The sequence below is a fragment of the Anopheles cruzii genome, chromosome 3 (genome assembly GCF_943734635.1).
Source record: "Anopheles cruzii chromosome 3, idAnoCruzAS_RS32_06, whole genome shotgun sequence".
NCBI classification, from domain to species: Eukaryota; Metazoa; Arthropoda; class Insecta; order Diptera; family Culicidae; genus Anopheles; species Anopheles cruzii.
Window position 1 is genome coordinate 77,065,778 of NC_069145.1, and position 115,136 is coordinate 77,180,913.

Sequence of the window (115,136 nt, forward strand, 5' to 3'; positions counted from 1 at the left end):
TACAGCGCGCCGATACCCGTTGCTACTCCATCGAGACGCGCAGGATCCGATGAAAGACATCAGGTTATTAACTTGTTGATCAAGTTGTCATGGAGCTCGGGACTCCGGGTTGTTTTTGGCAAACTGTTGGTTCTCTCGTCCGTGTCCTCGTTATTATGGCTCTCTCCCGCACTCTCTCAATTTGCACGATATACCTTCAAGCTGAATTGTGTCATCTCGACCTTAGGTACAACCGGTGGCTGCTTGGCAACAGTGCAGGAGCAAGTATGTGTTCCGAATACACCAGGGACGAAGCAGTCCCACGCATCACTCTCTGTTAAACACATACTGTCTCTCGCAAGGGTTCGGTCTACATGACGGCGATGTAACGTGGAGTCCTTTCTCATAGCAATGGCCGTACGCAAACATTATCACATGGTCACATCCGGCGAACGGAACGGTGAGTGTGTTCTCAACGCTCGCGCAATGTTCTGCTACGCTCTCACCGGATGCCGACTCTCGCCGTATCCTGCTCGCGTCGATCGGATACTCTTTTCGGACCGTCTCCTACGCGTAAGAAAAGGATCCCCCGAAGGACACACATCTGCTCGCAGCCTTCAGTCGAGTTTTGGTCGTTCCGGGCGTCGGAAAGCCGGACCGCGGTGTTGGTCGCTCCGGCAACTCCGTTGCTCGCATTGCTAGCTTCCTCTAGGCGGTAAGGAAAAGTTACTGTGGTCTGGTACGCTTGTCCAACCCTTGGGAATTGCAGCTCGAGCTCTCGTGTGGCTTCAGTAGTCCACCGTGCGCTGGTGATGAGATTGCAGATTACCAAGGGTGTGGATCCTGTGTGACGTTTTGTTTTGCGTTTCGCTTTACTGCCCCAACTCGTGCTCGTTACGGTGACCTCGTGATACTGCATCCTTGCGCCGTGCGTTAGCAAATCCCACACCTTCCGGTGCACCGCTCTGGCAACTGGTATGGACTGGAGTGAAGGTGCTACTCTCTCTCGTGGGTATGCGTATCGCTTTGCATCGTCCCCGCTCTTGATGGGTGCGCCGTGGCTTCGGAGTGATAGCGCAGTGTCGCCAAGTGTGGGTCCTTTGTGAAGGCAACGAAACGGCGAAAAAGGAAGCCACCCTGCGAGAAAGTACGTTTGCTTCCCGGCAAGCCCTCGTTTATTGTGTAACACCGTACCTTGTGCCAGAGTTAATGCTTCAAGGCTAGGAAATTCAACTATCAGAAGTTTCTATTGCGTGAAATGGCTTAGAAGGTGCCTTACCTTTCTTACCATCAGCTTCTGTGGTTAGGTGCTAGTGAAACCAAGGACGGATTTATGAACTCACCTGGAAAGGATTATCCTGAACCGCTGGTACGATGCAGCAGGTCCGTGCTTCGTGGGATTTGGCCAGGTAAGACCCAGTTGAGCTGTATTATCGAGAAGCGTGTATACACTCCTCACCATTTTGCAAGGATCTAGTTAATAGACAATAAGCACACATTTCTACTGGTTGCCAGCACCAGGTTTTTGTGTCCTTGGGACCGATAAAAATCTACAAGACACCCCGAACCCGGACTAGCCGGGAAAGTATGTATCCAAGCTTCTACATCGAGCCTTCGAACCGCTCCGAACGATCCCAAAGTAATGAGTCTTCGACTCGTCTGTTACTCATTGTCCGCTTTCAAGACAATCACCAAGATCAAATCGAGTTTAATCAAATTTCATGCAGGCGAAGCACGAAGTTTCAAATTGTTAGTAGATGGGGAATTCTCGAAAGCCTTGCAAGACCTCACAGAACCAAGAGAAGAGCAAAATCGTGACATCAATTCTAGACACGTACCAAGAGTGATTTTTTGTTACAGATCCGGTTAAAATGCCCTATCTTTACAAAATGTTGAGTAAAGTTGATATAATCTATCGTTTTACTACGAAAAACGTTGAATTTGGTCATTGTCGGAACTGAACAAGTGAAATCAATTCAACAGTATCCGTGGAAAATCTACAATCTCTTGAACTTTTTGTTCGATAAAAATCCAATCATCAACCATTTTGAGGCTTCCAATGTCAACTGAAACAGATTTCAAGAATCAACAGCCTACTAGCGTAATTTACTCAAATTCACTCTTCTTCCTATGTAGACTTCGGCATCACTCATTCGAGTGGAAAAGCCAAGGTTGGCATGGTTACGAGAGAAATTTCAAATCAAATGTGGAATGCACGAAGAATTCTAATTAAAACGCTCCGTTATTTCCTAAAATCCGGGTCAACTTTGTCGATGCACGTCCTGCGGGGTTCGCTCGCAAATCTTGGCAACAGGTCAGGGCGGATATTCAACAGGATAGTCTCGTAGTAAAAACCGTAAAGCCTACTGGATGCCACTCCGATTCAATGAGTGGTTCATGTCTGTATCTTAGACACATATAGCCCGTCCTTTGGACCGATGCCAAATAGTGCAGCCCTGTATGTTCCTGGCCGTATCGTGTGCCGTTTGCCTCGTACATACGTGCTCCTTCGGGACAGTAAATACAATAGTTTACTTCCGTTCCATCCTTCGGTCAATTTGCTCGACAAAAACTCGTTTGCCTTTAAAAAAAACCTACGAAGGTATGGGACAAAAAACAGTGAGCCCTACGTGACGCATCGTGTAGATGAAGATTTACAATTTAAAACATCTCTACATCCCCGAGGCGGCAATTAAAATCTCTTATTAATTATTTCAATTTCCCGCGCGGCACGGAAATGGCTTGCCGGATAAACAATGGCGCGAAGCTAGAGAGAGAGAGCTTCCTTTCCGGTTTCTTGGTCATAATTATAAGTATATACGAAAGCGAGTCCTGAGGCCGTGTATGGCGTTCGCTCTGCAGCCGAGCGCTTTGCGGACTACGGCGCTTCGGGGAAAAGGAAAGGAGTGGTGCGAGCGTATTTGATTTGTCTTCCAATTTGTCAACGTCAGTCCTGAGTGCTGTGCCGATCTGAACCGCGCCTTTAAACGCCGGAACACCCGGTGGTAGATTTTCATGGATAATTGACGATCACACCCTGGCTGCGTTACTCAAACCATTTAAGAGCTTTACCATTCTTCTTTCGAATCACACTTATTACCATCACGTTTATTTTTTGTAATAATCCACATTGTCCCAACAAACTGCTTGACAACATTACATCCGACTTCTGCATTAAGGCTGGTTCCCAGAAAACTTCCACAACGAACAATTGAAATAAAGTTGTCATCTTTGGAAAAAGAATAGCGATGCTGTTGAACGCTAGGATTAACCTTTGGACAGCTGCTAGAGAACTGAGTAAATCAGATCGAAAACAATGGTGCTGCTCTTAAAAACGTAAAACAATGAATAGTCTCTCCAACAGCCGATGAAACACTCCGCCAGCTCGCCCAATGACCCCCCAAAGAAGCCGGTGACAGTAAACTTCATCTGTAGTACCGCCATTAATCGATTGCGCTCGAAACGATAGCGTCAACCGTTGGAATGCCAGCACTTTTGGCGACCCTGTGAACCGCCTGATTGAAACGTTTTCTTTCCCACTTTTTCCGTTCACTTTTCCCACTCGATTGCTAGCATCTTCATGTGGCTCCCCGTTGGGGGCGGTGCGCCCGTAGCATATTGGCCGCCACATACCAGCAGTGTCCTTGCCGCAACGCTCGGCTTTCTCCCCACTCTCCTGTCGCGAGTCCTTGCGCGAGCGCGCTATTGTCTCAATTCGATCGTGCCGTTACGAGATGAAAGTGGGAATCCTTTCGAAGCGGTAGCCACTCACACTATCGTCGCCTGATAGCGAGGACGACCATTTTCGTGCCCAAGCCCGCTCGAATGCCCTGTGTCAACACTTGGTAAGCTCCAATTTGCGAACCGAGGGCCGAGCTGCCGAGAGGGCTTAGTGCTGGGTGTACGGTTTTGCGCCGGGCGGTTCTTTGGCGCACCAACGTTTCACTATCCTCGCTGTCGCTAAGCCGCGAAGGGATTCACAAAATGTGCCCGACCCAACGCGGAACTAATCTGATGGTAAAAGCCTTCGATCAGCACGCGTGATCGGGAGATTGTTAGCAATCCGTCCAGTCCCGCGGTGGCCATCCTGCATCCGGTGGTGCGCGAGTTGATTTATCATTTCCAACCAACTGCCATCTAGCGATTGAAACGATAGCACTAGTGGACCGGCCCCAGCTTATCTACCAGCCCCTCCCACCTGGATTATGCCATTGACAGATGCCGGGCTGGGCCGGCTTCATATCACGCGCCACATTCAGCGCGTCATTAGCCAGCACAGATTGGACGTTATTCAGATTCACTAACGCGTTTGATTTCGTAATCAGGATCAAACGCTCTCGACCCTTTCTGGTCCTTCCAAGTAAACGCCACAGCATTTAGCAAATGGGCCATTGGCCCGATAACTTCATTTGCAACTTCCTGCTACAAAGTTGCTGATTCTGACACTGGCAAGCTTGGGCCTTTTGCGCGTGCCGCTGCTGCAGTGGGCCGGCCTAGCGACTTGGTACGCGACACAGTGGTTTATTTTGTGAATATAATAATTAATGTGAAGAACGCGTTTTCATTAGCACACGAACCAGCCATCAACGGTACGTTCAATCACTTCCTACTACCAGGCGACTATTACTTTTTGCTCCTAATAATCACGCTCTCGACGCTCAAACGCTCGTAAACCACGGGTGGGAGTAATTTTTAGCAATTTGTTGAATTACTTCAATTAAAGGAGGGAGAACCAGGCCTTGGGCACGGCTGCCATTTTGCAATTGTTAATGGACATGGCGACGGCTTGCGTCGGCCACAGTGGTTAACGTTCTGACCGCCCGCCCGCCCGCCGAAGGTCGGTATTCAGTCAAAATCATTAAAACACCATCAGCGTTCAGGGCGGAACACTCGCGGCTCAGCACTCTCTGGGGAGAAAATTCAAATTTATTTTGCTCCTGATTTATTGCCGCAATAAAAAATGAGAGCCTTTCATTACGCTAATTGATCTTTGGCCACGGGCTTCATTTATCTCACCCACGCGTACGGAAGCGAGAGAAAGAGAAATGGAAAAATTCATACTAACAAATTCGTCCATTGCATGCGAAACCGTGTTTTTTTTTCGAATCGTCTTTAAATTTTTCCTTTCTTTACTTGCAGGATGCGCGTGACCACGGAAAGGTGGTGTCTGTGGTTCACAAACTTTGGCGCCGCCAACGGTTAGAGGTTGTTCATAAATTGTCCTAAAATCTAATACCAATGACACTACCGCCTTGCCGAAGTGGGCGCTTGCCCTTTAGCTGGTGGCCAATCCTTTGATAGAGTGAACCCATTGCAGAGTATCAAGCCCACCGATTTTATGGCATCGGAAAATAGTAGCCACCAGCCCAGTCGGATCCTATCCGGTCAACACGTGATTTTTGTATCCCTTTCTCGAATGGAGCCATTATCATAAATAGTGTGTGAGGGTTTGTGTGCATGTGTGTGTGTTTATATTTGTAGGCGTACGTGAGCCGTCGTCGTGTCAGCGTTTCCAAACAGTCACAGTGGTTGCGTATAACGGAGAGCAAGAGAGTCAACAATTACTTGTCACGTGGTTAAGCTGCGGCACACACATGAGTGTTTGTGATGCTGCGTGTCAGCGGTTTTTGTCAAGCAAAGCCGCGACACCCCAGTAGCGCCACCGGCACGACGCTGGTAAGGTTGACGGGAGATAAAAATTATGCTACGTGCAGGTGCGCCAGCAGATGGACCAGCGATACTGGGCCAGCGACAGCGTGAAAGCGCTGCCCGGAAAAGCAAAACGACGTAATACCGTTACGTTCATTAAACGGCTGGTCAACGCGGCATGCCTTCAACAGGATCGCTACATCAACTCCCAGTCGTTCCGTGGACATGAGTGTAAGTATCGCTCGTACCGTAAACCCTTTCCATTGCCTGTATTTTAGCTTTGTCAGCCAATCTTGCATAGCAATTATCATTCTTAAGCCAGACGGTTAGGATGTTTTCATTCTTGAATCCTCCAGACTCCAGACCTTTGCTGTGGCTCAATTACCCGCGCGACTGTTTACGTTTAACCTCCATCCCGATTGTTGCCGATCCCCAACTTTTCTCATTTATCTGCGGCACTCTTCCCAAAATTGACAATTAACCTTAAACAGCGCCGCCAAATGGGAGTGCAAAATCGGCCGAGAGTCATAAAAACAAGTATGACGGCGCATTTATCGTCCGGCTCACGAGTGTAAGCAACCGTGAATCGCGGCTGCAAAAGTTACGAGATTTCTATCGAAAAACTTTTTACCCACCGTAAGCAATAGACAACGGGGCCCGGGCCACTCGGTCGATATAAGTTGTGGGATCCACAACAATAACCAGTCCCACGGTGTTGAACCCCCGTTCGAGGATGCGTCATCTTTAATGTCTCCCTCGGCGCATGATAATGATAAATTGTATTGAGTGTTGCCATTTGAACTTTTACATCCAAATAACTCACCACGGGGGCGGCTGGAATTTTGTCAATATCATTAAAATGGCTTCGAATCGCGCCGTCTCGAAGATTACCTCACCAGCGCTTCTCGCGTAAGTGGCTTTCCTCGATCCGTGCCGGGTGGAGGGATGCAAAATTCCGGAAACACTCGCGACATGATCGATGTTTGATGTAGACATAATTGCCACATTCCACAGCTTAACATTCCGTAGCTTCGTTCCGGAGCACCCGGAGCTCGCTGCGTGTCCCGTGCCAAAGATAATAACCTTAACGGCACCGATAAGTGACAAAAACCTTTAACTTTGAGGTAAAGCGAAGCAAGCCACCGGCTGTTTTTTGCCGCTTCCGGTTTGAAAGGATATACTTTGCCAGCGGCAGCGGAGTAACGGGCTGAAAGTAAAATTAAAAAACTTTCCAACTTCCGGCGCGAAGCGACATGAAATTACTTATCGCGCAAAACGCGAGGTGTATCGGCCGGGCCGGAATCGCCGAAGCTCGGGACAGCAAGGGCTCGGGACGGAAAGTCGGTACATTTTTCCGTTCTTTCCGTTCGCCCATCACGGGGATCCGCGGACTGCGCGTACTAGGTGAGGTCCTAATCGGATTCTCTGTTTCTATGCTACCAAGTCAGAGGCAAAAACATTGCGTTGACTGTAAAAAAAACGCATTCCACACGACGACAACGGGTATGGTGTGCATAATTTAGGCATAAATCTTACTTACGCACGGCTCGAGGTTAATAATGTAGCCTTAGCCGAAGTGCTTTTTGCTGTAAAAATCGGCAAATTCGGCAAAGGCGATTCCGGGCGGACTAAGTCCGGATGAGGTCACCGCAAGCCGGCTCCCAGCAGGTGTAGGCATTAGGATTACAAATCCAAGCTCCTAAGGTTTACGAAATCGATCATATGGTTGGCCAACTTTTTCATTACCAAGCGAAAGTACTGTTGCTGTGAGTTTGTGGATGAATGCTCACGCATCAACTACAGCCCGTTGTAGCAAGATCAACTACATCGTTGTTCATTAGCTCCACTGCTCGCCGTTCCCACCCACGGGGCAACACGGGCCATCGGGCAATAATAGGCTCACTTTCGCTGAAATGTTCGGTCCCAAGCTGAGCCCGTGTAAACAAAATCATCCGGATTACAGTTTCTTGACAAATTCTCTGTCCGCATGCTGCGCGGATGCTGCGGATTTCGTGTTACAACCCGGAACCCTGCTCCAGGCCATTCGGGCCGTTCCTCGTCATTGCTTAGGCCTTTCGACCGTAAAACAAAGCCCCTTTCGTCGAGAAGTTCTTTTGTATGTTTTTAAGCGAAACATGTAGCCGATTTACGTCACGGATTGGGTTTTCGTTGTCGCTGCTGTTGCAGAGTACAAAGTCGACGGAGGCCGTACAAGACTTAATTAACGGCTCCTGAATTGAAGGAAAACAATTACACTTTGCTGGATGTAAAGGGTTGCCAAAGGTGGGGTAGTCGAAGCGCCTTTGTTGACCCTTTCCCATGTTACATAATTTAAAACGTTTCGGGTCGGTTTGGTGCTGTTACATCATGCATCGCATTGTTTTTTTTTCCTTTCAGCAATGTAAATGCCATTATGGTAACGTTTAACTTGCCAGGCTTTTAAGAAAACAATTTTCAAACAAACCCGACCGGAGCGTCGGGGCCAGGGCCTACACTTCAGGGTAATTCATCTTCTTCAACTTCTGCTGTAGCGCATAAAAAGAACACAAACGAAAGCGAAATCAAAAATCAAACAAACCAATATCGTAAACAATACGGGGAGCTTCTGGCGACGTCAAGGACACGTGTCTTCGGAAGCGAGCTGGAAGTGTGCGTCGTCGGCATTTCCGTTGCCGCGATGCCGCAACATAAATCACCGCGCGCGCGCCAAGCAAAGAGGATTAGCCCCGGCAAGGAGCAGAGAGGGCATTAGGAAGGAATACCACCACCGAAGCAAGAAAAACAGCATCCTTCGGTCGTGGTTGTTGTTGTTCTTTTTGCTGGCCATAAAACGCGTCAGCACGACGTCAGTTTTCGTTGTAGATTTTGCATTTCGATGGCCGCATTTTGGCAGGCCGCGGTGTGATGGCCACCTGACACCCCGGGCCCGGGCCAGGTAATAATAATATTCCGTAGCAACATCGGTGAGCGGAAAGCCAACATCGCATGAAAATGCGCATCGCTGCCCCCGATTAACCATCGCATAAACCTGTCGGCATGGTGCCGGCGTATGTGTGTTCCCGACCCCGACGAACGAAATCCCTATACGCTGCCGAGTCCTCGGCCAAATTGAATAAAGAGATTTATGCCTAGCTGCCGCCTATCACCGGCGGTGCGTGAAACAGGTGCAAAACCTATTGATCCTTTCGTGTGCGTGGGTCTGCCTGGGTGTACCGATTTTTTGTAAACCGTCATCACCTCGAGTGGGCGGTACATTGGATTGGCCTTCATCTCCAGATCGGGATCAGATCGGGCAACCCTTTATCGATTAAAACTCAGGCATGGCACGAACACTTGAGGCGAGCTGTGCAGAGTTGAGAACGACAAATTAGAGTGGGATTCAATCGAGTGGATTAACATCAAAGAGCATTCCGATAGTCAAGGATAATCGACCACTGTTGACGTGGGGTGTTTAACGGAATTGTTTTGATGGCATCTCTCAAAGCTTCATGCAAGGAGAGGGACCAATGTAAATAAAACGTTGATTTTAGAACATCAGCACAATGAAGTAGATTTGTTGGAAACTATGGTTTACACAAGCCCGTCTTTTTAACATTTATCCAAGACCTTGGTTATCACATAGAGCTAACGCTATACATCAATAGTTCGATTGTTGCAGGAGTTTATCATCAAATATTTACTTTCTGGCCACTCTCCGCGTAAGATGTGCTGCCACGAACTGCTTTTCGAGAACGCATGAAGCTAATAGGCTTTATTTACCGAGGGCTATCTTTTTCCCCTTTTCGGATACGAGCCCAGCTTTGGACCACATGGGATTGTAGTGACCACTCCTCCGACCGACATTCCCGTGCAGGGAAACCACATGAAACAATCCTCGAGAGCGCGAAATGGTGGTTAACCTTGAAGAGTTCGTTCGATCCGGGAGTCCGAGTCCGACAACCCAGGACCCAGCAACCACAAACACGAGGGCATGGCCCGGCAAAGACTTATACTTTTTTGTGTGGCCTTTGGGTTTCGGGAGGGTGGCCAGAGGGCGGTACGTTCGTACGGTCTTAACCATCATCTTTGGGCATTACGGCAGATTTGTTCGACGCTGCTGTCGTCCTTCACCGTCGCTTCCTGCGGTGGACGGTTCTGGTGTGGTGTCGTCTGTGGCCATACTTTCGACACTTACCCTTAAATGGGAGCCCTTCGGCCGGCAGATAACGGCCAAATCAGCCGGTGCCGCCGGTAAAGTTTTGGACCAGCCCTTGGCACCCGTATCTCTGTCGCAGCGCGGTCTTACGGGGGCGGACGCAGCACTCAGTCTGTCAATTTGGGGATCTTAAGTCCGGGAGGTTGCGTTTTTTTCTGTTCACTACCCCGCCGTAGTTGAGACCGATGCGCTGCGCTCGATCGAATCGATACGTTAAACCTCCATACTCAGCACGGTTTTCGGTGGCCCGGAACCGGAAACAGGATTCGCAGGCCCACGAAACAATAAGGACAGTTTTTTTGTCCGGCTTTCTTTTAATACCCCTCCCGGGGAGGGACACACGTCTGCCAACCGGTCCCGGGACGGCCACATGATATTACTTTCTGGAGGGCGGAGAAGTGGCCATTCAGAGAAGTGGCTCGGGCGCTCCGACGATGCTCCCGGGACGCAGTGTTGTAGCGCGCGCGATGGCAAAAACCATCAACGACTGAAGTGGCAATTATGCAACGTACGTCCATCTGCAAAGGAATGCCACACACACACACACACACTTGGACTTTTATCTTCACTTTCGAGCCTCGGCTACTGACGGGGACTCCCGGCGCGCCATTGCAAAGCCATCCGGCCATAAAACTTGCCGGCGGGATGTGGGCGGGCTGCTGCTTCGGCAGCCCCCTTTATCCCTCGGGTTGTCTGCCTCGTGTTGGCGAACTCTTCCGACATGGATTAACGGTGTAAATGAACATTTCATTCCCCCGCACGTTTCGCCCCAGACATTTAATGACCTTTCCAGCGCGCCAAGAACGTTTCGTTTTGACAAACATTTGTTAGCGGCAAGTGGCGGTATCGTGCCGTCACCATCAGGCGAACCGTGGCCGTGGGGGATGGATTCTCGCACTTCAAGTGGCGCTGGCGGGCGCCCGTTGTGGGCGATTGGTCCTTAATTAGATTTAAAGTGAGCAGATTAAGTGTATTCGTGATTTTAAACGGCGTGTGCGGGCCAAGATTGAGGGCAGGTTTAATGTTTATTTGTTTTTTGTCTTTCGCTAACATACAAGAGATAAATTGTCGGTGTCTTTCTTTTGCAAACCCGGGCAGCTCCAGACTTCGAGCCTTTGGAATACTTTTTCTAAAAAAGCTTGTGATTTACGATCAGTCAGCCATCGATTCCAAGTATCATGTGCGCTGACACGGCGCCCATTTTGAAGGAACATTGGCCAGTCATATTTACGGCCCCCAGATCGATCATAAAAAGCACTCCGTTATTTTGGACTCGACGCAACGTTTGCCAAACCTCTTACAGTCCGCACAGCTTTTTATCCTGGTCTGGTGGAGAAAGAAAAAAAAGATTCGTTATCCAACGATTTTGTTTTGCACGAATCATCCGAATAGTGTTACCTGTCCGATGCAAGAAATTCCCTTACTACTGACAGTGCCATAGACACAGTAATTTGCGCCGAAACTTTTACACAGGGAACAGGCTGGGGCCTGAAACAAAAGTCGTCAATTACACTGTGTATTGTCTCAACCCTTTCTCCACCCTGGCGGTCACTTACATATACATACACAATGGCGTCAGCCACGGCAGCCGTGCATAAAACGATGGCAAACAGGATACACACACTGGTCGGCTTCATGTTCGCTCTCATGAAACGTTGCAAGAAATGATTAACCGAAGCCATTGGGCCCGGTTCTTTTATATGGCTGACCAGGGGAATCACACTAAACGAGTTGATTCATCTTTCGACGAACGCATTCGTTTATTGTGCGTAAAAACGGGCTTTTTCGCACAAGAAAACAGATACCGGTCTGTGGCCCTAGATAAGGCCCTGTTCAGCATCGCCAATCATGTAGAACAACTCATTTCGATTATGATGCCTGACCTTCACCTGAGTAAAATAAACTCAAACAAAAGATAACAAGATAATTTTGTATCGAACATGCACCTTTGCAACAATGAGCAACGTTTCAAAAAAGTAGAAAACATGTAAACAACTGCCAATCAAAAACAGAGGAAAACTTTGGCCTAGATATCCAGAGGGCCCTAAACTCGCTGAGGCTAGAAAATAACGGTCGAGCATCCGTTATGAATGAGTCTTTAAATACGGGTTACAATCGATCCGCTTGATTGAACTCACAGTTCACGCAGCTCTGTTTGTTAAAGCAAGTTCGTCAACCGGGGCTGTAAGAGCGACACAGTTTAAGATCCCGAAGGTTCGCTGACAATCGAAAGATTCGCGTAGATAATAAAGTACTTTCCATTGCTGTGCTTAACAACATCTTTGATTGATGGAGTCAGATCGAACGCTTTCCCATTGAGTAAACATCGGGACAAAAAAGAAAGGTCCACCGCTCCATTGGTGAGGAAAGTAATCGATACGTCCCATTTTTTGTGCTACTAACCTACCTAAAATCCCAACCACCCAAAGCAGACCCAAAAACCTTTAGACCCGAAGCACAGAACTCGCAATAAAATTGCTTCGAACGTAATCGACTGGGAACGACTCTTGCATACATTTTGGCGTGAGCTTCTCGGTAAACTTCAACGCCGTTTGGAAAACGGGTCTTCGACTCAATCAGCTTCACACGCAGCATGATTATTTCCTCTCTCGGGATCGCCCGGTTTGCAAGTGTGTTTTGAAGAGCATCAATAAACTATTTTCATGATAACGGAGGGCTGTACACACTATCATGTCGTCTGCCCGGTCGTACCATTACGGCCCTCGGTACTCGATCTACTCGCGACCTTTCGAGAGTACACTGTGTAGTAACACACCACCGGAGCCAGGGCCCGGACCGGGTCATTCGTTTGCCTCCCGGAGGATTCCAGATAAAACGACCTGGCCCGGCGTAGGTCAGCACACACGCAGCAGGAAACGTAACGTGCCCGTCTGCAATGGACACGAGCGAGCTAATGAACACTCCGGGTCATGCACTTCACCGGCAGCTCCTGGCAGTGGCGGCGGTTGACGGCAATGGCACACTTACAACCAGACACACACACACAGGAGTTGTCCTGCCATTAAACGGGGGTAGCAAGTGACAGAGTGTATGTCTATAAATATCAAACGACAACTGGACGACGGACCACCCTATCCACGGTGCCAAGCGATGGTGCGCTCTGGCACGTAAGCTGGTAGTCTTCGGACACGCGAAAAGAAAGTTCCACTGTGTCCACCGGAGGGGTGATTTGGTGAATAAGCAGGCTCAATTAATAACGGCCCAAGACTGGCCCAGCCATCGCTATGCCACGACGATGCTCTATGCCAATTCCAGCTGAAAGGCCACCACCTCGATACAGGCTAATGGTGGCCTCATTTTTTCTCAACCCGCCGTCGAAACACTATGAAGTCGAATCGTTTGGCCCGTGCCATAAGCCAGAGCCAGCTTAAGCATTTTGCTGCTACCTGGAGTCTGCTGCTGCTGGAGCTTATTTGTTCAACTGCAGCCATGGCAGCTTCAACGGCGGGTCTTCAAACAAATGGACGAATTCGCCTACATTCTGCTGATTTTGTTGAAACCACACGCTTCGGCAGGCGGTTCCTCCTCGAAGGGGAACCACGAGTAACAACGTAAGCCGTTCAACCGATGCACAATACCTACATCGCTACATCAAACAAGTGATATCGAGTGTACTTCAGCCTGTTGTGATTTCACAAATTACAGCGTTTTATTTGTCATTTTCTAGACCATAAAGCAACCCACCACCGGCGTAGTTATGTAGACTCCCGAACGGCGCGTGCACGTGGTTTGTGAGTCGAAGAACTGAAACGATCACCAAAAAACACCCCACCGAAGGGCACACGCATTACAAATGGATTCGTCCTCACGAAGCGATGGAAAGGGACTTACCAAACCGATGCATTTGATGTAGGTCTTCGAGTACACAGAGCATGACTTCGGCGTTCCGTAGATACGACACAGCGAACAAGACCGCGCCTACGGGAAACGGCAAGAGATTCACAGTTAAGCAATCGTCAAAGAAAGTCGCTATTTGGTCGAATGAATTGATCTCACGTAGATAGAAATCGAGGAGGGCGCAACCGCAGTGCAGCTGCAGGCGGCTACGAAGGCGAACAAAATCAGAACCGTCAAATGCCTCATGCTGTCGAATCCGAGGTCGTTTTCGTACTAAACCGCAAACTGGGGATTCTGGTGCCGCTGCAATGTCATCCGGCCGTACGCGTGTTGACTCAACTGTTTAAGCTTCGCTACTGTGCTGAGGTTTTCATTGTCGGATGAAGAGTATTAATTCCCAACCCGACCCGTTGATGTACCAACGTACTAGTCAGCTGGATGTCCTTGATGATGTCCATGAAGCTATTACTGTTTTGGCAGTTCTATTGATTCTGTACTAGGAAAAGATGCAGTACAGTGAAGTCTGAACACTCTACACGAATTATTCTACTAATGAAAGTCTCAGCAATTGGCTATCAAACCGTAGAACTATATTCCCTTGAATTTTTAAATTTCAATCCAACAATCATGCAAGATTAATTTGAAAAGATGGTTTACAAAGATACCTTCAACTCACAGCTCAAGGTCTGGAAAATGATCGCACGAACAACTCCACTGAGCGGAATAGCATGGAGCTAATTTATTGTGTGCCCGAGAACTAAATTATGTACCGCGTCCGTGGACGATTGAAAAGAACCGAGAACGGAAGTCGGAGCCCGCAGCGGGCGGCCTTGTGAGCAAAGCGCTCAGTAGTCAACTACAAAAGAATAACTTTTTTCGGCGTACAGTTCGGTGTCGTTTCGCGTCGTCATTTGTTCGGAAGAAAGTCCAGACCAACAAAACGGTGGAACCGGTGGAAGGCTCAATGGTCCACGAAATTGAATTCCCAATTCCCGCGCCACGCTGGCGGAATGTCCAGGAATGTCAATAGCGCCACCGCCGAACGGCACTTTCACGCCCATTCCAGCATGCGCCACAAAGTTTTACTTGAGGCAAAAATCTAATACCTATCCCGGGGGGAAGTCGATGATCGGTGTACGGATTGATTTCGTGCCAGCCATGATAAATGTGGTGGCGCGTCCTTGGAACAAACTAAAACTAGAACTCATTAGAACGTTCACTACGTACCGCAACCGGGCCAAGCCTTCGAACATTCGAGCTGCTGGTTCGCAGTATACCGATCGGCATCCGGCAGTTCGTTTATTGTCAGGCTCCCGATCGGTTCGGTTCGGAGTCGGCTCATCAACCGGCTTTCGGAAGGTGACGAGATGGCGGGAACAGCTCATCGACAGCCCGGCCGGCCGCAATCAGTGTGACAGGCGCCCCCCCGCAGCCGTAGTAACGGGCAATTTGTCGACCGATGAAGATAATATATTTCTTTCGTCGAGCGTCGAGAGATTGGTGCGCCATCCGAAATCGCTGAGGGGCGCTGCTTCAACGCGAAGATTTTCTTCGCTGGGTTCTTTTGATTCGTCAAACTAATGAAATCGCTTGAACGATAACACGCCAACAGACAGCAGACCCGAACCGGACCTGCTCGACACGTCTGCGAAGTGTCTGCTCCGAAAGATAGCAGCCACCAGCGCCATAATGCAACAAATTCTATTACTGAGCCGCCGGCAACGAGGAAGCCTTCCTTCGGCGCCCGACACATCTTCGTGGTCCTACGCCACCGAGGTCCTACGCCTTGAAGTCGGAACTTGGAGCCCGGAAGTGGAACCTGGAGTTTGCCGATGGCACATTTAGCTTTTATGCGCCGACCATAAGAGATGCCGTAAAACTGTGTTCTCACGCTAATGATGGCACCCTGTTTTCGTGGCGCACTTTTATTCCTCATCAACTTTCCCCGGAGATTTGCGTAAGCTGTTGTAGAGAAAAGTGTAGAGTCTCCTAAAAATGAATACACTTATTAAATATGGCGACGCCGGTGGTAGTGGACGCCATCAGCGTGCGCTCCACGAAGCTAGTGCAGGGAACTAAATCTAGAAACGTTCGCATAAACTGCATTAGCGAGCAAATGTTGTTTCATCCTCCCGCGTAGTACCCGTTTCCGACTCCGACTCTCATCTGTTTTTCTTCCGTTTTCTTTATTCCATTTCTCTATTCCGCAGGTCACATGACTCATCGCGATGCATAAAATTGCGTTATGGCCCTGGTTAGCCATAGCTTGGAGATGGAGAACCGTCATTATATTGAATTTGTTAGCACAAAACTTGTGCGCCGGCTCTGTCCTGTCAAGTGGTTCAAAAACAAACGATGGAAGCAGCAGCAGCAGTGCGGAAATTGACGGGGCCACGGCCATCTACGGTGACCCGCACGCGCCGATGGGCCAAGGACCGTCCGCGGAGGTAAGTGAGTACGTGGTCCGGGTCCGGGTGGAGGCCACCCGCCACCAACCGTCATCAATCAGGACGTTGCTGGTGTTTTATCATTCATTGTTGGGATCGGCAAAAAATGGCTTTACTATGCTGAACGTGCTTCGCTAGAATTTTTACATGGGTTGCCATTTACTGTGTTTTCCAGTTCGAATTAGCAAAAAGGTTATTAGAATGCCCCAGCTTTATTGATGAACAGACGAAAATTCAGTAAGAGAAAGTAATTCAGGATAATTCGAAACTTAAAGAGATTCAGGAACAGTATAGGATGTTGGTCTACGTCGTCGCACAGTTTATAATCAGCTGGGATACCATTTCGCCATAAAACCACAAGGATTACAGAGGACGACTCATAAAGCAAAGAAACATCGAGCTCTCAGCTGACGTTATTCTCTTTCCAAAGCACGGGACTCCCCAAATTATGGGGCAACCCAAATAAAAAGTCATTCAACTAAGACACGGCACTCGCGACGTGTTAAGACCACACCAGAAAAGACTCTTTAAAAGAACATCTTCTTTATTCGTTTATTGTACGGTAAACCCAGATGTCCCCAGAAAAGTCACGCTGTGCACTCGCTGGGTAGTCACTTGTCGGAACCAGAATTGATGGATCTCCGAGCGCGGTTTCGCTCGACACAAATCGTCCATTAGTCAACATTTACGTTTGACAGCTGTCAAAATACCGCCCCTTTGCGTCGGTGCAGCGTTTTTGCAGCGCTTCCAGTTAGCAGTTTCCAGCTCCGTTCCACTCGGGACCGGAAGCTCCATTCCACGAGTCGCACCGGACGCACTGTTCGCACCCTCGGGAAGCCTTTTTTGCCGGCACAGGCGACACAGTTTCACCACCGTCCGACGAAGACGACGGGATGGTTCGATGAGCTGCGCCATGTAACCAACCGCCCAGGGTTCGCTGGCCGCGGCTGAAAGCTATTTCAAACAATTGAGCCACTTTCTATTTGCATTGTAAATACCGTACCGGCAAAGGCACGGGCACGGGGAAAAAGCACATAAAGCACGCCAGCGGCGACGGGACCGGCCACCCCTCCGCGAACGGGCCGCTACATCAAAGATCGGGCGCCCAGGGAAACGGGAAGAAGATATTTATGCAGTCGTGCCCGGATTGGCGCATAAAATATTTAAAACACCTCACGAATGTGTCAGTGTGTGTGTGCCGGGGAGGATGTGGGACACCATTGAATGGAATGGCCCGGCCGAAAGGACGAAAGAGGGCGAGAGAGTGGCCGTGCTTCAAAAATCGTTTCCCTCTTGGCCACTTAAAGGAGGGCGCTCGGGCCCCTTAAATACCGATGAAGGAGACGCAGCAGCGCATCTACAAGCCAAAGGACACACAACCCGTACCTCACGCACACACACACACGTGGGCTCACGTGGGTAGCATTAAGCGGTTTTACACGCGCCGCGCCGGATGAAGACCGTTAACCGCATCCGCATCCCGAAAAGACTGAAGATGAAATCTCGTCCGAGCCAATTTCGTGGACAATCTGCGGTGCTTTATTAGCACAGCGTGCCAATCTTGTGTCACGTTTCTGCTGTCGCCTTTTTTCCCCTTCCCGTTTGCTCCGCCCGACAGTAAGCCCCGCCCGGGCAGAAGGAATCGGAAACGGATGCTAATCGATTCCGCTGCCTGATTCGCGAATGCCCCCGACCGGCGGCCGACGGTGACGACCGATATCTGCGGGCCGTTTTTCCCATCGACACACAGGCCCACAAGGAAAGAGCTCACTCACCCTCGATTCTCGAACCGGAACAACCGGGTGGCCCGGCCCGTTCCTTGCCGACTCGATTAATATTTCATTCGACGCGTTGATTAGTTTCCTTAGCAGCAAAAGGCGAGTACGAGAGAGAGAGAGAGAAAGGCCTGCGGGGCATTTCAATAAACGTGTCCTCCGGGGAGGCCACGACGACGAACGGAGCACCATCATCATCATCAACCAAGACGCGACCCAAAAGCCTGGTGCCGCGTGAATAAATCAAGCCCAGCGTTGGGCTGTCGGACATCTCGGACCAGAAAGAAGGAGGCCTGGCTGGCTGGTAGGGCCAAGAACTGGTTGAAGACTGTACCGTCAGCGAGTTGCTTTCTTAATCCTGTGGTGGTGGTGTGGGTCGGATACCCTGGTGTGGCATGCTGATTGAGTTGACTCAGCCTCGCGTCGTCCGCCGCCCGAATCGGGGACACACGACCAGAACAGTTCAACTACTAATACATCAACCCCGTTTCGGGGTGTCTGGCAGGGAAGTTGAGATGAACGAGCGACATAAACCAGAGAGCGAGGTGGTGCGAAACCTAAACAGCTCTTGCCGCAGGCCGCAGGTAGCTCAACTTACAACCCGAGCCTCGTAAGATAAGCTTCTGCGAAACGGCCCGGCCCCGATTACATGGCTCGGGATGGCTTTGTGTTTTGCTTGCCGCCTGTGAGGTCTGGTGAAATACAAACTCTCGGTACTGATAGTATTACATATCGAGTTGTTGGTAAACTAAAAACCCAATAAGTGCCCCCGGGCGGAGGCGCTATGTATCTGAGACAGAGAGTTTTCGCGTATTAACCCGTTAAACCATTCCACCTCCATTGTTCGCCCGAACTCCCAGGAAGCCATCGAAGACTCGCTGCAAACCATCCACGATATAGCGACGGAAAACCTGGGCGCACTCTGCCTGACGAAGCTGTACCGGCCGCTCAAGATCACCCTCAACCCGGAGCGCTACACCGGAGCCCGCCAGAAGGCCGACCTGGCGGCGGTCGTCCTGCAGGATGTTGGGGTCTCGCGCCACAATGGTAAGTGCTTCCGCCACCGCCAGCACCACCAGCACCGGCGGCATCGATAATTAACATATCTCCGGTAACGTCCGGCTCGGCAGTCTCGGAACTGGGGCGCGCCCTAACCGTGTTAAGAGCAGCACTTTTCACCTAACAGCCCTTGACGATTGTTTAAGATGAATGATTAATGAACCACCCCACCACCGGTGCCGACGTTGCCGTGGCCAAGGAGCTAGTGCGTCACGCGTATGTAAAGGGAAGTTGGCACTGGCGTTCTGCGAACCACTCAGCCAGACTTGCTGGAGTGGACTGCCGAGGAACCCAGCCGAGAATGGACGGGACCACTTACGGAAGAAGCTTACGCACCACCCCGACGGCACTAGTAATCTTGTTAGGAAAATAGTTGAATTTAATGAGTCCGGTACCTAGCCTTTGCGTGCTCGATTTCTCCGCGAACTCCGCGATTTAATGAACTGCTACTGAACATCTTGAACTATAGGCCCCGGCGCAGTTCTATGAACTGTCCTTCAGGGTGTTGAAGTTTGTAGTATTAGAAAGCTGTGAAGTAGAGTAATTTTTCTTCACAGCAGAATGGTCAGAACGGGAATAGAAACCGTAACCGCCGTGAGCATACCAACAGTTACAATAGTTCGCCGAACAATTCCTTCTTTTCAGTTATGAGACCGACCTACTGTATAAGTAAACTCTAAGTTTCCTTAAAGGACAACAAAACCGAACCATGACGCTGTTTGGCAAAGAATCCTAAAAAAAATAACCTTCAAAAAGCTTCGGGGTGACTTTATTGAATAAGTATATACGAGGTGTGTTGAAAAAGTAATGATAACTTTGTATTTACGATTTCCGATTTTTTTTGTTGCGTTAGGTTGCTACTCGTGTCATTTGTGGTGTTCGGCCATTTTGAGTAATCAGCCAATTTTTGACAGATCTCTCAGTGATGGGCAAATTGCCTGAACTATAATAAGATCATTCCTCGAAACAGTTTCGGCCTCGGTAGTATAAATTGCTCATGTTTTGTCTAACGTAGAACAAGTATCGCTGATCTCATTGTTCACTGTTTTTACATACTATTTTAACATTTAGGTTCAGAACTTTTATGATGCCTCAGAAGAATACAAGTTTACAAATGTCAAGTGAGGACGAATTTTGGCTCATCGTCGATTTTTGTCTGCTCCAAAAAATGGAGGGGCAAAGAATCTGTATCAAATGAGCTTAAATGAAATCCCCGAAATCACCCTATATAATCGAACGCTTCCAAGAAACACTGTTTTCGATCTCCAATGAACTCATGCGGTCCTCAGCGGTTATGAAGTCTTTGGCGTCAAATTGCTACTGACAACTGCTATGGACAAATCTTAATAACATCTCAATCATTCGTTAGACTTCGTCGAAGCCACAGATAGATCGAAAATATTCAGTCTTAACAAAAAACGATGCGAATGTTCCCTTGACATTGGATTGATGGAAACTGGAATTCCACCACAATCAACTCAATAGGTTACTAATTTGAACCACGGCATCCCCTGAACCATCGTTACTATTGCCCAACGGTCGAGCCACTTTGAATAAAGGAATGGAATGGAATCCAGGGTTTTGGTCCAAAGCCCAATGGTCCAAGATGCAATTCCAAAATTTGTCTTTTATAACTTAAACTACCTACTGCTGCACAACGGTCTTTACCGAATATCCACCTTCACCGAATATCCTCCGAGGCAAGTCGATTCCATAGTAAATCGCCCTTCTTACACTTCCTGCCCAGGTCTGCTCGACGCCCTTGCGAAGGGTCTGCTTTCCGACGCCCACGTCACCAGCGCCCGGATACTCTCGATCAACGTGAGCGACGGCATGCTAACGAACTCCGTCTGGTGGAACAAGGAACCGGGCGGGATGGGAACGCCGCTGCGGATCGAGGCGGACGGGATCGCCATCGGGACGAAGCCCGATCCCACCTACCCTTGGTACGTGACCGCCCCCTCGTGCATACCTCGGCTCAGTAATTAACCTCAACTCTGGTCCTACGCTCCGATTGTAGGTTTGAAGATGAGACGTCCTTCCCCGGATTGCGGTCGCCCAAGTTTACGCCACCGCCGCCCGACATCTCGTACCGTGGCTGGTGGACCTACCCGTACTACTCGTGCGCGCAGAAGAAGTGGATCCTGTCCTACAGCGTAGCTATCCCACCGATGGGCCGACACGGGTAACTAACCTCACGGGTACTTCAGCCACCACACACACGAAACTTACATTGTTTCTGTCTCAGGATTCGCGGTTTCCTCAGTATCGACATCAACATCAACGATCTGCAGGTGAACCAGTGCAACAACCCGAACCGGTTCGAGATCCTTAGCTACAACCAGCACCTGCGCCAGTACTACCCGTTCGTGCGCAACCTACGGCTGGGCGAGGACGAGCAGCTGCGCCAGATCGAGGCGTTCCACGGTTCGCACAAGTGCCACGTGCACAGCATGCGCTGCGAGTACCGACCGGTGGTGACGAGCGTCGTCAGCTCCTCCCAGCAGGGCTTCAACGGGTCGTTCGCCAGCGCGAACGGAACGTCCGGCCTGGTGTTGGCGGCGGCCACCAACCCATACCAGACCGTCATCAGCGGGTGGACCCGGGGAGCGTACCAGTGCAAGTGCAAGGACGGGTTCTACTCCTTTCGCCACCCGGACGGCTTCAACGGGAGCATCATGGAGGTGGCGTACCAGGAGTACCGTGACAACGTCAGCTACTACTACAAGGAGGTGTTCGTGTGCGTGCGCTGTGCACCCGGGTGCGCCACCTGCACCGGACCCGAACCGTGCCTGGCCAGCTACAACTGGGCTTTTAGGTGAGTCTCCGTAACCGCTCTCCGATCCGTAGCTGAAGGCGGTAAATTCGAGAGCAGGAAAGACAATCAGAACTCTCATTAAGTTAGTTAAGTTTTATAGCTTGTGCCAGGATCGGTTCAAGTTTGTCGAAACAGTTGATTAATTGCATCAGACCAAAACAATTATTTTACTTCTGTTCCGTCGGAGTCAAGGAAATGCTAGCAGAGAATATTAGAAGAGCGTCAAAATGTTGGTTCAATCGACCACTCTTGCATTCGTCCTCGGTATCTCTCACACTCTCACTGACGTTTCGGCTTCTGAACGGGAAGCTTGTCCATCGTTCCGTTATCCGAACACAAATTCCACAATCATTAAACCGACCGAACGATGCATCTCTTCCGTTTCCCACAGGACGACGCTACTCACCTTCTCCGTGATGTGCGCCGGGTTTACCGTCGTGCTCGCCCTCTACATGTACCAGCACCGCAAGGTGAAGGTGTTCAAGGTGGCCAGCCCGATCTTCCTCACCATCACGCTGCTCGGTTGTGCCTTCATGTATCTGGAGATGGCAGCCATCTTTCCGATTCTCGATACGTACTCGTGCATCGCCACCAAGTGGACGCGCCACATGGGCTTCTGCGTGACGTACACGGCGCTGCTGATGAAGACCTGGCGCGTCTCGCTCACCTACCGCGTCAAGTCGGCCCACAAGGTGAAGCTCACCGACAAGCAGCTGCTCCAGTGGATGGTCCCGATACTGCTGGTGATGTTCATCTACCTCGGCACCTGGACACTCTCGGCACCCCCGACGGCCGAGAAGGTAAGCCACGGCTGCACACACACACACGCAACCGAGTTGATCAACGTTTAATTCACCTCCGGTGACGAGCGGTCGAGAAATCATTAAGCGGAACCCCTGCTCCGGCCGGGTCACCTGTCACATTCCGGGCGTGAGCTCAAATTATGAAGGGTTCCCGAGTGGACCCAGGGCACCGCTTAGTGAAGGATGTCGTGACACTGGCTGTCTCTCTCTCTCGCTCTCTGTAATCGCCATCATAACAAATGGATTACAAATGCATTTTTTATAATCCGCCTAATTAGTCCACGGGGTGGCCATAAAATTATTACCACCAAACGTGTGTACCACGTCTTTTCCTGGTGCCATCGCTAGCCAATGACCAGCCATCAGCTCAGCAATAATAGTGTATAATTTAATTCTATGATTTTGGCCCATTCTCGAACAAATTTATGGAATTGAAGCCCTCGGTCGATTAGATATAAGTATTATGTGAACCGTGAGCCCAATTTCTCGTAACTTCTTGACTCTTGTATCGATTTAAAGCATTGCAGAGAAATACGATAACTAAAAGGTGTACCAATAGCACCGTGTGTGTAAAATGCTGACTTATTTCTTCTTTTACAAAGGGATACGCTATAATATCCACAAATTTATAAGTTTTAGTAAAGGTAATGTTGCTAATAAAATCTTCTTAGGATGCAAATATAATTGAGAACTTCCCAAAAATCTATCTCGCGGATTCTCGCAGTTCAAAAGTGAGCCATTTACCCAGCCATCGTGTTCGCCTTTCGACTGAAAAATCGTTATTATATTAGTTAGAGAGATTTATATTAATTATATCACTCAAAAACTAACAGCCCATTTGCACCGAAACATCCGCTCCATCTGTGTCGGTGATCGGTTTCCACTTTAATGGCCGTAAAAATAATGGTCGAATAATGGATTCTTTGCCACTACCCACTCAAAAGGTCAAACAATCATCAAGCGAAAGCCCGGCTTCGGCTCCCGCGAGATAATAAAGTTTGGGCCGGAGTTCGGGCGTAATTGGAAATTAATTTGCGTCGATTCGTTCACACGCTTTCTCTCTCTCTCCCTCTCTCTCTCACCCAACAGATCGAAGACCAGCACGGATTGATATTCAAGCAGTGCTCGTACAACTGGTGGGATCACAGTCTGGCGATCGGCGAGGTGCTGTTCCTGGCCTGGGGCATCCGCGTCTGCTACAACGTGCGCAACGCCGAGTCGCTCTACAACGAGGCGAAGCTCATCTCGTACGCCATCTACAACATAGCGCTGGTCAACACGACGATGGTGGCATTCCAGTGAGTAAGAGGGCCGCCGGTTGGGGCGGTTAACCCAAAACCCGGGACCGATATCGATTATAGCCCCTTCCCCTTGGAGTGGGATTTGGGTCCGGTCCGGTTGAGTTGTGGGAATTCATTTCCTCGGATTTTCAGCAACCGCCGCCAGCCCCGGCCAGCCACCGGTGCCGGCTTTTCACACGGAAAAATTAATCTTCGCCCCCCGTGTAATCTCTGTGTCCATTGCAGCCTGTTCATTTTCCCCCAGGCGGGACCGGATATTAAATACTTGCTCGGCTTTATACGGACGCAGCTCTCCACCTCGGTCACGATCGCGCTGGTGTTCGGACCGAAGGTGCTCCGGATACTGCGCGGCCAGGGCGACCAGTGGGACCAGCGGGCGCGGAAGCGCGGCATCACCGCGTCCTTCTCGCTCAACGGCATCGGCCTGGTGCCGGAGGAGACCGCCGACCTGTACCAGGAAAACGAAGAGCTCAAGGTAAGCGAAGGGCGACGTGACGCGCCGCGCGGTCCTTCAAACCGCAAATGGGACGGCAATGACCTTTCAATCCGCCACCCTTCTCGGCTCGGGGCTGGGGTTGAGTTTTCACCGTTTCACGTAACATTTGCATCTTTTTCTCGCACACCCTCACCCTATTTTATCCAACCGCTTTTCATCGGTCGGCTGCACAATTACGCTGGCAATCCGCTTTGTCGTCCCGTCGGGCGCTACGGTCCGGTCCGGTACCCGAACCCAACCCAACCCGCAATCAAACCCCGCCCCTCGGACTGGGTGGTTGTTTTCCCGAAGGAAGAAATTCAGAAACTCGCTGCTCAAATTGAATTCATGAAAATTGTTCACATGGAAATGAACAATCGCCATCTGAAGCCGAAACCGGGCGGCTACTTCACGATGAAGAGCCCGCTCGGCAAGTCGTTCGGTGGTGGCAGTGGCGGCCTCACCGGCAGCGGTGGCTCACACAAACACAAGCAACAGCAGCAGCAGCAGCCGAAGGACGACTCGCTGAAGGAACACAGTGGCGTCACGGAGGACGGCCACAGTGGCGGCACCAACAGCTGCTACTCCGGGACGGCCAACTCCGTCGGGTAAGTTTCGGCCACACACACGCACCCTTTCCTGTTGGGACCTGTCGATCAAGATTGGCCCACACCATTAGTCGAAGCGAAACCGTCAATTGATTTTGCTGGCAAGGAGGAACCGGAAGCTCGTTAAAAGTTTGGCGGAACCGAGGCATTAACGGCGACCGCGACCGCTGCACAGGCGAGCGAGTGAGTCGCTCGTCAAACTTCGCCAGGAATTAACTGTGCGAATGGCCAGGTGTCGTACACGTGCCCAGCACGAATTTGAGCGCCATTTTTTTACCAACCCCCCACATTATTGCTAATTATTGTAATGATTTTTGACATATCTTTTCGGTTGGTTGCAACCAGGACCAGGCGTCTCCATCGAACTGCACGAACCACCAGCCGCCTCCATTGAACTCGAAACCAACCAGGCGCCTCCATTGGAATAGTAAATTGGCTCAATAATACTTACTTTGTACTTACTTTGTTTTCATGTTCAGTTTGGCAGCACTGTTGGGACAGAGAGAACCATAAGGAAGACCCAAAAATGGCGTGCTGAACGCATGGTAAAAATAAAAATATCAAATCTCACTTTACGGATGCACCTCAAAACGGGTTCGCTTTTACTAAACCCGCCAGCCGCTTCACTTGGCCTCGGTAGAGCTGCCGTACGCTAATTGGAAATGTGAATACGGTACGGCGTGCTGGCTGCGCCTGCCGGATACAACGGGGAGGTCCCGTTTTGATTACGAAAGTTGAACGGTGGAAGACAAGGGTTTTTTTTTACCCTAGCTAACTAGCTCCAGCCGTGCCACCGTCTGGCGGCACTGGCGATGGTTTTTTACCCTATGTGGTCGCAAAGCGCAAACTGAAAACGATGCCTTGCAACGCGGCGCAAAAAAAATATGGAAAACACAGCTTTGAACATCGAGTGAGAACTTTTACATTTACACATGTAACCTCCGCCATTTCACTTTTTGCTCTCTCTCTCTCTCCCGCTCTTCCTCTCACACACTTGATGGGCAATCCGTAAAAAAACGCGGTCACACCAACAGCTACACACCGCAGCCACCAGCCAACAGCAACAGTGGCTCCGAGAAGGTATGACATGCTCACCGAGATGGACAGGATGGTCGGACAGCGAGCGGCGAGGCGAGCAGAACGCCCAACTCCGGCTCGTCCGCCACGTACACGGCAACCGACAGCACCAACGCCGGCCAGCGCTACGGCATCAACTACAGCATCAACCTCACAGCGCAACCAACCGCAGCCGGCTCGGCGAAGACCGTGACGCTCAGCCAGCAGCTCACCGCCCACGGCCAGAAACGTCCCAAACGGAGCCTTAACAACGGGAGCAGCGGCCTGCCCGTCACTGGCAGCGATCACGATAACTGTAATAATAATAATCAAAGTAAGCCATCGACGTCTAGCAGCAGCAGCAGCAGGAGCGGCTCCTTCAGTTCGGCCCCCGCCGACCGGATGTGGATGGTCGGGACACGGAAGGGCCTCTCGCCGGCCACCAGCGTGGAGGATCTGGCGGACCGTAATCGGATAAACAACAATCACCTGCCCCCCGGCGCCCCGCCGGAAACGGTTAACGAGCCCGTCGGCGAACAGCAAACACGCTCGGCGCTTCCATTTCCGCTGTCCGGTGACCCAGGCGAGGATGGCAGCGTCACCGACAACGAGACCGTGGCAGACTTCACGCTCACCACCACGACGACGGCCAGCGACACCCTCGATCAGCGGTTGCCGGTGTACGTTTGATCGGAATCCGAAGGCTCCGAAGGCTCCGGGATGCGCAGGTTGCACGAGAGAGAGAGAGTTGCTAAAAGAGGGGTCATTGGCATTTAATCATACCCCAACGCAACCGCTACCCAGTCTCGATTCGGGTTCATCATCGGTGGTGAGCGTTTGTTTTGCTTGCAGCAAAACGTGTACGGACCGCTGTTTATTCGGTACTTGATCGCACACTCCAGCGCCGCACCGCCGCACCGCCACCACCGCCGTGGACCGGAATGCTCGAACAGGGCATAAATCTTGCAGTGCCCTCGGCAGCGCCCGGCGGACGATAAAAGGACGGCGCAACGAGCCGAGCCGGGAATAAACCGAAGCACGTGATAATGAAGCGAAATAAACAGCGAGCGTTGAGTTGTCGAGCGAATTACATTACCAACCCCGACGGACCCCACTCGCCGGCAGAGCGCCGAACGTCTTACGATGGCCACGTTCTTCTTCTTCCGCCCCTCTTTTCATTTCTGTCGCCGACTATCTCTTTCCAAAAACACGTCACGGTGGGATGTTGTTGCGTGTGCAGAAGGGGCGCGGCCCTTGTTGTCGTTGTTGTCTCACCAAACAATGCGGCGGTCCAACCCTTAAGGCTTGAGACCACCAACCACACGCCAGTCACCGCGCCGCCATGTTTGTTGCGGTGGTGCGTCCATAGTCCGGGGGCGAAGCTGAGCAGAGCAAAAAAAAAAGTGACTCCGACCCGGAAATGATTTATGCTGCTGCGTGTCGGTGGCAGCGGACCCGCGGCCCGGGAATGGTCCAGTTTTGCATGTCCGACGTGCCAACGGAACAGCAGCAGCAGCAGTGGCAACAGGACCAACCAGCGCCCAGTGTAAACACCTCCGAGCACGGTTCCAGAACCTGGCACACGTACGGCGACGCAGCATCGTGCAATGTAAGTAGCCTGTTAGTTTTGCTGTTTTTCTTCCGGAGAAAATGCTAAACATTCGACGCTCTTCAGCCATGGCCCCTCGAGAGCCCTGGACTTTGCGCTACAAGTTGATTATTCTAGAGGACAAAAAGCTTCACTGTGACCATGCAGATTTGCCAAACTTAATTGTTAAGAAAAGTAACAGATCGGTTGAAAAGTCACGAGCCTAGGGAAAAACGCGTTATTTTCGTTCAAACCGCATCGCTCTAACATTTCGATACCGCTTTTGGAGAAAGATTTATCTTTTGTTGCAAAATAGACCTCAGTTTCAGCGATAAGCTCTTCATTCGAGCGAAATTTCCTACCGGTTAGCATTTCTTGAGCAGCATGCGAATAGCCAGTAGTCGCTGGGGGCTACATCTGGCGAATACGGAGGATGTGGGAGCAATTCGAAGTTGACTTCATGCAGCCATTGTCTTGTTGACACGGTGCGTTGTCGATGAAACTTTTTTTTTCTTTGCCATATGCGACCTTTTCTTTGCAATGTCGGCTTTCAAATGCTCCCTTCTCAAGACAGTTGATTACACCATGCACATCCCAAAATACCGAGGCCATAACCTTTCTAGCTGATTGTTGTGCTTTCGGGCGCTTCGGACAAGGTTCACCAGTTGCTTTACTTCTAGATGACGATCATTTTGATTCCGGTGAAATGATGAATGCATGTTTCATCCATTGTCACATATCGACGCAAAAATTCCGGCTTGTTACGTTTAAACATAGCCAAACACTGCTCAGAATCATCAACACGTTCTTGTCATGTCAGTTAACTAACGCAACTTCACTTTTCGAAAACGTTCAAAACAACTTTGTGAATTTTTTCAATGTTTTTAAATCCAGGATCTGTTTAAAAATTCATCAAATAAGATCCTGCAAGCTCTAGGCGGGTGTCAGGTCAATCCGGAGTTATGCTTAATTCCGTTCCGAAAGGTTGGGCGCTGATGTTTCAATTTAACCATTTTCTATCTAACCTTTTATCGATCCTTTGCCATTGATCCACATGATCCATTGCCAGTGAAACAATGATCTAGAAAACCCAATAAACGATACTCAGAATCAATGTTCTATGACCATCGGGCTCGCGCGGCTCTAGACCAAGGTTGAACCATAACCAACTCCTTTCAAGGCCACTTCAGCCCCTTTAAGCCCCTTCGATTCAAACAAAGGCTGTGTTATTTGGCCGACCACAACGTAGCGTATTAGAACTTTGAGGGCTTCCACTTCCTAAGACGTGACACTCGCCAGCTGACAATTCATGCAGTTCTTCAAACAAACTTTTTCTTTGCGCTATTTTTGCGCACACGATTGTGAACCGCTCCTCCGGTGGTGTGTATCACTTGGCCAGCCACACGAGCGTGCCGAGGAACGGCCTTGAAACAATTTAAGTAATTACCATAACACGCCTCGACGCACCGCTCACCTCTCAAGCGTGGCGCCTTGGCCGAGGGTTGTGCAAATATTGTTTCCTCGCTCGAGGAAAATGCCAGGAAACGGGAAACGAGGCAACGAAACGCCAAGCTAAACCTTTTTTCCGGAAGTGAACGACGACGAGCGTCGACGCCACGGGCAGCTTGGGCAACGGTCAGCAGCTAGCAGCGGCGACAGATAAGAGATTAAAGGATTTTCCACCCCGGCGTGCTGTTGTAGCTGGGCGCCGGGCGCGTATGTGTGGACAGCTTGTTACTTCCGACGGGGTTAGGAAGGACGGGATTGAAGGGCCGGCGTTACGGTTGAATTTATTTGTCCTCGGCCGACTGCAATTCTCCTCCCGGTAGCAACGGTTGATGAAGCAATATGTGGAGTTGTCCAGCTGCTGGAACCACTTGTCGGATACGCGCGGCGAGACCCGGAAGCCCGGCCATGCTAATGAGCCGGACGGGATTCTATTTTTATTTGCCATGTATCGGCATGCACGTACAAGAGCTGGCTGGAACAATAGCCCTGTAAGCACGGAGAGCGCAAACAATAGATGTGGTACAGAACAGTAAAATTATAGACAATTTGCAGCTACAGGAATAGTGTTCCGAGGAATCACATATTGCATACAGCAATGGCGCACCGTGTGTGGGTTTCAAACATTTTAATTGGGCTCGTGTTCGCACGATCGACGCATTTCCTGTTTTACGGGAACATAAAGCTTCCCGGATGACTTCGAAACGGACTCCCACATCAAACGTCCCAACGTCGATGCGTTGTAATTCAATGGTTTTCAACGCCCGTGGTGTCCGTGTTGACTCACCACGCGCTGAAGCCGACTGCACGGTTCCGGGCCAGCCATAAATTTCCCAGCCTCGTTTATGAATCGCACGGTAATAAATTTCGACGACAGTAGACACTAAAAACTACCCCACTCTCGAACTAGTGTCCCCGGGTTTTGTTGTTGTGTTGCCCCGGGTACTGCACGGGAAGCCCAATCGCAGCTGCAAATCAGTACCATCGGCCATCGGCGTAAGGTTTTTATTGGGAGAGGTTGGTTCCTACGACCAGCGATAATAATTGATGATTATGCGTGTTGTGTAGGCCTTGTTGAATGGCGGATCACTACCGACGACTGACTGGCTCTGTCTGTGTTCGCCATTTGAATGAATTTCGATGTGGGAAGATGGATTTTATCACGTGAAATACGTTTGCACACCAAACGGTTCATTCGGAAAATTTAAACGAAAACATTAAACGGGCAAACAAAACTTGCAATTGAAAATGACTCAAGTGGTGTCTTTTTGACGCTCAGCCAGTGTTTTCAATTATAAAGTTCAGTAATAATATCAGCGAATGCATGGCCACATCCGCAAAACCCGCAAACTGTAGTGAAATGTAGGGAAAATTTGTTTTCCATCCTCCGAGCACGGCTCTCCATTTTCTTTTATCTCCACTGTACACTCAACGCTCTCTGGGCGAGTTAGGAGACCCCCCGAAAGGGCCGCGGTGCCACTGACGTGACACTGAGAATGGGTATAAATTCATCACTACCGGCTCGACCGGTCGGCAGTCCCGAAAAAGTTTTCCCTGTGTTTGATAAACAATATTCCACAACTCGCGGCGGGTGGCCGATAACTCACTCGACTCAACTTTGTCCTCCGGTTATGATTTGCAGGCACTACTCGGAGGTCCCCGGGGCCGAAATATGATGTGGGTTGACCAGCAAAAAAACGTTCGTTCGGCCGAAATCATTCACCGTTCGCCCCGATGAAGTGGAAGGCCAGAGTGTTGGGCACGAAACTGCAAAGTGTCGAGAGTGTCATCGAGAACCGGCACCTTGTCAATCGGGCCGGCACCGAAGGGCAGGGCGGGAGCGAAAAAAGGCTGACCACCATTAGTAGGTACGTTCGATGCATGCGAATGAATAAATCTGATTAACAGACTACAGGGCGCACGGGATGCCGAAGACGGTACAATGTCGGGCAATAAGTGGGCAAGTAATTGAAGGACTCTCTCTCGCTCGCCGCCATCATTGACGTTTCGTGTGGTGAATGTCACCATCAATCAAACAAATTAAAATTAAATTTACCAAACCTGGTCACATGACTGGCCCGGCCGTGGCAACTTGAAGTACAACCGTTGAGCCTATTTCGGAGGCCCAAAGCAAAAATGCTGTCAGTAGATGGTTTACTATACTACTTTTTGAATGAGATTTAAGTTTCAACATCTGGAGAGTGTTTCAAGTGTTAATCGAAAAGTAGGGTGAATGGTTCCATTGAAAAATACCACAATATTTGATCGTTCTTATAAAAGTATTCTTGCCAAACCACCTTGGTCAATAACACACACAACTAATAAAAGGGCTTCTTATTTAAATCATCACATTTTTATTGGAAACATTTCTATAGAAATTTTCAATAGAAACTAGAAAAAGAGATTGAAACGAATACGAAAAGAACCGTTTTAAAGTCTTTCAAAATAGGCGGATCGGAACCGAATAGGGACTGCAATCAGCGATGCAATTATCTGAGGCTGTGGTCCAGCCCTTCTGGATCTGGCAAGCTGTGCAATTCTTGGGCAAGTGTTCAAACAGTCCACCATCTACTTCTTCTGGTTCTGAATTGCTTACACTACTCGCAAATGGGATCCTTTTTCATGAGAATGAAGGCTGCTCTTTGAAAATTCGAACAAAAATCTTGAAATGAAATTAAAAAAAGTTTCACTTTCTGGAACTCGGCCATCGACTACAAAGACCTGTGAAGCGAAATGCTGAAAACGGCACAAAACGCCAGGTGATTCGCTAAACCATCGAAAGCTGTTCAACGCTTCGCTTGTATCACAACCTCCATAAGTTTCCAATAAATATCAGGTTGGGGAAAAAGTAATCGACGTTTTTCACAACAGCTGTCTTTTGTGATCGATATCTCGTGAAGTATCGATCGTACAGCTTCAAGTTTAGGCTCGTTTTAAAGCTGATACTTTACACTAAAAAAACTGCTTTCACTGTTTATTGTTTGTTCCATTCGTTTGTGAGTTGCAGGGTGTAAACAATGGAGGTCAACTAAGAGTAAATTCGGTACATGTTACAGTTTTTCTTAGAAAACGGTGTAAATTCAAGCTAGACCGCTGAAATTGTGCATGGTGTTTGTGATGCCGATACTTTATAAGCTAGCTAGGTCAAATTTTGGTTTCATTGACCCGTTTCAGCTATTTTTTTATGTTTAAGTTGCACCTCGCACAGGCAGACCCGCCATCGAAAATGTCGATAAAATCACAGAAATAACCAAAGTTCATCAGCAGTTTAGTAATCGGAGCATCGTCCAGGAGCTAAAGATTAACTATCAAACAGTTTTAAGCCATTTGCGTAAACCTGGGTTCACAAAGAAGCTCAATGTTTTGGTGCCGACCTATTTACATAAAAAAACATGATGGCTCGAATTTCGATCTTCGCAATTTTGGCCAAACGGAATGAAATCGACCCATTTCCTAAACGGATGGGTACTGGGGATGAGAAATGGGTCACTTACGACAATATTGTGTGAAATCGGTCGGGGTCTAAGCGTGGTAAAGCTGCTTAACCGGTGGCTAAACCAGGAAAAACGGGTAGGAAGGTTCTACTAGGTATATGGTGGGACTTGGCAGAAATCGTTTATTATGAGTTGTTTCCGTTTAGCCAAACACTGAATTCAGATCTCTACTGTCAATTACTGCACCGTTCGAAGCTAGCAATTCACCAGAAATTACCAGAATCGGCCAACGGAAGAGGTTATGTGTTCCACCAGGACAACGAAATGTTACGCACGGCTTCAGTGACTCGCCAGAAAGTTCAGGAGCTTGGATGGAAAGTTTTAATGCATCTACCGTATAGTCCGGACCTTCCACTAAGCGATTGATACCCTTTTTGCACATTACAAAATTTCTTGAGTGATGAAAAACTGAGATCAAAAAAGGATTGTGAAAATGGATTGCTCGAGTTTTTCGCCAATAACAACTAAGCCTTCTACGAAAGAGGCATTTTGGAGGTAGTTTTAAAGAGGCAACAAATTTTCCAACAAAATGGTGCATATTTGATGCAAATCGGACAATTGAAAGTGTGTTAAATAATGCTTTAAAGTTCGCGCAAAAAACGTCGATTACTTTTTCCCCAACCTGATACATAATAAATCTACGTCCGATGGACCATGCACTGAACCTGCTCCGGTCGTCCCCAATTTAATTCCCTCCCACGTTACTTTCTTTCGCACTTCGCAGGAGATCGAAGCCACCGAAAGGAAAAAAGAACGGAACCTTCCGACCGGATCAGGGTGGTGACATCAAATTCAGTTAACAACGGCCGCCACGGTGCACCAGCAACAGTTGCTACGCCAGAAGCAGGTGGGCGGGGACGGGGATGTAAAATCGTCCCCAAGAAATGGATCGAAAAAGAAAAATAAAATAAAATAATTCGCCATGATGCTATGCGTGCGATGCCACCCAGCACGCCACCCATCCTGCAGCATCATGACGGCGAATCGATTTGCTGTACAACGACACACACGTGGGCTGCCGGTCTGTGGCTGTGACGCTGTGTGTGTGTATGTCTGTGAGTGTGGGCGAGCTTTTTACGATCGTGACACCGATAGCTGCGTCCGGCAACACAACACGCGTCCCTAATCCAAGGTGATACTTGAGCCACGGCCAAGCATCTTCTCGCTTCTCGCCACCAAAGAGCCATCAAGGATATGGAAAATGATTTTCCTTTTGAAGCGCACTCGAATGCGCCCGGTTTGGACCTGGTTTGCTATCTTTCGATCGGTTGCGGGAATTATGAGCCGGAGCCGCTTTGCTTTGCTGACGGCGGATGATGCCGTGATTGATCCTATTAATTTTCCTGTCCATCTCGGTACTCGGTCCATGACTGCTCGGTGCAGGCTGTTCTTGGTCTTGGAATCGGCCGAAGAAAGTAGGAAGCTTTTGTAGCGAAAAGTAGAAGTAGGCTATTTAGCGGAGCATCGGATGGATCGTGTTTGTTTCGCTACCTTCGAGAGCAGCAAGTTTCGCCTTCCTTTTTCCACTGCGCTTAGCGTGTAGCAACGTAGCAGGCTGATCAGTCAGCGTAGACTCTAAATTCTCAATACAATACAAACAAACGTCGTTGCTGTAAGCCAGCGTTGGTTAGTCAATTACTGGATGATGCGTCTCAAGACTCCGTACCGGTCCGTGCCGCGCCTTGGTTCGGCCACTGGAACGCCTACGAAAAGACGCTACAAGTTAACGCAAAACTAGCAAGAACAACAAAAAAGACTAACACACTCTACACACACTCTGCTCCCCGAGCAAAGGACGGGACGATTGAAAACCATACCGTAATGCCCTTTTAAATACAAAACTAAACTTAAAAACTAGTTACAGCCTGGTGGCCGAAGGCTCTTGATGATCCTGACTTATCGTACTGAAGCCTGAACCACCACCGCGCGCGTCTCAACACGCGCTGCACGTGCGATGTTGACGATGGCTATTTGGTGGGTGATGCATTAAACGAAAGTATTTAACCGAACCGAGCACCCCTCGAACCATTCGAGGGCCACGGTATAACAATACATAAACAGAAGAAAAAATAATAACAATAAAAATAATAATAATAACGATAATAATAACTAAAATATGAATAACAATAATGCTGTATTAGAAATCTGAAATCCATAGCACGTGTTAATATACAATGTTCATGTCTGTTAGGGGAATCTGTTAAAAAAATGCGACAAACAAAACACGGAAAACATCCAAGATGTGACGGGGAGGGCGTTATTAAAGCAAAGTAAAACTAATGATAATTAAATAATCCCTATGAGCAGCGATGTAAGTTAAACATAACACACGTTCCACGTGGTTAATGTAACTCCGCAACAAGCTCCCGTGTCCGGCATTGGGTCCGAGCTGCTCATCATCACATCATCCACCAACTGGCTCCGGAAAGCAACCACACCCACTGCGGGCAAAAAAAAGTGGAAGAAGCAAAAACAAGTAAGCCGCTTCGAAAGGTTAGCTCCAGCGTGCGACCCTCGTGACCATTAGTTAATTTCCGTCGTCGTCGTGACGGCCACTCCACGGGCCACTCCACTGGCCGCCAGCCAGCCAGTCGCACGTTCTATCGCACATTTTGAGCCAGCTTAGCTTCTCTGCGGAGATGTGGGGATTTTTAAATTTTAATAACTCTCCCCACCCGCCGGGCGGGTAGCAACACCCCTCTACAAAGCCCCAAGGGGTTTGCGCTAGGCCACTGCGCGACGAAGGGGACACCGACGAGAGCGCCCCCCGATTCGACCGCTTCCGAAAAAAGTACCTCTCGGTTGACATTCGTTGTTGCTTTCCGTGTGAGTGGGCCGAATGGAACCAACATTTGGCACACTCTCCGGCCGTCCCGGAACATTGACGAGGCTTTGAGTTTGTTGTCCAAGTATTTGCCGTGGGAATTTGGCTACCATTTTCACCACCCGTTATCCTCCAGGTTTTCAGCAACCCGTGTCGATGGTTCGACGATTTCTTCTTCGCCAATGGCGACTGTCTTGATTTTCCTTTTCACTGCCCTGGCACCGGCATCGTCCGGTGGAGCTTAAGAAAATGTTGGAAATTCCTTTGCTTGGCCATCGTTCTGAGAAATTCGCTCGCGAGCCAACCGCGAGCCAACGGGTCTCCGTGGAAAGCAACAACAACAAACAGTGGCCTCCCGGCGGGAAAGTGAGATTGAAAATTTAAAAGTCCACATTTTAGGCTAAGCACGTGTGATGCAACCTGACTGTGGCTGGCTGGCGTGGCCGATCGTAGCGGGAAAAATCTTCACCGCGCCCGGATGGCAAATGGCTTTCACCATCATATAAATGAAGCGCAGCGTTTTGGAAGAGTTTAAACTAAAACCAAAAGCCCAAGAAGCTGACATAACAAAACATTACCATAAACCTATAAACACTGACGTTGAGAGAAGATAAAACTCAAAAAAGAATGTTACAAAAGGACGCCCAGCGGGCCCAACCATGTTTGTGTAGTGTGTACTTTTCCTAATGCAGTATTTTAATCTTGCGTGTGTAAGTGTGCGTACGAACGGTTCATTTTTAAAGCTATATTTTAGAGGGCAGATCAATGACTAAATAGGTGAGCAAAATTATACATGGATATTTATAAAGCGTAAAACCCGAGACGTATAAACTGTTAAGAACTGTTTATATACAAACCTTACGGCTCTTTGAGAGCATGTTAACCGCAGCACAGTTGAGGTCGATTACAGCTATATACAACCGCAAATGTATCGATTTGTAATGTATCCTTGTTTTTCATACCAACTTACTAAATTCGCTACGCCACGCGGTAAAGAGCCACAGAAACCAACAAAGCACGATGTACGGTGCAAACTACAATACTAACTATCACTGCAGACATTACCAAAACCCAAACGATGGTGGAAACAAAATCAGTGCTTCGTCGAAAACAGAAACGTTAGCTGCGGCCGTGTGAGTCTTTCTTATCTTGCCAAACTATTTCATAGTACGACCGTTATAACGAAGCAGAAAACGGAGGCGAAGAAGTGTTAGCAGTTAGCGAAAAGAAGTAAGCCCTATTCTGTATTGCTGTAGAAACCCATACTTTATGGATCACTGTTGAAAACTCAAAAAATACAATAAAAACCGAAAAACAAATGTGTAAACTATATTTGTACAATAAATCTAAAACCAGTAACCAAACCAGCCATTCGTAACGTTATGCCCTGCTTTTAGCGACAATAGATGCCGGAGTGTCGTCTATTTCATCCATCATCCGGTAGCAAATAATAAAATAATCCACATTCATATTTAATTTCCAACGCTGGGTGAATTTGGATTATTACACCCTTCATAAGCTTGGACAACCACGAAGTAGTGGTTCCTTATTTAAGGAATAGGTCAACCAAAGTACGGTTTAGAATGGTTCTCCTACGATGGACAGGGAACTAATCGTCTATCGGAAACTAATCGACTAACTTAACAAGTATCCGTTTTTTGTCTTCATATTCAAATTATAACTGCGATGGTCCGTTCATTGTACCGAGGCTTACGCTGTCAGCTTTACAGTCGGCCTACAGGAAGAAACCAAACAACGAACTGTCATTCCCCGAGGCAAGCGACTTGTCATTTGTAAACATCCACCGCTCGGAATTATCTCATCCTTTATCCTCTTTTATTTGATTTCTATCGTTTTATTGCGACAATTGTTTATACCCTAAGGCACTATGACGAATCTCATTAAAGTTCTCCTACTTTCAAGCAGTATTAGCTGTGGTAAGTCCGTTATACGCGCCAACAATGTGGAACTATCCCATTAGCCCACGCCAATGGGAGTGGCACTTTGGTGGCGACGCACCTGTGGGATCGTGATCGCGTAAACTGAAATTTACTTTCCTTTCAGCATTTGCAATCCGCTGCTACCAATGCTCGTCACAAACCGATCCAATCGGATCCGACAACTGCGGCGCTTACAAAGGATTTAACAAAACCCAAAACATTGCCATCGAGTGCAACAGCGACGAGTCGCACATGCCCGGGTCGTTCTGCATGAAAATGGTTCAGCAAAGTCCTAGGGGATTTATTTGTAGGCATCGATACACCCTCATTCCCGTAACCTTCATCCACTGAATGCAGCATTTCTTTTGCAGGGGATGGACGATGGCGCCAAGTGATCCGACAGTGTGCTTCGGTGTCGGAAACCGGAGTCACGGGCATCTGCAACTGGGGTGTGTTCGAGAATGGCGTCTACTGGGAGGAGTGCTACTGTGTCGATGATGAATGTAACGATGCACCGCGGACGGTGTCCGCAACCTTCGGTGTGCTGCTTGCAGCAATCCTGCCACTATTGTTCGCTGTTAAAGTTGTTGTATAAGCGGCCTCAGTAGGCTGTGGAGCCAACGGTTCAGCCGTTCTCATCCTGAATCCGTCCATTTCACGTCTATTGCTACAGGGCGTTGGAAGAACAACCTCAAACATTCTCGAAGTATTATCAAAATGAAAGATCTTTTATACGAGTTAAGCAGCATTCCACAACGACGTTATGCGGTGCAAGAAACGCGAAATAAAGTGACAGTCTTTTTTACACATTTCCCTCCAATTCATTAGCGATGCAACCTTAATCTGGTAGGTTTAAATAATGCCTTAACACCCCTAAGCTCTTTCGTTTAGTTAAAAAGTTCGTCTTTATTACGTTTCGTAAGGTACAAAAATGCAATTGTAGAGGAAAATATGTACCCTAAGTGGACAAGAGATTCATACTTGAGTGTGGACGGAATGTTTCCTTTTGTCTATAGAATACTGCAAAAAGCTTTCGGCTCTCTTCTATATCTTAAGTTCCGCTCTCGATCCGAGAGGAATTTGTTGAACTCCCGTTCGCACCTCTCGTTGCGCTGCTCTTGCGCCGGGCACGAACCGAGGTCAATGGAATGGCAGCGTTTACAGACGACGGAAAATAGTCAAGCCCGACAGCAAAGCTATTAGCGCACCAGCAATGAGCAGTCTCGCCGGCGTACGGTACGATCCCGTATTGCAACCGTCCTTGCTGTTGCAGGTACAGTACTCCATGAAGATGTTGTAGGTGCCGCTGCGCATCAGACAGAATCGTTCGTCCCCTTCGATTCCGGGTTCGCCCATAAAAGCACAGCTGCGAAAGTATCGCCATTCGCCATGTACCTTTTGCCTTATTTTGCGGCACATCGTCGCCTTCGCCCCAGGTAAATGGGATTTCGAATCTACCTGGTGGCAATCGGTGATGGACAGGGTGCTGTTATCGAACGGGTCGGCACATTTCGGGTCCGAGTCTGAGCGACACTCCCAGCACTTGATCCCAAAGCCTGCAAACAGAATGGCACATCAACATTAGCATAGCTGTTTTCCTTCGATTCAATGATGAACGAAGAATCTTTTTTAACGCAGCAAAAGTGTCTAGCTTTGCGAATCACGCGCATCAACGCTAAACACGTTTTAAATCTTAAGGAGAAAAGATTATTCATTCATCATTCAATCAATACTCGAGACGGTAAACACACCCATTTGGACGCCAAATGCCAGCACCACCAGACCGCACACCACAAAACAGGCGCTCCCGGACCGCATCTTTATTGTTGTTCGCCCAAATTCACTACGAGATTGTTGCTGCGATGTGCTGGAACAATTACTGATGAATATACTGTGGCAAAGCCACCAAAGTAACGTTGCTACTTAAAAAAGAAATATAACTAAAGATAAGGCACAAGTCGGTTCGCGTTCGCTTGACTAATTTCTGGATCGAATTTATGATGCGATCGTTCAACTGACATTGCAGCACGTTTATATTCCGCGTCGAGAAGTTTGCTATGAAATATCGTATGTCTATTCTCGGACATGTGACGCAAGCGTGTCAGTTGAACAATGACGTTTTAAGCTGGGCCCCGACAGCCGTCACTCGGCTTTAGACTCAACAGGTACTACAAACAGGGAAAACACATAGAAAAACATCGCAAGACCCCGCCCATGTGGTTTGGCTAAAATACATTTGACGTGTAGATGGCGCGACGGTAGAGAAAATTGCATGTCCTTGAAATGTGTAAAATTATAATTTAAACTAATATAACATATTTGGATTGATGTAACACGCGAACAATAACTGAATTCAGTATTTTGAACCACGGCGAAAAAGAGTTTTGAGATTTCATTTTCTTTCGGTCTACGGTGAGCTTCTATTCGCGGTGACAAAGAAGCCAACAAAACAGTCATTTCGGTGGATCTTTATTACCATTTATTATTTTAAGTTATGTACATTCGAGATATCAAATCGTCCAGAACAAATACGCAGGCATCTTCTATTTCATTGATATGTCCAATTGCTGGATTGAAACGTTCGACAAGTACTTCTCAGGGAAATTGAGAACTGGTTTTAAACTGTATATCATACTTTCAACAGAACGGTAACATGGAATATGGACATATGGACCACGTGAGAAAGGTGAGCAGAAAAACTTTAACATATCATTTTGTTTAAACACTAAACTGTGAACTTCTGTTTCAAAAAGGCTCATAATACCGTTGAGTACGAAAAAACAAAACGCTATTTTTTATGGTCGCCGATCGATCGTCACCATCGGAACCAATAATGTTGAACGTCTGAGTTGGGCTATGTGGTTTTGAACTGTATCATTACCGTTTTCTGGTGCGTTTCCGCAGCGTTTTACTGCTAATGGGTATGGTAATTTGTACATTGTTCGTTATCGATTTGACGGCTTATCCAGTTACGCTAATCCTAGTGTATGTAGTCGTAATTACTAAACCAATTGCCACCGAACACTGCCAACCTAGCACTTAAGCTTGTGATGTTCTGTTTTGCAATGAAACATTTGCGTTTGTGTTTTAATTTTTTTTTACCCAAAATACTTCTTTTCCTCTTATCTGACGCTTACAGCGTCGCAAAGCATGATCTGGTGAGAGAACCGGTGCGATATGAGATTCTATAGAGGTGTTGCTGGAGATTGGTGCAGATTTAACGATAACATTCCACTCTGTGATTACCAGGCCAGCAGCTTCGCTACCAAGGCACTGACGAGAACGACCAAGGCAGCCGGACCGTATTCAGCCGCTCCGTTGCAACCGTCGGTAGTACAGGTTTCGCAGAACTCCGTCCGGATGTACGATGGGGTCTGGGCGTTCAGACAAGAGTTCGGCGGTGAGTTGACGTCCTCAAAAGCGCACGAACGCGACACCACGACACGATCGTTGACTGGAAAGATACGACGGGATGAATTAGAGGTACATATTGTAATTGCAGTTGTTCTTGAGACAGATGTTCGAGAGCATTCGACACGCATCAGCGAGCAACAGTAGCTGGTCAAGGTCAGCGGAGAACCTTCAAGGTGGGGCTTCAAATGCAAATGCGTATCAGAAATGAAGCTATATGCACCGTACTGTGGCCGTCTATTGTTTGATGAAGGATGGGCTGCGGGCAGCGAGGTACATGTGCAAAATTGCTTAATGATGATAAAAATCACTCCGACAGCGCGAACGACATTGAGCTACACAAAATCCATGCGCCGCGCGCGATCGTTTGCATGTGCATTTCAATGTCAATGTAAAGGTTGTTACGTTTTGATTATTCACTGAGCGGTTAGAATTAACCCCACTTCCAGACTACTGACTGACAACTGAGACTCGAGTGAGTATTCAATGGAAAGCAAGTTCAAAAATACGCCATCCATAATGCTCCAAAAGGGACACAGTATTAGTACCCCACAAATATCGGGAAACGCTACAAATTTAAAAGAAACTCCTAACGGATGTTTTCCCAACATTGTCGAAATTTACGCCATCCTCGCCAGCAACATTTTTGCCGAATCGAAACAACTCATCCCTCGTAATTTTGGACCACCGCGGAGCGTCCACAATTTAAGCCAACCTGGCCACCACGTGTAGCTCCCGAAAAGTATCGTAAAATAGTGAGAAAAGTTTGCGAAGCGTTTGAAACGCAGCCAGTAGCACGACCGTTAATTATCTGCCAGCAATGTGGGCGCACCGGGAAAGCCACGGCGTGTTGTGTCGTTTGGCACAATTAACAGTAATTCCACTGCTTGTGCACTTGCACCGGCGCAGCGGCAATCACGTGGTAACTAATTGATATCAAGCGATCCCCATCTGGGCCGGCCGTTAGTCATGTGTGCAGGGTAACTCCACGACTCTTCGCTGTCGCAGAGCACGTGCAAACAGTAGCCAAAGCACCCGCAGGAGGTCTTAAAGAATGAGTAAATATGAGTTTCGATCGATCGTAGCTTTTCGAGCATTCCGCAGCGAGCTAACCGCAACGTGCGCACCCCGCTCCGTTGCGGCCACAGCTGTGTGAGAGTTCAGAACGACGGCGGGAAGGCGGTTTGTTTTACAGATCTATTTCCATGTTGCATCGAATCAACACCCGCCGGCCCAACGCAAGTGCAATTGTAGAGACGCGCTGCTAGGGAAATCTTCTACCCAATGTCAATAGCAGCCAAGGCTTCGACTTCGAGACGATGATCGAACGGATGGGGCCCGCGGTGCCCTTCGTCTCGAGTAGTTGCGTAACGGAGCGGTGTTACTATGCACACCGTGTGCATACCGCGGTGTGCCTGACCGACAAGCCCTGTACATACCACCCGCAACCATGTTATGTGCCGCTTTCGGGCCGACACGAGTGAACCTCGATCGACCTGGTTGTTTCTAAAATAGTTCATGTGAAATTACAAAACTCAAACGGATCAACACCGGCCAAACCGGTAGCGGAAGTCGTTCACGATCACAACCCCCGGGAGGGTCTTGCGCTGAACCTAATGATGACAGGCGGACGATGAGAACCACACGAATGTGGGTGTTCCCCGTAGGCCCGTTCATCACCTGTTTACGACCCAACGAGCGCGCCCAACTGATTGACATGGGCTATGGAAGTAGTTCCGGTGGAACGTCAGCAGGTTGCCCATTTTCGCACCGCACCGGTCGGTTTGGGTCGAACGAAAGGCAAGAAAACCAGCACGTTTTGTCTGGCCAAATGATTTTCCATCGTTCGGGTCTAGACAATTGCCATATTTGTCCGCGCTTGCGAGGCAAAAATGAGCAAAATATGCAAATGCAAACATGTACAATTGAAGGTGGTACTGTCTGCAGTGTGTCAATTTTACCGTTAGCCGTTTACGGTGCGGTTAGATAAGCACTCTAATTGAAGTGCACGCAGGAACACGCAGCGCGGTGCAGTGCAAAAAAGTACAGTTCTAGATTGTTGTATCGAACAATGGCACCTATCTCGTGCCCAAAGTGCTTCATCGCTGGCCTATTTTCCTTTTGCAACCCATTTTCTTGTAATGAAAAATCATGTCCACAATCTGCCCATGTTTTCTTATTTCATTGCCACCTGTGTCTTTTTTATTACCAACACCAAACATCAAATTGAACTCCGATTGAGTTGTCGAACCCGCTAAGCGCTTCGTGCCGTTGGTAAACAAATATTGGGTTTCCAATTCACACCTCGCGGGCAAATGGCAAGCAAATTGGCAACGTTTTTGAGGGGAGCAAACTATCGTTTAATGGCTAACTAGTGAGCGACACGTTGGTCACGCTAGCGGGACACGCGTGCCCTGCAGTATCTGTGTTCCTAAATGAGCTCCGATAAAAACTCACTAATGCGACTAATCCCCATGTGCACTAATTAAATTAAGGCATAAATCTTTTTGACACACCCAGCAGGACCCTGGCGTGGCCATCACGCGGCCCAGAGAGACACGGATCCGTGTGAACGATGCGTTAACATTAGCTGATTAACGTGTGGCCGCCGTCAGAGTTCCATTAGTTGTTCGTCTGATGGCGTGTCGTCCGGTCGACCGCAGGGGCACTACTTACTGATTTGCCTCATCTTTTTGCAGACCGCTCGCGTCGGTTGGTTCTGCTGATTGAAAGGATTCGTCTGCGGCGGGTAGCTGCAGTCGACGTAGCTCCACCGCCGCTGCTGGTCCGTGATGATGTCCTGCGTGAACGGATCGTCGCAGAACGCCGCCGTCGAGGCATCCGACGAGCACCGCCAGCAGCGCAGCGCATCGGCTGTAATTGGGAAAGAATAGAAACCGGAGAGATCGTCATTAAATTTTCATAAACAATACTGTCGCGCCCACTTCCGCCGTTCCGAACGTTCCGAATAGCAGAACCCGCGGATGGGCCGCGGTTACCGATCTGTCTGGCTGAAAGGAGAGGCCTAAGTAATGCGAACGTTGAAGTGCTCTCTTCCATCAACGTTAAGGTGGCCATTAAGACGCCGGGGCGGAGTTGAAAGTTATTTTTATTACATCAATACAACGCCAAAAGGGTCCCGGCTCACCAAACGGGGCTCAAATTAATACTTTTGCTGACACATAATGGCTGTGTGGCAATGTACGAAATTAGACCGAGGATTTTGTGACGTATTTTGCTTAAAGAAATTCAATCGCACGCCGGTGATGGCCGCAACCAAAATAAAATACTCTGCTCTTCACTCTTCACCTGCCGAACGTACAAATCATCGCTCTCGCGGGGTGATAATCGGTCAAACTAGTGCCCAGCACGATCACTGTTTATTTACCCCACATTTTACACTATAAACACCGGTTCGCTTGGCTTGGGTGGGTAATCCGCGATCGCCGAGGCACTGTTTACATCAATTAGTCCATCATCTGCTGGGTGAAATCATAATTAAATTCCGCCCATCAAAGCAGTTCAATCATCGTCAAGGCTTCGGGCATGGCCAAGTACTTGTTGGTCACCGTTTCGACGGTTCAACAGTTACAGGACCCTTTTTACGGTACTGTACCAAGGACTCCTAATTAAAAGGACTTTCACCCGCGTGAAGGTAGTACAATGACCGTGCACTACAATGAATAAAATATTATTATTTATTTTGTGTAGTCCTGTGCTTTCCCTGCGGAAACCGCGGGTTCACGAACCCCGAATGAATACTTTATCAGCACTTCCCTTCAGCAAGTGTCATGTTGTCCCCAATTTTTCTTCAATCGACTGACATATTTGGCAGGACTCGGACAGCAAAAGCTCGGCCACTTCCGGCAATAGACTCCTGTCGGCACTCATTTATTCATCGGCTTAACGAAAGGAAAATATAAATTTCCTAATCGAACCCCCTGGGGCATAGTGGCAACTCATGTGAGTTGTTCGTTACTTATTCAGCGCCGAGCCCCCTGTGCTTAGACCTGTCAAAATGTAGCCGGACGTTATAAGTGCATTAATCAAAAACGGCCCGCGGGCCCTCTGATTGACAAATGATAGTAATTTCGAGCTTGAAAGCAAATGTGCAACGGGCATGTGAAAAAGTTCTCATCCGCGAGCAGCGCACCGCGCGAGGTTCAAGTGGACACACCACAGCTTAGCTTCACACCGCTGGGGCTCAGAACTTGAGATCGCGCAATGGAGCGATGACTCAAAACACTAGTCTCCCCGCATTGCCGAGCCCCTGGGGGAGAAGACCTGCCAATAGCCTAGACTGTTGGCGCGCAATTTACTATACGGTCCGGCTGAGCGGTTGCGTCACGTGGACGTCACCTTCGCGCAGCGTGGAAAAGTTTTCCCGAGAATAAATCAAAGCTAAATACACCTATTATACGGTGAGCTGGCAGGGGCCAGTGTTGGGCCGCTCCGGTCCGGAGTAGATCGAGTCGAGAGAACCAACGAAATGGAACCCCGCGAACCAGCCGACGCGGCGAGAGTTTATAATTTAACGATACTATTTGACACACATTCCAATCGAGCCCGCGTTTTGAAATGCGCGAGATACGATCGCGCGATGAGTCAAACGTTCAACGTTCAATCGATGCCAATCCTTCTACGATCGTCAATAACGGTTCTGATTCAACATATTCCGCACCCGAGGAACAGAACTCTAATTGAGCACTAGCTTCCAAATTACTCACCGCATGAGCCACCCGAACTAATCAGCGGTGATCACTGGGGGTTCAGCTTCTTATCTACGATCGGTTTTTCAAACCAACAAACTTACTTCACCCGCAACTAGCGGCCATGAGGTAGCGTTTGCCAATCCCGGTCACGTTTTTCGAATTAATCACATCAAACACCACGCCAGAACCGGTGAGCCGCCATGTGCTCGAACACACAGACACTTCGATCGGCAACTCAACTCAAATTCAAACACGCACCGATCGTTCCAAGACATCGATTTTTTCCCCTAAAAGAGTGCTTCAAACCGTGCTCTTTGTCCCGACGAACCGGGGTGCTTCCCGGGCGGTCCGACGCAAGAATCAGAAACCCAACGCTGTGAGCCAAGAATTTGGCTCCAACTTTCGACCATCAACCCGAGTCGCTAACCTCTCTCGATGGTTCAGCATATATTTTTTTCATCGATCAACGCTCGTTCCTATGGCAACCTGGGGCGTCCGGTTCTGGGCGTCCGCGCTGAGAGGCCCTTCACGGCAAGGCAAGGCAAAGCAAGATGTGCCAGTTTCGCAAAACAGATGTTGCGTTTGCGACTTAAAATATTATGATTTAAAAATAAAAACCAACCAACACGCGGCGGCCAGGATCCGGTGATCGTTGCTCGGTGGGAGGTGTCTGGCGGCGATCCTTGTCATCGCGGACCTATGCGAAATCGACGCGCGGTGCGTGGCTAGTGAAGTGTTTGTAGTACATACACGAAAGATACGATGGTCAACGATCGCGCACGCTCCTCTGTGCTGACGCACAGATTCCTGTTAGTGCCGATTTTCGACGGGCCGATCACATCATCGTTCCACTAGATTCCACCATCGAACGGTCCCTGGCGAACGGTGGTATTAGCTTGGACGGGTAATGTTTTTTTCAACTCAAGGACAACCCCGCCCTGAGAGAGGGGACCAACCACCGCTCAGGCATCCCTGTACAACGGTACCACGCCCGTGCCCGTGGCTTTGTGAGGGTGAGGGCAAATATTGACACAATATGTTCAAGGCTTTTACAACCCACCCGAGGGGACCGGGGTTGTCGTTCCATCCACAAAACGGCACGCACATCAAAAAAATTCCCGTTTGATATGCGCGCCGGAAACTAAAATCTGAGGCAACAGATCGACATTAAACACAAACACACACACTACGAGCGTCTCCGTCCGCAACTGACGGTCCTGCAGGAGAGAAACAAATAATTTGAAATCATCACCACCGGGATCCGGGAAAGAAATTGTGTCACGTGGAGTTGGAGTTTTCATCCAACATCCCCCGCGTTCGGGTCTTAAAACCAACATTTTACGAATTACAACGCGTGTGCGCGCGCCTCTCGCGCGAACAACTCCGGCGCCATCGGCAATGCTTTCACAGTACATTAGGAAAACCAGCTGATGTAACCCCGAGCTCGGGATCTGTGGTTCGCTCCCAGAAACATTCCTCCACATATCCGAATTCACGCGACCATCGTCACCACGCGGCACGCGGAAGCATAAACATACGCCATCGCCACCCAACAAACCCCCCCCCCCCCTCGGTTGTGGTTGTGTTCCAGAAAGCAATTCTGCCCGGCCGTGGTTGGCTGGCCCCCGAACCGAACGACGGACAGCTAAATCATTTAATTTTACCCACCGACCATTAAAACCGTTTGGCCATTACCAGGCACCAGGTTCGTCAGAAAGGAAGCCTGGCGAAGGGGAAAATAAACCCATCCTGATGGCAGCAGGCCCGTTGCCGTGCCGTGGACAGCTTTCGAGGTGTGTCTTGATAGTGCGCACCTAGAAGTCGAAGGCCCGCTTCGGTGTGCCTGTGGTGCTTGAAGGCAAGAAATCGAAACCTCGTCATTACACCGACCTAGATTGGTGCCCCTAAGGATGGTGGTGAACAATTTTGTTGATTGCCAGCGAACCCGCGCCCTGACCGGAGTCCTGCCCTGGCGATTGGGAAGCGCGAAGGAAAATTCCTCGCGCTAATTGTGCCGTTCATAATCAATTCCAACCGATGGACACAGCGCCGATGGCGTCCTACATTCCACACGGTGGCCACAAACCCTCCGTTTCATTCACGTCGACGACAGGTGGTGCTCCGGCTGCACAATAGACGCCCGGCCCGTGCTACATAATGCATCATCAAGCATCGGTCACACATTGGCCACATTAATCATACATATGTGGCCACATTCCACGCCGGACGATGTCACGCGGTGTGCGTGCGTGCGTGCGTAATCGAATCGCAAATCGAAGATCGCCAGTCGGTGTGTGATCGGCGGCAGTCCCTGATCGATGAGATCATCCCTCAGTGCGTTCGTCGTTCCGAGCGGCCTTCAATGGCGTTCCGATGGACGCACAGTGATAATGCGCAAACAAGTTTAACCCTTTTTATGCTTCGCAGTAATAAACAATCGCATCGTGTGCGTGTGTGGTGTGTTTTTGAAGCTGGCCCATCTCGGTTAGGGAGGGTTGGTACTAATGACAACCGTATGGCAAACAAAAACAGTGGCCACTAATTCCCTATTGTTTGTGGCTGGAAGACTTCTTGAAGGTTGCGCTGCCCAATTTCCGATTCCCGACGCGTCCGCCCCCCGCGCGGGGTGACAATTTCACGCCTTGCGGCGTCACCATCATAGCCATTGTTGTGCGGAATGCTCAAGATGAAACTAAAAGCACGAATCATGTCACTTTAAGGCCGGAAATCATCAGCGGCCAATTTGTTTACCGGAGAATGATAAGAAGGTTTTTTTCCCATTTAATAGCTGCGTTCTGCCTTATTTTGGGTGTAATTTTATGAAACAACTGTAGGACAACTACGTCTTTCTCTCGAGAGAAGGAGACGATGATGGCACACACTACCGCCGCACGTGACACGGGGTTTGTAGTGACATCATCGACTCGACGCCACCGTCACACACAGCACACCCCCATCGGTCTTTCTCGGTGGTCTCGGGGCCAAGGCCTCTAGTGTGTATAGTGTCACTCTCATGGTGCGGATCATGGTGCCCTTCAGCGCCAAGGCCCAGTACACCTCGGTGAGCAGCCGTTTGTGAAAAACTAATGGAAATTTTACATCGCCGCTGTCAAGCTGCAACATGGTCGTGTGAGATATTGCGCCACCCTGAGGCCGTCAAACCGAGCGTGGGTCGCACCCTGACTGGCAGCTAAGTGATGCTGCCCTACGCTGGAGCAAGGGTTCTGCTAAACGCCGCAGTAACCGTTACACTTCCGCAACAAACCATTATCGAGCTTGTAGCTGGATCATCATAAATTTGTTTCTTTAAAACAACAAAACAAATTATTTATTAGCCACCGCGGCGTGAGATGCTACCGTGGACCTGTAAGAGATTATGTTAATGGTCGAATTGACCCATTAGCGATCAGACAGATTGTTTGAAAGTCCTCCGGGATTCAGTTTGTTGATGAATTCAGTAATCGCTGCCAATGATCAACAAAAGAGAACTACAGGGTTTAGAGGACTAAATTACCATAGAGTCGTACTCGATCATCAATTTACGGAATCCGAGAGGTATCAAAACGCTCCAATGTCCTATTTGGAACTAGATGAAACTATTTGAATGAGAGCTGCCAAGAGTTGTAACGAAAGCCACGCAAAGTCTATCGTATGGCCCAGGTTGTCTACTACAAGTATGCGGGCAGTACCGCGCCCAGTGACTTATAGACTGACTGATTCCTAAAGGCGCTTCCGTAAGACCGACCACACCCTCCACGAACGATCGTCGTAATTGCATTACCTTGCCCCGCAATTAATGCGCCGTGCACCGTGTGGCCCAGCTCGGGATCACGCTTTGAATACTAAACGCGCGTAAACGCGGTGCGCAGCACGGTCGGTGCCGTCGAAAATGGGTCCACTCTAGGCGGCCGATTGGCCTGTTTGGCCATGTCCGTGTTTTATGCTTTTCTCCCCGGGAACTGCAGACTAATTCCGTTCCGTCCGGTACCAGCAAGTGGTGATCTTTTGATCTTGAATTTTAGCTAATTGAATTCATAAATACTCATCAATAAACGGGCTGGGGTCCAGTTCCGGGCCCAGGCCGTCGATCACGTCGTAGCTCACTGTGGTCCAAAACAACGCGACGGCCCGCAACAATATTCAAAATCATCGCGGCTGCTCGTTGCTCTCAACAACCATTGGCCACTGGAATGCCTGCAGCGGCGGCAGTGAAATAGATTAAATTTATCGTTAATTAATGTCATGCTCTCGTGACATATAATCCGCGTTTGCTGGTGCGCCCGGCGAGTGTACACGGACCCTCGAGCATCTTCTTCGCGGCTTCCCGTTGCGCCGTGCAGCGGACGACCTTTGACACGCCATCGGCAGCGGCATCTTCCCGGAAGCCGAGGGCGACAAGGGTGCGCACGCACTTATCTGGCAGCCGCGCGCTCATCTGGCGCTCCCACTTCCAGCGCGGGAGATGCGTTTTTAATTGAACGGCCACATAGACAGTACTTGCCTTCCTGGGTCCCCTTGGCTTTTCGGTTCGAGTGCCCCGAAAAAACGGCGGCGGTTGAGTAACACCGATACAGAAGGATGGCAGAAGTGGCTCGGGCCGAAAAATGGCATCACTTCTGGAGCCACGTCGGGTGGAAGTTGTGCGTGAAACCAAACAAGTAAACACAAACCGCCGAGCACACAATGAATTGTTGTTAATGAGCTGTCAAACACTGTTTCTCGCCACGTCGATCGCGAGAGGGTGGCTGATCGCTTCCCGCTCGCATTGTCGCCTGAGGGAAGGAGTAAGTGTTCCAGGCGAACAAGACAAACATCCCCACAGACTGCGGCGGGCTGGTGGCTGCTAAATTGGATTGGGCCACTGCCACTTAGAATCGGGGCACTGTGAAGGGGTTCACATTCCAACGGCCCCAGCCATTCGAACGCCATTGGATTGCCCCTTCTTGGTGGTTTAATAATTTATTTAAGAATTCGTAAAACAAAACTGAAGGCGACACGGGTCTTGTTTCACCTTGCGACGTTCCTCCGTTTCAATAACGGTCAGAAAGGTTGCGCATTTCAAAAACCACGAGACGATGCGATGATGCGTAACCACACCATCCGCCCAATTATTCGGCCCCGCTTTGAAAAGCTGTGGATATTTCTAATGGATGGGCAATTAATTGATGTGATTAAGGAGACGAAACGTATGTGACCGGGCAAAATCACATCCGTGTTTCACCACACGTTCCGACCGACCTCGGACAACCTCGGTCGGTCGGTGGCTATTGTTTCCGTTTTTGCCGCCCAACACTTACCTGATTCGAAATCAACCAACAGCAGAACGAGCGACGAAAGCAGCAACGCTGACACGAATTTGACCGCCATGGTGTGTGTTGGGCGTAATTTCACTTTTTCTTAATGCTGCTTTGGTCCAACTACAAACGATCGGAGGCTGGCCGTCTGACTCGTCGATGGGATCGTTAGGACGCGGATTATTTCTCTCTCTCTCTGTCTCTCTGAAGCACAACCACCTCGGAAGGGTGGACGTAGCAAAGCACCTTTACGCCGGCAACGAACAACACACGAGCAACGCGAACGCACACGATCGCGCCCAGAGAAGGGATCAGAAAAAGAGGCGAATTGCACAACAGTTAGAAAAGGCGCGAGCGCGAAGTTTATTGAAAACACGTTCGAACACGTTCGCGTCTGGGGCGAGACTAACGAACGCGCGCGCAACGCTTCTCGCGCGAAGTGGTGGGGCATTGTTGTTATGACGCCGTGTGGAGTTTACAATCCCCCATTTCTTGCGCCGCCGTGCCTACCTTCGCCACACGAACACGCACCGCAAACACACACACACACGAACCAAGGCGCGTTACGATCGATCGTAACGAACACACGAACCCGCCACGCAACGTGCGCGAACAGGTTTGGCGAGGATATCAAAAGCTAAATATATTAACCCAAAGCAAAACAAGAAATAACTAGATGAGTTTGCCATTCGCCAACAACAAACATTCATCAGACAAGGGGTTCCAGTTCCACACCTGGGCTAGGCAGGGTGTGTGTGTATGGGCACAAAACTAATGGGCTAACGCATTTGTGCCCCTTGTTTGAAATGGCTCATTGTTTGGTTACTTTCTTACGATTAAAACGAACAGATCCATTTGGAAAGTCTATTTCCAAATCCATTACAGCTTAGCTAATATATTTTTTAATAATTTATTTTTGAAATAAATTGGTATACACGAGGTACTAAATCAAAATCACAAATCCAATTCGTCCCAATCCGTAAGTTCTTGGAGAATAAACGAGGTTTCACCAAATGCTCGCCGCCATGGTTCATTTCGCAATCACACATTCCGCGGAACCGCTTAGATCCTAAATCATAAAAATCCTTACACTGCGTTCCGTTCCCAGAACGCCAATCATAGGAATTGTGGAGCTGTTGATGGATGTCTGCGTAGCTTAAAATACGCACGACACATCGCCAATTCATGCGTTCCGCGCTTCCGCGCTAGTGTTGGTCCTGGTTGCTGACGATGATGATGTAATTTCCCGCCGACCACGCGTCGCGTAGTTTACACACACACACACATTTGGACAACGTTTCAAGCCAAACAAAGAGCCCTCGAATACGCGAGTGAAAGAAACCGAAACCGCAGATTTGCGCCAGAGCTCAAAATGTTGCACTGGGCACGTTGCCAACACCGTGGTGCTGTCGATTTTTGTGGCCACCGAAGGTCAAACTAAACCGAATAAGTGGCAACCACCGAACACACTAACTGTAAATAATACTAACAAAATAACTGTACTGTAAAATGGTCCCAATTCGGATCCAATGCAGGCGATCATTAGTCAAGCTTCGAACTCCACATTGAAACAGATTTTCAGGTCGGCCACGAATCCGGGTAGCGTGAATACGGACACGATTCGGAACGGTTCATTGCGAGCCGGCCCTAGCATTCTCTTGACCGACTAACGGCATGACCGTGACAGAAATCCAAGTGCCCTAGACTAAGGGCGCTCCAAACACTGCACTCTACGAAGCACCGTTGCGTTTCAATGGCAAGGACGATCGAAGCGCCCACCGAATCCGATCATGCACGATCCCGAAAATGACCATGCTGGCGAATCCAATCATTCCGTGAATCCTCCGTCCTCTGATCGTGTAACATTCACTGTTCCGTGCACCTTCCGTTCTCGTATGTGATATTGGCCCCTGGCGGCTTGTGGTGCGTGCATCTTGTTTGTGCATCTTTCCGTGCTCCGGACTTTATTTGTTTCACATTATGTTTTCTCACAGCATCACGTTCTTCTCCGACCGGACTAGACTGACCGAGTTTTCCAGACCGCTCTAGCTAGAAGACGGTGGCCCTTCGACCCCGTTTTGTGCTCCTCCCCTGGGAAAGAAATGGAAAATATAGCACTCGCAAGTGTGTTTTCTAGTAAAAAAGTTTCCCTTATATTCGTATGCGGTAGCGAATGCAGATTGTTAATACTGGGCGCGCCGTGTCGCCATACACTTACGTGCGCTAAACCTTCTGCACTCTGTCTTGGTTCCGCCTGGTTCCGCTCTACCGTCTACCTCACAGCCCGATCGGTGCGTGATCGGTTTCATTTTAAAGATAATACTCATTTTTCCCACCGAACCATCGCACGGGTGGCCACGATTTTCATAAGTACACTGCACGCTATGGATTGAACATCAACTTACTCACGAACGTAGGGAGGACTACTATCTGCTTTCTGACTGACGCCGGGGCGAATGTAAAGGAGTTTCTAATAAAATCTTACACTTTACGTAAATCATAACTCACATAAGCTTCTGTTCAATGGTTCTGTTCCTGCGATGCAGCTCAGCAGCCGGCTTCGAGCCAGCGTTCGAAAGCGCATCCTATCTCTCGCTGGACTGACTGACTGGTCAGCAACTTAATTAATTCGATGGCCGTTGGATCACAATCGTTATCGGTAAAGTATCTTCTAAAGCGTGCCTTACATGTGCGCATTGGGAATGGAATTGTTTCGAATCAAAAATTGGTCACCGTCGTCTTGACAAAACTCAAAAACCAAACAGTAAATGGATGAGAAACGGTGAATTAAATGTAAATCACTGCAAGCTGATAGGAACGTATTGTAAGATAAGACTCTCTCAGACTAGCGATCGGTAGCACCAACAGGAACGCCGGAACGGAACGCCCTGTTCCTGCTGTTCCGTTCCTAAGCCTTTATGCGTCGCCCAAGGCGCGTGACCCCGTACTTCGGGTGTCCTCCTCCTGCTCCGGTACCGTTCCGTAGTTCTCCGTTGGGCAAGCCACCGTTGGCCGACCGTCCGACGGGCAGCAGACCGTTATGCCGTGAGCGGCTCTCGAAAAGCACATCCGAGTCGGAGTCGGTGTCCGACAGGTTTGTTCCCGCACGGTTAACTACAACAAACGAAACACAATTAGGCAATTTTATTTAATAAAAGAATGAAAGTATTTGCAAAAATTAAACAAATAAGGGCTACGCTTTACGACTTTCGAAAGCAATCAGTCGTACCCGGTCAATGCCAGAGAGGACCGGCTAGTCGGTTTAACCCTCTGAGGCACGGGTTGGAGCGAATTGCTTGCCACCATTCGCTGTCAGGAGAGCGCGCTGCCGCTTTTGGTTGGATGATGGCTCGACTCTTTGCAGAATCGAGACGACAAAAATTTTCTTTAGACTCCTTAGAGTATCCCTCTCCACGGAAATCTTTAGTAAAAGGCGAAAGATTTATTCGACATTTGAAGAGAGATCAGAGTGACTACCGACGCTCCGAGCTGGCCACGACACCAGCGGCGTTCGTGTTGCTCTAGCGATTTTTAAACTCGCCGCATTCTCTTCGGCTCACTCGGGACACAATGCTATCGCATTTAAAACATATAAATACACTTTCCGCACGTTCAAATCACCGCAGGTCGGTAGATCTTTACAAAAGCTTCGTTTTGTCACCACGATGTGTTTCATTCCGTCGGGCGCTCGACGTAAATTTACTTTACAAAAATACATTTCTATCATACGGCCGGCGTGTAAGCATTTTTTCCTTCCGTGTGTGTACCTGACGTTCGTAGCGGTGACGTTTTGCCGACATGACATTTATAACGTTCCGTGTTGTAAGGTTCTAAACAACGCGTCAAGTATCCCATGCACTGTGGTGATTCGTAACAATGAACAAAAATTATTTTTGCTCGAGTGAACATATAAAATTAACCAGGAGCTCGATAGCATTATACTGATTTTTTTTGGAATGTAACGAAGGAAAAAAGACAATGTAAAAAGATGTTTGAAATAGGTTTACGCATGCTATTGTTTCATGTCCATAGGGAAGCAAATTCATTCAGTTAATGATAATGGGAAATATTATTTTAATGTTATTTCATTTTAACGCAATGAAAAATTATATTTGTGAAGTAATTGCAATTAGATATAAGTTTAATCGATTTTGAAATTTTCAAATAATATTCATAAAAGCTAACAATGCAATTTGCGACAAAAAAACATGGCAAATCCAAATACGTTTTTGTTGAACTCTTTACCCAACACAGCCAATTTAATGAACACACACAAGTAAGTGAAGTTTGGTGCTCCTTCATTATCAAAACGCCGCTCACCGCGATTGATAAACATGAAAAAATTTCATTTTACCTCACACTTTTAGTTAACGGTGATGGCTCGACTCTTTACAGAATCGAGACGACAAAAATTCTCTTTACACTCCTTAGAGTATCCCTGGAGAGGGCTCCCCAAGAGAGAAATCTTTAGCACAAGGCGAAAGATTTATTCGACATTCGAAGAAAGATCAAATGTCGTTACTAATGCTATAGAGACTTTGAGAGCTCAGGGCTGCATTTGTCTCTAGAAGAGATCATACCATTACTATTGGAGACTTTAGGCTCGGGGCTTTATTCGTCACAAGAAAAGCGATGCTCTGGCTCGGTCAGGATACTCTCCCTATTCCTGTTGTTATAGCGATACATAAGCTTTCTGAACCGTGTGATCCTTTGCTTATTCCCTTCGTAAACACCAACACTCACATCATAACCACCAACACGCTCTTTTAAACCCACAGAAACGTAGAATCCGAAATGAATCCGTAGGAAAACTGCAGAATTATTGCAGATTTCAGAATAGATATATCGTTTTTATCATACCATGTGAACACAAAATAGCCGGCATAATTTCATCAGAGTAAACATTGTACCAATGAGCGTTTTGACAGCCAAGGACTGCGACATTTATACCGTTCCAAACATTAGCATGTTTTTTCCAAATCACTGCGAATCGTGGTACAATTTATGCAATTTTACCGCAAATATTTAACCACGGCTATGGTCATATCACACAGACAGAAAGTCACAGTGAACTTTGCTCGGTATCACCAAGTCTTATTGAAATTCTAATTACAGCCCTTAGAAGTTTGTGGATAAGCGTCATGGGAATCAAAAAAAAGGATGTAAACAAAAATGCAAATATCTAAAACCTTTACTCACATGAAGGCAATTCCTCGTCATTCGTCTGTAGCAACGAGTATTTCTGCGGTTTGGGCCTTGTGCGTGGTTTCGGCGTTCTCCGACAAAGGCATGTGATTCCCCAGCAAATGCCGGACAGCACGAAGAAAACTATCAGCACACCAACAATCACGTACAGTATGGACCAATCTGTAACGAATCGGAGGGCAGGAAACGATAAAAATGTTTCAGCAATCTGCTACGCCCATTACAATCCAGTTCCTGCATACCACAATTGGCTTCAGCGATCCCCCAGAAGTAAAAAATATCCGGCATCCAGAAGCTCTGACAAATGCATTCGCGAGTTTCTGCATTACACACACCGTGCCCGGAACAATCGTTCTGGCAAACGGTGGTACGAATGCCGACGACCGAGGTGCCAAGTATGGTGTAATCTCGCCAAAACTTTTCCTTCAATATTCGTTCCACCTCCAGCGCCGGTATCACTACCACTTTGTCCTTGTCCTGCAATCCAATGGGTTAGGGTTGCCGTTTGACATTCTACTGCAACGATCGGTTACTTACCTCGAGGCCGGTTTTCTTTTCCACGTAAAAAACAATCACCACCTGACCCGTTCTGGGCTCCACCTTGAGTTCTCGGACGTGCAGTTTGGCCATATTGTCGCCGATGAGTAGCGTCAGCTTTTGTTCGATCGAGTCCAGCTCGGTCGCCGTCAGCACCGTCGCTTCGGTGGTAATGGTTACCTCCACCAAACTCATCAGCAGCGGATCGGGATGCACGATGATGCTAACGGTGTCCGACGCCGAAAGACCTTGCCCATCGTGCACGGTCAGTTTGAAAACGTATCGGCCAGTGACAATGTTTGTAAGCTAAAACGAAAATCCGTTACCGTTCAATCGAACAACCCCGATTGATGTTCCATCGCCGTAACGCACCATCAGCACCGGTTTCTTGTCACTATCGTCAATGATGGTCCCAATCGCTAAGCTGCTCGGTTCCCGGGTCCAACTGTAACGCACGATTCCCAGATCATCACTCGATCGGCTCCCGTTCATCACGAGAATGTTGGTGGGAAGTGTCACCGTTTGATCACCCCCGGCATTCGCGACGGGCGCTGTGTTCTTTTCCTGCACAATCGTTACCTTTACACGGGCCCGAGCATCGTTTTTCGCCTCGTCCGACACGACCAGCTCAAACACGTATTCCCCAACCGTTAGAGACGTCGCATTGGCGATCTTAAAAAAACGAAAAAATCATTAACTGAGTGCTCCGCATCTTTCGATCTCGACCACTTACAGATGCATTGGCATTCATTATCACCGCAGCATTCGGCCCGGACACCTGCTCCCAGCGGAAGGTCGAAATTTTAATGTCATCACTCGACTCGCTCCCATTGAGCGTTGCCCAGTTCTGCGGCAGAGAGATCGTCCCGCTCTGACCGGCCTTTGCCTCCGGTGGCCGGTTAGTCGGTGGTTTCACGAACACGTGCACCCTCGAAGTACTGCTCTGATTCTTAGCGTCCGTGACCTTCAGTTCGAACGCGTACACGCCCTCCTCGAGGTTCGAAAGCTGCAGAAAGGGTGTCCGGGTGTTTTGCATATCGACCGCTTTCGACTGGTTTGTGCTGGCCTTTGTCCACTCCCAGGCCACGATTCCGTTGTCGTCCTTGCTCATGGAACCATTCAGCGTGACGTTATTGTTCGGCAGGTAGAGTATCACATTCTGACCCGCGTTCGCTTCCGGTGGATAGTCGATCTCCTTCAGCACCTGGATCACGGCGGACGCACTGGTGCTCAGTCCCTGCTCGTCTTCTACCGTCAGCTTGAAGGTATAGTTTCCGGCGATGGTCAGATTCTTCAGCTGCAACGTGCTCACCTCCGGCAGATCGGGCTGATAGCCAAGTGGACCCTGCTCCAGCACCCACAGCCAGTGCACTATTTTGACATCGTCTCCCGAACCACTGCCGTCGAGGATCGCTTCGTGGTTCGGTAGGCGAACCGTTTGATTCACCGGCGTTATGACCACGCGCGGTGGTTGGTTGATTTTCTGCTCCGGCAGCACGGTGATGTTCATAAACGCTTCGCCGTACGAGCCGTTCTGGCCGCTCACGGTCACTTTGAACTGATACAAACCCTCCGCCAGGCCGGACAGCTTCGCCACCGATTTCGTCTGGTCGGCAATCGTGCTGTTGTTGTCCCCCTTTGGCTGCGACACCAGTGTCCACAGGTAACTGTACCGATCGCCGCTGGTCGTTTCGTCCGGTATCACGTACGCGGAAAGTGTGGCTTCGTTCGTCGGTAGACGTACATCCTTCGAGACCACCGATACAGTCAAATCCTTTGCCACGCTGGATCGCATCGGCGATGGCAACGGTTCTTCCACCGGCATCGACTGCTTTTGTGCCGCCGAAAGCATTTGCGGGACGGCTATCGTATCGCTGGCCAGTTGCTGCTTCGGTAAGCACAACTTCTTCTCGTTTCTCTCGAATCCTTCCACGCAGGCGCAAATGCCTTTCCGTTGGCCCGGTACGACCCGCGCGCACAGCTCATTACGCGGACAGGCAGCATCGGTTTGACACGGACGTATCGATCCGAGGACCAGGGTGTCCGTATAGAGCTTACTCTCTTCCGCTTCCTCGTCGTATTGGTCGCGCAGGAAGTTGCTGTCATACTTTTCGAAATCACCCGTACCGTAGTCGAGCGATTTGTACGACCCGCCGTACAGATTACCCGGTTGCGAGAGGTCGAACTTGTCCTCCCTATCACGCACCCGCTGCACACCGTTCGCTAGGTTGTAGAACTCCGCCAGCTTGTCCAGCAAGTTATCGTCCCGTACTTCATCCCCAACCACGGGCGACCCACTGGCAAGCAGGCGCTTCTCTTGTGCTTTCTTTAACAGTTCCCACCACGTACTGGCGGCCGTACCGTCTTCGACCGGGTTCACCAGAACCATTCGGGGCATCGAGGAGAGATTTTCTTTCTTCGCCGGAAGGCACAGCTCGTTACTGATGCATTTCACGTGGTAGCAAGTGTGGTTGAATATGAAGGCCGTGTTGCAGCTGGGTCCTTTCGCGCAACAGTCCCTTACACACGGTTCCAGCGTGACTCCTTTGGAATTCTCCGTGTAGTTTCCCGCATTGGTATTTCCTTTAAAAAGAGAGGTGTACTAGCACTCGCAGGAGCCCCACCGTAAGAACCACTTACCGATCGGCGCGTAACCGTCGAAAACGTAACGCATTATACCGGGGCACTTCTCAATACCGGATAGCTCCGCCGCCACCGGAACCCGGTGATCATCGTTCACGTCTTCATCGCGGCGACAGTCAGCCGTTCCGATTCCGATGGTTATCAGCAGCGCGTAGACACAAGGCCACATCGGTCCCATTGCCAGCTGTTTCGCTCGAGACTTTTCCGACACAAAGCTTCGCACCGTCCTCCTTTGCCTTCCGGATTCGTTTCAAATTATGCCCCTTTTCACCGTCACTGCGATGCCATTCGTTGGTTCGACTATCAACCGTTGTCACTCATGAAGCTTCGTTACGTACATTTTAGCTTAAAGACGAAAGTGTGGCTGTGTTTCCGTTTTGTGGTCAACTCCGAGAGACGATCTGAATAAAGTTTTATTTATTGATGAAAGATGTTATGAAAAATTTTGCACAACTGACAATCTCCTCAGAACGTCATCGTATTTGTTTTGCTTTCGATAGAAGGCCTGATTATCATTCTCTAATTGACTACTCAAGCGGTCATCTGAGTTCACTTTGGTATTACCCGAACAAAATGGTAACTCAGTTTCTCCATACTGAGAAGAAAAATTTCACGGCGAATTGTTTTCTCGCCAAGGGGCAGAAAGAGAACGCGACAGTGAGCAGTATTTTCTCTCTCTGTCACGCTAATATAGCGTCCAGTCCGCCACTCAAACTGTTAGAAAATTTTTCAACAGTTCATTGCCGAAGCGTCCAAGATACGACGTATAAACAAATCGACATCGCATCATCGACGTGAAAATAGTGTTTAATAGTTAATTTTCAGCAGTTGCTTATTTCGGTAAGTAAATTTAAGCATCGGGAAGCATTTCTCGATAAGTATTTACTTATAAATAGTGAAGTGAAGAAATTGTTTACATTTTTAGCCGAGCAGTGTCATCGTGCCATTGGATGCCAGCGACGCAGCGAAGCCAGCGAACGATGCAATGACGATACAGCGGATACATGAAATGCTGTGGCGTAGTGCTAAACATACACGTAGAGCGTAGTGAAAAGTGCATGGTGGAAACAAAAAAGTTAAACAAGTGCAGAAATATTGTTAATATTATACTGAATAAATGAAACATTTTGTTTACAACAGCGAACGATTTGACAGTTCAATGTGTGGGAGAGGAGAGAAAGAAAGAAAACATAGAAATATGTAGGGGAAAATCGCTCACGGGCTCTCAAATCTTTTTGCGTTAAGAGCAGCGGTTTTTACGTTAAGAGGCGAGTTCTCAGTATGCGGATTACGTTAAGCGGGGACCATTTCAGTCTCTTAACGCAATCCGGGCCATAGTGAGAGGGGTGGTCTCACGGGTTGAGATCTGCGGCTAGAAAAATGAAAAATTGAGTGATTTTTTCGTTCGGGTGGGTCAAACGCAAACTGGATGAACGCTCTCTGTGGAAAGCTTTCGGCTGGATGAACTTGTTCACTCGATTAATCGAGTTGTCACGGCATTATGGTTTTCAAACGGAGACTCGAATTTGACAATCGAGTTTCCGTCAACTTTTTGTAACGGAAAGTGCCGTTCTGTTAGGATGTCTTTGATTTTATCAATTATTTTGCATTGTTTATGCTGCGCCGTGCAAAGATAGTGATACTTTCAAAGATAGTTTGTATTTTGGTGATGAAAAATTCAATTTGTCAAATTTACATTTAGCGAAGAATCTTAGTATTTTCAGTTCCTTTACTGCCACTGTCGCTAGTCCAAAGTAGGTCTGCCTAACTAAGAGCCTGCTTTACAGCAAATAGGATAAGTGATAGGGAACTCAGGGTCCTAACCCAGTCCCAAGAAAACAAAATTAATGCCTTTGAGAGAAAGATCCTCAGAAGGATACTAGGCCCAGTGAAGGATGGAGAGCACTGGAGGATCAGGCATAATAGTGTAATCTATGCAGTGTTCGATGACCCAGAGGTCTCCACCATGATAAAGAAACAAAAATTGCAATGGGCGGGCCACATTATACGGATGAACGAAACAAGGCTACCAAAGAAAACGCTATTGGGAACGGTACACGGCAGGAGACCAGTCGGTAGGCCAAGAGCCCGATGGGAGGTCAGCGTCCGTAAGGCCAGCGAGGACCTGCTCGGTGTAGCAGACTGGAGAGGCAGGGCAGTAGGCCGAGACAGCTGGAGGGTCTCGATACAAGCGGCCATAGCCCGAATCGGGCGTTCGCGCCACCAATAGATAGATAGATAGATAGATAGGGAACTCAGTAGCTCACACATTGGTGAAATCATGAATCATGAGAACAAATAATCATGTACACCGAGAACGCGTAATTGTAAACGCGTAAACGTTGAACCAACAACTGTCTCGTTATTATGGCCGGCGACAGAGCCGCACCGAATCCGAACGTTGCTTGCCGATCACCGATCACTTTCATCGCGTTGGAAAACGGGACCAGCTAGCAGCCGAACTCGCTGTGCGACCCGGGACTAACCGCACAGGCCGTCGCGCGTTTCGTTCGTTATTTCGTGCGCGAACTTGGCCTCATGATCTCGGTGATCCGCCAGCTTACAATATTTCGAGTTACAACCTTTTAACATCTAAAAATTTGAGAAATATAATAGCAAAAATCGCACGCACAGCTGAACTGCTACCTGTGTATGTGTATCTGTGTGTGCAATGTTTACAAAAATACACCAGAAATGACAGTTCGTACCCAAAGAGCTTGAAAAGCTTTCACATTTAAGCTTTTTAGCACATTTTAGCACATTTAGCACTCGGAGCTTCTCTAATTGAAAACCGTAATGCCGACACTTGAGTTTGCCATTTGAGATTGACAACTCAAGTACTTGAAAACCGTAATCGGGGGGAGAATGTCCATTTTGCACAGGGTGCTTCGATGGAGACGAAACGAAATAAACGTACCGCAATAATTATTTCATACGTTATTTGCTGGTATTAAGAAAATATAATGTGAGGCAAGAAGGAAAAACTATTGCTATGCGACGTAGAAATAAACAATGCAACGTTCGGCTCAAGTGGAAATTTGGAAAACATGTCTCGGGACACAGAGGCTGCACTGTATTTCTTATCTTGACGTCACGTGGTCTAAAATGAAACATCACCATCGTTTGCCAACTTTAGGTTTATAACTCGATAGTTCACAACTTCAAATGTACTGTGCAGTGTGTCAATTTACGGTCAGTGTTGCTGACGCAGTAATTCGTTTCACGCACATTGCGGTTACAAAAGACGCACGCTACCCGAGACCAACGTGTTTGCCATTTAGCGAACGAGTTGCTGTCAGTGTGCAAATCAATACACCATTAAAACCTCATTAAAAATACGACCATTTGGTGTGAATTTTTCGGGGTAAATCAGTTCAGTTGTGGGTGCAATGCACCTTTTCTGAATAATTTAAGGTGCAATTGTTAGAACGCAGCAGAAGTTCACTGATTTGAGGGTGAGTCTCTGTGAGCAAACTCCGTATCCCTCCGTGGTTCCTCAACATGGGGATCTCGGGCACAAGGCACGATGGATTTATTTCGGGAAAACTATTTTCGCTCTTCTCACCAGCCCGGTCCAACCATGAGGTTCCTGCTTCCACTGCTCGCGGTGGCAGTGGTTTTGCTGGTACCGCAAGCCATAATCGCCCAAGGCTCGGACAATTTTGAGGAGAGCGATTTTGCCGAATTCGAAGACTTTGACGAAGACGAGTTTGTAGTTGACGAACCACAGCAAGGGCCGGGTGCCCCGCAGCCATCCGGTGGCCAAAGCGATGGCCGAGCTGGAAATGGCCAGCCAAAGCATCAGCCAAAACCTGCCGCAGGTCCGGTCCCAACGCAGGACCATGAGGACTTTATGGAAATCGAGGACGATCAGGACGATTTAGACGAAGCGATCGTGGAGAACGAAGACAACGAGTTTGAGCATTTCCAGGACGAGGAGGAGTTTGAGGGTTTCTCGAGCACAATCGGCGATCAGGATGAACTGCGACCGGGTGACACGGTAGGCAAACAGACGGAACCGAAGCTAACGATTCCGAAAGTGCCGATCCACTTTCGAACGCACTGGGACTCGTACTGGATGGAGATGCTCATGCTAGCCGGTCTGCTGGCGTACTTCGCCAACTATCTGGTAGGGAACAAGAAAAACTCTGCCATCGCTAACCAGTGGCTGTCGATACATCGCACCCTGCTGGAAGACAACTTTGTGCTGGTCGGTGACGATGGCAAGAAAGAAACGGAGGGATCGACCTTTAGCTTTAACAAAGAGAGCGAAAGTGTGTACACCCTGTGGTGCAGTGGACGGACTTGCTGCGAGGGTATGTTGGTTGAGCTTAAAATGATCAAACGGCAGGATCTGGTATCGTTGATTGCGGGCATCATGAAACCGGTACAGGATCAGCTGCATATCAAAGTTGAACTGTCGGCTGATGCGTCGGATAATTTTGTATTTTGCGTCGCAACCCGCAAACAGGCCACGAAGATGTTCAAAGAGTTGAACGATTTGGTAAGTGGAGATGCTGTTCACTTCGACGACACGTGAATCAACTGATCGTTATTCGCTTTCTCCTCTTTCACCAGAGTAAGTACTGTTGTCTAGTCAGTAAGGCCGAGGACAAGTACGGCGTTCCCGGGTTTTCACTGTTATCGGAGATTCCCGAAGCATCCGCTAGTGTATTAGATGGTAGGGTAGTGGCAGCACTCAACAAGTACTCGCACCTGATCGATTATGTTCACGTTTCGGACCAGTTCAGTGGTCCGATCCAGCAAGAGGATCCGAACCAACTGAAGCGCCCGGATGTGAAGCGCATCCTGCACTGCGGCTTTAACGTGCCAGTTAAAGGCGATTTGGAAGAGATGAAACCGCTATTGATACTCGTTTTCTACCTGATGGATCGTTTGCGAAGATTCAAACTGTCCAAGGAGGTACCATAGTTACCGTTGTTCTAGTCGCTTAACACGTAATAACTCATTCTTTCTCTTTGCGCCCGTGTAGGGAAAAGCCAAATCGGACAAAAACCGAGCGATGGTGGAGGAAGAGTTCATGAAGAACACCCATCAGGCCCGCGCCGAAGCAGCGGCCTTGCGTCGCGAAGAGAAACGTAAGGCTGAAAAGGAGAAGATGCTGGCCGAGGAGGACCCGGAAAAGCAGCGGCGTTGGGAGAAAAAGGAGCAGAAGCGTCAACTCAAAAAACAAGCCCCCAAGATGAAGCAGCTTTCGATCAAAGCTCTGTAGTAAAGGGCGTATGACCGAGCGTTCGAGAAAGTGGCGACCTTCTGTTGCTGGAAACATTTAACATCGTTCGAAACATAGTCCCGCCATTGACTCCGTGCAACCGAAGCCTCTGTTTACCGTGTTTCAATTCGCTCGCACTTTGGGGAATAAAATTCGAACACAACGCAGCCAGTCAAAACGTATATTTTCCTTCTCTGGTGGGTCGGCATTGGGATGCCGCCAAAGATTCGCACAAAGATTTTAATAACATCACAAACAGAGTTTAACATATTTGTATCTCACACTATTACCTGCATCGTTTGTACGAGAAAAAACCGCGGTTCGATTTTTGAGCGTTTTGTATAACCTACACACTATCCAAATCCTCTCTGACTACCAAGATAAGACAATACACTGCATCTCCCTAACCATCCGTTTTGAACGATTCGGTTTGAATAATAATCATGATACAAAAGTCCACCCTAATGTTTTCATGGTGCCAAATATTTGATTGGTGGGGTAGTGTAACCTTATTTTTACTATTCTGTGTGTGTAACGTGCGCCAGCTACGTACCGGGTCTACATTTGATTTCAGTCAGCGCTGTGGTTTTTCCAAGAACATCCGAAACGTGCGTAATCAGTCATGTAACTCTAGCTACACAATATCCAATAATACCTACAGTAGTAATAACAATCATAAAGTGTATCTTACTGGATACATGTTAAGTGCTTGTTGCTCGCGCGCTGCTATGACCGTGTGCCGTGTCGCTCATCCTTTTCGACCAAAAGAGTCGCTACAGTAGAATCGGACGGGAAGAGTTTGATTGAGTTTGGAAATTAGCGCTTGAAAACATCTTCTCCGCACAGTAGAGCCTTGTTTAGAGCCGAATATGTTACTGGTTTTGAGTAATAAGATTCACAGCTGGTTAAGAAGTTTTGTCCTTTAGAGAAACAAGCTGTAAGTACAAAGTTGCTCGCACCGAATCAGCACACGCTTGCTCATTGTCTACACCCATTAAAATTAATTTTTTCTCTCCCTGTTTTGAGATGAAATATATTTGGCCGACCCCTGTTCCGTGTCACGTACACGTTGTCATTTAGATGTGTTTAGGCAAACATGATATCCTACTTCTAATCTCTCCTTAAGATGATACTTTGCCAAATTTGGTTTTCCTGACCCCCTGCTACAACATGGAGAAATTGTCAGAATGTTAGGGAAAGTGTTGTGTTAGAATATGTTCTTGTTAGTACAACGGGAAATTGAAACCAGCCGCTCATTATCAGCTATCGGCCGCGCTAGGTACTGAAACAAGAAAATAAACAACAACATTTAAATATATATTTGTATATCTTTATGCTACAAATTCGTCCCTGCTTCAACGTGCAACGTTAAAAGTGTTCCTCTTGCTCCTCTGGCGTCGAATTCTGCCACGTGAAGATCACCCATCAAGGAGAGATGATTAAATATATAAGTATTTTATATATAATCCGGGTAATGTGTGCAGTATTGTATAATTTGCTGGCGATTGTCTCTAGCGGTTGTGTGAGGAATGTATGTATAGTTTAAACACTCAAACAGTGATCCGTTTGTCAAAAAAAAAAAATTAGAATTATAGAAAATTTAAATATCAAACGTTTAGACAAACTATAAATCGATTACAGCACTAGGTGCTACTTAAGTGTCTAGGAGCAAAAAATAAATCACAGAGCGAAAGTAATTGTGCGTTGACTAATGTTTGAGCGTTAATTGCCAAAATAGCATTTTTCAAATGTCCATTTAAACCATAGCCGCGAAAAGATGATATCCCTTTTTGTCTTAATTGTACGCCAAAGAGGCATTGAGAGAGAGCCTGTGTGTCCTCCTTAAAATGTGACAGATTTTTCCTTTTTCTAATCTACTAAAGTTCATATATCAAGTTGAGAGACCAAGTCTGGCCTTCCTTCCTTCCATTTACAGACTCTTTTTCGACGGTGAGCTCTGCGCACTGTTGCTCTCCTTGTCTAAAAGCTTCCTGTTCAATCCTATCACCACTCGGCAGAACTGGTTGTCCGCGATGTCGACAAAGTCTGCCAAAAATACGTTCGTCCGCGGTTTGTCCTCTCCCTCGAATGAGCCCGGCGTTTGTAGTTTGATCCACTCCATCAGCTGTTTGTCGACCGTTTTGGCGCACGTGGCACGCAGTGACGACATGAACCGGGGCACGATGTAGCGAACGGAGGGCGTCAGGACGCACTGCGATACGAACCCGGTGTCGGAAGTACGTTGCGCCAGCGATTCGTCCAAATACTGCTGCAGCTTTTTTACGTTGATCTCGTTTGGCCACGGGGTCGGCCAGTCTTGACTGAGCCAGAAGCGATCGTTAACGCACGCATCGCTACGGTAAACGATCAGCACCTGCTTGCCCGAAGCCGTGGCCGACGCCAGCGTGCAGTCCTTCAGCTGGTTAACATTGCGAGAATAGATTTTCTTGTCAAAGAAACGGTTCAGCTCTGCCGACAGCATACAGTGGTCGGTCGGGTTGAACAGATAAAAGTGTTGGCAGTCCAGCACGACGAACTCCTTCGGATGCGTACGGAGAAAATCCTTCAGCTGCTCCAGTGGGTCCATAATTTCTTCGCAAAACAGACCATGCACGAAGTAAAACTTGTTTTCGGGCCGCTTCATGCAAATTCGCAAATCGAAATATCTACAAGCAAAATGGTTGGCAGCAGAGGATTAGCAGGATATAGGGAAATTCGCGTAAAGTTGACGAGCCCGCCGGCGTACCTCACTCCGCACTTGAGCTGCTCGACAATGGTGTACCGTTGCGTTACAGCCCACCGTCGAACTACGCAGGGGATGAATTTGTTCAACGTTTCTACCGCCGGATCCGCGTCCGGCGCGACCGCTGCCTGGTTCTTTATGCCGTACGACATAGTATCGTGTGAGCCAGGAATGGCCAGGTTGATAATCGGTACATCTTTCAATTCCGCCGGCAACCTTCCCATCCAGTTTTCCAAATCGTCGGTGAAATCCGCCATTTTAGTAGCTTTATCAGTTACAACCTGTCCAGATTGTGCTTCGGAGTGGTCCACGGTGTGCAGGGTCCAGTTTTCAGATTAAAATTAAGCAAATCTAGAAAATACAAATAGGAGAAATATATAAGGTTTGAAGAGTCCGCAGGCGCAATAGTAACAATTTCGTTGAAAAAAAAACAAGGCTTAGAACAAACATAGTCCTACAAAACAAGACAGGATGAAAGTCACATGTCGGCCACAGTTCAGAACAGCACCCTGAAAAGGGTATAGTATACAGCGGCCTAACAAAGCAAAGCTATACGGTAAAGTTATAATTAGGTAGCCGTGAGCTTTTCACAAGCGAGCAATTGGCAGCGGTCGCGCAACGTTACCATGAAAAAATGATGTGCGCCTCGTTGACGAACCTCATTCAAAACAAAGGCCCATCTTTCCGTGTATTGACCTGCATCATTCTCGGAGCGGAAGCTAAATTGGATTTGCAGCATCGAAACGGGCAAGGATATACTAATTAAGCTAAACCGCCGCTTGGGTTGTAGCAAAACAACAACCGCCTAACCTTTCACTCGTATTAACAACTCCCATATGCCGCCGGTCGGTCGGTCGTCAACGACGGAGGAGCGTAGGTAACGACATTAAAGTTGCATGGAAACGCTCGGCAATCCAGCATGAATTTTAAATGCTGCTTTACACTCAAATTTCATCAAAACATATCCACTACGAAGGGATGAAAAACAAGCACTTATTAATAAAATTAGTTTTTACAGTACACGATACTTTCTCCCTCAATAATGTACTCTGAAAGGTTAACCTTATTTCGCATATTGAACTAATATAAAAACCTTCTAGGGTTGGCTGCTGCCGTTTCATCTCATCAAAATAATCCTACTGGTACAATTTGTACAAAACATTGCCTATAATCTCAGATGTCTAATAAACATAATCTAATGCCATGTCTTTTGACGTTACATCCTCTTTATTTGCCATTCGTAGCTTCAATTTAAATAAGGTCCATATTTCCTGCAACCCGTTATCGACTTTACTTCATTTATGAAGTTGCCAATAATAAAACAGTTACTAAAGAACATAATGCTTACAAAAATTTGCAATTTCGAGTTTTAGGAAGAAAACCATGTTGTCGTCAATGCCCAGAGTTTTAACGTTCAAAAAGACACTGCACTTTTCTCGAAATCTGTTCCTAAAATGTTATAGCAAACTGTACTGACGATATTCTTCTCTTGCCTAACTAGTATCGATCAGAAAAGTTTATCGCTAAATACTCAAACAACAGATGTTTTCGGGGCGTCGAAAAAGTTTCTTCTATATCAATCAATGTGATATTTTCTCCGAAGCGATACCCTTCACGGAAGGTTGGTAGGTTGTTTGACGAGGAAATATTTGCACAACATCAAACTGTTGCCACAGTTAGTCGCCTTCAGGAAAAGGTTAAGCTAATGTTATCTTTTCACCCGTTCGTTACACGCACTTTACACCACGCTCGGGTATCCACCAAATCCCATTTATGTTGGTCTTGCTGGAAAAGCGTATTTTCTGCTGCCGCTCGCTCTTTTCATGGTTCAACTCTTCCCATCGGCCGCTGTTCCAACTGCTGCCAGCATGCAGCGGACATGTGAAACAATGCCTGTTGAGACAGTGTCAATTGTTGGGAGTTTAACCCGAGATCGAAACATGATGCCGCCCCGGGTCAGGATGTTGTACCACGAAGGATTTGACAAAAATAGCACATCGCAGGGAAGCGGCGCTGCTGTGCCGCAACGAAGCAACATGCTTTTCCCGTCCCCGTCACGTTGGGGAAGCCACAATGGCGCGGTCAACCCAGGCAAACAGCCACACACTAATCAGTGGTTTCAAGTCACAATCATTCTGGCGACAAATTCTGTTTACACAAGGACCACTTCGGCACAACCATCAGTCGCTACAAGCCCGAAAAATGGAATTAACATAAATTTCACACGTGAACGGACGCTCTGGCAGAGGGAACGTGACTCATCCAGAGACAGAGAATAAGGATGCATTGGACGTTGGAGGAAATTTCATATTCCTTTGGAGTACTTTTCAATAACAGCAATTGACCGATTTGGACGATTTAACCAGCAACTAACTCACTACTTCATTTATTTCTCGTTCTTATTTCTGTCACTAAGCTGTTTCCTGTATATTGAGCAATAATTTTTCTATTTTACTACTGAAACTACTGAATAACAGACCTGGTTTAAACCAGGCCAACCATTAAAACCCTCCGCAGAATTTAAAAACAATCACAGCTGTTCTAGTCTATGCGATCCTGGCTCGGTTCACAACGGTTCGTAATTGAATTTCCTATCCACGACCCAATTAACCGGTGAAAGCACAACAGTGACGTCGGGCCCTTATGTAGTCGGTCCAGCAGCCAGCGAGTGTGTCTCTGCTGGAAACTATCGCGCACCCCCGATAGGTAATTTTCTCAACGACTAGTCGCACGGCCAATCTCGCACGCACAACGCACGAAAGTGAGAGGAGTTCGTGGAATCAAACTTTGCTATTTTCGGCTTCGCCGCCATGTTTTGCAATCGCGACCCGCGCGCGGTAGGTACGGTTTTCGCAAACTGTTCACTTTATTCGCGGCGCTCCTGACCTCCGGGGTGTCTCTACGTGAAATTGAGTTATCCAATCATCAACTTGTTCGGCGTGTTGCGGCCGTGTGTTTTCTGGTACGCGTACCACATCGCAAGGATGTCGATTGGGTAACTTGGGGCCATTGTAGTGCAACTATTAAAGGCCAATCGGTGTACTAGACATCCACTATCGAGTACCTCACAGGTCAGGTCAGAGTTTCACAACAAACTGGGGCTCATTCAGCTCGAATCGTGGATTTAAATCAGTTTACTAAGGACAGTCTTTGTATTTGGAGCGCTCTAAAATGGAAAAAAATAATGTAAAAAATATAAAACGTACATTTCCATTGACCCATACCAGGTAAGGACATGGCATTGGCATTTCGTTCAAAATGGGCTTCAGTTGTTTCAGTCGCGTACACCGTAGACCGAAAACAGATACAAATGAAGAAGCTCTTCACGAACGAAAAACTTCTCAGTGACGCATCGCCCAAAGCAGAAGAAAAATCGAAAAGGCGCGCCTTCAGGATTCGCACCTGGGGGAGCAACCAACAAAACCTAACTTGAAATTCCGTCTCCATCGTTCCACCGCCAGAGGTGCAGAGAAAAGCCCTGCTTCGCATATCCTTTGATCATTCCCTTTACACGGACACGGACGCGGACACGGAATAACATAGCCCGGGGGAAACTCGCATGGGAAATGGATTTTCGCATCGATTAGCCGAACTGATTGGTGGGGACAGCTGCCCCACAAAAGTCACGGGTACATTTTTAATTACTTTGTGCTTCGCAAAGGAAAAACAAAGACAAGCGAACCGTCTGTCCAGAGCAAACTAATCGATAACAGTGTCTGCTGTATCTGTTGGCACACGGTTCCGTTGTTCTTGTTCGCTTCTGTGGTTAATCGTGCAGAAAGTAACATACATCAGTTGCAGATATGGCTCTGTCTCATCGGCAGCTTAATTCTTGTGCCACGATGGACGCTTTTTTGTTGTGGGTGGCCAGTCCACCCTTGCCACCACATCCGTTCGTAAACAAAGCTCTTCTCTCACAAATGCTCTTACCTCTAGCGCTCTTTGTCGCACGCAGGATTACGCGCTTAGCAGTTCACGGAAGCTGGCCAAAGCTTTCTTTGAGTCAGCCGCAGGATAATGGTTTGGAAAGGCAGTTAGTTTTTTGCCATTCGTAGAATGGTGCACCGTTTCCTTGATCCGTTTACGAAGAAGTTTAACCGAATTCCCGGTGGTTTCCTCGCCCGGCCGAATTTCAGTTTTTTCGTATGCAGCGTTTGGTCGTTGTCAGCGGCAGCGTACTATGGCAAAGTTTTCTCCCGAAGCGGGTGCTTGCCAGTCAAACGACACTTTTCCTGCAATGCGACGGTTCTTTGCGTTACACGACGAAGCGGCCAGGTGGCGGGACTCGCTAAGCTGCATATTTCTTTTTCACTCGCAACACAAACCAAACACTCAACTCGACTCCCCACTTACGGGAGTTTAATTATTCACTCATTCCTCTGAACGGCGGCAGCATCGGGGATGTACGCAACGCACTCAAAGGATCGCACTAAACACTGGCGTGCCTTGCGTCTGCTCGCGCGAACCTTGAGATATCGACTGGCTCTCTGATAAGACTCGCAGGAAGAGCGCGATTCCCATTGTTACATCTCGCGAACGAATTCGCGATTTTCTGCTTTCCTCTGTCGTATGCGCACTTCTTTGTTTAGCCACTGTTCGCGTTTCCCTTTCGGTTTGCGTGCTGGTTTTTGGCGCAACGCATTGATTTTTAGTCCCTTTCCTATCCATTTTTATGATGGAAACATACTCACCCTGAATCGTTGAGCGATAGTGAGTTAAAAATGGAAAATTCTGTACTTTTCAAATTGTTCTCCAACATATTAAATTTTAAAACAAGAGCAGTAAGTTTGATAAATTGCTAAACGATGAGGGAAAACTAATTCCCGGTGTTGTTGCTCATGTTATGATTCCTACACCTGTAGCCATCTGACAGCTATTTTGACAGCGCCAATATTGTGCATAAAAAAGCTTGGTTCTTGTGTTTTATTTTCGTGCCTTATTTTGTTTTGTGTTGTAATTGCTGTTTACTACTGAATATAGCGAATTTTTAAGTTCAAACGCAGATCGATAACTGTTCTGCACAATAAATAAGTGTTAAAAATGTGTCAGTCAGCCATCATCAGCATAACGTTGTCTTTGCTGCATTCCGGAAAAATGTCCCACCGTTGAAAATGTCCTTAATATCTAGCGCTTGTTTGTCTCCACAAACATGGACCAAGTAAACAATCACGATGCGGGATTGCAGAAGGGGCTGCTGCGCAACGGTATCGCTCCGATCGAGAACGGTTCGCTTCACTTCATAACATCCGCGCCAATCAGCAGCAATGCACGGGAACAGGAGTACATAGAATCGACGCTGCTCGGCACAGATCTGCTGTCCAGCCAGTTGCCGACGAATTTGCTGACCGACTACATCACGCCTGTTCCCTGTAGCAGTGGAAGTACAATCGGAGGCATTCAATCAACGTTACTAGAGCACCACTATCGGACGTTCACATCGGACGAATTGCAATCGCTTGTAGATGGCAGCGCAATTCAGGCAATAAACGGTAACGACGTTACGCACAGAAAGTTATTTCAACAGATCCCCAATAAAGCACCTGCCATCCCGTTAGCGTCAAGCAATGAAGCGGCAGTGATTGTGACCAGCAGTTCGAGGGTAGGGGTAAAGAAAGTCTAGCTCTGTTACTATACCTTTATTGGAATTCGTTTCTATGTATCTACCCAGGATATACCCAGCTTTGGCACGATCACCTCGTATGACAAAATGTTGGATGTTGCCCAGCCTAGTTCCCCCCTAACTGGCGGGTTAGCTCAAATTGCCGGTGCAATCGATGGTTACGTTCATTTCTCGCTGTCGGCACAATTACACGCAACCGGCTCGGGATGTGAAGCGTATGATATGGTGGGAAACTCTCTCGGGACGACCCATCACCATCAAAGCCAGCAGCAACATCAGCAACACTATGGCCTTCAACATCTTCATCATCATAATCAACACCACTCTCATCACCAGCAACAGCACCTCGGTCAGCACCCGGCGAATCATAAGACCATTACCGACCTAGTAAACTGCCCACCGCAAGAAGCTGCAGCGCAACAGTCTCAAAATGTACGGTCCTTTGAACAGCCGCATACCTCACTTTTACCGTCCGAAGCTGCTCCGTTAAAGGACTTTAACAATGCCATCATTCCCGTCACCGCAGCTGAGCCGAGTAGTTTGCACAATGTAAGAGACGTACAACTTATAAATTGAGGGAAAATATCAATCCTTTTTTCGTTTAATTTTAGATTGCAGCAATGACCATTCCACCGTTGCGACCAAGCGAATCTTCTAAACGGTATTATTTGTGCCCACAACCTGCACCGCTTAAAGAACGGTCGAACGGTCAGACGGTGAACGGAGTGGCGGTCATAAAAGACACTGGAGCTTCCGTAATCGAGTGCGAACCACGTACCGACGAGGAAGAAGATACCGACAGCTTACAGACCGCTACAAATGCGTTGCCCGAAAACATTAACCTTCCACATAAGAAACGATTATCGAAAAAAATGGGCGATCCTAAGGAAAATGTGAGTTCAGAAGTTAATCATCATCTTGTGCACGAACCACCACGCGGAACAGTGATCGCGAATGAAGCGGTGAAAAACGAGCGAATGATACAACGTCGACCACCCGTTTTATCGCAGGCTGAAAACGTGAAGCACAGTGCAGAAGACTCTGTTGAAACGGTGCCCTTGCAGGATCTTCCAGGCAACACTTGCTTTAGGTGTCAACTGTGTGGGCAAATCGTACGGGATCAGTTGTTGTTCTTTAACCATCTAAAGGAACACTACGAGCCGGAGGGATTCGGGCACGATAGTAAGCTAGAGAGCGATCATGAAAAGAGTGCACCGACTAATCACCTGGCCATCAGGTGTACAGGAGAGCAGCTGATTGCCGAGAGCAAAAAACCCAAACCGAAGCTGCCCCGCGTGAAGCACACGAAAAAACTAAAAAACGATCGTACGTTTGAACAATCCGAAATGGAAGTGCCGCAAAAGCCGCAGTATGATGACGCAACGGAAATATCGATTCGCGAGCAACCAAAACGGCAAAGTGCACCAGAATTTTCGAATATGGCACAAAATCTGTATGGAAATGCAAATACTGGTACGGTGCCGATAGAAAATGGAGGAGAGTTTAGCGAAACGGAAGACATGCTCGAAGGCATACGAAGTGTGGTTCAGGAAACCGTCGAGAGAGCCGCCAGCGAAGACATGAATCTTAATGTTGGCGTGAAACAGTGGTTTACATCTGACGGTGCCGGACAGGGCGTACAAAATGTCAGTAGGGCAGCAATGGTAACAGAACAAATTGTCGAGAAGGAAATGATGACGTTCGTTGACGCAAGTATAACCGGACATGGCATTCAAATTCAAAACGAGAACGAGAACTTTGTGCTGTTCCTCAACAAGTCACAGTTCAACGACAGCGGTAAGTACAAACTATCATAAGGTGGTCTCAGTCCGTGAATGTTGGATTGGTGTTTGTTTTATTTTCAAAATGCCCCTTTATGGTTCACATTTTTTTTAGATCTCCTTGATCCTCTAACATCTGCCAATCACGGTTCAATGTCAGCATCCAGAATGGCAGAAAGACCTGTTCAACTGGCTCAAGTTCATTTGGGGATGAATGAAAGTAATCGGCACTATGCATCACCACCGCCACCGCAACTGGATGTTGATTGCAATCGAGCTGCTGCTCTCCCGGCCGTATCGTTTGCAACCGATCCGAACGCTGCTCGAGCACTTGACCATCCAGCCGAATCGTTGATGATTCCTTCCATGCTGCAAATTCCATCAAATCGCGACGAAACGCTGCTACCAACCGATCCGTTCCACAATTCCACACCCTGTAAACCTGTTTCACCGGATGTGAAGAAGGCCAAGCTACTTAATGACGAACAGAAGTCCGATAACGATATCGATAGCGCGAACGAAGGTTTACAATACTCGCGTCACGAGTTTGCAGACCATGATCATGAGGTGCTCGAAAGTATGCGAAAACCCATGGGCGATGTGCAACAGGAAAAGGCCGAGTCTGGAAATGATCTTCTAGATGAAGAGTATGATTTTAGCAGCGATGAAGTGGAGGAGTCAGAAATCGAAACCAATCATAGCAAAGGAATGGATGCGCCCAAAAAAAGCCATGATCGCGTTGTGCATGCGACGGACCGCAATGAGCAGTATATAATCGGCAAAAAAGTCACAACGGATTCGAAAAACGGCAAACAAAAGTACCTTTGCGAGGTGGAGGGGTGCGACAGACAGTTCAAATCGAGTACGGCTTTTCAGTACCACCGCTTACAGCACACCGGCGTCCGACCGCACAAGTGCGAGTCGTGTGGAAAGTCTTTCTTTACGTGCAGCGCACTAAAGGTCCACGAACGGCTACACTCGGGCGAAAAGCCCTACAAATGTGAGCAGTGCGGCCATAGCTTCCGGCAGTGGGGCGACCTCAAGTATCATCGCATTTCGATTCACACCGACGAGAAAAGCCACAAGTGCGAGTTTTGCGGCAAAGAGTTTTCCCGTCGCTATTCGCTCGTGGTGCATCGAAGGATTCACACCAATGAGCGAAACTTTATCTGCGATTACTGCAACAAGGGTTTCCGGGCGAGCACCTACCTGCAGGCCCACCGGAAGATACATACGGGCGAAAAGCCTCACCAGTGTAAAGTTTGTGATAAAAAGTTCCGCAGTCACGGCGACATAAACAGGCACATGAAAACGCACAGCCGTGCCAGGGGTCGTGGGAAGGCTCAAACAGCAGTAGCAGACACGGACGGCATAACGCAGAAAATTGTCTCCGCTTCCGATGGCCAGCAACATGCGGGTGACTGTAAAGCAAATGTGATTGACCTGACGAAGAGTAAACCGAAAAGGGCACTAAAAGTCCGGGCATCGATCATGAACCATGTCGAGTAAGGAAGGAATACATTTCTCCTTCTCCGCAGTAAGGGTAGCACATGTTTCTGTTGATCGCAGTGTTCAGGACCGCGTTTGAAACACCTTGTATAGGTTTTGTAATAAATCCGATTGTAGAATTGGGAAGAAAATATAGTTGGCATCGAACATGAACGACGGAGATGTATTTCACACTTGCGCCTCATTGGCTCTAGGCTTTCACCGCGTGCAGTCCATAGTTGATACGATCATCGTCCACGAAGGTCCAGCTATTATCGAATCGATCATAGAAGTATCCCTTCACGCGAATGGTTTTACAGTCAAATGTTGATAGCATACTGGATATTTTGGCCGGGCTGATGAACTTTTCGTAGAAGTGGCACAGTCGTGGGATAAAGTTGAGAACATATTCCGGCACAATTATATACACGAACCATGCCACCAGGGTTTGATTTTCCGTCGTTACAAACATAGAACCGCAAGCCTGAAAGAGGGGTGCGTATTTTAAATGTGTCCAAAGTAGTATTTCGTTAGAGCAATACCTTCAAAGACTTAGCACACGCTTCGAGGATGGGAACTTTTTCGTCAACATGCTCCATCACCTCAGAGCAAACGATTGCGTCGTAAATCGCGCCATGAACTTTAACGTGCTCTTCTACCGTTTCTATGTGGTACTGAATTCGATCGGCCAGTTCGGGAGATTCCGTTTCGAGATGCTTTCTAGCGAGCAGTATCAACTCTTCGCACGGATCAATGCCTACCACCGTGGCTCCCAGTTTGGCCAAGTCTTCGACCATGATACCACCACCACAGCCGACGTCCAGTATGCGCACTCCTTTCAGCACATCCGACCGGCCACGTTTGGTGTTTTCGATTCGACCGGTCTCTATCAGACCATCCACCACAAGAGGAATTCTGCGAATTATTGATACTTAAATATGTGACCACGATGACGCACCGTTTTAGACCAAGACCCGTAGGCGAATTAAAACTTACCGAACTTGTTTGAAAGTGTGCAACATTTTTGCTATCCCATCGACGTTCCACCAGAGGTCTACCAATTTGGCCATATAATCAACCTCCGCCCTATTCACGCTATCATTACTGTTGCACTGCTTTTCGCGAGGATCCAATCTATTTTGGAGCCAACCAGATTCATCGTTATCGAACCATACGTTTCAGCAGAAGCGCAGCAGAATAAAACAAACGATATGAACTCATCGTAACGACACGATTTGTTTCACCAAAATCCAACGAAGAAATAAATCTTCCTCAGCAAAACGGTTAATTTAACTGTCGTTATCACGTACGGAACAATGGTATACAGGGTGACAATGAAGTACTTGGTGCAAACAATCGGTAACCTATTTATTGCTTTGTTTGCAACCGTTTGGTTTCATTTTTAACTCTAGTATGTCTGTAATTTGTTTTAAAATAACCTGTAAATACATGTACAAAGTACAACAAGAATTGTACTAATTGGAAGACAAACGAAACAATAACTTTGAAATAATTCGAACCCACCTTGTAAGTTACACCCGCCAGACTAATCATCAAGGTTATCAGCAAAGATAGCTACAGCCAGTACAAACTAGTTCGAACACTCTTCGTATGTTCACCTATGTGCAGTTCTTTTTATTTATTTGTTTTCTTCGATACGGGATAGCCTCCTTCTCCGGCGTTGCTCTCTTGGTCTGGCCAGTTAGACGCCCTTAACATAGTTCTCAGGCTCCAAAATGCTCTTATTTGGAAAAATTCTGTGTTGAAAGTTAAACAAATAAATGTGGCTTCATGTCATAGCTAGGATTTTTATTTCCTCCCATTTTGTGTATTGGTACAATGACATTGCTTTACGTGCTCCACGTTCATTCCACTGGAATGGTCATTCGTCTGCACTTTATTTGTTCGTATTACACTTGAAGTTTTTACTTTTGAACGAATTTCTTGCAACATTATGCAGATATAGATGTTTTCTTAGTTTCACCTCTGCTCTCCAATTTTTAAAGTCCAATTTTCAGCTTCTGTTGTTTGGTGGTGCCCTTCTAGGCGCAAATCACGTTTCGGAGGACGTATTCGAACTGTGAAAACTCTGCATTTCCCTAGGCCTACTTGAAGAGGAAGCTGAAAGTAGTTCAAATGTATGTTAATGTCAGTTGAAATCATGTTTCAATTTATTGTAAGCACAAAGTTTCGGCTTATCAGTTACCTGTACGGATATCCTTGTGCCTTCGAACGGAATATCGATAGAATTAACGAGAAGAAGATGACCACCAAAAAGAGACCTACGATAGCGGTAACTTTGCTCTTGCGGTTATCGTTCTGCCATCCAGCCTCCGTCAGCAGTACCATGCCCAAAACAATCATTGCATCTGCAAAGAAATGTTTGTTACCACACTGATTCAAGCATAATGCTTGGTCGGACGTATACTTACTCAAAAACATTACAATATATGTTTCGATTACCAGCTGACCCTGTGATGAGCCATGAATGTACGCAATGCCACCGTTCTGACTTTTGTGCACAAACGGTGGACTGCGAATGTGGTTCCACATTTGTCCGGATACCATCGCGAAGCAAAAGATGACCGCAAGCAGAGCCCACATTTGCTTATTGTACAGAAAGTCGAGATTATTCCGACGTAGGTAAAGGAAACCACCGACAAAGAGGGACAGCATTAAGACCGCCACCGTAGCGGAATAGTTCGGTGGACGGAAGATTCTTATCTGGATGTCGGTGCGCTCTTGGATCCATTTGCCGATCACTTCTGCCGATACTCCCACTCGCTGAATGTCCATGGTATCCGCTGGTTTGGGTTTTCCCTTCGGGGGGAAATGGATAAAGACTGGCGCCGTGTTTAGGCGCAGCATTTGGAACACGTCGGATCCTTCGTCAAAGTCGACCATTGCAAAGAACAACTTGTTCGAGTATGTTTGCGAGTAGCGGTACGAGTTGGCCACAATCGTGTACTCATCATGCGCATGACGACAGATTACGCACTGCCGTGCCGGAGCCATTGCCGTGAACATTACGATAACCGAGTAGTTACGAGGAGCCGACTTCACAAAGTCCCGGAACTTGTTGCCGTTGAATCGCAGTACCGGGCGTTTGGTATTCATATCCAGCAGCTGCTGTACTTTATCAGACAAGGATTGCTGTCCCTGGTTGGTAGAGGATATAGGAAGAGCAAATGTAAACATCAACGTCACCTCCTCGAACCGGCATTCCGTTCACACCGCGATGCTTACACTTCGGGCATTTTTGGATGTTTGGCTGTTCACGAGTTGAAATAAGCAAAATGCCACCGCCACCAGTGCGGCTAGTTTTATGAGAATCTTCATTTCGAAAGCACGGAAAATCGAGGAAACAAATTTTCCTCGTCTGATGATCTTTCCACTCTGTGGCAGACACAAATCGACACGTTTGACAGTTTCAGTGACGTGTACTTTTTTTTTTTTTTTAATATTTTCCCGATGCGGGAACAACATCAACATAACTCATAAGACTATTGAAACGTCTGATGTCAGACATTAGAGGTACTCTTTCCGAAAATTGTGTGGCTTAAAATACAAAATAATCTTTTAAATTTCGCCAAGGATCAGATTTCAACGGGGATTCACTATTGATTTTAAATATTATGAATAAATTGAGAGATTTTTCCTTTCTTTCCTGAACCAGGTCAAGTGCGAGACGTTGTAGAATTCGTACAAGACCAAGTCCTTTCCTCCAAAATGTAAAATTTGGTGGTGATTTACCTTAGCTCTTTCGCAATCTAGTAAGGCTCGTCAGTATGAATAAACACTAGCGATCTTGTGGAAACGTCTCAGATCTCTAACGTAGCGTGGATGCTAATGTAAAGGGCCGTAACTCGCTTTTCTACGTCGTCGTTGTACACTCTAAGACTTCCGGTTCAAGAACCACTAGTATTAAGTTTCTTTTTCTTGTTACCATCTTTATTCAAAATCAAACGAGAATGAGAGAATCTTATGTTTATCTAAAAATAAGTCTTAAGCTCGAACAAATGTACGAATAAAAAAAATGATTCATATTCCGCCAAACCGTTGATCAGTTGTGTGTTGTTCCTCTTTGTTCTTCGAATGCATTAAAAATTGAACTCTTGAAACACGAAGTGAATGCAGCCCTTCGTTTCCCTCTCCTAGCCGGACACATAATGAAGAAAAGCGCTAAGAAAACATTCTACTATATTTATGCGGGTGCGAACCTGCGGTTGCGCTTCAACGCTTCGTTATGGAGGAACGGACGCTCACTCAAAAATCAACGACCCGGAGGCATAGCTAACGCTGGAGTCTTTCTTATCACAGCACTGATTGCTTTGGTCGTACTTCAGGAATTTGAAGCTCATGCGGTAACCACGGCGTTTCAGTTCTTCCACGGACTGCATCATCACACCGATCGGATGGCGACCGCATATGCTATTGTTGTACTTTCGTAGATACTCACTAAAGCTGTCCGCGTTAAGCGTTTCGATCAGATCCATCCCCATCTTATCGAGCGTCTCGATCCACTTGTAGATCGGACCGGAACCCTCCGGGTAGTAGCTGTAGCGAAACCGTTGACCCCAGTGGCAAAAGTCGGAAGAAATGACAAAAAGGTTCTGCGGATCGGCCAGGTACGGGGCGAAGATTTTACCGTACGTTTCCTCCCATTCATTGCTGATAGAGCCCACCATCACGGGCACGATGGTGAACTGATCCCTGAAACTGAACGGCACGCAAATCGGTTACAAAGGCAAACGTTCGGCAACCAACGAACGACAGAGCACATACTTTTCCATTACTTTGGCCACGTAAGGAAGGTGCATTTCGATGCTGTGCTCATCTTCGTCCGTCTTTTGATCCATCCATTTAAAGTGACCGGTCGCTTCGAGCTCGGCGTTAATGCTTTGATCGACCTTCAGATCGTACAGTGGGGTACGGCAATACTGGGCGGCAGAAAGGGCGCAGCTGGAGAGGCGCACATGGTGCGACGGTCCGAGAATGAACACTCGCTTGCTGGAAAATGCATTGCCGTATTAGTGGAGGCTCATTCTGGAACCCGAGTTACCTCAACTCTACGGTAGTTTTCGGGTCTCCACTTACACTACGGCAGGACTGATCTGTCGGTATGCCCACGCACCGCAAGCACCGCAATAACGGTAGCCGGCGTGCGGAGCGATGATGGCACGGGCGGGACCGTATGTTAGATCAGCGTCATCTAACCATTTACTAAGTTGGCGGTTCAGTTCGGCTCCTGAAGAATGACGAAAAGGACGAATTGAACGTTTCGCCCGCAGGGCTTTCCAATCAATCCACAGACCCATCGCTTACCCGACTGAGTATACCAGCTACCAGCGTGCGCTGCTTCGCGATACATCATTTCCGTCCGGACTTTGAACGGTGCTGAGTAAAGTAGGTTCAAGTAGGGCTGACTTTGGTGAAAGTGTCACCGCGGGGCGTTTGATGGTTGAGGATCAATTAATTCACTCTCGGCACACCGATTGTCTTCCGGAAGGGGGCACGAGGGGCAATATGACGATTGCGGTAAGCGTAAATGAACGACTGCAACGAGAAAGGCTCATGTTATGCTCAGCTTTTTGTCTGACACCACGGAAGAACCATTTGGCTTCCGCACTTCCGCGACGAGTTTCACCCACTTGAATGGCAACTTCACCCAAGGGCTCTAGGTGGACAGATTCAATGCTGGCAGAAGTTGAGTTGGATTTTGCTTTTTCTACCTGATGTAGCTCCAAATAAGTACCTAGGCGTTGTGCAAAGTTGCCGTTCCCACTGCTAGCCCCAAGCACACAAAGCAGAAAGGGGTGTGGAAGGAAAACATATGCGCGAGACACACACACACAGAACATACACAAAACGTCAGGTATGCCCAGTTGTTACAATTTTCACCGGGCTGCCAACCGCGTCAGGTTCGGCATTTGGTCAGGTTCACAGTTTCAAAGTAAGGTTCAAAATTCGGATTCGGATTCATAAAACAACCTGAGCAGCCAGAAAAAAAATTATTTTGACGTTTCGTGTTTAGGGAGAGGTTAGTTGAGCTAGAATATATTTTTCTTACAGATAATAGTGGTTAGTTTAGTGTATAAAAGAGACGAATGTGAGGCTATACAGCTCAAAATCTCTATAATACACGAAAAACAAAAAAAGTATAATTGCGAACCGTTGTGTAGTGGATTGAATATTTCCGCTTGGCTTTCTCTCCGGTACTCCGGTGCCCAGCTCTCTTGCAACGCAAGTGCATTTTGTTGTTCTTTCTTCTACCATCTCGTTCTTGGCTGGCTAGCAAAGAACGTGCGGCAGGTGAAGCGCGAGGGGGGACCATTGAGACCGAAGTCCGTTACCTGAAGGGGTCCGCGGCGGCGGCAACGGCACAGCATACACGCCCACGGATGAGAAATCGAAACGAGGATTGAACTTTGTGCCAGGAGTTTGTGCAATGGGAGTGAATATAGGAAAAATCCCGCTTCCGATGGTTAGTGGATGAAAGTGAATTTTCCAGTGCCCTCTTCCTGTGGGAGCGTCCCGTTAACGATGGCACAGGTGCCAGAGCGCCCTGTTTCTCTCGTCGGAGTGACTATAAGAACGAGGAAAATTCGGCCACATTTCCGGGCGGCCGGCCAGGTTCGATAAAGGTGCGCGACATTGTGTGGCCTCCTTGCTGGCTGAGAGATGCTGCGAAGCAGGTTCTTCACTATCTCTCTCGCCTACCTAGATCGACGTTCTGTGCCGAAAAGTCGGTCCTGCGTTGCCCTGGCAACGATAATGGAACGGTTGAAACCCAACACCACCGTCACCACCGTACATTAAGCGGCCATCGGATCGAACCCGTGCGGAGGGGTGAAAAATAGGCAAATATAGGTGAATGTTTCTTTTTTTTCTAGCGCCGCGCAGAGAGAAAGAGTGTGTGTGTGTGATGAGCGCGTGAAGAAGAAGCGACGTTGAACGACGGAGAAGTGTGTGGTAAAGTGTTATTTCCGGGTGTCGGCGGGCGGGCTGGACGGGACGCGGAGCGTGGCCATCTGTGGAAAACGCCAATCGTCGTCGACGGACACGCGTGTCGCGGAGTGAGCTCCCGGCGGTGATCGGCGTGAACCCAGAAATATGGCCGTCGCTGCCTGTCTGAAAGCTTCCCAGTCAACTGTCGTTGGGTACGCGGGACACGCTCAGCCACTGCATCTGGGAGTCATGAACGGCATGGGAAGCGGCGGGCCTGGGGGTGGTCTCCTGCAGAGTCAGCTGACCCGGTCGCTGGAGCGCATCCTGGAAGACGCCCATCTTAGTGGCGAGCTGAAGCTGAGTGGCCGCAAGCTGAAGGACTTTCCGAAGGCGGCTGGCAAATACAACCTCAGCGACACCGTGATTGCAGGTGAGTCACAAAGGGCCAGCAAAACGCAGGTCCCTTTTTGTGTCCTTCTCCATCCTAACCTTACTGAGTTCTAGCGCTGTGAGCCATTAGGCCATCGAATAGCTCTAAATCTATAAATTCACTCTACCGAGCTACCGTGCTGCCATTCACACAACGATCTACGGTCGCCCATCGTTCCCAAGTACACGCACTTCGTACTGTTGGTGGCCAATTTTAAATACCAAAACCCGAAAAGATGTGGACGCCAACCACCGGGGGGGGGGGAAGCAAATGGAGACGACTTGTGTCCCTGATTAATTCGAACGCAGAAAATACAGAGACTTGTGACGGGGTTTTGCAAACAACCTGCCGCCGCAATCAACAGGAGTAACGAGTGAAATCGGTAAAAATAAATACACTCCCCGGACCCGGACCGGATCGGCGGCCAGACGCTATTACGCTATTGGCAAACAACCTGAACCGGGTTGGCATTTTTTTTTTGGGTACTAAAAGAGACTGACGCTCGGAGGGCCGTGAGTTTTCATTTACTATTAAAAAGTTATGTTAAATTACTAAATCGAACTCTCCACAGTACTCTTTTCGTTGCGTTTACACAATTACACTTGTGCCTCGAAAGAGACTACAATTTCATAACGAAACGTTTTAGTATTGATTATTTCGATTGATGTTATGCTGGCGTATAGATTTTCGCGTCGGCGAACGTTAACGGAAACCCCCGTGGCCACCGTAGCCAGCGCGCGTGCGGGAGAGTGCGCGGTGTATGAAATCGATTTGAGAAAAATGGCCTTTTCTTCGGCCGGGCCTTCCTTCGGCGCACCGGTCCGGTTTGCCGGTTTTGCGAAAAATGAGGACACACAAAATGAGGCGGGCCACAGGGCCCGCTTACGTAAATCACTCCGGCCGAAGCTCTTGGGGTGCCAGTCGGTTGATGGCGATGGGCAGGACCGACCACACTCTACTGTCGGCGCAGGACACCGGTCTTTCGGACACCGCGAGATGGAAAGCAATGTTTATTTAGCACGTTTATGCCGGTTTCTTTTCCCACTCAAACATCACGTGCGCGCGCTGGTCAACCTCGTTCGTGAGGATATTGATGTGTGGCCGAGCCATTTCATAGTTAACTGGCCGTCGGTGCGAAAATTATGCTCCCTACCGATCCGACCGTTATGGAAAGGGTCAACAGCAATAAAGACGCAGACACACACACACTTGCGGTTTATGAATGTGCGCTGTTGGCCGCCGCCCGATGGGTATCAAAAGATGACCCAGAAACGCATGGCCGTAACACCATCGACGAGCGGAACGTGTGACCAGAAGGAAATTATTCACTTTCTTGCCTCTTTGTAGGAGACGAGATTAAGAAAGCAAACATAAAACACCGGCCAGTGGACGCCAGCGATGGACGAGTGCCGAGTGGTGAAAGGATGCAGTGACAAGAAAACGCATTTTGTACGTATCAGAAAGCTCATCAAGCTGGATTGTGTATAAATTGTATCATTTCTTTTTGCGAAATGACAGCTGCGAAGAACAAAACTTACGTTACAAGAGCAGCCACGAAGAAGCACGTTACAATCGCGAAAGGGTCCAAGGTACACAGGAAAGCAACCTTTCCCGCTTCGGGATATGACCCGCGAGTGCTCGTTCACGCAGTATTAACATTGTTGTTAGTAACGGCCACGCACACCATCAGGGGCTCAAGCGTGCGCTATCGCCCAACGCGGCTCTTATCAGCGTGGCGTGGTTTCAATGTGACCCGCAAATTCAAAATTAGTTTGATTTGCAACGCCCCTACACATAGCCGCCGAGGCCGACAATCCGTTAGGCCGAACGTAGTTCGCTTTCATTGACGAAATCAAATTGGAAACGCTTCGCTCTGTGTCGCTATCAATTGCCGAAACGAAAGCATAGCCCGGCCGAAATGGCGAAATGGGGTCCCGGGAGGTTCCCACTTTTCTTCCGGAAATTGGACGCTTTTTATGCTGCGGTCGAACGAATTCAAAACATCTGTCGAATGGTGCGGTCGGTCGAGTGTTTAGGTGTGAAGGTTAAACCCACAACCCGGGGAGGGCAAATGATTTAAATTTATAAATGACATCACCGAGGCACCAGTAGAGGGTCGAGTTTTGCAAAACGCTGCTTGGAGTTGGAACACATGGAAGCCTACCAGCAGTGGTGATAAGAAACAGTGGCAAAGGCGGCCGTCGCCGGTGCACACAGCGAGCGTTTTGTAGCTAATTCTTGGTCAGGCCATCTTGGGCTTATTTTAAGGATTAATGTTTTGGTGATTGGTTTTTGAACGAAAGGCTTATATTATCATTCAAAATCAGATAACCTTATCAGAGCATTTTAAGCCTTGCATTGTCCTGGAATGGCTTATTTCTTAATCAGCTCTACTTAGTGCATAAAGCCATTATTCAAAGTAAACGACCCAGCTTGGCAATACGGTTAGTCACTCGTTAAAATAACCGATGTTTTATTTGTCTATCATTTGGCCTTGATCTGGGATTAGTTCTCTAGCTCCCTCTACGGATCCGCTGTTTTACGCGCCACAGTCGATTAATCACGCTCCTACTCGCTAATCAAAACTCATTCGATACAGCAACGCGACCCGTTGGCGTTGGCTGTGTGTATTTATTAATTTCGCGCGTTTTAAATACGCAAACAATGCTTAATCAGCTAAATCTTGTTTAAAAAACAATCGAGCAAGGAGTCAGGAATCGAATCGCAGCTTCGAGTGCTTCGCCAAAGGGGGGGCTTCCACGCACAGAAGAAGCAGCAAAGTTCAATACCTACTCCAGGCGAGTGCCTTAAAACCACTTAGCCTGGCGCTAAAGACCACCGCCACCACCCTTCGGTAGAAAATCGTAATGGCGCGCTAATGTATGCGCTTCATTCATCTTGCTGGGTTTTGTGAATCGGACGCCGGGTCGTCTCGGAACCTTGCAGTGAGTGAGCTCTCGAGTGGTATTTATCGATCAACGTTCGGTCGGCGCTGAATCAACGGCATCGTCGAATCGAGGAACGTTATGCGTGTAATAGAGTCATCACATCCTGCGTACACCGAGCCGTGGTCCGCTGAGAACGCCAAAACAAAACCCACCGTGTTCGAATCGAGCGTGGAAGAAAGCTTGTAACTTGCGAAACACGCACCACGCAGAAGGTGGCATTTTCCGAAACCGTTCCAAACACACGCCTCATCGGCCCGCTGGTTCCCGATCCCGTCCTGGAAAATTTCACTCACTTTCGCTAACCGGACTCTGGGTGCCGATTAATTGAGCCATAAAACCCATTCAGCTGCATCGAACGGTCCGGGTGTGTTGGTCGGTTCGGTTGGTCCGAAACAGAAATAGATCTCCCGGTGGAAAAGTGGCTAAAAGGGGGCCCGATCATCATTACAACCAGCAGCAGGCAGAGCCCTAGAAGAGAGTGCTGTGTACCCCAAGATTGCGCGCATGATTGCGCGCGTTTCGCGTTTTGTTGTGTAGTTGCCTTTTTTTTACCGTTTATACTTTCAATTTTGTTGTACAGTTGTGTCAAGCACCGCACGCGCATTAAAATCAGGCGCATATCTTGTTTCGATTTTCTTTACGATTACACAAACCACGGCCAAGTAACGCACGCACGCAGCGCAACCCACCGAAAGGCGGAAGTGACTAGCGGACGCTGTTGATTCGGCTCACGGACACGCCGGTGCCGTTACTGGAGGGAAATGCGTGCAAAAGCTACTCATTACCATAGCAAAACCGAATCAAGCCAAGTTTCGTCAACGATTGGTCCGCACGGTCCGATTGTTTGCCTTTTTACGTCTTTATCTTTCCACAGTGATCGGATCGGTGTGCGATTTCTGATCTTTCCTTCAACAATCGATTCACAATTCCGAGTCAAGCATTATTTGTACGTACGCCGCACCCCGACACACGTGTGATGCAATCGGTTCGCCGGACGAAGCAAATGCAACTTCGCTACAAATTCCGCCTAGAGGCCTGCTCGGAGCAAGGGCTGAGGTCGCGGCTGGCGACGTTCTCCCGTTCGCAATGAGTCATCGCAGTGCCGTGGAGTCACTCGATCGTGGAGTCATGGCCGCGATCGCGTCGCTTTTCGCGTTGCGTTATGTTTTCGTTCGACGACGTCGTAGCATCAGACGTAGCATGTCTTGCCGGCGATGGGGGGACTGCTTTTTACCCGGGGTGGAGTCGTCGTCATGCCTTGCGTACTGAGACTTTGTTTGGGTTTGTTTGGTTCATTGACAAGCACAAATTGTCTCGACGTCGGAACAATGTTATATGGAGCGTTGGGCGCCGTCTATTGACCCTCAACGAATCGCGACAAAATACTCTGATTTTTCTTTTATTTGCAAGACGATGCATAAGGACCCCCGACACTTTATGTAACAATTTTATTTGGAGTCATTATTGTATCTTAAAGTTATCCTGTCGAAGCCGGCGGTTCAAACGGCGGTGAACTGAAAGCGACAATGTTCGGTGCGCACGTCACCGCGCGAGTCAGTTTTCAAGGGTACTAAGCGCGAGGGTTGTGGTGTGTCTTGGAAACATAATCGGCCCGGCATTTATCATCAACGCAATCGGGGCATTTCGTGCCGTCACAGTGATGTGAAGGGCCACACGATGGCAATGATGGGCCCGCCGTCCGTTCTTGTTGGCATCAGGACAGGGTCTTTTAGGAGAAACCACACGTTCGTACTTGACATTCATGGCGGCACTGCCGGCGGCCGGGTAGGGGCATGGCGGAGTTTTGAATCACAATAACGTGCATCACATTCGCGCGAACATTGGCGCAGCCGTTATTGTGTTACAAGAGCGCCCAGATACGTCGCGGAACGCATTCTCGTTCGTAATGCGATATTTACAGCACGGTGATCTCATCACGGTTCCAAAATGGGCCTTACTATTTGTTAGTTGCGCTATTGCCCTTTTGGTTAAGCAATTTCGTTTCACTGCTGGTCGTGCCTTTATCACGGGTTTTTTTTAGTTATCACCGTGCACAAGGCGCATGGTAGCCATAAAGGAGTCAGGAGGGTGACGTGCGCCACCGACGACGACGTTGATTAGTGTGCCACTCTATACGCTTCTAATGGATGCATGCACGGGCTTCGCATTTGCATACGGAAATTGTTGTGCAGAAAACAAAGAAGGGACCGGCCGCCCGCCAGTGTTCTCGGTCTCGGAATAGCACAAAGCCGCCCAGAAGCAATAGTCAGTTTATGGTTTTGTTTTGATGCAAAAATAAACGACCCCAGAAACATGTGTTTCGCTGCAAAAATGCATCCCCGATGTGTGCGTGCTCGTGGCTCCGTTCGAAATGGTGCGAGGGTGCAGAGGTTAAAAATAAATTAATCGCCCCTACGGGAAGACACTTCCATCAAAACTTGGTCTCCGATTGGTGGATCTCAGATTGGTTGGTCGGTCGTTCGGCGTTGGCATTGACATTTTGTACCGTTTGCTGTGCGAGCCGCGAGGACAACCTGGCCGGGATCGCGAGAGAGGCATAAATATGCGCCGAATACGCCGTCGGAATAAACAATAAACGAGAGTATCGCGTTTTGTGATGACACGTACGAAATGCCAGAATGCGATGAAATCCAAGCGAGAAGCACTTCCTGGGAAGGAAAGGAAAACCGGCGAAATCGTTCTAACGAACGACACTGGAAAAGAGTATCGACCGCGCGGAATCTAATATGTCCGCCCCGAGGAGAGTTGTATGTACAGCTTCATCCGATTCGCTGAATTCAGAATGCTGCCTGCTGCCAAGAATAAACATCAGAAATATGTTTATACCCATTTGATACGCGATGTTTGTGGCACGCAAGAGCACGGAGCTCCTTCTTAGAAAGTGGACCTTGTTTTTGACTTTGTAGCAATTTGCGTGCCCATACTTTTGGCCCCGGTATAGTCCGGTCGCTGTGCGTTTGAGTTTTGAACGTAAATCGATTGGAGCGGAAGTCTTTGCCGAGCGGCGGCGGAATCACGAACATAAACCAGGCGCATCGGAGCAAACAAATCGGCTGCGGATGAGGCGGCTGGCGGAAATAAAAATCGTGAAGTTTGGGCGCCATAGACGCCCGAGAGCCGAGGCATATAAACTGCGTTGTTTGCCTTGTCTTTGCCGCCGCCGCGGTGGAAGCAGCACAACGGACGACGCTGATTAGTTTCCTTGACGCTTGGCAACTTTCGAATGGCACGCATGGCGGCGGCGGCTGCTGAGGACATTGTAGGCGCGTCGCCCCCCTTTTATCGGGAAAGCTTCGACAGATGGAAAATGAGTTCGGTCATAAAAGGGGCTGGAAGAGAAATAATTAACATCGAAGCATCAAAGATTGGGGGCAAATGTGTCGTCAGCCCGCGTGGCATCCGCATCGATGCGTAATTTTTCAGGCCATCACCATGACGATCATTGAAGTCATCATCGGGGACGACACATAAAAATGCCCACAGCTCTTCCTCTTTAAAGACAGGAATGTACCGAGTGCCGGAAGGATGTTTTTGCCAACTCGTTCGTCCTGGTGGGCGGCTGATGGGAGCAATGCGAAAGAAAAGCTTTACAGTTCCGCTTTTCTTCCGCTAGCAGCGCCAGACAACAATGGCACATTCGCCGTCGGGTGCAGACCCCACCAGACGGTGTCTGCCGGTGGTGGTGCCACCAGGACCAGGATGGTGATGGCGCAACGCAACGCTTGTGGTTCAATGCTCGTGCCGTCGTACCTTGTCCGCGGTATGAATACTTCCGGTAGAGAATCCCACTATCTCGTTCATCCCGATTCAGGGCGCGGTCGCTCCGGACGCGTCTACAGTAAACCCGTCACGATGTCAATGCCGTCCAAAGCGATTCCACACATTTATTATGCATACCCCGTCATGCCGGTTCCAGTACGAGAAGCTGTTAATGTTCACTCCTGCCGCTGGGGTTCCTGTATCGGTACGTCGCCGGCGTGACACCACCGGAAAACTGCAACGGCGCCAGCCACTTTGTGTGTGTGCGATGATGTATTATTTTGTTGGGCAATATTTTATAAAAGTGCCATCAACACATCTCAATAGAGCTATGAGTTGGCGAGAACTTTGAACCCTTCGAATCGAAACGGTTGCTCGAAAATGTGGCTCTCACTTCTATGCTGCGCATGCACCGAACATCGCCTCATGCGGTCGAACCGTCTCGTACCCATAAGTCGCCCGGCAACTCTAGCCGGCAATGCTTCTTGCGGGACCCTTGCGAGAACGAGGAAAAATGCAAGCAACAAACGCTGTCTGGCCCACCCGCGGGGGGCATCTCATAACCACGGTCGGAAGTTTTCGCAATGCGACGTGAATTTTTTAATCTCATTATTCAATCCTTGCTGGTCCGGTCTTTTATCGGAGCAAATGTTTATTGTGACGTGGGAAGACATTAGCCAAATTGGGTTCGACGGAAAGAATCATCGACCGGCGGCTGGCGACCGGTAGCCGGGGCACACCCACCACCCGGCACCAAGATGGCCGTTGTAACGCCACGTCGGAAGTTAATCAAATTAGCAATAAGCCATTCAGGGGGTTGTTCTTCGTAATTCGATTTCTAAATTCGTGCGCTTCGTAAACGGCGTGTTTGACAAGTTTGTTTTACGAGGTGATAGACAGGTTGACAACGCGGGCCTTTCTCGGTCCGCGCCCTTTGGGATACTTTTGCATAACTGATTACCTTCGCTTACTAATGATTGATTTTGTTTTCGGGGTACCCATTTTAGGTTTTAATTGCAATGTCAATAAAAGACTCAAACTCCAACGGAGCCCGAGAAAAGGTTAAAGAGCTGTGGTGCCGAGGTGAAACCCAAAACCCCCGTTGCCGTGTGACCTTCAATCCGTCCCACCAAAAAGGTTGACATTCGAAAGCCCCCAAAAACGGTTGACGAAATGGTTCGATTCGAAACCGTCGGAATGTGCCAATCTGTGGAGCGAACCGTGGAAAGTGCTGGAAACGATTCGGGAAAAAGGGTGATCCCTATCCACGCCGGCCGGGGCGGTGCATCGAAAATCAGGGCGCGTATGCTGATGAGGAAAACGGTTTATTTATAGAGCACATCATCGTGAGGTTTCGTTTTTTTTTTTTAAATTCCGTGAGTGAAAACCTTTCTGGGCCATCACCGCCGCCGTCGCTGTTGGGCCCCTGCGGGCTAGTTCGATGTTGTTGCACATTGGAGCGTTTCACTCTCTGGCCCGCCGATCGTCGTGTGGATGTTGTGCCGCATGTTTCGAATCGGATCGCGGGCCCCGGTTCGTAGGCGGCATAAGTGCATTGGCCTGGAAAAGCATAAACAAACTCTCGGATCCAACCAACACGCGCTCCAGTTTTTCGGGCAACGGCGCAGCGCGCCAATGTGTGTAGGAGAAGAATCCGCGGTCGCTATGCTGTGTCACAACAACATTGGCTGCAACATTGAAAGCGAACACCTTCCGGCCGGCCGGTGGCCGCACCGAACGAACGTGTGTCGGCGGCTACGATATGTTGGTGGCGGCTTATCGTCGGTGGCGTTGGGTGTTTGATTAGCTTATCTTTCCCGAGCCACCATTGGAAAGCCTCTCTCGGATATCGACCGTAATTTTCACGACCCGCATCGTCCACAGGTGTGGCCAACAAGAAGGCTACCACAGCAGCATATGTTGCGGCAACACTTTCGACGTTGTTCCATTTTACGACCGCAAAACACCAGCTTTCGGTGGTGGACGAAAACAAATGTTCGTGAAAGTCACACGTTGCTATACATTGAATGTATACATTCTGGCCATAGCTAGTAGGTCGGGATAGAGTCTGCTTTATTTCACTTCCTTCTGAATGCTCGACCATGCTTGCTCACACTTACACTCAAGTGGATGAGAAAAAGAAACCAACCACGACTAGAAAGCAGATCGCGGAAGCAGGATCGGGAACGATCACACATTATTCAATCAATAGTTTCGTTCCACCCAAGGTAGTCCACAAATTACGATAAGAATTTATTTATCCAATAGAGCCAATGTTCACTAGGTTGTGCAGCATTACGGCAGTGATATCGGAATGGCCCCAATTCGAATCGAAAGCTCCGGTTTAAATGGCGCGGTACAGTTAGGCGTTGCTGTGGTGTTGAATGAATCGATGGAATTCATGTTTCGAGATTAGTTCGTTAACGGTTACCGTGAAACAATGCTACAGCAGTGAACAGGAATCGACCCCGAATTCGTAGGTTAAAAATGGTATTCCACGAAAACCCCGACTCAGCGACTGCGGGTTATGCTCCGTCGCCATCGGGGATGATGGGGAGCAGCGTATCTACGGCCATCGGTTAAATCGCCGTCCGGCAGCGGCACTAGGATCGGTCTAAAGTGGATGGCGTCATGCGCAGTACTATAATTAGATCATAAATTAATCATAATGAAACTGTGTGATTACGTTCACTCGTCCACCACTGGAGCATAATAGTATCTGGCGAGCGCCGCGAGGCGTCTGGACATTTCGCCATTTCTTCACACATCCCTCTGCAGAGTGTGAGCGGCGTTCGTGAGCGAGGCGCAATCATGCACAATTAATATGTAATGGCTTCACTCTTGTAATGGTACTGTGTGATTTCCACGGAGCGTCCGTGAAAGCGCCCTCTTTGGAAAGGGTTTATTACCGTCGGTGGCCTCAAGTGGTCGGCGGCGCGCAAAAGTTGGGTTGATGCTCGCAACAAGTAACCAAATTTGACCTCCAAGGTCTGTGGCAGGGTTGTGAAATGTTTATAGCCCTCCACTTTCGTGTGTGTGTTCGAAAACGACCCGTGGGAAGACTCACATCTGGAGTCACATCGACAGATACGCCATTTATAAAGGCCTTTTTTATTGGACCGAATATTAGATTGCACACCAAAACTTACCTCTTCTACGTCGCTAATTTCCTGGCTTAGAATGGAATGTGAAGAGAGGGTGAAGCAGGTACTTAAATTATTACAAGCAAGGAATAATTTATGCTAACAAATGCAAACCATTCCGGAAGCCAGGTTTTCCGAATCGTTTCCCGTACGCCAACAGCGGTCGCGTCTGTGGCTCGTGAGGGAAGGTATCATAAATTTTCCATCGCAACATTTTACCAACGTCAGATGCAGGCCTTAACGTCGCGCCGCGGCTCCGCAGGGACATTTTGGCCAGTTTATCGTTGCCGCATTGCACTTGATTACCCTCGGCGTTGGGTGGTGAAAATGGACTCTCTTCCCCTATTGTGGGCATTTCCACTTGCCGGTCGCTCTGTTGGAACAACAATTTGTTCACGATGAGGGTTTGCGAAGCGCGTCTCCCATTGGTCGAGATCGAGACCTCCGGGCGTGTGTGTGGCGCGTTCGGTGCCATGTGCCGTACAATTGTGCTTCTATATTAGTAGAACCTTGACTGTCCTGGCCGCCTGCTTGGTCCTGTCCTGGCCGCCTGTTTGGCAACGTCTTTTGGTGCCTTGCCTAGGGGGCAGGATATTGGATTTTTCCCGGTTCCACACGGCCGCAGGAAAAACATTTTCCCTGAACTTGACCCTCCCTTCATTTCATCCCTTCACACGCGGCGTCTGTGGCGGTGGGCACTCCCCTGGTAATCTTTGATCGAAAAAACGGCGCATGTGAAGAGTACGAATGTTTGGCCACGCCATGGCCGAAAAGGTTGCTTTCCCGACGCGGCTCCGGGAATGAATTTGTGGAAAAAGCGATGTCCGCGTTTTGCATGAGTTTAGTTTTATCTTTGAAAGAATGCGCTTGCCAAGGGAACATCGTCGTACCACTTCGATGCACCATGGCAGCCATTCTGTGTCGCGTGACGTAACGTGGAACGTAGAGCGCAAGCGACACAGATTAATTTGTTCCATGCAAATTCGCTTCATCACGCGAACGCAACAGTTGATTATTTAAATCATTCGCGTAGGATGGTCTGCAGATCGCGAACGGACGATGCGCATCTCATTTGCTGAACCTTTCTTCGCGCGAATATGGAGAAGAGAAATTCATTGCCATCCGGCGTCGGCAGAATTTGCATTCAATGTCCACGTGGGAGTTCCGTCCCGCCATATGCGGTCACTACGTTGGGCGTATTGACTAAGCCCAAAGAAGATATACGTATTATGCTGATTTAATGTTTATTTAAATCTCTTACCATACATACACACAGTTCATTCGGTACATATAATAATACAGTTTTTGATAGCTATTCGGCAGGGTATCTCTTGTTCTATCCTAATCCTAAGTCTATATTCGCAGGTTATCACTTTACTTATCTAAAATAGTAGGTGTGCCGTGTGTCTGTCGTGTCCTGCGATCTCTCTCCCCCCGAGCGGATAAATGCATCGTTGCGATTTGTGTGCACGATCGCAAAAGTAGCGTAAAGTAGTAGCGGTTTCACAAAAATCAGTCATTCAAAAGGGTGCCGCTTTTGATTTCGAGAGGATTAAGCACTAAATAGGGGACGGTTCTCTGCTCTGCTAAAAATTAACGCTCACCAGCGTTCGTTGTCCGCGGCAGAGACCGCTGATTGATGGAATGCACGGTTCGTTGGTCATTCGCACACACACGCCCGTGCGATCGTGAGGACAGATCGCGTCACAGCTCCCGGTTTGTCGTCCCGCGCTCATATGTTGCTGATGCCCGTGTCGTTGCTTCGCGTCGATGTGGTCGATTTGGAGCAGCAGTGATCGAGCTTCTCGAACTCGGTTGACCGGGTGGACGGGGTCGCGGTGGTGGCCGACGACATGTTCAGCATCATGTTGTAGTTGCGCTCCTTCTTGCAGAAGAACGGATAGCAGATGAAGCCCCAGTACGCGCCGGCCCCGATCAGTATGACGAACGTCACAATCGTAATGATTCCCCAGGCCGACAGCCGGTGGTGGCTCGATTTGGCCCCCGGCCCCGCAGTCTGGGCCTGGGCCGAGCTTCCTGGGGCCGCCGCATACCGCGGTGCAATATCATGCGGGTTTCCAAGGCCAACGGGGCCGTACACGCCACGGCGCATACCGCCGCCGCCGCCACCGAGCCCACTGATGCTGCCACCTGCCACTCCGGTGCCGTAATTGTACGGGCCGGATCCTCGGCCTCCGCCGCCGGTGACGCCGCTCGCTCCACCGCCACCGACACTTCCACTGGCTGCCGCACCAGCATCACCGAGCAGCGAGCATAGTACGATGGCCACTGGAGCGCGTGTGTAAAGACCGAGAAAAAAAAGCAAAACATCGTAAAAACAGGTTTTTACTACAATACTCCGGCGTCCGGCGGTTCCTCCGCGTTGACCACCTTCGCGGGCGATCTCGAGAACTCAACCAAACAAAGGATCGGAGGCTGGCTGGCTGCCTTGCGGAGCGCAGGGTGTAAGGAAAGCTGTAGAAGAAGAACAGGCGGCTAAAAAGAAGCCCGAGGCCCACCAATACATGTGTGACCGGCCGTGGGTCCTAATACAACGCGACCCGAGCGCGAGGGACCTTGTGGGTTGGTCTGGTCGGGGCTTATCGCTTCGGTTCTCAAGGTGTGCAAGCCGCGGATTGATCGAGCTACGAAAGGAGTGCTGCCGATCAGCGTTTTTTTTGCTACTTACATCCTGCGAAGAACACGAGGTAATGCTGTGGGTTAAAGTGCACCGCCGAGGTCATGATGGTCGGTGGGTGATATGCACACGATGCTTCCGCTTCTCCGTGTTTCGGAACGTTCCAGTGCAAATCGGGTGGGTAGAACACGAGCAAACACACACACGCGGTCGCGCTGCTCAATCTTTCGGTTTCGGGTCTTTTTCAAGTTCAACCTGATACCGCGGAACGGAGCTCGTGAGTCGCGATAGACAGACCCCAATTTGTATTCCGGGAACGTTTGCACAGTTTTTCAAAATTCAAAATTCAAACATATACACGACACGACGGGGACGCGCACGGTGCGGATATGTGGTCGAGGTTCTAACGTTCTTGAATCGCGCGACGCCTGCTTGGTGACGACCAGCGAAAGGCACGCGTTTCCTGGCCGCGGCCCACGGCAAATGATGAATGGAGCGAATACGGTACCCGTTTCCGGTCACTAGCTTGGGTTGGGGCTCCTCCTCGGCACAACACACGCTCCGGTTGATTCACACACCGCCGTTCAGGCCGAAAAACGCATGCTAACCGCAGCGGAATCTACGCTGACTGTCGCGCCGGGGCTTGTGTGGCACCAATACCTTATTCTGCGGCGCTGCTCTCGGGAGGAGGGTAAAAGGAATCCGAGCACCGTTCGTACGCACACACTCTCGGCCGGGACCGTGACGGCGACAGAACGCAGCGAGACGACCGTGAGCCGCGCGTTGTGTGCGACACATGCGGCAATCCATTACAATGGCCACAGCACCATTCGGGTGTGTGTGTGTGTGTGGTGCAGCGCCAACAGCGAAGGAAGACGGTGCGAAAGCGAGGCAAGACAACATAAACTTGTTTGTCTCACAGCACGCCTGAGCATGATGTTTGCTTAAGCCATGCTGTGGGTTCTTTTCCCCTTCTTGAGATGCACTGCGGACGGGCGATGCTGCATCGAAGCGAGATTGTCCGATGGTGCACGATGCCGCCGGGCTAGTGTGGGTGCAATTGTTTGGGGCCCTGCGAGTGCATCGCACGGACGTGTGTTGCTCTTTATGCTGTGCGTTTGCTGATGCTGTCAGTTGGCGGAGCGCATTCTTTGATTGAATTGTTTACCGAAACGAAACGTCGGGTGGTGTTCTTCGAGATGATCGCAGTTACCACGTCCCGTAGATGTCATGCGTGTTGGAGCAAGTCGGCGTAAATATTTGTCCATGCCTCCTAGGCTGCTTGTAATCGAGAAATATGATGAACAATATGAAGTCTAACGGCGAAAGTTCCTCGCGTTACCTTTCTGTTATCTGTTAAACAAACTTAAAGAGGCCGCTAGATCTTTTGTATTTGAATTGGAAGACGAACGATTGTGAAATTAGGAGTTTGAACTGCAAACCATATTGAATTGAACCCAACAGAGAGTGAGCTTGTTAGTCGACTCGCCTCGGAAACCGTTCTACATGATGGCGCAATGTCAAATCAATCGCTTTCGTTCTCGATCTGAATCGATGAAGCAAGCCACTTGAAATAGAATGAATCTTATGCCTAGCGTGACGGAATACCTCTCATTCCGCGATCCCTCATACCGCGATCCTTCATTTTAAACACACATAATTCATACTGTTTCATTTTTTCTCCCGCAGATCTCTCACGCAATCGATTTTGTGAGCTACCGGAAGACGTCACGTGCCTGGCGTTTCTGGAGCGCCTGCTCGTCTACCACAACACCATCCGCTCCGTGCCGGAAACAATCCGTGGGCTACATTCGCTAACGTACTTAGATTTAAGGTAAGCTCCTGCGGACTGGGGACGTGCGCGTAAGATGAATGCACCCGTTTGTCCACCGTCGTCATGGGAGACCGCCACGGTTGCGTGTGTTTGGTTTCTAGTCAGCGGCCGTTTGCTAATCGAATTAACCGGTCCCATTTCCGCTTCGTTTGCAGAAACAATCAGCTAGCTGTGTTGCCGCGTGAAGTATGCACCCTCCCGCTGCAAGTTCTGTTGGTGTCGAACAATCGGCTTGCGACACTGCCCGACGAACTGGGCCGCATGGAGAAGCTGACGGAGCTCGATGCGGCTTGCAATCAAATTACACATCTGCCAGCGCGAATGGGCGATCTGCGCAGCCTGCGCTCGCTGAACCTGCGCAGCAATCAGCTCGTTTACTTACCTCGCGACCTCACCTGCCTGCAGCTGACATTTCTGGACATAAGCGGCAACAAGATCGCTACCCTTCCGGTGGAGCTCCGGCTAATGAGTTCGCTGGTCGACTTGGAGCTGTCGAACAATCCGCTCACTTCGCCACCGGCCAGTGTAGGTTGAATGCCCTTGTACACCCAATAAATTGTGCTCACTATTTTCACTTTCGTCCTGTTATCGCGCCCCCCAACAGCTTTGTGTCCGTGGGTTGGTGCACGTTTTCAAGTATTTGGAAACGATGGCCGCACGCGAAGAAAAGTCCAAAACCGGCGCCGATGGGCACGCCACACTGCGGCGAACGGCTCTGTCTGCGAAAGGTTCTGGCAACTTTTTGCTGGACAGCCAGCAGCGAAACCGTAGGGCCCACGTCGATTCGGGCTACTGCACCAGCGACGGTGGCTACGACGGTAAGCGATGGCTGAACGACGAAGATGCACACAACTTCATCACCTCATCGCCCAAATGGTCCCCCATTCCTCTGCACTCGAGCTTCGGCGGTATGGCGCGCGGTGGGTGTAGTAACCAAAGCAATGCTTCTACTCTGTCCCCAGGTGCACACCCATCCGCACTGGCAGCTACGAATCTCACAGCACCGAACGAAGCCTCTTCGCTGGCGAATGGCCCCGGTGCTACTGCTGCCGGTGATGGTGGTGGTGTAATTTGTTGGGAAGAAGAGTTCCGGAAGAACGCTGCCCTGCAGGATTCGCATCCGGATCGGAAGCAACTGTCGAACAACAACAGGTAGGGGCTAGTTCCGGTCCATGTGGCCGTTTCGTGACCCGTTAATGTGGCTCATTTGGTGTTCTATATTTACAGCAACGATATGTCCCCCGAGGGTGACTTTACACCCGATGGTACGAAGACGGACGATAAAAGCCGCACCTTCGCCAACTATCAGACGTACCGCGAGTACAAGGAAGCGCTCAGGCAGCAGCGAAACCTCGACTCCGTGTACCGCAGCAAAGATCAGCCCCAGACGCCCGACAGCGGCGGATCGGCGACCGATTCGCCACTCAGCAACGTGTCACCGCACACGAAGTCGGTCTCGTCGTCTTCCGTTTACAGTAGCAGCAACCAAAGCTCTCCCGTGTCACCGCTCCATGCCGGGGCCGGTGGTGCCGGCAATGTGAACAAGTTGAACCAAATCAATGCGAATGGCAACTTTACTACGTTCGGAGGAAACTCGTTGCCGTCAGCGAATCGTAATGGCGGTCAATCGTCGCTCGTCGATGAAACCCTAGCGGGTCCGAGCAGTGCAACGGGAACACCCAACAAGCGACCGGTGCAGAAGGTCATACCGTCTCGAAACATAAGCTCTTCCTACCAAAACCAATCGCCGACGCACTTGAACGGAAACCATCATCCAGTGGTTGGGCCGACCGGCAATGGCACCGGTGCGCAGGGTAAAATCCCTGTAGCGAATGGCGGCACGTCAAAAGTGGCACTAACCTCACCGAACGGTGGTGCCACTGGCGAATACGCGTACGTCAAACCAAACAGTCCCTCGAAGGTGACCGGGGGTATACTGATCCACAATAATGTTCCTCCATCGTCGATACCGAAACCGGCCGCACCAAACGGTGGTGGTGGTTTGGGTTCGCCCGTGCTGGCGGGCCAGAAGCCACTCACCGCAACCGTGGGCTACGTGAATAACGCGAAACCGGGACAGAAAACGAATAAGTAAGTGATCGCGGTCGGAAATGGCCTAATGGCCTCCGGGCCTCCGGAAATGGCCTCCGGGTCGGAAATGGCCTAAGCTGAAGTGCCTATACGAAAATACTTGATCTTTAGTAGAATATTCCTAGAACTATAGTTTACGTTAGACTTAAATTTCGCGCCTAACCACGAATAAATTGATCTATCATAGTTCCGTCCAATAAAGAAGAGTGTCTTATGAATTTCCGACGCCATTCGTCGGAACGGTAATGTTAACGGTGGACCCTGTTTTCTGTTTCAGAACTGTCTCCTGGAACCGTGATGTACCCACGGAAAAGCTGAGCTTCACGATGCGCCGTGAGTTTGATAAGCAGAAAGAGGAAACCGAGTTGATCGAACAGTTGCGCCACATCATAGAAGCCCGTTTGAAAATGACTCTCCCTGAAGATGTGGCCCCGGCCCTGATGGATGGTGTAGTGCTTTGCCACCTGGCGAACCATGTACGCCCGCGTTCGGTAGGAAGCATTCACGTTCCCTCTTCGGCTGTGGTAAGTGCGCTTAGCCATTGGCACTGTGAACTCAAATTTAGAATGTTTCTGTTTTGCATTCCTCTCCGCAACCCAGCCGAAGCTAACGATGGCCAGGTGCCGCCGGAATGTAGACTACTTCCTAGACGCATGTCGCAGAATCGGTGTTGACGAGGTGAGTGACCGTTCTTTTCCTCGTTACTTTTCACGTTGCATCAAATTACACCACTCTTTAGTTGTTTAGTTCGCGGGATTATTTTTTTAGCAACAAAATGTATAACTTTTCTTTCTTTGGTGTTGGTGTTCTGCGGGTTGTTCTAGTTGAAACGTTTTTCTTCTTTCTAAATTATGTTCATGTGTTAAGGAGTACTTTGTAGCGTAGTCAATCAAATTACTGCACTATGCCTCACGAGAACTCGCGTCACGGTGCTAAAATCGGTTGCATTTTTTATATGGAATTCGGCTCCCACAGTGGCGTAATAATAGGAACCTATCGGCCTTTGCCGTTTGTGCCTTCTACTTTTAGGTGATATATTTTTACAGCGGGCCAACGGATTAAATGTTGAAACATTCGCATTATGAAGTCAAATAATTCCCAAATTGTTCCCATGTACTTTCCCTTGATTCTGTTAGAGTATCGGCTTACATCATGTACATGTTAGCATTGATCTTGACCCAAGTTAATGAAAAAAAACACTACCTTAGTGGATTCGTAACGAAACATCTGGAGCATACATTCCGCGCGGTGCGTAGAGTAACAATTGTGGAACTAATAATTGTCAACTGTCCAAAGAACGTCTTGTGCTAACTTCCTAACCGAAACTGGTGATCAAGGCAATTCGCGAAACAAACTCCACCGATAGGTTGTAAGGCGCGCTCTTAGACATGTAAGGTGCCTTGTGCTGTGCATAGCTTTACCTTTTAGCGCTCGTTAGCTTAGAAGAGCTGACAGAGATAGTTTGATGCCCGAGAAGGGAACCGTCTATAATAAGGTAAAGCTGCTCCGTTATGTGCTGTTTATGTTGGCTTTGTCTGTAAATAATAATAGCTGTAAATAGTGGTATTGAGATAGCAGATTGGAGGAGAAAAAGGGCTGAGTAAAAGCGAACGAAGCAATTTGTATTGGTTTGTTGGTGTGCGAACCCGACGAGCGAAACCATTTTAGAACCATAGCAATTAGCAACTATGCTCCAAAGCAGTAAAAGCAGAACAGGCGGTCTACATCGGGCACTAACTCTTTTCTCTCTCTATCCTGTTGCTATTGGTGTTGGTTGCAGGAGTTGATTTGCTCCTGTCAGGACATCGTTCCATCAACCACCGCGGATTCGACGTTAACAGCGTTGGAGGACCGTGATCGAACTGAGGCAGACGATCGACAGGGATCGGAGGAGCGTACGCTCAGTCCAAGACCTCCTAACCCGAATGCAATGTACCGTACAATAATGGCCTTATTGAACCAATCCGGTGCCGTGCCAGTGTCGCCACCTTCACCGCCGGCCCATGGTCACGTTCGTCGCCCACGGTCACCACCCCCACCGCCTCCGCCATCGGTGCAAGGCACGGCACCCATTTTCCCGGCTGCTGCAACCAACACCAACAGCGCAACAGTCCCAGAGAAGAGTGTCGATAACGGCACAGCAGCCACTTACACCCAGATAAGCCTATTTCCAGCAGGAAAACAGGACGAGCAAAGTGTCACTGCAAGTTGGTCCGCGTGTCAGGAACAGCCGCTGAACGCTGGGACGCGAGGCACCGAAGAACGTCGCAACGTGCCGGTTACGCTAGATCTTCACAAATCTGGCGTAAAACCAGGCCGGAAACGAAAGTTTCCCTCGACGCGAAACGCCCGGCGCAATCAGCAGATGGTCGGCAGTACGAACGATGTACAGTCGAATCTGAATGAAATTATCGAAGAATGTGAATACGATAGCGACATCGGAAAGTTCCGTTGCCGTACCGGGGGCAGCGATGGCACGGGAAGCTACGAAGGCGGCGAATACGATGATTCCGAGGCGAGCCTTACATCTTGCGACGACGATCGTGAAGGTGGTACCGATGGTCCGGAGGAGGGTGGAGATTTGTTTACCCCAGTCAATGCCCAACCCCCGCTGGTTGGTTCGATCGTTCAGGTCCAACCGTCGTGCAACGACCTGGACACACCGACGTCTGATCCGTTTTCGGTGAAAGCGTTGGGATCGGGTGGTAATGAAAATTTTAACATCATCCCGGGAATCGAGGATGAGCAGACAGCGGGCAAAAAGGTGGTAACGAAACGAATTGAATTTTTCGAAAATGCTGCCTCGAAAGAAGGCCGGAAGATACTGAACAGTGAACAGGCCCACGGTGCGCTGGGCTCGCCACTGAAGCCAACGTGCGCTTCGGAGGGGGAAGTTTGCGAAAAGGACAATTGTACCGATCGGAAAGACGGATACGCCGGATTGGAGAATCGTTCGAGCGAGTCCAATCACTCGCTGGTTTCGACGGTACTATGTTTGGGAACGTTCTTGTTCACCGTCGTCTACCTGTATCTTTACCCTTTGTCCCCGTAATTGTCAAATGTTTGTGCCTGTTGAAGGTTTTTGTACTTGATTTGTAGTCCGTTTTGGCATCTTAACTCTGTTGTTTTTTTAATTGGTTGAAGAAGAAACGTGGTGGCTTATTTTTTATTACATTGAAAGTCTTAATATTTTATTTTTCCTTATTTAATTAATAATAAAACAATTTATAATCGCATCCTTTTCAAAATTATCGTACCGGAAAGAGTCGAAAATTTAAAAGAAAACATTTAGAGCGAAATTGGCAATACAATTGGAGTAATGGAATGTGACAAACATGAAAGATGTGGTAAGTGTTCACAAGAAGTTATGTTGTGGTGAACATGACGTTTGCTAGCTTATCGTTTTTGTTTTGCAAATCATTGAAATTTGCATTTTTAAACGGACCATAGAGAAGAAAACCAATCTAAACCGATTGTGCTGGGGTCACACAGCTCTTCGTTTGGGAGGAAAAAAGTCATCCTTCATTTGGTGCAACATTTTCACTTCATCGCGTACCCAACGATCATCGAGTGAAATGCTATAAAGTGCAAAAGATAGGAAACAGTAACTACAGAGGCTAGCGACAGTTTCCATTTTCATATTTCATTCTTGCTTCCATTTATTTATTTATTACAGAGTGTGTTTTTATTGATACGAATACTTTAATTTATTCACTGGCCTTCTCGGCGGTCGATAGTTTAGTGTTTATGTTTAAGCATTATTTTAAAGTTAAGTACATTCACATTAGCAGTACATTCCCTCACGTAATACCCTAGTCTATTCACTTTCTTCATTTCATCATATAATTTGGCAAAGGATTTCTACTTTTTGTGATTAAAAAGTTCCGTGAACAATGAGCTAATCCTATGCGATATAGGCTTCCTCAACGTTATTGTACCACAGAACAGGTTCATCTTCTGCTCGAAATACGTGTGTGTTTGTTTAATCCGACGTTGAGGACGCATCATCTGGAGTCACTGGAAAAAATCTCAAATCAAAATCACAAGAGTTACTATTACATAAGCATACAGAGAGTGGAAGCACATGTACAACATGCAGCATCACATTAAAAAGTGCTCCTTCATCGAGACTTTGTAGCTGATAGAGCAAGAATATTAAAAGAAACAAGAAAGTTGCCTTAAAATGAACAGAATATAAAACAGAAACAGAAAGCTTAGACCCACCACTAGTGCTGGTCCAGATGCATCTCATTCATTACCAGTGAATGGAAGCCAACGAACCTCAGTGAAACAGCAAATAGGGAACATGTGCAGTTGGTTGAAGTAATTGTAGAGCAGGGATACTAGAGCTGATAATGGGCAATAATGAAACAGACGGTATGGCGGGTTACTTAAAACACAACAATCATATATTACGAATTTCACACTACAGCTCCCTCTGTTCTACTTGAAAACCCGCTCCTAGTTAGTACTTTACATTCCAGTGTAGTGCTGGCCCTTTGAGTCTACGAAATTTCGGTCAAGAACAAGCTATCTATCAATTCACCAAATATCGATAGTTCAAATAATTTTACCCTGAACGTAACATTATTTTAAGTCTATACTTTGTAAGTTATTAATCGAGGCTTTTCATATTTTGCGGACTTAGTACACTTATTTATGTTGATCATTGTCCATGGGGTACCGATTTACGGTTGCCGTTAGATGCCTACGTCATACGCTTTTGCGCGAGATACCAATCGTTTTAGTTTAGGTAATTTTGGTACTGTTCAATTGGAAGGACTGATGATCGATGATCGGGATTAATGTTCAGTGGACTGCTTATTTTATTATCTATTTACGTATCTTATAATCGTTAGACTCTAAATATCGATCCTATGTATTTATCTGAAGGGCGTCTGCCAAACAAGGCCGCTGAACTAGGATTTATTTTCTATCGACATTGCTTGCATGATTCCCTGCACTGTGTAATGAGCATGTGTTGTGTTGAAACAATTGTAACACAGGTTCACAATGGTAGCAGCTACAGAGATGTTCTCTCCACAGTTGGTCACTCTCAACCGGTGCAGATGAAATAAAGCGTATGAATGAGGAGTGCACTCGCAACCAGTGAAAGAAGCAAATGCAATCCAACCAAACAATACGAACAAGCTCAGGGTGAACATAGACGGGAATGCAATGGTTCAAGCAGTTTGATAACATCCATTTTCATCAGCAGCTAGAGGATGATTATAAATTATATAGTATACTTTCCACTATTGCGCGGATCTCTTTTTTTCGTGACATTTTTGTCTCCTTTATCTTAACTGTTTTATAAATCGATTCCATGACAACTACAAATATAATTAGTTTCGAGTGGAACTACTTACTGTAAGAGAGCACTTTTGCAGCAGGATAACTCCTGTAAGCGCGCACGACAATATTCCGGTACGGCATAGCAGCTGTGACATGGACATACACTAAGTTCATTAGGCTCATGGTTAGGTTACCATATCAGAAACCGTTAGACTGTGTTCGATCAGCGACAGAAAATGCTTCATCACAATGCTTTGCAAACCCCAAACGCCCAGTTTGTTGACATAGGTTAAAAGCTTCCACTAATCAATAGGGGTTGTGTCAGACTAATGCGCGACGGCAAGTGATTAATGTAAGGTTGATAAAGGCGCTTTTTTGCTTAAAATACATTTAAAAACAAAAAAAACATCTTACAAACGATGCGAACGATCTTTTGACTGACGGTAAAGGTTAAGTTTCACGAAGCGGTAATAAAGCTGCAGCGCCAAGTTGAGTTCCGGCACACGTTCTGCAATCATGTTTGAAGTTATGTTTTCTAAGTGCGTTATCATCATCGGCGTCGGTTTGAATGCACTTACCAATCAGTCATACTGGCTATATGTGTGTTTTGCTATGTGTCTATCATTATAGAATCTACTGTGCTGTGCTGCGGATGTCCTTGAAGGGCGCGGTACCGTGCAGGTGGCGATCACGGTAGTAGAACTGCTCAAATTTCACAATCCTGCTTCGAACGTTCGCTCACCAACGCGCGGCCTGTACAGTGTCGGCAGCAGTAGTTTCAATGGTGGCAGCAGCAGCAACATCAACAGCGGTGGGCCCAAGTCTAGTCCTTCTTCTTCGTCCTCACTTTCGTCTTCGACCAGTGGCAACGGTACATGAGATTCGGACAATAATAATTCTCCGCCGGCCGATGGGTCACCATCTAGGCGGAGTTTTGCAGGCTCAATGATGACCATCGCTGGAGGAAAGCTATCGGCGGTGGATGACGAGGTTTGGAGAATTTAAGTTCCGCATTCGTAATGGAACCAACCTCTCCATGACTCTTTAGGTTAGTTGTGTTCTCCCACCTCGGCATTTACCTAACCAAAAGTGAATAGATCTCAGTCGAGGGCTTTGCGCTGTTGGCTAGGTAAATGTGTAAGCAAATACTCTCCCACGTAGGTTCCGTACCATTTGTACATAATTTGATCATATCGACGGGTTTTAGATTCGTTTCACACAAAAAAGTAACATCCCATTATTAGATGGTTGTTTTTGACAATATTTAAACTTATTAAACCTATTTATTCACAAGGTAGTTCACCTAGCCCAGTTTCTGCAAACGATAGCTCTGGGCTGGATCAAAGACATAATCGTATTTATGAGATCTAGCAGTTGATTCCGGTTTTTAGCAGTCCACAGTACACGATAGAAATGAATGCCAATGAAAGTAAGAGAACTCAGTGGAAAAGTTTTGTATTTGATGTAATCTCTTTCAATGAAAACATATTTTCGGAACGATACAAACAGCAACTCAAACACGATAGTGTCCCTGTAAAGCAAGCAGAAAGTTAAGGCACAGGCGGTGGACCTTCCGTAGTTTTTATAATTCACACACAACAAAGCTAGGCCATTCTATGAATGGCATACCGTGTATCGGATCGGTTTAAAGTCCGGTTAACTGTACGTTGAACGACAAAACAAAGTGTTGCAAGCAATACGGAAAAGTGCTCGATACAATCACGTGGTGGGCAAAGTGGTTGTAGAAAGGCGCTGAAGACTAACAATTGATGCAGGTTTCTAGGAATGCAAAATAAGTATAGATTTCCTTGTGGTCAAAGCTAGAGAGAGAGAGGCGTGAATGCGCGATTCGAGGTCGAGCGTGTAAACCCGACTATACTATACCTCAACTGAACAGGATTCGTATCGGGGTTTGGCCAAGCTCAATCAGAGTCCTCCAGCAGTAAGAAAATCGCAACGAACGCTCCCAAGTGACGACGACGATAGCTCGGAATTGGTTAAATGATAAATTGTGTTTTGTGCATGTGAGTCATGGAAAAGTATTAAAAAAACTGATTTTATCCAACTTCTCAAATTCGAATTGCAATAAATATAAACAGTTTAGCAAACTACGTTGCAATAAAATTCGTATCATAAACAGAATACTGCAGTGTTTCTTAATTTGGGCGTTGTGTAAGACGGACAGCGGTAAGTATACACACTTCAGTACGTTTCACTGTACAAGGTACGATCTGAATAGTATTCTTACTTATTGTTCCTTGATGCGGGCAAGGAAATGCGTTCTAATCAGAATAAATCCGAGATGCGGAAGCTCTGCTTTGTCACCGCACGCTCTAGGAAATTAAATTTCCTGACTTGTAATTATGAAAAGCTAAGCATAAATGCGAGAAATCGTAAAACGTTTGGTGATGATGGCTCATTACGAAATAATTCCAAATCCGTTGCATTACGGTTGTAATCTTTGCCGTTTGCGGGCGCTGTTGAAACGTGCACACAGTATTGTGTCTAAAGGCCAAAATGATGCTCACCGTAATGGCAACATTATTAACCGAAGAAAATCTGAATGTTTTCAAGCATTTACAGTGAACCATTTTTTAGTAAGCGATTAATCAAAAAGCTAAATAGCCGAAGCTTTTGCTTGAAGCTTTAAGCTACGGGTAGGTTTAAATTTGTAGCGTTAAAGTTTAACAATCACTTAAACCGATTTCGGACTTTGATTTGAATCTTTTAGAAACTATTGACAAATATCGATATCTTTTGGTTTGGCAATGTTTTGGATTTTCAATTTCTTCGAGCACATTTTCAGAGCACATTCCTACTCCAAATCTGCAAGGAAACTGTTTGCCACTCTTTGGCGTGCTGCACGTGCCATCCGGAACACTACCTCCAGCAATGGTTCGAATCGAAACCGCTACAACGAATCGTTTCAGAAAGACATTTGACTTCAGTTGAGACATTTTTCACACTGACCACTAAGCCGTCCGCCCATCTGCATTCCACTTGCGTTGGCACCGAACTCACATACAAATCGAACGTAGCGAAGAAAGAGTGTGGTGAAAAATTTATTGAATCGGTCAGAAGGTCTCTTCGCCACGGCAAGTCTTTGCGTTTGCTGCTTCGCAACAGCCCCGTCAGGATGTCTCTGGGAATGTGTGGACTCGTTCACCAGACGCCTGAACGTTGGGTGGACAGGACACTTGGAAAACCTACATTCAGCCGCGCGGATAGAATGCTGGATTTTATGTTTCTCCTACCGAAAGGCTGTATCTTAACTTATAACTCAACCGATATTTCTCGAACCAGTTCCGCCCTATCGTACCAAAGGTCCCTGTGCCTGGCCCGATGTGAGACGGTGATGTGCAATAAACTTCAGCCAAATAACATGCATGCATTCTTGCCGACAGCAAGAGTGAAATGGCGGTCAAAATGAAACCGACTCCGGAATGTCGTAATTTCGTTTGACCGTAGCGCCTTTCATGGAAACCAATGCGTACATTAGCCAGCCGTATCCGTATCCTGGGACGAACTGGTGCGCCCGGCTTCGTGAGTTTCGCAGTGGTCTCTTCCCAGGAATGTGTTACTATTCTACAGATTATTATCCGTACGCTGCATACCATCGGACATAACTCAGACGTTGTGTGTTAGATTAGAAGATGTCGCTTTCATTTACATTCCAAATCAGGCACCACTTTATGCGTATCGGCCAGGACATTGATAAAGTTGATTCGAAGTATGCAGGGATTTCTCAAACAAAAAGGCAACTTTTCGAAGCAAACTAAACTTTTTTGTGAGGAAATTGTTTAAGACTTTAAATAACAATTTTGATTTAATTTAGAGCTTTAAAATAAAAATAAAAATGTTGAAGAAACCACGACCGTGCATGAGTTAAGCATGAAAAGAAATACATACAATCAAAGGCAAAAACTGTCAAATAGTAACCAAACGGATATTGTGGATAAGGATCTTTACGTGCCATTTTCCTGCGCCTGCGAAAAGACAGAGTGAAACTTTTGCGCAACGAATCGAGATTACTGAGCAAAACGAAATTCTCTTTAAACGGTCCCAGGATCATGACCATCAATGAAAACATTGTTACAGAGTTTCATTAGTGCAGGCTGGTTCCGTTTTTTGTTCCTCCCAATCGAGTCGAGTGGATGAGAGATGTATTTAAACTTTCGGATTCAAACAACTGAGACCCTGGGCCTTGCCAAGTGAATCTCGTTCGGAAAGATAAAGCGACGCGAAATGCAAAAACTTCAATGCAGAAAGTTTTGCGTACAAACCACGCGATGGTTCAGTTGTCCTGCTTCTTTTTTATGCTTCCCAGTACAAGCGGATTGTACGTGTATTCATTTTATCTCGATCCCTTTGTATGGTTGGGAAACTATGCCTCCTTCTTCAAGAGTTAAATCAGATTCACAAGCTTAAGGAGTTTTATCCTAGTTTTATACTAAATATAAATATTCTACATTTATACTAGCTTTCTGCATATAGTTTTTTGTATTTGTTTAAGGTTTTGGCTGAACATCGTTGAATGTTCTATGAAAGGGAGTTTAAATAAAATATTAAATTTTAAAATTTATTGTGAATACGAACCTATGGTTCGTTAAACCTGAGCGGCGTAATAACTCCCGAACGAATATTTCGAAATCGAAAACAGGAACAAAACTAATTGCTAGTCTTTTAAACACTGACAGTTATCGTTTGATCGGATAGTTTTAAACCAACGAAGCAAGGTGCCTAGGAACTCATACTGCGACCGCAAGGTGCGAAAGCTTAAACCACTGTTTCTACTATTAAACTATTAATGAACGGAGAGTCAATTCCTATCCAGGGCCAAGTCAGTAAAGCCCAGATGCTCACTTTTATCCTTTGGCTTCTGCGAGAAGATTACGTCGAACTTCTCGCAGAACGGAAAAGCTGCTTTATGTGCCATGGTTTCCAGTGTTTCGGCCGGGTCGGCACTCTGGCAGCTGCTACTGCTGCGAACTCGACCTACATACACAGTTCGTTTCACGGTCGATCGTTTGCGCGCGGAAAAACGATTTTTCCGAAAGTGCGCTTAATTCGATATAAAAATCCTACCCCGGGCCCGGTCCTTGTGCATCTTAATCTTCCGCCGGCCCTCGGGAAAAACGTGTCAATGAAAAAAAAAACACAAGAAAACCGAGTCTGTGTACCGGTAACCAGTGGCTCAATCGTGGCTTCCGCTTGCAAAGTGTAACCGATGGTGAGCCACCGGCTAAAGAACCGTGGCGAGCGAGTACGGCGAACTGTTCCGAGATAAAAGTACGGATGAATTATTTCTATTACACTACTTGGGAGTCTAGCCAACGCCCCGGCCCCGTACGGCACTCGGGGCCACGGGAAAATGCAACGGAAGCATTTTCAAATCACCGTTAGTCAATATATAGTATATCCCCTTTTTGCGTTTCCCGTTGGCTCACTCGAGACTTAGACACCGTTTATACGGCTCGGCGAAGAGGCTATAAAATTTATTTCTCCCTTTCGTCGGCGCGTTGCGACTTGAAGCCGGGATGAGCTGGATTCTCGATACTTTAAGGTACCGTTTCAATTTGAACTGCGTTCTTATATTTTACTCCCTGTGACCGTGTCAGTTTGAATTTTTATGTTAAATTTAACTTGATAAGCCTTGGCTTTAAGCATTACCGCATATCAACAAAAACTGGCTCACTTTGAAGCGACGACGCGACCACTTGCAGTCGGGGCGTGTTTTTCTGCACCCAATGGAGGAAATCAATTGAGAAGATCTAATCATTCAGAAGCCTCGACGGCAGCAGCGTCACCTAGCCAGGAAGTGCCACGAATCAGTCAGGCCCAAACTTTGCTTTCTCGAGCAAAAAAAGGACGATCGCCTTCATTGCAATCAACGGTTGCCGACCGTTGACCGACCCTGGGCCGGGGTGCTAGTCTTTCGACAAAATGGCCAATGGGTTTTTGCGCGCTGGTGCAATTTTTTCGCGCGCTGCACTTTTGCTAGTTAGCGTCACTGGAAAGTCGAGTCCTTTCTGGTCGGCTCACTCTTCGTCGCCGTCGCCACGAACGAAATTGGCAGTTTTGAATGAAGTGGTTTTAGTTTCACTTTTTGTGTTGCGACACTATTCAAATTCTTTTCGAAAAACTTGCCCTAAGAAGAGGCTACGCCGGGATGAAGTCGCCGATAGGTCGGTCGAAGTGGACGCTAAATCGATTGCAAGCGAAATGAGCGAAGCGAAAGTCAAGCCCAAAAACCAAGAGGATGGATCCATCGTCAAAGGATTAAATTGGGCACACTATGAGCGTTCGCTAGGATACTAAAGTAGAACACAAATTCGCCGCATTAAAGTGATATAAATAGGGTTAGATTAATCGTTTAATTTAATATCTTCTCTTTAAATTTTATACTTGTTCCAAAACTAACCTATCAATATGTCAGTTACAACGAAAAAACCTCTCTTTAAACTACCTCGCAATGTAACCCGTTGCAGGTTTGCACATAATTCTCTAAATACTCGCCCACCGTCGCCTTTGTCGATGTTCGTTGGTCACAGTTTGCAAAGGGTCAGCGGTCTCCGACAGTGAAACCCAGGCTGTAACTTATGTATCTCCACCACAGCGCGGTTTTGTCGGTGGTGTGGCAACCGAGCAAAGGTAGAGCATAAATCTCGTCACTTTCCAGTTGTCGCTAAGCTTAATTGTCCGTTCGCTTTAAAAGTCGGGTTTTCGTTGTTACCGCAACTTGGGCACTATGTCATTCTAACTACTAAACTCTGGAAAATCTTGCATCCTAGAATTGGTCATTTTTCCATTTCTAACTACCTATTTTATTTTATATAATTAAATAAATTAAAATTATGCTTACTAAAGAAAAAAAGGAACATGCACCAATGCTGGTCATACTTGATCATACCTGTTGTCTGCATTTGGACCACTAAAAGGGAAAGTGCTTTGAAAAACGTTTTCCATTTACTTAGACGTCAGTTGTTAAAACGACATCCTTGAGTACCTATGTTGATAACAATGTCCTACGAATGGAATCTATTCCATCAAAGCAAATATGTCTCGCTGGTGCGAATCCATCATCCCAGATGTCAGAAATGGCATAGGTTCTGGCACAGCTTTCCGCGATGTGTGTGCGATAACCTGAGCGCATGATTTGAATGTGAGCCGGAATTATGGAACCGCTGCACCCTCAGGGTTAGGCCAAGGCACCGTCTGTTGCCGTGTCTAATCAGTGCAACCTTAGCACGTAGCCCGAAACCAGCCGCTCGTTCAAAAGTGGAAAATAATCACCACCAAAAGCAGCTAAAATTAATATGCATGGCAATGTTTGCCCATGATAGGTTCGGGTTTTCCGGAAACAGGTCCCAGTGTTTGTTATCATTCATTCAGTTAGCGCTTCGCGGTTGTTGCGTTGTTGCATGTATAAAGCAGAAACACAGCGCCGAAAGTGAATGAAATCTGTTACCATTTTGATTGTGGTGAAATGCAATTAAACGCCCTAATTGTTTGTGAATGTGTAAATGTTTTAAATTGTGGACTTAGTTGTAAAGTTAAACAGTGAAATATTGTTCAAGTTAATTATGCTGAGAGCATTTCGCCGAAACTTGCTTGTTAAATGAAGTTTGCTAGGTAATTTGCTCGGTCCATTCACCAAGTATATCAAAGCGTTACATTTTGCCCTTTTATTGCAAATCAAGAGAAGAATATGTTCCGTATGGTCTTCTCGGAACAGCTTCTTTGAATTCCATGTCTTTGATGGTGCACACCGCACTCATCATTGGCTTGAAGGGCTCCTTTTCGAGAAGCCGAGAATGGATTACAAATTGGCTAGCACTAATCCATGAACTGTTTCTTCGGACGTTTTACGTAATCAAATCGTCACTCATAATATTCTGGGGTTAGTTTGACCACACAAGTCGTTGTTTCGTCGGAAAGCGTGAGATGTAGTTGGAGGCAGCATTACAGGACCAGACGGTGCACTGCTTACGTCCAATAGAAACTTTACTTGGCAAAGCATAGTTTATTAGCATTTTGACTGCATTCTGATTTAAACCGATATGTGTAGGGTGCGCTTTGCTCCACACAACCTAAAGTAATTGAATATTAAGACGATATTGCCCTTTTCGAATACGATGTTGCCCTTAAAAGGGCCAACAAAAATCCAATTCACTCTGGACGATCGTTTTTCTATTATTTGTTAAAAGCTTTTCTTATGATTAAAATCTTATTATGAGTGCCCAATGATGGACTCTGCAAAGTGTTTGACAACAAACATAATCTAATAATAAGACCCGCTCTTAGGGCCAAAGTATGAACGAACCAACTTGTTCCGACGACAGAATCCACTTTATAACTCATAGGTGATTGAAAATTTTCCCATTAAGCTGATTTCTAAGGTGTGCCAAACCCGGAACCGTCACAGGACCATCGTTTTGTCACCGGTCAACTCACCTGGTAACCCCGATTATGGTCGCAAATCCCGCCATTATTTTTTGGACATTATTTTGCAGTCAGCGCTTATCCAAGCTTCAAGCCATGGTTTGAGCAGCCTCTTCCTCTGGGGCGGCCATCGGGAGTTCGCAACGGAGAGGTCGAAACCATCGAGGTGAGCCGCTACTACGGACCGGAAATATTCAGTTACGACCGGCAATGACTCAATCGAGTTTATGAGACACCTAGATTGCGGTTACGTCCACCGGTGCGCTAAGAGCATCGGTGTTAAACGAATGGAACCGGAAAAAGGTTTTCGGATAAGCATCGGATGCACACAGTACGAAGAACATCGACACCGGGCACCTTCCGGCCAAGCCCAGAAGGCAACCCCCGGTTGCCAGGATGTGGGATGTGTTTTTGGGGTGAACAACAACAGGGTCAACAATGAAAGGTACTAAAAGATACGGAGAACGTGCTGGGATTTCATATGTGACTTTAAAAAGGAGAAGAAAACATTCTTTCACGCATCGCTATGCTGGCCGTGGCCATTTTTCTTTCTTCTCAGGTTATCGGATATTGCGGGGTTGCGGAGATTGCAAATATTCAGCGCAAGACAACACACGAGTCAGTTGTCGTATGATCTTTGAATGAAAAGGTGAAACGCAGACTGAAGAGATTGGCTGGCTTAAAAACAAAAGAGCACCGTTATAATGATAACGAAATGAAAAACTAATGTTTAAATGCAAACATTATTAGCATTATTAGCAAATAAGAAAAATAGAAGGGTGTTTTGTTTATTTGTTATCCCGTTTTGGTTCAAAATAAAAAAAATTAATGTATCCAATTAAACAGCAATTTAACATCAAATTAGCGTAATTTTTCACATAATTCTGGCCACACGACGCGGGCGCTTGACTAATGACGACGGAGTGGCTAATTTCGGGCCCATCCTAAGGCGCGCACGATAGAGCGCGGCAAAGTAACGCGATTATTTTGTAATTACTCCAACTGTTTAAAGTCAATAATCGGATCACAAATTTATTGCACAACATTATGCTCAGCCCCGACTCAGCACGCCCGGGGCACTCTTCGGAGGCCGCGTACGCGCCGAAGGCGCCTCGGCGCGGAGACAAATTAATGTACTTTATCTCTTAATGAATTTGTTATTTATAGCCCGGTTCGGCACGGGTTTGTTGTTGTTGTTGTTTTGCCTGATCTGGCTGGGGATCCGCCACCAGCAGTCGATGGGGGATCGAATCATTTTTCGTCCGACACGGCCACGCCACACGTCCACTGGGCTATACTATACAGGACAATGCGTTGCCAACAACAGGCCCAGCAGCAGCGTGCAGCACACAGGACATACAGGGTTGGCCGTCGATGCTCTTTCGAATGGATGGCGCGAGAAACAGAAGCTGACATTTTCCGGGGCCACCACCACCGGGCCGTTGCGAATAATGGAAAACGGTTGTCGCTGTGCCGGGAAGCCGGAATGCAAGGGGACGCTCACTGCTGCTTTCTGCTGCGGCGCATAAGTCTGCCAAAGACTGC

The 115,136-nt window shown here is 48.0% G+C and overlaps 14 protein-coding genes and 1 non-coding gene across 16 annotated transcripts; 5 read left to right on the forward strand and 10 right to left on the reverse strand.

Moving 5' to 3' along the window:
- Positions 1–10,839: 10,839 nt before the first annotated feature.
- Positions 10,840–11,462, reverse strand: LOC128273594 (uncharacterized). Its single transcript, XM_053011598.1, has 3 exons — positions 11,380–11,462; positions 11,222–11,311; positions 10,840–11,149 (listed from the first exon to the last, which is right to left on the reverse strand). Exons 1-3 carry the CDS (start codon positions 11,458–11,460, stop codon positions 11,069–11,071), a joined length of 252 nt encoding a protein of 83 aa, XP_052867558.1. The 5' UTR covers positions 11,461–11,462; the 3' UTR covers positions 10,840–11,068.
- A 4,447-nt stretch (positions 11,463–15,909) lies between these two features.
- LOC128273545 (probable G-protein coupled receptor CG31760) lies at positions 15,910–26,053 on the forward strand. The gene is made up of 10 exons (XM_053011537.1): positions 15,910–16,128; positions 18,764–18,950; positions 20,710–20,908; positions 20,983–21,147; positions 21,211–21,780; positions 22,172–22,580; positions 23,673–23,881; positions 24,110–24,359; positions 24,672–24,967; positions 26,002–26,053. Exons 1-10 carry the CDS (start codon positions 15,910–15,912, stop codon positions 26,051–26,053), a joined length of 2,556 nt encoding a protein of 851 aa, XP_052867497.1.
- An 11,270-nt stretch (positions 26,054–37,323) lies between these two features.
- On the forward strand, positions 37,324–38,129 carry LOC128273351 (uncharacterized). The gene is made up of 3 exons (XM_053011293.1): positions 37,324–37,372; positions 37,500–37,682; positions 37,747–38,129. Exons 1-3 carry the CDS (start codon positions 37,324–37,326, stop codon positions 37,968–37,970), a joined length of 456 nt encoding a protein of 151 aa, XP_052867253.1. The 3' UTR covers positions 37,971–38,129.
- A 153-nt stretch (positions 38,130–38,282) lies between these two features.
- LOC128272732 (uncharacterized) lies at positions 38,283–39,333 on the reverse strand. Its single transcript, XM_053010601.1, has 2 exons — positions 39,127–39,333; positions 38,283–38,931 (listed from the first exon to the last, which is right to left on the reverse strand). The coding sequence occupies exons 1-2, from the start codon at positions 39,191–39,193 to the stop codon at positions 38,534–38,536; spliced, it is 465 nt and encodes a 154-aa protein (XP_052866561.1). The 5' UTR covers positions 39,194–39,333; the 3' UTR covers positions 38,283–38,533.
- An 822-nt stretch (positions 39,334–40,155) lies between these two features.
- Positions 40,156–51,014, reverse strand: LOC128272650 (uncharacterized). The gene is made up of 3 exons (XM_053010492.1): positions 50,796–51,014; positions 43,463–43,660; positions 40,156–40,829 (listed from the first exon to the last, which is right to left on the reverse strand). Exons 1-3 carry the CDS (start codon positions 50,863–50,865, stop codon positions 40,618–40,620), a joined length of 480 nt encoding a protein of 159 aa, XP_052866452.1. The 5' UTR covers positions 50,866–51,014; the 3' UTR covers positions 40,156–40,617.
- A 2,686-nt stretch (positions 51,015–53,700) lies between these two features.
- On the reverse strand, positions 53,701–67,989 carry LOC128271034 (dyslexia-associated protein KIAA0319-like protein). Its single transcript, XM_053008465.1, has 8 exons — positions 67,946–67,989; positions 59,175–59,338; positions 57,268–59,117; positions 56,907–57,206; positions 56,535–56,840; positions 56,240–56,474; positions 55,992–56,159; positions 53,701–53,906 (listed from the first exon to the last, which is right to left on the reverse strand). Exons 1-8 carry the CDS (start codon positions 67,987–67,989, stop codon positions 53,701–53,703), a joined length of 3,273 nt encoding a protein of 1,090 aa, XP_052864425.1.
- Positions 54,144–54,265, reverse strand: LOC128275798 (U5 spliceosomal RNA). Its single transcript, XR_008269336.1, has one exon. It is a non-coding gene; the product is annotated as a U5 spliceosomal RNA (small nuclear RNA).
- LOC128274380 (PAT complex subunit CCDC47) lies at positions 62,488–65,820 on the forward strand. The gene is made up of 4 exons (XM_053012561.1): positions 62,488–62,632; positions 62,746–63,681; positions 63,756–64,100; positions 64,171–65,820. Exons 2-4 carry the CDS (start codon positions 62,758–62,760, stop codon positions 64,408–64,410), a joined length of 1,509 nt encoding a protein of 502 aa, XP_052868521.1. The 5' UTR covers positions 62,488–62,632; positions 62,746–62,757; the 3' UTR covers positions 64,411–65,820.
- On the reverse strand, positions 66,059–67,410 carry LOC128274381 (PI-PLC X domain-containing protein 2). The gene is made up of 2 exons (XM_053012562.1): positions 67,157–67,410; positions 66,059–67,076 (listed from the first exon to the last, which is right to left on the reverse strand). The coding sequence occupies exons 1-2, from the start codon at positions 67,408–67,410 to the stop codon at positions 66,341–66,343; spliced, it is 990 nt and encodes a 329-aa protein (XP_052868522.1). The 3' UTR covers positions 66,059–66,340.
- Positions 67,990–72,302: 4,313 nt separating the features above from the next.
- On the forward strand, positions 72,303–76,252 carry LOC128271035 (uncharacterized). The gene is made up of 4 exons (XM_053008466.1): positions 72,303–72,752; positions 72,822–73,322; positions 73,385–74,570; positions 74,670–76,252. Exons 1-4 carry the CDS (start codon positions 72,303–72,305, stop codon positions 76,061–76,063), a joined length of 3,531 nt encoding a protein of 1,176 aa, XP_052864426.1. The 3' UTR covers positions 76,064–76,252.
- Position 76,253: 1 nt separating this feature from the next.
- LOC128271036 (ubiquinone biosynthesis O-methyltransferase, mitochondrial-like) lies at positions 76,254–77,888 on the reverse strand. Its single transcript, XM_053008467.1, has 4 exons — positions 77,881–77,888; positions 77,039–77,176; positions 76,585–76,957; positions 76,254–76,526 (listed from the first exon to the last, which is right to left on the reverse strand). The coding sequence occupies exons 1-4, from the start codon at positions 77,886–77,888 to the stop codon at positions 76,254–76,256; spliced, it is 792 nt and encodes a 263-aa protein (XP_052864427.1).
- Positions 77,889–78,001: 113 nt separating this feature from the next.
- On the reverse strand, positions 78,002–79,442 carry LOC128272487 (tumor suppressor candidate 3). Of its 2 annotated transcripts, XM_053010307.1 has the most exons (4): positions 79,289–79,442; positions 78,475–79,201; positions 78,249–78,411; positions 78,002–78,163 (listed from the first exon to the last, which is right to left on the reverse strand). In XM_053010307.1, exons 1-4 carry the CDS (start codon positions 79,379–79,381, stop codon positions 78,148–78,150), a joined length of 999 nt encoding a protein of 332 aa, XP_052866267.1. In that variant the 5' UTR covers positions 79,382–79,442; the 3' UTR covers positions 78,002–78,147. The 2 variants fall into 2 exon arrangements, with proteins under 2 accessions (XP_052866267.1, XP_052866266.1); XM_053010306.1 differs by having other exon boundaries at positions 78,249–79,201.
- Positions 79,443–79,982: 540 nt separating this feature from the next.
- Positions 79,983–81,826, reverse strand: LOC128272926 (protein MEMO1). The gene is made up of 5 exons (XM_053010814.1): positions 81,694–81,826; positions 81,368–81,598; positions 81,140–81,290; positions 80,828–81,052; positions 79,983–80,761 (listed from the first exon to the last, which is right to left on the reverse strand). Exons 2-5 carry the CDS (start codon positions 81,414–81,416, stop codon positions 80,305–80,307), a joined length of 882 nt encoding a protein of 293 aa, XP_052866774.1. The 5' UTR covers positions 81,417–81,598; positions 81,694–81,826; the 3' UTR covers positions 79,983–80,304.
- A 1,201-nt stretch (positions 81,827–83,027) lies between these two features.
- Positions 83,028–103,003, forward strand: LOC128274851 (leucine-rich repeat and calponin homology domain-containing protein). Its single transcript, XM_053013177.1, has 8 exons — positions 83,028–83,420; positions 97,619–97,763; positions 97,919–98,288; positions 98,368–98,915; positions 98,991–99,854; positions 100,132–100,378; positions 100,455–100,532; positions 101,635–103,003. The coding sequence occupies exons 1-8, from the start codon at positions 83,156–83,158 to the stop codon at positions 102,904–102,906; spliced, it is 3,789 nt and encodes a 1,262-aa protein (XP_052869137.1). The 5' UTR covers positions 83,028–83,155; the 3' UTR covers positions 102,907–103,003.
- On the reverse strand, positions 94,578–96,172 carry LOC128274852 (uncharacterized). The gene is made up of 2 exons (XM_053013179.1): positions 95,981–96,172; positions 94,578–95,580 (listed from the first exon to the last, which is right to left on the reverse strand). Exons 1-2 carry the CDS (start codon positions 96,033–96,035, stop codon positions 95,024–95,026), a joined length of 612 nt encoding a protein of 203 aa, XP_052869139.1. The 5' UTR covers positions 96,036–96,172; the 3' UTR covers positions 94,578–95,023.
- Positions 103,004–115,136: the final 12,133 nt, after the last annotated feature.

Coding starts and splice junctions, on each gene's coding strand:
- LOC128273594 (XM_053011598.1), bottom strand. CDS start 11,460: ATGAAGCCGACCAGTGTGTGTATCCTGTTTGCCATCGTTTTATGCACG. Junction 11,312..11,379: donor ACGCCATTGTGTATGTATAT/GTAAGTGACCGC, acceptor CTTTTGTTTCAG/GCCCCAGCCTGTTCCCTGTG. Junction 11,150..11,221: donor GAATTTCTTGCATCGGACAG/GTAACACTATTC, acceptor TTTCTCCACCAG/ACCAGGATAAAAAGCTGTGC.
- LOC128273545 (XM_053011537.1), top strand. CDS start 15,910: ATGCATAAAATTGCGTTATGGCCCTGGTTAGCCATAGCTTGGAGATGG. Junction 16,129..18,763: donor GCCAAGGACCGTCCGCGGAG/GTAAGTGAGTAC, acceptor CCGAACTCCCAG/GAAGCCATCGAAGACTCGCT. Junction 24,360..24,671: donor AGGAAAACGAAGAGCTCAAG/GTAAGCGAAGGG, acceptor GTTTTCCCGAAG/GAAGAAATTCAGAAACTCGC.
- LOC128273351 (XM_053011293.1), top strand. CDS start 37,324: ATGACGAATCTCATTAAAGTTCTCCTACTTTCAAGCAGTATTAGCTGT. Junction 37,373..37,499: donor TTCAAGCAGTATTAGCTGTG/GTAAGTCCGTTA, acceptor CTTTCCTTTCAG/CATTTGCAATCCGCTGCTAC. Junction 37,683..37,746: donor AAGTCCTAGGGGATTTATTT/GTAGGCATCGAT, acceptor TTTCTTTTGCAG/GGGATGGACGATGGCGCCAA.
- LOC128272732 (XM_053010601.1), bottom strand. CDS start 39,193: ATGCGGTCCGGGAGCGCCTGTTTTGTGGTGTGCGGTCTGGTGGTGCTG. Junction 38,932..39,126: donor GGCATTTGGCGTCCAAATGG/GTGTGTTTACCG, acceptor TTCTGTTTGCAG/GCTTTGGGATCAAGTGCTGG.
- LOC128272650 (XM_053010492.1), bottom strand. CDS start 50,865: ATGGCGGTCAAATTCGTGTCAGCGTTGCTGCTTTCGTCGCTCGTTCTG. Junction 43,661..50,795: donor GTTGGTTGATTTCGAATCAG/GTAAGTGTTGGG, acceptor TCCCAATTACAG/CCGATGCGCTGCGCTGCTGG. Junction 40,830..43,462: donor CAAAAAGATGAGGCAAATCA/GTAAGTAGTGCC, acceptor GTATCTTTCCAG/TCAACGATCGTGTCGTGGTG.
- LOC128274380 (XM_053012561.1), top strand. CDS start 62,758: ATGAGGTTCCTGCTTCCACTGCTCGCGGTGGCAGTGGTTTTGCTGGTA. Junction 63,682..63,755: donor TCAAAGAGTTGAACGATTTG/GTAAGTGGAGAT, acceptor CTCTTTCACCAG/AGTAAGTACTGTTGTCTAGT. Junction 64,101..64,170: donor GATTCAAACTGTCCAAGGAG/GTACCATAGTTA, acceptor GCGCCCGTGTAG/GGAAAAGCCAAATCGGACAA.
- LOC128274381 (XM_053012562.1), bottom strand. CDS start 67,410: ATGGCGGATTTCACCGACGATTTGGAAAACTGGATGGGAAGGTTGCCG. Junction 67,077..67,156: donor CAGCTCAAGTGCGGAGTGAG/GTACGCCGGCGG, acceptor TTTTGCTTGTAG/ATATTTCGATTTGCGAATTT.
- LOC128271034 (XM_053008465.1), bottom strand. CDS start 67,989: ATGGGAGTTGTTAATACGAGTGAAAGGTTAGGCGGTTGTTGTTT. Junction 56,475..56,534: donor AAAAGAAAACCGGCCTCGAG/GTAAGTAACCGA, acceptor ATTGGATTGCAG/GACAAGGACAAAGTGGTAGT. Junction 56,160..56,239: donor GATCGCTGAAGCCAATTGTG/GTATGCAGGAAC, acceptor GATTCGTTACAG/ATTGGTCCATACTGTACGTG.
- LOC128271035 (XM_053008466.1), top strand. CDS start 72,303: ATGGACCAAGTAAACAATCACGATGCGGGATTGCAGAAGGGGCTGCTG. Junction 72,753..72,821: donor TTGTGACCAGCAGTTCGAGG/GTAGGGGTAAAG, acceptor GTATCTACCCAG/GATATACCCAGCTTTGGCAC. Junction 73,323..73,384: donor AGCCGAGTAGTTTGCACAAT/GTAAGAGACGTA, acceptor GTTTAATTTTAG/ATTGCAGCAATGACCATTCC.
- LOC128271036 (XM_053008467.1), bottom strand. Junction 76,958..77,038: donor CACACTTTCAAACAAGTTCG/GTAAGTTTTAAT, acceptor AATAATTCGCAG/AATTCCTCTTGTGGTGGATG. Junction 76,527..76,584: donor CGTGTGCTAAGTCTTTGAAG/GTATTGCTCTAA, acceptor CCCCTCTTTCAG/GCTTGCGGTTCTATGTTTGT.
- LOC128272487 (XM_053010306.1), bottom strand. CDS start 79,381: ATGAAGATTCTCATAAAACTAGCCGCACTGGTGGCGGTGGCATTTTGC. Junction 79,202..79,288: donor CATCCAAAAATGCCCGAAGT/GTAAGCATCGCG, acceptor TCTACCAACCAG/GGACAGCAATCCTTGTCTGA.
- LOC128272926 (XM_053010814.1), bottom strand. CDS start 81,416: ATGATGTATCGCGAAGCAGCGCACGCTGGTAGCTGGTATACTCAGTCG. Junction 81,053..81,139: donor CAGATCAGTCCTGCCGTAGT/GTAAGTGGAGAC, acceptor TGCATTTTCCAG/CAAGCGAGTGTTCATTCTCG. Junction 80,762..80,827: donor GTGGCCAAAGTAATGGAAAA/GTATGTGCTCTG, acceptor CGTGCCGTTCAG/TTTCAGGGATCAGTTCACCA.
- LOC128274851 (XM_053013177.1), top strand. CDS start 83,156: ATGGCCGTCGCTGCCTGTCTGAAAGCTTCCCAGTCAACTGTCGTTGGG. Junction 98,916..98,990: donor CAACTGTCGAACAACAACAG/GTAGGGGCTAGT, acceptor CTATATTTACAG/CAACGATATGTCCCCCGAGG. Junction 100,379..100,454: donor ACGTTCCCTCTTCGGCTGTG/GTAAGTGCGCTT, acceptor TCCGCAACCCAG/CCGAAGCTAACGATGGCCAG.
- LOC128274852 (XM_053013179.1), bottom strand. CDS start 96,035: ATGACCTCGGCGGTGCACTTTAACCCACAGCATTACCTCGTGTTCTTC. Junction 95,581..95,980: donor CCTCGTGTTCTTCGCAGGAT/GTAAGTAGCAAA, acceptor CACGCGCTCCAG/TGGCCATCGTACTATGCTCG.